At 57.8% G+C, this 124,476-nt stretch overlaps 8 protein-coding genes, 2 long non-coding RNA genes and 4 other non-coding genes across 22 annotated transcripts; 9 read left to right on the top strand and 5 right to left on the bottom strand.

The window, feature by feature from the left end:
• Positions 1-7,650: 7,650 nt before the first annotated feature.
• TRNAU1AP (tRNA selenocysteine 1 associated protein 1) lies at positions 7,651-20,827 on the top strand. Of its 2 annotated transcripts, XM_065650766.1 has the most exons (10): positions 7,651-7,833; positions 10,535-10,611; positions 10,727-10,824; positions 11,437-11,536; positions 13,180-13,232; positions 13,988-14,119; positions 15,862-15,981; positions 17,418-17,580; positions 18,107-18,140; positions 19,335-20,826. In XM_065650766.1, the coding sequence occupies exons 3-10, from the start codon at positions 10,739-10,741 to the stop codon at positions 19,469-19,471; spliced, it is 825 nt and encodes a 274-aa protein (XP_065506838.1). In that variant the 5' UTR covers positions 7,651-7,833; positions 10,535-10,611; positions 10,727-10,738; the 3' UTR covers positions 19,472-20,826. The 2 variants fall into 2 exon arrangements, with proteins under 2 accessions (XP_065506838.1, XP_065506837.1); XM_065650765.1 differs by lacking the exon at positions 10,535-10,611 and having other exon boundaries at positions 19,335-20,827.
• Positions 20,828-24,733: 3,906 nt separating this feature from the next.
• Positions 24,734-27,088, top strand: LOC135997796 (uncharacterized). 3 transcript variants are annotated; one of them, XR_010607482.1, is made up of 6 exons: positions 24,734-24,927; positions 25,143-25,213; positions 25,310-25,381; positions 25,818-26,149; positions 26,246-26,331; positions 26,911-27,088. It is a non-coding gene; the product is annotated as an uncharacterized LOC135997796 (long non-coding RNA). The 3 variants fall into 3 exon arrangements; XR_010607481.1 differs by lacking the exon at positions 25,143-25,213; XR_010607483.1 differs by lacking the exon at positions 25,143-25,213 and having other exon boundaries at positions 25,307-25,381.
• LOC135997880 (small nucleolar RNA SNORA16B/SNORA16A family) lies at positions 25,010-25,154 on the top strand. The gene has a single exon (XR_010607504.1). It is a non-coding gene; the product is annotated as a small nucleolar RNA SNORA16B/SNORA16A family (small nucleolar RNA).
• Positions 25,567-25,697, top strand: LOC135997881 (small nucleolar RNA SNORA44). Its single transcript, XR_010607505.1, has one exon. It is a non-coding gene; the product is annotated as a small nucleolar RNA SNORA44 (small nucleolar RNA).
• On the top strand, positions 26,708-26,778 carry LOC135997877 (small nucleolar RNA SNORD99). The gene has a single exon (XR_010607501.1). It is a non-coding gene; the product is annotated as a small nucleolar RNA SNORD99 (small nucleolar RNA).
• A 1,000-nt stretch (positions 27,089-28,088) lies between the features above and the next one.
• RPA2 (replication protein A2) lies at positions 28,089-32,284 on the bottom strand. 2 transcript variants are annotated; one of them, XM_065650676.1, is made up of 9 exons: positions 32,183-32,284; positions 31,929-32,032; positions 31,749-31,850; positions 31,559-31,672; positions 30,634-30,708; positions 29,932-30,045; positions 29,522-29,632; positions 29,248-29,342; positions 28,089-28,709 (listed from the first exon to the last, which is right to left on the bottom strand). In XM_065650676.1, exons 1-9 carry the CDS (start codon positions 32,196-32,198, stop codon positions 28,625-28,627), a joined length of 816 nt encoding a protein of 271 aa, XP_065506748.1. In that variant the 5' UTR covers positions 32,199-32,284; the 3' UTR covers positions 28,089-28,624. The 2 variants fall into 2 exon arrangements, with proteins under 2 accessions (XP_065506748.1, XP_065506749.1); XM_065650677.1 differs by having other exon boundaries at positions 29,932-30,018.
• A 478-nt stretch (positions 32,285-32,762) lies between these two features.
• SMPDL3B (sphingomyelin phosphodiesterase acid like 3B) lies at positions 32,763-37,087 on the top strand. 2 transcript variants are annotated; one of them, XM_065650605.1, is made up of 8 exons: positions 33,027-33,142; positions 33,956-34,053; positions 34,406-34,549; positions 34,836-35,008; positions 35,147-35,327; positions 35,632-35,765; positions 36,423-36,692; positions 36,793-37,087. In XM_065650605.1, exons 1-8 carry the CDS (start codon positions 33,099-33,101, stop codon positions 37,006-37,008), a joined length of 1,260 nt encoding a protein of 419 aa, XP_065506677.1. In that variant the 5' UTR covers positions 33,027-33,098; the 3' UTR covers positions 37,009-37,087. The 2 variants fall into 2 exon arrangements, with proteins under 2 accessions (XP_065506675.1, XP_065506677.1); XM_065650603.1 differs by having other exon boundaries at positions 32,763-33,142; positions 36,423-36,873.
• Positions 37,088-37,844: 757 nt separating this feature from the next.
• On the top strand, positions 37,845-40,183 carry XKR8 (XK related 8). Of its 2 annotated transcripts, none has more exons than XM_065650607.1 (3): positions 37,845-37,959; positions 38,531-38,727; positions 39,248-40,183. In XM_065650607.1, the coding sequence occupies exons 1-3, from the start codon at positions 37,865-37,867 to the stop codon at positions 39,970-39,972; spliced, it is 1,017 nt and encodes a 338-aa protein (XP_065506679.1). In that variant the 5' UTR covers positions 37,845-37,864; the 3' UTR covers positions 39,973-40,183. The 2 variants fall into 2 exon arrangements, with proteins under 2 accessions (XP_065506679.1, XP_065506678.1); XM_065650606.1 differs by having other exon boundaries at positions 37,845-38,157.
• Positions 40,184-40,815: 632 nt separating this feature from the next.
• Positions 40,816-42,258, bottom strand: LOC135997856 (uncharacterized). Its single transcript, XR_010607494.1, has 2 exons — positions 42,017-42,258; positions 40,816-41,521 (listed from the first exon to the last, which is right to left on the bottom strand). It is a non-coding gene; the product is annotated as an uncharacterized LOC135997856 (long non-coding RNA).
• Positions 42,259-42,811: 553 nt separating this feature from the next.
• GMEB1 (glucocorticoid modulatory element binding protein 1) lies at positions 42,812-54,067 on the bottom strand. Of its 2 annotated transcripts, XM_065650717.1 has the most exons (10): positions 54,006-54,067; positions 52,556-52,704; positions 51,495-51,577; positions 50,479-50,603; positions 49,916-50,019; positions 49,157-49,311; positions 47,873-48,001; positions 47,310-47,447; positions 46,254-46,376; positions 42,812-44,672 (listed from the first exon to the last, which is right to left on the bottom strand). In XM_065650717.1, exons 2-10 carry the CDS (start codon positions 52,681-52,683, stop codon positions 43,966-43,968), a joined length of 1,692 nt encoding a protein of 563 aa, XP_065506789.1. In that variant the 5' UTR covers positions 52,684-52,704; positions 54,006-54,067; the 3' UTR covers positions 42,812-43,965. The 2 variants fall into 2 exon arrangements, with proteins under 2 accessions (XP_065506789.1, XP_065506790.1); XM_065650718.1 differs by lacking the exons at positions 51,495-51,577; positions 52,556-52,704; positions 54,006-54,067 and adding an exon at positions 51,279-51,362.
• Positions 54,068-54,533: 466 nt separating this feature from the next.
• On the top strand, positions 54,534-64,492 carry LOC135997824 (discoidin, CUB and LCCL domain-containing protein 1-like). The gene is given in 16 exon segments (XM_065650716.1): positions 54,534-54,590; positions 54,592-54,760; positions 57,348-57,569; positions 59,916-60,053; positions 60,397-60,448; positions 60,651-60,723; positions 60,903-61,036; positions 61,192-61,229; positions 61,300-61,494; positions 62,215-62,336; positions 62,425-62,593; positions 62,704-62,796; positions 63,004-63,094; positions 63,281-63,318; positions 63,410-63,532; positions 63,967-64,492. Coding segments are annotated over 16 exon segments (2,088 nt in total). The 5' UTR covers positions 54,534-54,572; the 3' UTR covers positions 64,380-64,492.
• Positions 64,493-64,606: 114 nt separating this feature from the next.
• LOC135997875 (U11 spliceosomal RNA) lies at positions 64,607-64,738 on the bottom strand. Its single transcript, XR_010607499.1, has one exon. It is a non-coding gene; the product is annotated as a U11 spliceosomal RNA (small nuclear RNA).
• Positions 64,739-65,064: 326 nt separating this feature from the next.
• TAF12 (TATA-box binding protein associated factor 12) lies at positions 65,065-71,344 on the top strand. 2 transcript variants are annotated; one of them, XM_065650563.1, is made up of 7 exons: positions 65,065-65,142; positions 66,242-66,388; positions 68,074-68,325; positions 69,224-69,301; positions 69,605-69,719; positions 70,269-70,357; positions 70,884-71,344. In XM_065650563.1, the coding sequence occupies exons 2-7, from the start codon at positions 66,320-66,322 to the stop codon at positions 70,917-70,919; spliced, it is 639 nt and encodes a 212-aa protein (XP_065506635.1). In that variant the 5' UTR covers positions 65,065-65,142; positions 66,242-66,319; the 3' UTR covers positions 70,920-71,344. The 2 variants fall into 2 exon arrangements, with proteins under 2 accessions (XP_065506635.1, XP_065506636.1); XM_065650564.1 differs by lacking the exon at positions 66,242-66,388.
• Positions 71,345-72,589: 1,245 nt separating this feature from the next.
• RAB42 (RAB42, member RAS oncogene family) lies at positions 72,590-73,981 on the bottom strand. Its single transcript, XM_065650724.1, has 2 exons — positions 73,767-73,981; positions 72,590-73,039 (listed from the first exon to the last, which is right to left on the bottom strand). The coding sequence occupies exons 1-2, from the start codon at positions 73,979-73,981 to the stop codon at positions 72,616-72,618; spliced, it is 639 nt and encodes a 212-aa protein (XP_065506796.1). The 3' UTR covers positions 72,590-72,615.
• Positions 73,982-124,476: the final 50,495 nt, after the last annotated feature.

Here is a 124,476-nt window from a genome sequence, read left to right as displayed (position 1 = left end):
CACAACTAAACCCTTTTAATTCAGAGGTTTAGTTAATTTGCTGGTAGAACAGCCTATTTTGGAGATGCTGGGACGTCTTGAGGTGCTGTAAATGAATTCCAAACATCAACTCATTGAACGAACACATGCAGTACCTACACCATAATACATAATTAGGGAGCAATGCTTTGTCTAGCACTCAACATGAGAAGGTTGGCTGCATTTAGATATATTCTAGGAGTATTTTGCAGCTCTAAGCCTTATCACATTGGGTGGGACCTTCGCTGATAGGAACAGTTAACTGGGGCTCAGTAACCAACAGATGGATACAAAATATGTCCTCTGAGGAATACTCACACCCTGTAGGCTTTGGTGCTGCCCATTGATTACCAACAGACCTCCCAGTCGCTCTTAGCAACTGCTGCAGCGATGTTGCAAGGTCAGGGCATGCTTCAGGGTTGTCAAGTTGACACAGCAGTTAAGAGTGAAACGAAGGTCAGCAGAGACGTCAGGAGAAAGGAAGCCTTGTTATGGATTGTGTCAGATCCCAGGAGGGAGCTGCAGTCACTCTCCAAGGCATTATGAGATCAACAAAAAGAGAGATTTAGCCTGATCATAAGAAAAGAATGTCTCTGATCCCCCCCTCCTCGGCAGCGATAGGCCACCCCATGCAACAGAGAGGAAGGATGAGTAAAGCAAACACATAGCCCAGGCGCCCCATAAAGGGAATTGGTAGGTCCAGACCAAGAGGGAAGCCCCAGGTTTGTTCCCGTTGTTCGGGGTGATGGGTTTGTGCTCTCTTGTATTCAGAGTGGCTGTGCAGAGCTCATGTTCTGCCACAGCTGTTGTTCTGCGTGACAAACACAAAGCCTACGGTAAGTGAAATTACATGTTGGGCTTATTTTTAAAAGCATCAACATTTTGGGAAAACTAGGAACTCATACCACTTTGGGCTAAATCTGAACGACCAAAAAAATAAATGAGAACAGGCTTCACATACATACTTTTCTATGAAGAAAGTTGTTTACAATGCATATTACACTCCAGAATAAATCTGGGATAAACAAAGCTGAACCCTTACTCCTCTCTGCCCTTTTTCCTGAGAACAAGTCTTTCCAAGTAAGAACCAGCTCACCATCTACTTGCCCCGTAAGCGCCATTTAACTTGCTGTGAATATCAGCACAGACATTGTGGAGAACAGTCTTCTCATCCTGCACGCTACTCAGCTGTGCTGGTGTTTCCCAACGCTCCTTTCCTTGCTTTGCTAGACAAAACACACCTTTCTCCAAAGACAGGAGAACAGCTGTGGATCTCTTCTGGCAGGCACCAAGCACCAGCAACTCCAGCAGAAAGCAGGAGAAGATGAAATCATTAGTTTTCGGGAAGGGCTTAGCACAACTGAAAACTAGGACTTCTCTTCCCTGTACCTGAATGTTTGTACCCCAGAGATTTTATGACAACACCTTTATGCATTCACCAGTAACCACCAAAAACTTGTCACCTGTTGGACCATTAGTCAGATACATTGAATATTGTGTCTGTGATGATGACCAGTTCCTTTCCTACCTTAGTACACATCGTTGTGTTGTGCAGAGGTGCACTTCAAAGAATGAAAAGTAACACCCTAATTTTTGAAAATGCAGGACTCAACTTTAAAAAGTCACACTCTTGAAATGCAGTGAACCTAGCACTTTCCAATTTCCAAATGACCTATTTTTTCCTGAAAACCTAGAGCCAGTCTGTGAGCTTGTTGACCATGGCAGAGCTTTTATGCCCACCAAACAGCAGAGCTTTCTACCCTGTGACCAAACCCTGAAGACACAAACTGTCTCCTTGGACACAAACACCCAGCCGCAGACATAAGTCTTGCTCACTCCTGCAGCCAAGACTCACTTTGAGGTCTTAGTCCGGGCTTAGCCTCTTATTGCACAAGCATTCATTCCACTAGAAGCAACTGCCACGTTTCCACCCCTTGTCACCCTCTCACTGCCTTCATGACTTGTTTCTGCAGCTGAAATACGGATTAAGGAACTGACCTGCAATAAAAATAATCTAACAGAAAGAAAACCAACAAAGGGGGAATTTTATTCTTTTTTCTGTTTGAATTAATTCCCTAGCTGGGCCATCACAGGTATGGCAGGATGAGAGAGGGGAGCAGAGCAGGCACAGGAACCATCAGCCACAGCAAGGAGAAAGTGGCTGCGTTCTAGAAGTGCACTGCTGCTGAAAAGAAATACTTGCGAAACAAAATCCTGCCCTATGTTAAGCCTGCCCCAGTTTGGAGGTATTTGTTTTGCACTGGAGACTTGAGAGCCTGTCCACTTCTGACTGGGAGCCTTCTATAAAGCAAAATCCTTGCTTGGCTGCCCAGTAGCTTGAAGGGATCATTGTGCTGCAGTACTGCCACATTCTTGGGTCCATCTCTGACTCCTTTGAATAAAAACAACCAGAAAGTCTCAATTGAAAAAATAACTTTGTTGACAGAAGAAGAAAAAAATAAACCTGTTAATGTAACTATTGCTATTAATAATCTTCAAACATGCAGGCTGAAAGTTGGGTAAGACCCACAGGAAAGCAAGAATCAAGCTCCAGGTCCTCGTGGTTCATGAGAATTTCCTGTCTTGTCAACGCACGTTTCCTCTGCTTCAGGGTGGGACAGTGTCCAAAGCAAATGACATTCCTTTTCTTCACCAACCACAGCGATGTCTAAAGGAAGGGGCAGCTGAGTAGCTCTAATGCTGACAGATGGTGATTTGAAGACTGAACCACCAGAAGACCAAGCCAAATCAGATATGGGGCCTGAGGGATAGTGGTGGTAACTCCAGTAAGGATGTGCAGCTGTTACTTAAATTAATTCTGACTGCTGCTTTCCTAAGGAAGCTGTATCTGTGCAATGCTACAGGCTCAGGGAAGAGTAGCTGGAAAGCGGTTCAGCAGGAAAGGATCTGGGGGTGTTGGTGGCAGCGGCTGAACATGAGCCAGAGTGTGCCCAGGTGGCCAAGAGGCCACCAGCATCCTGAGTGTGCCAGCACTGGTGTGGCCAGCAGGCCCAGGGCAGTGACCGTCCTGTGCTGGGCTCTGGGGAGGCCAAACCGTGAATCCTGGGGCAGTTCTGGGCCCCTCACACCAGGAAAGCCCTTGAAGTGCTGGAGCGAGTTGAGAGAAGGGAACGGAGCTGGGGAAGGGGCTGGAGCACAAGGGTGATGGGAAGCGGCTGAGGGACCTGGGGTTTAGAGGAGATTAAGGTTGGATCTTGGGAACAATTTCTTCCCCAAAGGGCTGTGGGGCATTGGAACAGGCTGCCCAGGGCAGTGCTGGAGTCACCATCCCTGGAGGGGTTGGACAGACGGAGATGAGGTTCTCAGGGACATGGGGCAGTGCCAGGGGTGGGGGAACGGTTGGACTCAATGACCTTGAGGATCTTTTCCAACCAAAATGATTCTATGATTCTATGTTCTTTTTCATCAGCAGACAAACTTCTGGAAATCAGACCCTTTTCAATCAGATGCCCATGTGGAGACTTAGGAATCTGGGCCATCAGGTTTGTAAAAGTTTAGGGCAGGAAATTTCAAAAGCATTCGAAGCATGTGTTTGTGAAAATCCGTCCTCTAGCAATAAAGACCTCAAGGCACCATGGAAATGTCCTTTAATTAGTACATGCAATTTGTGAGGTTGAAGTATTTCCTCAGCCCCATTTTAAAGACAGGAAAGCCAAGGTACAAATGAGAAGCATGTTTCCCAAGGCTACATAGCATGCTAGTGCCTGAGCCAGAAACAGAACCTAGCACTTCTGACTCCTGGTTTCTTGCTCTAATTACCAGAAAATTCCTCTCCTCTATGGCACAGCCAACCGGTTCCAATAATAAATCCAAGCTGTTGCAAAGATCAAGTTCATTTCTTCACTGCTTAACCCAAAAAACCATGTAATTTTCAAAACACAGGTTTGGCTTTTCACCAGGGAAAGGATTTGTTTTTCATTATTCATCTGGTTTTCGGGGTTTTTTTCTCTCTCTTTTTAAAAGCCAAACATTCAATCACTCTGTTCAATATAGAGTTCCTAGGCTAGAAGTACTGCAACTATTGTTACCCTATAAATCTTCATTGTTCTTACTATAAATACACTTCTGTATTTTTCATTTTGTTATTTTTATGGCTAAATATGGCACCTTTAGTAAACCTCAAAATCCTTTCCAAAATTAAGAACTTTGAAGCAAATCCTCTAGTCCTTATTTCTGAGAAGCATCTTTTTGAAAAATGGTAACATTCCTTGATCTATGTCCAAAGCAATAACATTAACCTATGGCTTTTCAACACTACTTTAATTATGCCCATCTATGGTGGTAAAGATAATATTGCCTTACTTAGACACAGTCAGATTGTTATAATGGTACCTTATGTTACTTATTCCTGCATGGGACTAAGCCAAATCACAATAAAACATATTTTTTTTTTAACTGTGCCCACTCTAGGTATTAGAACAAAGGTTTTGTGAAGAAGCTTTAGTGTTAACAGGTACTTCTCCTAGCATGCATAGTAATCACTGCTGGGCTAAAAAGAAGATGTATGCACAAAAAAATGACATTTGTCCTTTTTTAAAAAGTAGCAGGATACTATTTCTAGCTTTGATTTTTTACTTATTGGTTTTCCTAACCCAGAAATTTGGATTCTGTGGAGGCTGGAAGATTCTCAGGTGAGCAGAAAGTGAAAGTAGTTTCATCACAGAGTTCAAGAGTGTAAAAACTGATCTTTTGAAGGGAGAAGCAAATGTGAATTAGTTCCTTAAACCTTGTTTCTCGTTCCCTGTTTGGCATAAATGAGTAATGAACATTGTGGAGAACTTTTGTTAAAGAACTAAATCCCACAGACTCTTCCCACCTTGTCCAAGAAACAGGAGAACCATACGGTGGTTAAAATCACTGAATCCATCAGCCCCACGTAACAGGGACCAAACCACCACACGCTTCTGCTCTTCCACTGAATGCCCAGCTCAGCCTTTCCTGCAAGACTCGGGTGTGATGCTCCACCCAATTCCAAATTTTAACTTACAGCAACAGAGCACAAAAGACACATGTTCAATGAAGATTAAACCGAACACTTCACATGCTGCTTGGAGCTTGGTAAGACTGAAATCCATAGAAAGTGCTGTTATCTGCATTTTACAGAAAAGACTAAGAGAAACGAACCCTGATTTAGCTGCTTAACTCCAGGCATCTGCTTGAAGCGCTTCGATTAGAAGCCTGAAGTGAAGCATGGATGTTCTCCCCTGCACTGGCTTCATTTAAACAACACATTTGTAAGATCTACTGTGTCTTCTGTTGCCTTGAAATTGGACAGTAACAATTTAAAAGCTGCATTATTGTCATCATATAAAAAATTGTTTTGATAAAATTTTAAGATATATCATCTCATGCAATAATGGAAAAGAGATTTCATTGCATGTTTTCTCCTGGATTACTTAAATTACTTGCAGAATCTCAGAAGCCATTCCAAGCTCAAAGTTTTGCGTTATCTCTGTTTTTAAAATTTTATTTATTATTTCAATTATCCCTGGCTAAATTCATCCCTGATCTCAGTCCACCGGCTACATTTGTCTAAGATGGAGGATGGACTTGACACCTGCGAGGCCAACAATGGGGAAGGCTCTAACACGGTAACATCCAGTACCGAAGGCAGAAAAACTATTTGAGTCAGTTTCAAGCTCAAGCTAAAAATAGAAAAATCAAATTAAAATCTCCCAGGCCAGATTCTCATGCACAAAACCATTAATTTTGAAAGCTGAGACCACTCAGGGCTTCCTCACGGGGGTTACTGAGTGACCCTTAATTCCTACGAAAGTTACTGAGAGTTGAAAGAGCTCTAAAGATCACAGGATTGGGTCCTTCAAGAAGCTAAAATCCTATAAGGAGCTAAAAACCTGTTCTGGGGGGCTCAAGGTTCGCTCCTCCAGTGGATTCCAGTAAATGCCAATCAGAATTTACTCAGCAGTTTTTCTGTCCACACAGGACAAAGGAATCCCCATGTCTTAATATTATGAGCTGTTGCCTCTTTGCTAGTTCACAAATTTTTAAGGAGGAGTAAATGTTTTTTCAGGTAATAATATTCTTCTGGCAGTGTTTTTGCTCTGTCACAAGGTTAGGTGCATAAACAGCAGTCACTTCAAATGTAGCACTGAATATAAAACTCTTACCTTCTCCTGGTCCAACGCAATCACAGGATCCTGGCTTCCTTTTGCATTTTCATTGCCCAATATCCATCTCTATGGATTATCCCAGGAAAGGCAAGTTCTGTGTTGCTCAGCTGGAAGGAAAAATGGAAAGGAGTTACTAAAGATACTGCACTCATTCATTGAAATGACAAACTACTGGCTCTGAGTAATTCTAAGGTAATAACAGAAAATGAGTGACAGCTTTGTGGGCTCTGCAAAGCAGAGCTCAGTGCTAACCAGTGGATGAATTGCCATGTTGAAAAAAACAAAAACCAAACCCAACAAACAAAAAACCCCACAAACAAACAAAAACCACAAAAAACCCCAAACAAACAAAAACAACAAACCAACATCCTGAAGGCTGACACCTGAAAGGCAGGGACTCCAGAGAGAGTGAATTTGCAAGAGATCAGGTTGCTAGTGACACCAAGGCACAAAAAGTGTGACTTGATAACAGAGTGTCTTTATTCAACAGGGTTACCAGCTGTGGGTTTCACTAGCTGTCTTGATTTTATGCCAGATTTCGCAATGTTGTAGGGAAGAGCTTGGAAAAATGACCTGAGGGTGCCCTAGGGACTCAAAAATCAGAAAACAAATAAAATTGTAAGTATGTTTTCAATCTTATGATTCTAGCACACCCATGATTGCTGAAGAGTTGGTATTCTAGAACAATCAGTACTGGCCATACTGCAGGATGATGAGAGAGACACAGGTCCTGCCCAGCATGAACGATTTTCACTGTCTCCTGCAGAAATGTAGTAAGAGTCAATGTTCACTTTTCATCCGCACGGAAAAGCGGAGTGAACAACTTTTCATTCTACTCCTGGTTGGTTTCACACGTTAGTCACTTGAATGAGGATGCTCCAGGGCAAGATCGGAGTGAAAATCCACACACGGCTTCAGAAGGTTCAGAGGTTTGGCTCTGCTGCCCAGTGCTGCTCACATCCCACGACAACGATGCCCAATTTCGCCACCTGAAAAACCCCGGGCAAGAGCCAGCGGCCTTGTGCTGCCCTCCCGCGGGCTGCAACCGCAGCGCAGCAAGAGCTCTGCTGGCCGGGGCGCAGCGCCACAGAGGCAAGAAATAGCACGGGTTTGGAGTGTCCCTGTCATCGTCGGCGGGATTTATGGTGTGCTGCAGTGGCTCCCCATCACTCCTTGGCCCGTTCTCCCTCCAGCCTTGGACCCCTCATCTCATCTCATCTCCCTGCACCTCAGGCCCACTCACAACCCCACCACACCCCAAACCACCTCCACGCACCCCAAGCCTCCTTTAAGAACCCCAAAAAACCTCCTCCCGCCGCCCCAAAACCTCCTCAAATACCCCCAGCCCTCTTCCCCCTCCTCACACCCGCCTCCATCTTCCGCCCCCGTCACCATCCCCTGCCCGCGCCGCTGTCGTTCCTCCTGCCGGCAGGGGGCGCTGCCGCGGGCCGGGGCGCCCGTGGCGGCGGGGCCGCCGCTCTGTCCGCCCGCCGGGCGCCGCGGAGGAGGCGGCGGGGCCGCGCGGCGGCGGAGCGGGCCTGGGGTCGGCGTGAGGCGGCGCCGGCAGCGGCGGGGCCGAGCCGGGAGGCGAAAGCCACGGCCCCGCTGAGCCCGCCCCGGGGCCTGCGAGAGCAGCATGGCCGCCAGCCTATGGATGGGGGACGTGAGTGTCCGGCCGGGACCCGCGCGGGGCTTTGTGAGGCGGGCAGCGGGGCGGCCTGGCGGGCGGGAGGCGAGAGGGCAGCGGCTGGGGCGGCTGGGCCTGGGGCGACCGCGGGCTGGGGCGCACTGGCTGACCGGCCCCCTCACACTGACCCCCTCAAACTGACTGACTGACCCCCTCGCACTGACTGACACTGACTGGGTGACTGACCCCCTCACACTGACTGACTGACACCCTCACACCAACACCTTCACACATCGACACAGCCTCACAGACCCTCACACACATGTTAACTCTCGAGCTGACTGACGCTGTCCCACATGCACTCCTTTGCACTCTGTCAGGCTCACGCAGGCTGACACACACACTGACACATGAACACACACTCAGAGATGCAAACCCCAGCCCGTCAGGCGTGTTTGTGAGCAATTACATGCTCACAGAGACAGTTAGACACACACACCTCGCTGCGTCACCCCCATTACCTGCCCACTGCCAGCGTGACGGGCACACTCATGGCACTGACACCAGTGTCCCCTGCTGCCTGTGCTCACGCTAGCAGGCAGGCACATTCATGGGCACTGACATGTCCCCACATTTCCCTGCTCGTGCTGTTACACACTCCTTTACACACTCACTAGCCTGTACGCTCACACGCTGTTAGGGTTTATTTACGCACTTACATGCTCATGGGCAGAAGCTCTAAGGCACTTACACACTCACATGCTTGCACTCACACTACTAGGCTGGCATGCTTGTGCTCACACTTGTAGGCACTTACGCTTGTGCTTGCATGCTTGTAGGCACCTAAGAACATCCCTCATTGCCAGCCAGGCACACATGTAGATGCCCTCACACGCCTATAAGGATTTGCACTCTCCTGCGCGCACGCACACTCCTAAGCACCTACTCACCCCAGTATTTCCCTCAGTCCTGCCTGCATGTGCGCCTGGCAGCACACTCACGCTCCTTCACCCATGGGTGCCTCTCGCTGTCTGCTCACCTGCACACTGTGGGCACACTCATATGGTGCCCCTTGTTGTCTGCCCTTTGCACACCCCCTCATACTTGTGCACCTGTGTCCCTCACTTCTTGCCGCTGTACATACACGCTTTCGTACATGCGTATGTGGACTCACACCCAGCATATTGTGCTTTGCCACCCACACACACACTCAAATGTGCTTATGCTGCATTGTAGTGTCTGCACTCTCTGCCACTTTTACACAGTCCCATATAAAATCCCACTGCTGTATCATACTGTCTTTGCTGCCTGCCACATGCTTGTATATGCTTGCATATACATACAGATGTGCACATGCAGTTACACCAGTGTATCCCAATTCCCATGTTGCCAGTTAACTTGCACGTGCATCTTTCTCCAGCCCCTTTCTTACAGACTCACACCAGCACATTGCACAGTCCTGCTTGCACACGCGCATGCATCTTGTAGTCTTCCTCAGCCTCTCTCAGATGTGTGCACGCACAACCCGGCACATCACTGAGGATCCCACTCACAGCTTTTCTCTTGTACACACATTACACCAAGTTTGCTGTTGCATTGCACATATACACTGACAGATCAGGGAGTCTTCCACTCCGTGCCACTCCTGCAGATGTGCTCTGTAGAGTCCCTTTTCTCTTTAACCACACAAAGAGTTATCATCTACCACCTCTCCACCATAAGGTCATCTTCTTTTTCAGTCAGCTCTCTCACAAGCTCTTTGAAACACACATGTACAGCTCCAAGCAACAGTCACTTGTTGCTGTTACGAGTCTGACTTTCCTGCACACATGCACCACAGGCACAACTGTACAGAATAGTGCCACCTCCTGCTTCTCACACAAGTGACATAGCCCTTTCTGCTCTGCGCTCACACCTCCTTTTGCATGTGTGAATGCAATATGGTCACCTGCTCTCGCATACTACACCAGTCCCGGCCTTCTGTCACACACACAAGTGACGGAGCCACCTGGTACCTGACAGACACACGAACGCACTCGAGGGCTGTCAGTTACCACGAGGCCATCTGTCTTACGCAGGTATATATACTGATATATGTGGAGATATATGTGTGTATATATATATCCCACACCCCAGCCTCATGTTAGCTGTCACCTGCCGTGCTCCCCATCAGTCTGTGTATTGCACAAAACCTGAATTTCAGTTAGTTCCCTCCTCCACTTTCTGTCACATCCTTTTCTCTCAGTCCATCGCAGATTTCGTCCAAATTGCGGTGCCATTTCATACTTTGTTTTAAATCCACAGCACCGCCGCCCCGCACTTCACACACTGACGTACACACTGCCAACTTCTCACCTGTGACATGGACGCAGTCATTGCACCCACCTGCAGCACAAATCACAGACCTACTGTGGGACGTGAGTCGAGGTTTCCCCTCCAAGTGCTGCCCTGCTCTGCAGTTACACGAGGCAGACACGGCTCTGCAGATCCCTGCCCAGCTCGGTGGGGGCTGTGGTACCCGACATCACAGCACCCTGGGCTGTGCCCCCCCTCGCGTACCGATAGTGCTGGCCCAGCCTCCCTGTGTGTACAGAGAAGGAGCCTGCCATCTCCTTGTCCCCTGCTCCATGTAGTGAGCGCTCTGTTTGTTGCTGTATGTTTCTGAGTGGCTTTTGTCCTTCTGTGAAAGCTCCCTGTTCTCTGAAATTCATGCTGTCTCTTGGGTTCCACTTTGCAGACTGTTGAGCCTGGTTCATGCATGCCTGCTGGTTTTGAGTGGCATCGACCCTCTTAAATGAGTCTTCTTTTTGAAGTGTAAGGGTAAAATACTTCTCAATCATGTTTTAACTGCTTAGGGTGACATTGACACATATTTTCTCCTATTTGTAGATGCTTTGGTCTAACTTTTTTTTTTTTTTTGCTTTTATAGCTGGAGCCATATATGGATGAAAACTTTGTTTCAAGAGCGTTTGCCACCATGGGAGAGCTTGTACTGAGTGTAAAAATCATTCGAAACAGGTTGACAGGGTAACTGTTTATGCTTGTTCTCGGTTTGCATTTGGATTGAACCGTTTGCCCTCTGCATGGCATCACTTTGGTCCTGTCCATATTACAATGATCTTCCCTTTGAGCTTTTCGCCATTGCTGCCAACAGTACGGGTATATTGGTGATAGCAATGGAGAGGACAATTGCTGGCTCTTCGACCTCCTCATCAACAAACCGAGGGAAGTTTGACTTTAGAAGGAGCCATGTGAGGACCCTTTGAATTCATTTGGAATAAAAGGAGTGACCGTAGGCAGAATAGTTTCATGTTCTTGTAAATGTCGTAATTTCAGTTTTCAATTGTTTAAACTTGAGTGTGAAATCTATACAGTCAGTGAAAGTAAGAAGTAAACTAATTGTGACCACAACTGTTTTCTATGTTATGTTGACATGACGTACTGGTAAGTAGGGGCTATTGCTTAAGAGCCAAGATGACTTTCCTGGCTTCTTTTTGGTAGCTAATGTTTATACTTTGAAAAAGAAGTTTTTATAAGTATTGAAACTATAGCAAATTCCCTAGTAGTTATATAAAAATATAATATTCCTCCTCAAATGTGTTTTAAATCTGAAATCTTTCTCTCTATGTCTATATTCAGAATTCCAGCAGGCTATTGCTTTGTAGAATTTGCAGATCTAGCTACTGCAGAGAAATGTTTACACAAAATCAATGGAAAACCGCTTCCTGGTGCTACACCGGTAAGTAAGTGAAATCAGCCAGTTGGGAAGCAAAACTGGGAAGGAATAGATAGTGTAGAATCTGTATTTTGAATGATTACAGACAAATTTGTAGTTAGCACACTGGGATCCTTCTTCTCTTTAGAGTTTAATTAATGAACATAAAACTATTGATGTTCTTGCTCAGAAAATTGTTGGAAAAATACTAATTTCTGTGTGAATGTCTGGATAAAATCCAGGTACAGAACTGTGATACAGTTTTCTTTTTATTTCCGAGCCTTTCTACTGTTACCAAAGTTGGACTAATGAGAAAGCAGAGAGGAACAAGGAAAAGATACATTGACTATACCCACCACCATCCTTCCCTGTCTCTTCATTTGTAGTTCCACATTACTTTGTTACAATGTGTATGTTGTTATAGATGTACAGCAAGTTCTCACTGGGTTTTCAGCAACTTTGATTTGCAAGAGAAACATGACTTTTAAGCCTTACATTATTCTGGGCCCTTAGCAAACAAAAGTTATTCAAACCCATTTGCACTGGAGAAAAAGCTAGTCTGTGGTATAATTGCAACATGTAACGAATGTCTCAGATATGTAATAGCTGTGTAGTTAGGAAGGAGAGGAGGAATAGTCATAGGGGCTAATTTTAGGATGTTGACTCGAATGTGTGGTAGATTAAAATGGGACGGCAGACACAGCTGTCCCTTGTACCCACAGGAGTCGGCTGCAGTCACTAGGGTGACCGGTTCACACAGCAGCTCTAGAATCACCTCGGTTATAGTGTGGTATAGGAAGGTAAATTGGTTGAATTAATCAATTCAATGATTTAATTGATTTATATACCACATGGAGAGGATTACAGAGATCCAGCATGGGCAGCCTGAATCAGTGCACTGAGCAGGCAGCTGTCCAGCTTGTCTCTTGTACTTAGATACTTTTTCTCCTGTTTGCAGAAAACCGAATGTGGCTCACTCTTTTATTTGCTTTTAAATACAAGTTGCTGAACTCTGGTAGGCTGGGGGTGGGGAGTTCCAGATGTGCCAGCGGGCACAAATCTGGGTTCCTGGGAAACTTGTTTAAAAACAAAACCAGGTGCAAAGATTAGGGAGGCCTCCAGTACCCAATGGCAGGTCAGGCTTTCAGAAAAACCTTAGCTTTAGATCTTACTAAATGAGCACATCATCCAGAGCAAAGTATTTACCACAATTCCAGACTCAGGGATTGATTCTGTTTTCCAGTGTGCCGGATTCTGGTCTGCCCATATTCATGTATATCACAAATGTCCAGCAGTCTGTGCTGTCATTTCATTTTAAGACCTTAAAATCAGAAATCGTTTAATATTTGTTGTTAGTACCTCTGTTTTCCTGTCTTCCTTAAAGATACAAAAATATGGTACTATGGTAGGTTAACATTTCTTTCACTAGCTTTATAAGCTGTTGAAATAAAGATAGGTGCAAGTTCTTTGCTGATTTTCATTATTATAGTGGTACTGAAGTCAAATAAAAATGTTGTCCTTGATACCTTAACTGGCTGGCCTGACAGCCTTGAACATCTGTCAGCAGTAAGAAAGTTGTGTAAAATAAGCTTATTGTATTTTTTCCTAAATGTTTGGGTTCGCATGAGAACATTTGAATGTATGGATTCATTTTTGCCTTGTTTCAGGCAAAGCGATTTAAATTGAATTATGCAACGTATGGAAAGCAACCTGATAACAGGTAAACACTCAATATTCAAGTGTTAGTTTTGCCTTCTTAACGTCTCTTTATCAATTACCTTGCAAAGAGGATTCAAAATATATAAAACTACAAATTCATAATGGCTTGGTGAAACATACAGCTAGAAAATTTGCATAGGAGAGCAATCATGAGATGCATCCATCTAAAATTTGTACCATTTTGTCCAGCAGTGCCAGATAACTAAATCCCATAATTAGAAACGCAAGTCCCTTTCGTAACACCTGCCCAGAAATGCTCACACACTCAAAGTAACAATAACACCAGTCTGGGCAGGTGCGTACGAGGGTGAAAGCAGCACAGTCCTGCAGGTTATTAGAGTTAGTCATATCTCAGCAATTGTATTTTTATTTTAGACTATTATAGATCTTTAAAAAAAATCTTTTTAGATTAGAATCAAGGCGTAACAGACAGGGACAAGAATGAGATTTACATTTGGTAACTAATTCTTAGCAGTTCTTTTTACTCTGGAAATAGAGATGGATAACATGACCTTTCTGATTCCAGCAGCTTGTCTTTAGCAGAGGGAGGATAACTTAGGCTGCCTGTCGGTTTTATGCTTTATCTTTGGCACACCAGATTGTCAGGAGTGTCTTTTGAGATATTTAAACTTTCTAGTATCTAAGTATCTTAATTCATATAATTTAAGATCAGTATGTTGGAAATTGTTAGCTGTTACTCAGCACACCTTTCTCCTGTATGATTGTGCTCAAGAAGTTTTCTTTTGATTTCTTTAGTCCAGAATATTCACTTTTTGTGGGAGACCTGACTCCTGATGTGGATGATGGCATGTTATATGAATTTTTTGTTAAAGTTTATCCATCCTGTAGGGGTGGAAAAGTTGTTTTGGACCAGGCAGGAGTATCCAGGTAAGTCATCTTTTGTTCATTCTTTCACTTTACTGCAACAATGGAAAGATATAATGTAGCAAGGGAAAAATAATAGTTCTGTCAGATTTTAGTTATCTAAAAATACAGTGTTCTTGGATATTCATTCTACAGTATGCTTGGGTTTTGATAGTCCACACAGGGTATTGTCACTCCTCTGCCAGTATGATGCCCTTTGTGTGTTGGCAGTATGTTATTGCACCTCTGAAAATGCTGAAAAAAATGTCTTAAGTAATCTTGAAGCACTATCTCCCTGGACTTTTCAGATGGAATTGTGCTTTTAGAGTCTTTAGGCTATTGAGCATATATTGCTGTGAATGCCTGCAGGTTTTCGTTTCAGACAGAGCAGGGCAAACGCAGCTGGGACTCGTTGTCCAGTACTTTGTAACCGCCTTGTGCATCTTTACTGGAAATATCTCACCAAAAACAGATGTAAAAACGTCGGTCTTCTTAACATTATTAAAACATTTTCTAAATGGCAGGAAATAAAACTGTGTTTTCCTAGAAAAGGCACCAGTTGGTCAGCATCCTTGTTTTCAGAACAGTTTCACTTACACACTCATGATCCCATCTGAAAAGCTGCAGGACCCTTTGTAGCCGCTTAGAAACTTAAACAGTTTTGAGTGCAGACACCTAGAACTGACTTAAAAGTTGCCTTACACTGGCTTAGTTTGCCATGGTCCTTTCACAGAGGGCAAGTTAAACAGAATGTGTACCCATGTAGAGTTTTGCTCTTGCTTAATTATCTAGTTTGTATATAAATAAGCCTGAGCTTTGATTTGGTCTTCTGTATGTGAGAAGCACCCATACGTACATGCGTATATGTATAAAAATACATATTTGGACTTGTGTGCATAGCTTGTTATTCAAGATAATCTATTTTATGGGGCAGGGACTGCTCTGAAGTAGCTTCCAGCGTGGACCCACTACAAGAACTAGGTGATGCCTCTTTCAAAACAGTGTGTTACTTGGTGTTTAACAGTTCCCACAGAATAGATAATACGCTGTAAATTTACACCCCTGCTTACGGCTCGTTCTTCTCCCCAGATAGACAAGCCCTTTCCCTCCCAAACTCCTTCCTTGGCCTCCATGGGTTCCTTTTTCCCTCCCACACCTCACTTTTTGATCTTTTTGCTGCGTGAGGCAGCCCGTCCCATCCCAGGATCCTGGCACTGCCCTCTTGGACGCTGTCGTGTCGCTTCTGACTCACTGCAGTGTCAGAATCCCACACAAAGGACCTTTGGGCTTGGAGGGGAATTAGTATTTTCTGTCTGGCTGATGTACAGTACTGCTAGCACTGCAGTGAAGGTGGTTTTCGATATAAAGGTGTCTATGTCTTGTCAATCCTGTGCTGACTTGCAAGTGTTTAGATTATCTGTATCCTCCTAGTACAGATTTTAGACTTTGCTACTGTCCATGCATTTTGGCATGTCATGTGTCAGCTCACTTCCAGTTCCCCAGAATCCACTAGCACAGGAATAACTTTGCTTTTGTCAAGCCCTTGAAAGTCCTGATGAAACCTGGGCTTATGGTTTCAAGCATTTTGCAAAAGCAACTGGAAGATAGAATCATTTAATCTCTACTAAAAGCAGGGACAGCCCCAGCAAAAGTGTTTCATTTACTGTGTTTTTCAAAACGAATTTTGACTTCACTGTAAAAATTTCTTTTTTAAGTGTCATGGCTTTTTGTTGTTGTTTTATATGAGCTACTCTGTATCTCTGCAGAGGTTACGGCTTCGTGAAATTCACGGATGAACTGGAACAGAAAAGAGCGCTGACAGAGTGTCAAGGAGCTGTGGGGTTGGGCTCTAAACCTGTACGCTTGAGTGTGGCTATACCAAAAGCGTGAGTATAAGTGCAGCCAGGCGTTTGTATCAGATGATGTGAAATCACGTGCATTTATAAATGTCTTTTAGTGGTTTGGGTGCATTTCCTGGATGTTTCCATCACAAAGTGAAGGAATACTCACAAATATAGTAAAGTAGCTGGAGAATCAGAATGCACAGGAATTTTAAAAAGTATAACATGAGATCAAGACTAGGCTTTTTTCACTGTTTTTAATTGTATACGTTATTAAATACACACACACGTACACACACTGTATTTAAATATGATTATTTTTAAAGTATATGTTCCTTTACATTAAATTGAAATAGTCTGAATCTGCTTATTGATTTCTGGATCGCAAAGCTCAATTACCTTGCTAATTCTATTATAATGTATACTGAATATAAGTCTTTTGGGGCAGGGATTAACTTTTTTTTCTGTGTTTGTTCAGAACCTGATACAATGAGATCCTGGTCTGACTTGGGGCTCATAGCACTAGGGTAATACGAATAATAGTAATTACTCCCTATTTGAATAATATTTAGATTTTCAGTGACCTCAGAAGTCTTGGGGGGATAAGGAAAAGCAGGAAAAGGGGGTGTATCATGGTGAGAAGATTGTTTCCGTTTTCCTACTTCTCACTAATTTCATCATTAGACATAGCTTGATGTGTGACATATTTTCATTTCCAAACAATATTTGTCATCTCATTATTTCAAATCTTGCTAATCAGGTGAGATTCCCAGTTCCTTGGGAATGCTGCCACTTTATGGCAAGGAATGGGAATTTTAGTCAGCTTACAGGCTATTTCAATGTATTTTTTTAGTTACTTATAGTCCTTTTTACTTCGTGAGGTCTTCCAACTATGCATGGGAGACCACCCAGTTCTTTGGGAATGGGGACAACCAATTGTTGGTTGGGCGTCTGTGGCAGAAGGGGGAGGTTTTTGTCCATTTTTACTAAAGAAAACCCCAGTTCTTTTCCAAGGCTCTAAGTCTTTAACTCTTCATGTAAAGCAAACTCAATACCTTGTCTCAGGAAGCTGCAGAGTACTTAACTTCATCCTATTTATCAGAAGGAAAAAGGGACCCAATAATCTGGATCCTGGTTCAGGATTATTCTAAGCTGAGGCTCACAGTCCTGAACTCTTTCCTTCCCAAAGCCAGGAAGTGAAACTAAATTAACTCAAAGAATTGAAGCAATCTTTATTAACGAAGGTGAATACGAATACAGGAAAGGGCGTTAAATTTAAACCACTTATTTCTTTCTGCAAATGTAAGCAAATGATAAATACTGCTGCAGTAAATAGTGAATGTATTGTAAAAACTGCAATTTGCACGTTAGACTAAGCCTTGTCTATGTACCATATTTTATCTTAAGCTCTTTCACTGTTTTGGTTTTTTTTTTAATTCTTCTGCCTTATTTGCAACTTATTCCTGCTTTATTTTTTTAAGTAATCGCATGAAATCAATGGAGTACAATCAGATGTACAACTATAATTATAACCAATATTACCAACAATATCACAACTACTACGCCCAGTGGGGCTATGACCAGAACACGGGCAGTTACAGCTACAGCTACCCCCAGTACGGCTACACGCAGAGCACAATGCAGGTAGGAGAACACGATGTCCTCGCTCTTCAGTGATCTGTCAGCACAGAAACACGATGAAGCTTAAAAAAAAGGGTGATAAACACATTTTCTTGTCAAGTTATGGGGTCTTACCGGAGCTGCTTGATGAGGAAACAAAACTAGTTAGCAGAGCCTGGCATGTACTCTTGCCTTGGGGTGGGGGTTGTTGCTGGGACTGGAGAGCACAAAGGGTCTCTTAAGAGAATTGTCACGTTAGAAGGGTTCTCTTGATGGGGCAGCGCTAATGTTGCCTTCTGGCATCCTTCATAAGCCTTGTTTTAGAGGAGAAAACAGATCAGGATTGAAGAACTGCTGCCTCTGTTAAAAGTTTAGTGTGGGATTTCCCCTGTGGAGTCTGTTGGGAGAGGAACATGGGGCTTATACGAGAAGAATTCTGTTATAATCACTCACGAATAGAAGTCGGTATATGACAGCAGGAATCAACAGATGATATTTATAAAAGAAAATATAAATATCTGCTGTCCTAACATATATTTTTTCCTTGCAGACATACGAAGAAGTTGGTGAGGATGCGTTGGAAGGTACGTTTCTTTAATTCGATATTGAAGCTGTTGTTTCGCACTGATTAGAAATAGTCTTTCTCAAATTGGCCCTTAATTGCAATGTATAATATACCTTTATCTTTGGGTAAATCTGACGTCTGAGAAAATTAGTGGGTCACAATCACCTAGCACAATAGCATCCTTATTTTATAGCTGCTGTTCCTAGTCTGAACCTTCTCAGGACTGAAACTAATTGATAACCCAAGCTGTAGGTTGTGGGTGAGCTTTACAGCCTACAAGTGGTTTGGGGAGTACGATGAGTCGATTATTGCAAAATGTTAAGTGTGCATTGGTAGCGGCAGAGTTGTATCCAGCTCCAAAGTACTTCACGAACATCTCTTTCAACTGTAAAATAGGGGATAAATTCGTACGCAATTCGCTGGGTGTTGCTGGCACTTCTTCGGTTACTAACTGTGAAATGCTTTGAGGTGTTTGCGGCTTTGGCAGACGAGCTCTGGTGACTCTTGTTGCAGCAGCATAGGATCTACCATCCCCAACCATCCACTCTGGCCCCATAGTGGAGGGACCAGAATGGAATGTGTGCCTGCGTCTCTGCTCCTCCACTTTGCAGTCCCATGCATTAGTGCCAACCCACCTTCTTGGGCAGTTTAGGTGGATGCTCTGGGCTGCGAGGTCCAGGTTCTCTCTGTTGAGTGTGCTATGGGGACAATCTCCGCTGCAAAGAGGGATGTATTTGGATATAGTTATTTCTTATCCCTTTGCAGGAAGATTTACTAGGGCTAATCTAGTCAGGTTCATGATTGGGCAAGTGCTGGGAATGTTTTGTTACTCCCCCCATATTTGTTTTTGTCTCTTCTCTCAAGTAGCAAGTGATAGGATGAGAGGAAACGGCCTCAAGTTGCGCCAAGGGAGGTTCAGATTGGATATTAGGAAAAATTTTGTCCTGGAAAGGGTTGTTGGGCATTGGAACAGGCTGCCCAGGGCAGTGCTGGAGTCACCATCCCTGGAGGGGTTGAACAAATGGAGATGAGGTTCTCAGGACATGGGGCAGTGCCAGGGGTGGGGGAATGGTTGGACTCGATGATCATGAGGGTCTCTTCCAACCAAAATGATTTCTATAATTCTATAATAAAACTAAAATGTTTACAGGGTGTGTTTTTTTTCTGACACATTTGACATGTTTACTATTCATGTCTGTCTTTCCACCTTTAGATCCAACACCTCAGCTGGACGTGCACGAAGCAAATAAACAGTTTATGGAACAAAGCGAAGAGCTCTACGATGCCTTGATGGACTGTCATTGGCAGCCTTTGGACACTGTCTCATCAGAGATTCCAGCCGTCTTATAGCCTCGTTGCTGAGGCGCTGTGTCTGGGTGACAAACCTGCCAGCGCGCTCCGGACTGTCGTGCTGCACCCAGATCCTGCAGCAATTGGGGGTGGCCCTTTTCTCCACCCAGGTCTGGTACTCGAAGTACAGGAGGACCGTGGCCTTTCCTGTACGGAACGAGTATTGTAGGAGCATCATGGTACTTTCTATTCATGGTGGAAGTTAGAACTGCAACAGTTTGATTCCTTTTGTCTTGAAATGAACTCTTAATACTTCTTGGGTATTGTAATTTATAAACTTTCAATGAAACAGCACAGGGGAAAGACTCTACTCCAACGTACAATAAAAATGTTGGTCTTTTAAGTAAAATTACCCTTTGCATTTTGGTTCCTGCCCATCCTTCTGTTTTGCTGCCCATTTAATTGTCTTCAGTCATTTGACCCAACTCTCGTGAATGTGTTATTTTAAAAAAATCATTGCTGGATACCACTAAAATGTCTCAAAAGCTTTTTAGTGGCTGGGTGAGGTTGCTGTAACTTGAGCACAGGAAAGAATCATGTAGGTGAAAGTTTATGTTCTGCTTAACCTAAGCTGTGATCTTGAGCTGACAAGTTTGTAGCTCAGTGTTCATAAGGAATCAACCTGAAGAACATTTTTGAGAGAAAAGACAGAAAGGAGCATTATAAAACTACTGCAGACCGGTGCTTTTTACCTGGTGGTCTCTTGCACATTTGCCTCTCCTCTCCACCTGTGTATGAAGAAATAATCCCCATCAGCCAACCAGTTTAAAACATTTTTACCCGCAACTTTGTTTAAATGTTATTTTGTGTATCATGCCTTTTTTTTTTTTTCCTTGTGGACGCCCCTTGGTGGTCTCATTGAGATGTTCAGATTTCATAGCGTCTTCCACTGTCCTGTCAGAGGGAATATGTATGGTGAAACTGAAGATCTTGCAGCAAAAATGGGTCAGAGCAATCTAATCGATATATTGTGCAACAAATTGTTGCTAACCTGGAAAATGGTTTTCTACTGGATGTTGTATAAGCCGGATGGACAAGCAATATATTTAAGCTAATATTATGTTGCATTAGAGGTGACAGTGAAAATAATAGCACTTATGTACGTGTTATAAGCCCTTTTCAGGCTTTTGTGCCTTAAGCTCTTTGAGAAATCGGAACAGATAAACTACCTGTAATAAATGTCTATCCCAGAAATAGTTTGGTAACTGAAATTGCGACTGCAAAGCATTTAGTTGCCTCCCTGCCCATGTTGATGCAGAGATTTGCCACAAAATTTAAATACTTTCATAAAGCCTACTTCTACTACCCCTTTGTTTGTGTCCATAATTATGATATCTTGTCGGTCTGTGGTCTTTTTATCAACTGCAATGGTGAACGTACTGTGAATTTGAGGGGAATGGTGACATACACTGGATTTATTAATAGTGTATTTCTGAATGAGTGGGACTGGACTGCTGGCCACCTGCGTTCTCATCTGCTGTGAATTTTTTCTTCCTCCTGTGCATCTGACTGTGCTGTTCACAGTGTCCTAACCCCCTGTTCCTCTGAATTTAAGGAGACGGATGTTCCCTGCATGTGCTGGTCGTGTTTCGGAGGCAGCAGAGATGTGGAAGAGAGCAAAGTGCCTTTTTTTTCTTCTGATGTAGCTGGTCAGCGGGACTGGACACTCAGATGGTGTCCTGCTTCTTGAAAAGTGCCTGTTCCATGGAGCGGCGTTTCAGAGGTGATGTAAAGAAGGTTTTCTTTATGTTCTGCTGTTAAATGCTTTCTGGACTAGTTATTCTGTTACTGTGTTCCCCCCAAATTTTAGCAAATGCATTAGGCTGCATTATAAAAGCTACAGGAGGTGACTTAAAGCCATGCTTAACTTTATCACCATAAATTTATACTGCTGTTCTAAGGCTGGCCAGCATTGCTGCCCTGTGTAATATTTCCTAATGCACAGCTCTTGGCTTTTGTTTTTGTGGCGGAAAGCTGATAATGATGAGTCTGAGCCATCACAAGTGGCATCCCCTGGTGTCCAGGAGAACTATGTTTGTAGAGACCCTTGAGCCCTTATGCAGAGAATGATTTTTGGTGTAGAGAGGCCAGCAAAGATTATCCACCGCAGCTTGTTTTTACTGATGCTGCAGAGCTTAAAATAGCTCAAACATTTCCTTTTAGGAGAGAGGTTGATGTGAGGCTTTGGGCCATGGTCCCTCGATGTGTGAGCCAGCCTTTTGGGGTTGCTTGGGAGAGTCTCAGCTAATCTGCTGTTGAGCTGTTAATCCTTCTGAATTTTTTTCTGTGCATCACTTATTAACGTTCATTTTCAGCTCCCGGCTACTATTGCAGCATCTGAAGCACAGAGGAGACTTTTATGTGGAGCTACAAAACAGCCGGTCACCTGGATTTTGTAGGGTTTGCGTTTTGGAATCCAAGATAAACAGAGTGTGGGATTTTGTTTCTCGTGGATGGCTACAGGGAAAGCCCTGATTAATTACCATTTAGCATAACGCAAGATGAAAGACAAGGACTCCGTGTGGTAAGGTAAATTCTACTTTTATCTTCATGTGCTAAAGGCAAGAAATCCAAGGCAGATGATACCACAGCTGACTGGGATTATGTAATTCTTGAAAATTGCATCAAAACCTGTGACAGGGATTATGGAGTGTTCTGCCTTTCAGCATGCAACATTTCCTAGCAATTACAAAAACGACTCAAATGTTCTTGACGAAGCTGTCACGAGCCAATTTAGATTACCGGGAATTTCAGGGACTCTGGGATTACCGTCTGATTTACACAGACTGAAAAACGCCGAGCCAACTGCAGAGCTGCAAAGACGTGGGTGTTATTCCTGTTGGGCATGAAGTGGCGGTTTCCATAGTGTCAAGCTGCAAGGCTGCAGGCTTCCCTGTTGCCGTTAACATGTGTTTAATTAAAAGCTTGACGGGAAGCATCGGGCATGGCCTGTGAGAAATACGGACCAGTTTCCAGCGGGAAACCATTTCTTTAGCAAATGTGAGTCTGTGCCAGCGCAGCCCCATTTGTGGGTTGAAGGGTCTGTTGGGGGCTGGTGAGGATGTTTTCTGTGTGTGGTTAGAGAAAATTCCTGTTCTTGGACCAGTTTCAGGAGACAGGTTCATATCCCGCACACTGAGAAGCACCGAACACCCTCAGGTATTTCTCTGAGTCCCTTTTGAGGAACGGAGATGTTTGATCTTTGCGTACTCAGTTTCTCTTTACTGCCTCGCTAATCCCCAGCTTCTGCTCAACAAGATCTGGGAGGAATTTTTACCTTCCAGCCTTGTTACCTGTCAGCATATCTTGTTCAGCATACTGGATACACCAGTTTCTGGATTTAACTAGGGATTTGCTTAGACATGAAATTAATTCAAAGTCAGGATAGCATATGAATTTTAAATGCAACAGCTGCATTTAGAAACTGATAGACCTCGTTCAGAAAATACCACTCTGACAAAGCTCGCTTGACCTTTTTGCCTGGTTAGAGCATTTCTTCAGAAAATATCTCTGTTTTTTTCAAGTTACTCTGCTTTTCTTCCTTAGCAGTTATCAAAATGGTTTTACCAAGCACAGTCGGTTTGTAAGGAGGGTTTTGGGGGTGCTGGTTGGCACACGCCCCGTTTTTCTCAATGTGCTGCTTCTGTTGTAAAATTTCCAGGGCCAAGGCAATGGTAGATAACACAGTTATGATGCTATAGATGGAGATCTGTGTGTGGCCGGGGCTTGTCCCCTCATGTGTGGGATCCCCGAGGCACCACGGCCCACCCGGATCATTAATTAATACTTTTCCTTGCTGTTAATTTTCCACAGAGTGCTTCCCTGTGGTTTTTCTGCTCCTGCCTCTCCTGTGGTGGGAACTGCAGCCTCTGCTGGGGTTTGCTCCGCATCCCGCATGTGGAACAGACCGATGTGATGCTCCCAGGTGTCATCAGAGCTTTGCTGACCTTGTGGTCGAGCACCACAGACATGCAAAGGGATCTTCTCTGCTCCATCTTCTCTCTGTCCATCTTCTCAGGATGGGCTGAAGTCTACTGAGCATCCTTTGGTTTTTGGTATTGTTCTTTGGGGTTTCTGCCTGTTTAGCATTTGGAAGATTCTCTTCCCAAACACTAGATGTTTACCAAGGTTTGAATTTTTGAGGAGGGGTTTGTTTTGGGGTTTTTTGTTACAACAAGCTCCTGGTTTCTGTCCTGCCCTGGGATCTGGCAGGGACATTTCAAGGTTTGCTATGCTGAGGGGAATCCGGGCTGCCCGGGAAATGTCTCCCGACTTGGCAGAGCAGCTGTGGGATCCGTGGAGGACGGGACCGGCTGTTCGTAACCTGCCCCCTCAGCTGTGACAGGGGCTGTTTTTAGAAGAGCTTGGTCACACAGGGTTTGGGGCTCATTTCCAGACTGACTTCTACTTTAAATAGGCATCGAGATTATTTTGTTGGTAATAATCCATGTTTGTGGTGGGGTTACCAGCTTGAAAGGGCAATTCCTGAGCACTGTGAATTTTTTTGATCTGTGAATTTTGTGCAGAACAGATTAAGAACTAAATATTGTTTTTCCTCGTCCTTTTTGCGCTTTCTCCAGGGCAGGAAGCAGTTTTGGGTTTTTCAACCCGATTTCTCGCAGTGGTCACAGCTTCAGCATCAGCAGAAATTTCAGCAGTCTCTTCCACCCAGCTGGCAGATGCTCTTTTAAAATCCTTTCCATTGATTACAGATCAGGAGCCAGGACAGAGGTATTATTTGACAGCAACATTTTTGTTTCCAGTAAAGTTTATTTCCATTCCCCAAGGGTGGGGTGTGCCCCCCCGCCTTCCAAAAAGGAGGAACAAATGGGAAAAACGCAGCTGTTGCCTTCACCTTTTTGAAGAGCAACCCCTGACCTACACTTTGTGGGGAAGAAAAGAGAGAAATGGGTTTTGTCCCACACGGAGGTTATTTTGGGTGGAGTGGGGGAGTGTGGCACAGCCCCCAGAGCAAGTGGGGCGGTTTCAAATCATGGTAGGGGTGCTTGGGGATGGGATTCCCTCTGCCTGCCCTGCTGGTGCTGGAGGAGGCGACGCGTTAAAGTCTTGGGGGGCGGGCTGACGTGGGCTGACGTGGGCTGACGTGGGCTGACTGGCTGACGTGGTGGCGCTGCGGGCGGTGGGAACTACAACTCCCAGAAGGCGCTGCGGGAGGGCCTGGCCCCAACAGCCAATCAGCGCCCGCGCTGTCGGCCTATAAAAGGCCACCACGGCCCTGCTTCCGCCTCTCTCTGCGATGGCGGTAGCTAGCGTGCGGGGTGGCTGTGGTGCGGGGACAATCCGCCGCCATCCGCCCTCCACAGGGCTTCTCCCGCCGCTCGGCCCCGCCACATCGACGCGACAGGTCGGGGGCGCTCCGATGGGCTGCGGAGGGACAGCGCGGCTGCGGGAGGGCCTTGGCCCGGTGTGTGGAGAAGGTGCCGGGCCCGCCGTGGGTGAGTGGCCCCGCAGCAGGATGAATTTTAAAAAACCCACCCTGGGAGAGGCGACTGCGGGGCAGAGGAGCCGTGCAGGCTTGGGCGGCCCTATCGAAGCTGCGTCTGTCTCGGTGATGTGGCAGATGTGGTCAAAAAGGAGCCGAGAGTAAAAGACTTTTCCTCGACGGTCGCCGCTCAGTTCGAGCCTCTGTAACTGTCCGGCAACATTTCAGGAAAATACATGGGCTGGGAGGCTGTGTGGAGGCCAAATACCCGCTTCTGGGGTCCAGATTGGTGCACGAAGGTGGGAGATGGTGGATATTGCAGCTTTTCTGTTCTAAGATACTTATTCTATCTTAAAAATATACCTGAAGCTCAAGATTCTGCTTTTACCCAGCAGCATCCTGGCATTGAAGGTGATCATGGTGCACGGGACGGCTGGTGATGGCCTCAGCTCAGCAGCATGGGGCAGGTGAGATCTGAGATTCAGGCTCTAAAATCTCCCTATATGTGGGATAAAGTAACTTGATCTCTCCAGTGTCACTGGACCTGGCTGATGGCAGAACTGGGAATCAAACCTTGATCCAGAGCCAGTTGGTTGCTGCTTTGGCTGCATCTGTGGCTTTGGAGCTTTTCCAGGCGAGGTTGGCAGTGACTCTGCATGTTTGTCCAAGAGCTGTGGCTCCCTGCAGTAGCCTCAGGTCTCCAACAACATGCAAGAGCAACGGGAAGGTCTTTGACTGCTGGGCCTCTTCTGCCCATTGCTGTCACTCGCCCCTCCTATATATATATTTTCGGGAGTTGGGGTGTTTATTCCTGCAAGGGGCCATGGTTGTAGGGCGTGGTGTGTGGGTGACTTGTTCTGGTAAGCTTGCTGCTGATGTTTGGGTGTTTGTGATGTGTTCCAGGGTTGCTTGGTGTTTTGGAGCTTGCTCAGCCTGTGGCCTTCCCGCCTGACAGACCCGAGGTGAGAACACAGCCCCATGTCGCAGCACCGCAGCTCGTCCCTCCAGATCCCTTTCCCATCAGATCTGAGTACCGATCTTGTGGTCAAAAAAGGAGGAAAATAAAATCCAAACTGGTCTTGGTCTCTTTGCTGGTGCAGTCCTGCTCTGAGAAGGGCCAGTTTGGAGACAGTCTATGCTGGCCTCGCTCCTGTGGGAAGGCTGGGATGGGAGTGAAACCCCCACTCAAGAGGCGAGATAAATGTTGAGTGTGGAGGTGCCGTGAAGATTTGCAGGTTGGTGTTCGCTTGGGCTGGATCTGGTGTATTGATTCCTGGTGTACAGTAGCCCATCAACTCCAGATACTTACTAGGAGCTCTGTGTTTTTTCAGGAATTACTCGCTTAGTGGAAAAAGCCGAGAACTCATGAGTCCCCAGTGGATTCCATTTCCTTAAGGCCTGAGTCATGGGGGAGCACGTGAGTGTCTTTATGTAATTGCCAGGTGTTGGGTGTTTTGAGTGGGATATCTCAGGTACTGGAGGACAAAGGACAGTTCAAGATGCCTGTGCTGGGAGTGGCCAGCCCATAGTCTGGGCTTTGTAGGGGAATTGTAGAATCATTTTGGTTGGAAAAGACCTTTAAGATTGAGTCCAGCCATTTCCCCACCCTTGGCACTGCCCCGTGTCCTGAGAACCTCATCTCCATCTGTCCAGCCCCTCCGGGGATGGTGACTCCACCACTGCCCTGGGCAGCCTGTTCCAGTGCCCGATATTAGTAATGATAGATTCATTAGTAAGGTTCTTAATTGGGTAGGCTATTTGTAGGGCAGAGTGTTGGTGCCCTCTGAGCGCAGCCTGGTCCGTGATGACTCTTTTCTCTGGAGACTGTTGGATGAATCCTGCGGATATGGGGCTGAGGCCAGGCAGGAACCAGCCAAAATCATATCGCAGGGAGAGGGACTGGTGGGGAATTCCTTAACCCAGGTGAAACCTGAAGCAAAACTGAGTCAAACTGCTCCTTGTTCAGACTGGATTGTATTTTTTATCCCCTCTACAGGTCTAAGTAGAGCGTGGAGCTGAGATGAGCTGCTCTCTGAGGGTTTTGGTGCTGCAGTGGACGACTTTGTTCTTTTCCAGTGCTTTCTTAAACACTTGGGATGGAAGAATCATCCATTCTGTGGAGTCTTCTCGGGAGAAGACTGTCAGGGTGAATAAATACAATCACTTGAAACTCTTGTGGTGTCTCCTGTGCTCATGTTTGGGGTGTGTTGGCCCTCAGTGGGGGACAGTGTTGGAGATCCTTGTCCTGCTGGGTGATGTGGATGAAACTTGACTTGTGAAATGCGAGCAGCTTCTCCCACCTGATGTTTTGAGTGCTTTTCCTCCACTGGGTCCTGTAGGGCTCTGTCAGGCTCTGCAGGGCTCTGGAGGTCACTGTTGGGCCCTGGCCGGAGCTCTAGGTGTCTTTTGTGCCCTGTAGGGCCTTGTTGGGCTCTGAAGGGTTCTATAGGGCCCTGCCAGGCTCTGTCCAGTTCTGTTGAGCCCTGTCAGACTCTGTCAGGCTTTGTTGAGACTTGTCAGGCTCTGCCAGGCCCTCTGGGGCTTTGTCTATTCATTCAAGCTTGGCTTGAGTCCTAGTGGTAAACATCTCCATTTTCTATATAGCTCCTCTAGAAAGTACAGAAAGGCCACAGTAAGGTCTCCCCAGAGCTGCCTTCTCCAGCCTTGACCACCCCAACTCTCTCAGCCTTTCTTCACAGCTTTGTATGATGTAGAAAGCTTCAACCAAGAGACGCACTGCAGTGGCAAGGCCGAGAGGTGCTTAAGTTACCCCAGAATCCAGTTTTTCCTTCTCTGGGGGGAAAAAAACTCATTGCTGGACTGTGGCTTAAGTAAAGCATGAGGGAATAACCTGGATCACTCCCTGTTTAGAATCACCAAGTCACTTTTGTTGGAAGAGACCCTCAAGATAACCATAACCCAACCCTGGCACTAACCCATATCCCTGAGAACCTCATCTCTGTGTCTGTTCAAGCCCTCCAGGGGTGGTGACAAGGGATGCAAATCTGTTACCTCCACCCAGATACATCACTAATATCAACCCTGCTGCTTCCTGACTTAATATTTTTCTCTCTTATGCTTGAGAAATAGCTTGAAGAAAAAAAAAAAACTTGTTTTAGAAGAAAAGCCTCTTGAACCACATGTTCCATAACCACATGTACCACATGTACCGCAGTTAAAATTTTATTGGAAACACTCAAAAGCTCTGGTAACAAGATGACCTCGTAGTACAAATATAAATTTAAATGCATAAACTAAACCAATTATAAATCTATTCATGATTACCGTACATGAGTGGAATATTACCCTTTGCTACCCCACTTTGAATTAAATGGAATGAAAAGTTGAGTTAGGAGAAACAGCTCTAGAAACAAAAGACAAGCAACCCAGGACAAGATTAGAAAGAGGTTCTCTTTTCTAACACAGGCATCCTCTGAGGAGACAAAACCAAACTGAAGGCTCTGAAGCTTTGAGGAGTTCAGTTTTCCCATATCTGTTTATGCTTTCAGTCACATTCGTCACAGCATTTAATCAAGTCCAGTTAAGAGACTTTCTGCTTGTCCTTGAATTCCAAGGAGGCACTCGCAGAGTAACAGGGACCTTCATAGGCTAGAAAGAGCAAAGACCACCGTCCACATTGTGAAGCTTGGCAGGATAACTTGATACACAGACAAGCATTTGCTTAGAACTAAACCCATCTGGAAGTCACTTCACTCGGTATCTGTGGACTTGTAGTGATCGTCATCCACAGTGGAGTAGATGTGTCCCTCGCTGCTGAGGAATTCAACAGCTTGCCTTAGCAGAAAAAAATACAAACAATTGCTAAGTAGTTCTTATCAACACCTTTCTCTCAGGGATTTCCCATTTATAGACCTCTATCCCTGCTGTTCCCTCCTGTGTTAATTACTGTCTTTGGAATTCACTGTTTTTTTAAGCCTCAGGGAGAAGTTATAAGAAACAGCAAAGGAGAAACCGTCTATTCTATCTTGACTAGTGAGCAAAGAGCAGGGTAGTCCTTGAAAAGAAGAAAATACTGGAGGTATTGCAGGACTGCCAGGTACCTCCTGCTTTGCTACCGAACTGCTCAACAGCTTGTTTTGAAAATAGGCAGTGAAGCTTTTTATCACCCCTTTGACTGGCAATGGCTCATTCTAAGTGGCTACAGACTCCAAAAGCTCTGGCTCGCTCTCTACTGGGAACATCTGAAATGACTGGTGCTGTTGAACAAGTAAGGACCTGAGCTTGCCCACTGTTTTCCTCTCTGCATCCTTTTATCAGACTCCAGGAAGGACTGTCTGGATTTCCACAACATCCCTTGTTTCTACAAACTTACTTGATTGTTGACATGCTCATATTTTGGAGCTGAAGTTTCAACTCTTGCAGGCTCATCCCTTCAGGGACAGGGCAGTTTTTAATCAAGTTCAGCACCTGAAAAAGCAAGAACCACCGTTAGTACACAGCCAAGCTTTTCCAACATCGATGGACAGCAAGGTTGAGGAAGAACTATCCGTCTAAAATTTTTTAGAGTAACTGAGCTTGCATTTCTCTGTCGTATGTGATGCCGCAGCAGCATCCGCCATGTTCCTGGAGAAGCTGCTCGCACCCACCTGGCTCTGATGGGCTGTGAGTCCATTCACGGCCAGGCCGCTGCCTCCTCCATAGCCCCCCATGTCACCCATCCCAGCAGAGGAAAACGACTGAGGGACTCTTGATGCTGGCTGCAATTACGAGAATAAGACCGCTGCGGTGACACAAGGCATCACAGACTAGGTGTTATTTCAGAAAGACAGTAATTAGAAGTTGATTCCCCAAAAGAAACAGCTGAAAATGCACCGCAGCCTCCCCAGGGAAGCCAGGACTCCTGTCACATCTTCACTGAAGCTCTTCAACAGCCTCAAGCTTTGCAGCCCCACAACTCATATACAATTTCTGCAACAAACCAGGAAGCCCGTCTCTTTGGGAGATAACCAGTAACCCAGTAAGGACCAAGATGGAATCGGGATCTTCAAGTACATACCATATGACTTTTCCTGAGGATCATATGCGCGTTGACAACCTCTAGTATGTGTGTGGTGAACTCATTCATGTTTTCCAGAGGCATGATCTTAAATGCGACCAAGCTTTTATTATTCTATCAGAAAAAAATAACAGCACAGCAACATGTTTAACAGCCAGCCCAACCATTCTCTCCAGGAACAGGGACAGTGGTGGTAGGAGTTTGTCTGCATAGAACTAATCCAACATTTACTGACTTACATTTTCATATGTGATTTTGCAAGACAATGCAAACAGGGTAACTTCTCTTTCTGGTAAATAATTGCACTTTGCTTTAATGTATGCACCATTATTTGAATAATTATTCATATATTTAGTCAGAATATTTAGTTGCGAGGCAACCAGATCACATAATATGCTCGTCATAATACACAGAACCTCATCTCAGCTCTACAGCCCAGACACCCAAGACGCTGGTGGCCAGTGCTCTGTTCCACCGGGAGCAACACAACGATGCACAACGGTGTTTTAAATGGGTCCCCTGTCCTTTGCACTTAAGAACAATTAAAGTGTTATTAAATACAGCCCTAGCAAAAAATATTCGAGAATTGCCCACAGGAAAGCATGAGCAAAGACCACAATTAAGTGGATATTCCACAGGGAGCCCACTAACGCAAATCCTTCACGCCACTGCTCAAGTCAGAGATGGGCAACACGATCTTACCTGGAACGACCGGAGATGACCAGCTATTTTTATGTAAGTTCCTGGAGGCACCACAACGTTCTCACTACCTGCCTCCTAATGGAGAAAGGAAAGTTTTGCTGATTTGCACTTTCATTTCTCAATTATCACAATACATGACTTAGGAAAAGAGGCTTATCTCAAGCAAAGACAAACAACATGCATTCCTACGTCCAGTAAGAGCAGTTAGGTAGACATAATGTTAAGTGAAAAATAGAGAAAAATAACATGGGCTAGCTTTACAGGCCTGCTATATCAGCAGTGAAATTTATCAGCATGCATCAGAAAACAAGACAATATCCATTGGTACACGGCTTTGCCTTAGTTACTGGGCCACACAGAAACATCTCTGTTCACTCCCTCTCCTCGTATTTCATAGAATCACAGAATCATTTCAGTTGGAAGAGACCCTCAGGATCATCCAGTCAAACCATAACCTAACTCCAGCACTAACCCACATCTCCAAGAACCTCATTTAAACACCTTTTAAAGCCCTCCAGGGATGGTAACTCCACTGCTGCCCTGGGCAGCCTGTTCCAATGCCCGACAGCCCCTTCCATGAAGAATTTTTTCCTGATATTCAATCTAAACCTCCCCTGGTGCAACTTGAGGCTGTTTTCTCTTGTCCTAGACAAAGATACTGAGCACGCACCCCTCAGTTCAGTTATGAATTAACAGTTGAGCTTCAGCAGCTAAAGTCTAAAAAATTATTCAAATTATTGTAGAACCACATATGAATTACAAAACAGGAGAAGAGTCACAAACAGCGCTGGTGATCTCTGCTACAGCTGCCCCTCCCTTGGCTTTCAGAGGCATGTTATTCCTAAAACAGTTATCAAAAAGATGTGGCTGTTCTGAGAAGTTCTCCCTCAAAACTGAGCACGTCCGTAAGGCACCTGGCGCTTACATCGGTATCAACCCACTGCCTGACATCCATCGGAGCCGCCGTCATGTCGTCCACTTTGTAGAGAACGTTTGTCGGTGCTTTCTCGGCATGTCGAATGATCCCCACGATGGTGACCTGCGGTGGAAAAGGGGCAAGTTCACCCCAGCAAAACGGGAGGGGTTTTCCCCGCCGCCGCGTTCCGCGGGCCCACCTGGGAGATCTCCATATCTCGGATCCGGAACGTCTCCTCCACCTGCTCGGCCGCCAGCAGCTGCGACACGGTGCAGGGCACGATGTTCTGGGAGCGGATCCGCTGCAAGGGCCGGCGGGGCCGTCAGCGCCGCGGGGAGCGCCCGGCCCTGCCCCGGCCCTACCGCGCTCCCGGCCTTACCTGCTTCTTGTCCGCCTGGGTGCCGGCGGGGGAGCCGAAGCCCCCCGGGGACTGCACGTACCCGCCCGCGGGGCCCGAGCTGCCGTACCCGCCATCGAAGGTACCTGAGCGGGAACAGGGAGAGCCCATGAGGCGGCGGCGGGGACGCGCCCTCCGGCCCCGCCGCCATCACAGTGCGCGGCGCCAGCCACGGACCCCGCGTCTCCGGCGGGCTCGGACGCCCCACGCCGCCCCCAACCCGGCCCGGCCCGCACCGTGCCCGCTCCACATGGCGCCGGCCGAACGTCGGGCCCAGCCAGCCCGCGCGCACCGCCTTTCCCCGCGCCGCCGGCTCTTGCCCAATCCGTGGACGTCGCTCCGCTGGCCGCTAGCCAATCGCGGCTCTCCGTCTTCCAGTTCCTTCCAATACGAGGAGGCCGCGGGGAGACGGATGACGCCATTTTGAGTGTGGGCGCTGCCCGGCGGGCGGCGGGGGGCGGGGGCGGGGCCAGGCGGGGGGGGGGGCGGGGCCTGGGGGCGGGCCCGGGGCCTGGGGGCGGGAGGGGGCGGGGCCGGGGGCCGAGGGGGCGGGGCCGGGGGGCGGGGCGGCCGGGGGGCGGGGCCGGGGCGCGGGGGGGGCGGGCCCGGGGGCGGGCCCGGGGCCCGGGGGGCGTGGCCGGGGGGGTGGCCGGGCGGTGGGGGCGGGGCCGGGGCCGGGGGGCGGGGCCGGGGGACCGGGGGGCGGGGCCGGGGGCCGGGGCGGGGCCGGGGCGGGGCCGGGGGGCGGGGCCGGGTCCTGCCCGGGGCGCGGGGCGGGGCGGGGAGGCCGGTGCCCGGCAGACCGGGGCAGCTGCCATGAAGCCCTTCACGCTCCTCCTGCTGTTCCCGCTGGCCGCGGCTCTGTCCGGTAAGGGCGGGCAGCGCGCCCCGCTCCCCGGCCGGCCGAGAGGCCCCGAGCTGCGCCCGGCTGCAGCTCCGCGCCCCCGCCCCGCTGAGCCCCGCCGCCTCCCGGCGGGGCCAGGGCGCTTCTGGCACGTCACCGACCTGCACTGGGACCCCGAGTACAGCGCGGCGGCGGGCGGCGGGCAGGTGTGTCCGTCGGGCGGCTCCCGGGCCGTGCCCGCCGCCGGGCCCTGGGGCAGTTACCTGTGCGACGCGCCCTGGCGCCTGCTCGTCTCGGCCGCCCGCGCCATGAGGAGCCGCCTGGAGCGGCCGGACTTCGTGCTCTGGACCGGGTGAGGATGAGGCGGGGTAGTCGGGCAGGGTCCCGGCGGCGGGGGGACCGGCTCTGAAGGTGCTGGCTGGCGGGGCTCGGCTTGGGGTCACCACAACGCCATGAACGCTGCGGGCTCAGGGAAGAGCGATTGGAAAAGAAAAGGACCTGGGGGCGTTGGTGGCAGCAGCTGAACGTGAGCTGGCGTGTGCCCAGGTCTGTGCCAAGAGGCCACCAGCATCCTGGCTTGTATCAGGAACAGTGTGGCCAGCAGGCCCAGGGCAGGGACCAGCCTCTGGTCTGGTGAGGCCAAACCTCGAATCCTTTGTTCATTTGTGGGCCCCTCATCATAAGAAGGACATTGAGATGCTGGAGAGAGTGCAGAGAAGGGAAGAGGCTGGAGCACAAGTGTGATGGGAGCAGCTGAGGGACCTGGGGGGAGAACAGAAGCTGAGGTGAGACAGGGACACAAAGAAACGGCCTCAAGTTGCGCCAGGGGAGGTTGAGGTTGGATCTGGGGAACAATTTCTTCCCCAAAGGGCTGTGGGGCATTGGAACAGGCTGCCCAGGGCAGTGCTGGAGTCACCATCCCTGGAGGGTTGGACAGACGGACATGAGGTTCTCAGGACATGGGGCAGTGCCAGAGTCAGATCATGGTTGGACTTGATGATCTTGAGTTCTTTTCCAACCAAAATGATTCTATCATCTACAAATGCCATAAGCATGTTGGTGAAAACACAGCAGCGTTTGTCTGCTGTGCTTGCTCAGGCAGACCTTGGTGACCACTGCCTTGTGGGAGCCGTTCCTTTGTTTCTGTTGCTGTTAATTTTTCTAGAGATGACACTCCTCATGTCCCCGATGAGAAGCTTGGAGAAGAAAAGGTTCTGCATATAATAGAAAACCTGACTTCTCTGATAAAAGAGACATTTCCAGGTAGGATTTGAGGGCATAAGAAGGAGAGAGAGGCACAGAGTCTCACGGGAAGAGCTTTCCAGGGTGGAGAAATGATGGAATTGGGAAGGGGAAAGGCACAGAAGGGCTGTTGGGACTTGTCTTCTTCCCAGTCGCTTTGTGGCATGAGGTGTGTCTGAATCGACGAATCTGATGCACGCTCATTGTTTCACGCTAACTCAGAAGAGAAGAAACATTACTGTGTTAGTCAAGGCAGAAAAGGCTGCAAGATTTCCTCATGCTTCATTCACATCCTGAGGAGGGACGGTCTGTGGTGCTGAGAGGCTCAGCAGCAAGCATGGACTCCTCCGTCCCTCCTTTTCTCTGTCTTTAGGTACTAAAGTCTACGCAGCCATGGGCAATCATGACTTCCACCCCAAGAACCAGTTTCCAGGGAAGGAGCACAGGATCTACAACCGAACAGCTGAACTCTGGCGTCCCTGGCTGGATGATGCTTCCATTCCTCTTTTTAGAGTGGGTACGGCACCTCTTCTCATGTTGGCAGCAACCCAGGGAGGAGGGGGTGCTTAGGAGAATGCCACGAATGGTTTTCCCTGCTTCTGTGCTCAGAGCAACAGCATTTATAGAATATTTGCAGGGAAAGGGTCCAATTTAATGCTGATTTCTGGCACTGATTTCTGGCACCTAATCCAGGCAGTGACTCTGCTGTGAGAGCAGAGAGGGACGAAAACAAAGAGATCTGGGGTCACAGCAGCCACTGTGACCAGACCTTCAGCTTTTTCCCTGCCGGTTGCATTTTTCAGGAGCTTTCTACAGTGAGAAGCTGCCCAGCCCAAGTATGAGGGGGCGCGTGGTTGTCCTCAATACCAATCTGTACTACGACCAGAACGACAAGACTGCTGGTGAGGAAGATCCTGCTGGGCAGTTCCAGTGGCTGGAGGAAACCCTGAGCAATGCTGCTAGAGCAGATGAAATGGTATTAAAAGAAGTTAATAAGGAAACGTTATAGAGGGGCTTCTTGCAGCCTGGCAGCTCTTCTCACTGCCAGTCTCCCCTTGGTGCAGTCACAGCAGGGCTGTGCTCTGGGGGACGCGTTTTTTGCAAACTTTGCTAGGTCTACATCATGGGGCACGTCCCTCCCGGCTTCTTTGAGAAGAAACGAGGCAAGCCCTGGTTCCGGAGCGGCTTCAATGAACGATACTTGAGAATTGTACAGAAGCACCACAAGGTGATCGCCGCCCAGTTTTTCGGGCACCATCACACTGACAGCTTTCGGATGTTTTACAGTGATACAGGTACTGGCTCTGGCCACCCAAGCGTTTGTGTGATAACTCTTCCAACCCCCAGAAAAATCACTGTCAATGAGTTTTCAGTGGCTGTTGAGGCCAGAAAATGTTTGTAAAATGTCGGGCTCTGCTCCCAGGGAACAAGCGACAGGATGAGAGGAAACGGCCTCAAGTTGCACCAGGGGAGGTTGCAGTTGGACCTTGGGAACAATTTCTTCACGGAAAGGGTTGTGAAGCACTAGAACAGGCTGCCCAGGGCAGTGCTGGAGTCGCCATCTCTGGAGTTCATGGGTTGTTTTGCCTTTCTGTTAAGGTTCTCCAATGAATGTCATGTTCCTGGCCCCTGGAGTGACTCCCTGGAAAACAACATTGCCCGGAGTTACCAACGGAGCCAACAACCCCGGGATTCGGGTGATCGAGTATGATCCAGACACTCTTCAAGTGCTGGTAGGGGATCCCCACGTGCTGCAATTCTAGGAGGGTGCTTTAATTCCTCCGAGTGGTTTTAACAGGCTGGGCTGCAGGAGCCAAGCAGCTGTGAAGAAGAGGACCTCAACCAAGATATTTCAACCTTGTGGCTAGCACGGGATTTAGTAAGAGCGTGAGTGCAGGACAGGCTTTGTCGTGTTCTTCATGTCTTTAGCTCATCTCCTTTGACGCTTGTTTTACTACCCAGCTGACGTGCATTGCAGAACTTCTCTCTGGGGACTGACAGGCTTGTCAAACCCTCCCCCAGAATTTTTAACTATCTGGAAAATTATTTGGGTCCTCCCACTTGCTTAAATTGTTTCATTTGTAATGGGGTCTGAATTTAGGTGAGTTCCAGGGGCAGCTTCTGTTTCTTCTGTCTCTTATTTGCAAAGAGGTAGAGGATGGGGTGTTTGTGCCTTTCTTTGTGATGGATAAAGCAGCTCTGTAGATGCTCTGTTTACATGTTTATAACATGAGAAATGAATGCTAAAATACACTGTGGCATGTAGTGAAGCAGAGAGAAAAAGGGCAAGACCATGAAAAGAAGTTGTGCAAAAGTTTATTTTTTAGGTCAGAGGTGTCAAACTCATCTTCACCGGGGGCCACATCAGCTCTGGTTTTCTCTCCCGACAGGACATGGTGACTTACTATCTGAACCTAACTCGTGCCAACACGATGGCCTCGGCACAGGAGGAAGAGTTCCCGGTGTGGGAAGAGGAGTACAGGCTGACAGAAGCTTTCCAAGTCCCTGACGGCTCTGCGAGCTCCATGCAGACTGTGCTGGAGAGGATATCGGCGGATCCACGCTACCTGCAGCAATACTATGAGCTTAACTCTGTCAGATACGACCTGACCCTGTGCGGGGGGTCCTGCCGCATTGATCATGTTTGTGCCATCAGGGAGGTGGATTTTGCAAAATACGATGAGTGTGTTAAAAGCAGCAGCTCTGCCGCTGCTGTTGCCGGTGTTTGGACTTTATTATTCTTTATTACTCTGCAGCGAGTGCTGTAACGACAGCAAGAGAAGACAAAGAGAGTGCAGGTTCACAATACACATGAATCAGCAACTGCGAATGCGCTTGGCTTGGAGAATTTACTTGGAAAGCAGGACAAAATCAGTGGCTTTTACTAAAAGGTCTAGGACATTGATTGGAAATCTTACAGAAAAGCTGGATGTATCAGGAAAGAACAGTGATTGCTACCAAGTCTTTTTGTGCTAGGCTGACTCACATCTGGGACTCTGTCTCCTTTTCGCTCTGTCTTCTGAGGTCATGTCACTTTGACCTGTCAGCACCTAAGGTGGGTAAGAAGCTTGATTATTCTTGGGTTTTAATTTTTTTCCCCCGGTTGCTGAGCGTAAGCAGCTCTTCCTTTCTGTCATCTCTTGACTTGCCCCCGTTTAGTTTCTTCCTTCGCCGGGGCACTGCAAGTTCACCTCCGGGTGGCGGAGCTGGGGCGACCCGGGGGGTGCAGGGTGAGGGGGTGGGGTGCTGGGGCTGCCCCCGGGGGTGCAAGGGTTATGGGGGGGTGCACGGGGTCCCCGGGGGTGTGCGGGGTTACCGGGGGGGACAGCCCGGGGGCGGAGGGGGGGGAATGGCTGAGGGCAGCGCTGCAGCGCCCGGCGAGGCCTGGGGACGAGGCCGCCGGTTCGGGGGCGGAGCCGGCCGGGGGCGGAGCCTGCCCGGGGCGGAGCCTGGCCGGGGCGGGGGCGGAGCCGGCCGGGGGCGGAGCCGGCCGGGGGCGGAGCCGGCCGGGGGCGGAGCCGGCCGGGGGCGGAGCCGGCCGGGGGCGGAGCCGGCCGGGGGCGGAGCCTGCCCGGGGCGGAGCCTGGCCGGGGCGGGGGCGGAGCCGGCCGGGGGCGGAGCCGGCCGGGGGCGGAGCCGGCCGGGGGCGGAGCCGGCCGGGGGCGGAGCCGGCCGGGGGCGGAGCCGGCCGGGGGCGGAGCCGGCCGGGGGCGGAGCCGGCCGGGGGCGGAGCCGGGCCGGGGGCGGAGCCGGGCCGGGGGCGGAGCCGGCCGGGAGCGGAGCCTGCCCGGGGCGGGGGCGGGGCCGGCCGGGGGTGGGGCCGGTCCCACCGATGGCGCCGCGGGCCCCGGGGCGGTTCGGGCCGCTGCAGTTGGCGCTGGCGGCGGCGGGGACTGCGGCGGCGGCGCTGGACGTGTTCGCGGACGGGTGGGTGGCGGCGGGGTACGCGCGGGGGGGGCAGCCCGGCCGGGCCGCGCTGGCGCTGGCGCTCTTGGCCGCCGCCTCGGTCGCCACCCAGGCATGCAGCTGGTTCTGGCTGCGCTCCGACCCGCCCGAGCTCCGCCCCGCCGTGCCCACGGGGCTGCTCGCCGCCCTGCACCTCCTGCAGCTCGGCTTCCTCTTCAGGTACGGGATCCCCCCTCCTCGGTCATCCCTCCGCTTCCTCCCCCCCAGCCCCGCGCTGCCCCCCGCGGGGCACAGGGACCCCCATCCCCGGCGGCCGGGATGTCCAAGGGGCTCGCCGGGCAGCGCGGTTTGCCCCAGCCTCGGGTTGGAGCCACCCGGGTCCCAAGTTCCCCCTCCACGTCCCAAAGCAGCAGTTTTGCTCCATCTCCGGGTGCTGCCAAACCGAGCAGGGCTGGGGTGAGCGCCCCAAAACCCTCATCTCTCCCTTGGCTTGGAAAAGGCAGGGAGCTGATTTGCGGATAAATCGGAGTATTTTCAGCTGCATTGCTCCCCCCGGCAGCCCCTCATCGCCAGCCGGTCTCCACGCTTGCAGGTGCCTCCATGCGCTGAAGGTGGGTTGGAAGGTGTGCTGGACAAAGACGGTGAAGGAGGAGGAGCAGAGCCACATGGCCTTCCTCTCGCATGACATCAGCATGCTGCGGCTCTTCGAGACTTTCCTGGAGAACACCCCACAGCTTGTCCTGCTCCTCTACGGGGTCCTGCGGACAAACAAGGCAGAGCCCTCCCAGGGTGAGGATGGGGGGGCTGTGGGCGTTCAGGCTTGAGATCAGAGCAGGTTTGGACAGGATGGGCTGTCTGAGGGCTGCAGGACACTGTTCTGTCCTTACTTGAGGTTCTCCAGTGTCATTCTTCATCATTCCTTCTGTCAATGTGAGACACAGCCCTGGGCCTGGGCTGGGAGGGTTGAACTGGCGATCCCTGTGGTCGTTCCCCTATGTGCTCCACAGCAGCTGAGAGTCAGGAGAGAAATTGGGAGCCTGCTGGGAAGTGGGGAGATGGCTGATGTGGATGTGGATGGTGCAGTGGAGCCCACCAAAGGGATGCTGCCCATCCTGGGGTGGAGAGGAGCCAAGTGTCACTACAGTGAAATGAGGAGCCCAGCCATATGCCAGCACTGACCTCCTGCCCCTCTGTGCTGGGGATTCCCTAGGCTGGAGATGGGCTCTGCAGAGCCACCAGGTTCCATTGCTTCTCCCCAGGCCCACCCCCCCGCCCCAGTCTGCCCTCAGCATCTCTGCTGTGTTCACAGGGCTGGGGATCTGCACGGCGTTCCTGTGTGTGACCTGGTCCCTGCTGGACTACCACCAGTCCCTGCGCTCCTTCTTGCAGGACAAGTACGAGCTGAGCCTGGGCTCCTCTGTTGTCTACTTCTTGTGGAACCTCTTCCTCGTCTGCCCCCGCGTCCTCACCGTCACCCTCTTCACCCTGCTCTGGCCCTACGGCATGGCCATCCACTTCCCACTGGTGTGGCTGGTGATGTTCCTCTGGGTCAGCCTGCAGGGCACAGACTTCATGGAGTCTCCAGGCCCTGAGCAGCTCTACCGGGCCATGGTGGCTGTGATCCTCTACTTCAGTTGGTTCAATGTGGTGCCAGGGAGGACGCTGGGCCGCAGCATCATCTACCATGGCTTCATCCTGGCGGACAGCACACTGCTGGCCCTGTCCTGGCTCTGGGGCCAGGACCCCTCGGATGAGCACTCATACCTCATCCCGCTGCTCTGCACCGCCCTGCCCTGCTACCTGCTGGGGCTGCTGCTGAGAGTTGCCTACTACAAGTGGCTGCACCCCAATGTGCGAGCACTGCAGGAGGGTGACCACGACGAGGTGGACACCAACAGGCTGGAGTTGCGCTCAGCCTCAGCGCCGGCCCCTGTGAACAGGAGGATGCGGTGCCTGGCCCAGGCGCAGTTCCCCATTTGCTGGACGGTGCGGCTGCGCTTCCTGAATGGGGCAGCTGTCAAGGCTGTGGTTTGAGCCTGGCTCCTCTGGGACAAGGATCTGGCTCCTGGTTCTTCCCCCGGGCTGTTCAGGGCAGCTGGAGGGACCTGGCGGAAACTGGCGGTGATGTTGCAACCACCCAGTGAGTCCCAGAGCACCGAGCACAGCTCCCACCATGGTGCTGCTGGGGAGAGCTGCGGTGTTTGTGGGGAGACCAGCGCGTTGTGGCTGCACTGCACTGTCAATTTGGTTTTTGTTAGTAGCTTTTTCCAAAAAAACCCAAAAAAAAGCAGGAGGTTGTTGTCTATCTCTCTCTGCTTGTTGCTGCTCCAGGTGGATGCTGGTGGAGGAGAGCACGTTCCCTCCTTGGCAATGGCTGAGCTGTTTCCAGCTGGGATTTTCCTCCTGCTGTTAAGGTCGAAGATCGCCTGTTATCGCCATGTTGATTGGGACAGGGTGGAGGTGGCAACTCCCGGCCATGCTGGGAAAACCCAGGAGTGCCCGCACGCTGGGGAGGGGGTTATGGGACAGCACAGGGCCAGGGGGTGCGAGGGGCTTTGTCTCTTTGGAAACAGCCTAGCCCTTTCCAATGCAGATTCTCCGTGGCTGGAAATGTTCGTTGTGCCCTTTGCAGCAGTTGCCGAGCAGGATAGAGCCAAAGCCTCGCACTGGGAGCTGAGATCTGGGGCCTGGGCTGAGCTGGTCACTCCTTTGACCCCAGACCGTCGCTTTTCTCGGTCAAGCAGCAAATATTGTTTGTGGGGTGAGGGTGTCAGGGTGCAGCAGAGCCAGGGGACCATCCTCCCAAGCCTGGTGTCACAAGAGATGTGTCACTGTGTGTGCCTGCAGGGATGTCACAGAACAGGCTGAAGCACTGACTCTAGAAAACAAAGACTTTATTTTTTTTTTCCAGTTCATAAGACAGTTCTCATTACACGGACCACGAAGGGGTGAAGGCCTTTATCACATGTGTGTTCTGTGGGTTTTTTTGGTGAAAAAAGCCAAGAAAACCCCATGACACACATTTTCAGTTTACTTGGCAGAGAGACAAGAATGTTGATCGTATCGTCCAAAAGCCCTTGGTAGCGTAACTGCACCGAGCGAAACCATTTCACAACGCGACATCACGCGTCTCCTCGCATGGTGTGAAGAACCAGAAACCAGCAAGGAAACAAGGTTTTAACAGTAAAACAAAGTGCAGAACTTCAAGACAGTTACCATGAAAAAAACAAGCTGAACTGTAGGAAGTCCTTACACCCCCCCAAAAGTTGCTAAAACCTTTACACCTCATCTGCCACTTCTAGTGTTTTCTGCCTGGAGAAAGGCACGTATAAAATAGCATATTATGATAAGAAAGGTGGAAAACATCAAAATGTAGTAAGTAGAGATGGGGAAATGCATGGATGCCAAATTGGCCTTTGCTAGAGAGCAGCAGGAAGCCCCCGGGCTCTTGGTGCTTCCTGCCTGTGAGTAGGTACTCACACTCTTACTCTGCTCTTACTCACCAGCCGGGCTTTGGGACTCAGGTAGGGTTCAAAATCATCATCATTTAACCCACCCTTCTGGTGCACAGATCCGTTTTGCACTGAGGAAAAAGATTCAGAGCGTTAGAAAGAACTCTGCTGATAAAATCGAACATTTACCAACTTAAAAATACTTAAAGACAGACCATATAATGTCTCACTCACTGGTTTAGGATACACCACACTTAACCCAACAGAGACACTTCCCAGCGCTCGGTTTGTTTTCCTCCCACACGCGTAGAAGCGCAGACGCCCCGGAGCTGCCCAGCGGGCGCCCAGCAGCCCCTGCCCGACCCCGCGCGGGACCCCGTTTCCCAGCCCCTCGCCTTTGTTGCCTTGGCCCTTGGGTCTCCGGCGCGGCAGCAGCAGCACGGGAAGGAGAGCGGAGAGCGGTGAGGCCGGGCGGGGAGCGGGGACAAGGCCCGGCCCTGAGGGAGGGGAGGCCGCGGCCTCCGGGTCCGGCCCCCGCCGCTAGGCCCCGAGCCTCGGCCTGGCGTAGCGGGCCAGGCCCAGCGCCGCCAGGAGGAACGCCAGGGGGTGGTGGCGGAGGTTCCTACCTGCTCCAGGAGGCTGCTGGCCGACATGGCTCCGCGGCGGGGCGGCGGCGGCTTTGTCCGGGCGCGGCGCGGCTGCCTGGCGGACGCCGATTCGCCCGCGGCGGGCGACGCTCTAGCCAGCCGCCATCCCACCTTCTCGCCTCTCCTTCCGGCCCAGCGTCTCCGGCCCAGGCGCCGCCGCCTCCCGCCCACACGCGCTTCCCCGGGCGTCACGCGGCACGGCGCGCGCCGCGCTCCCAGGCACAATGGCGGAGAAGGGGAGGCGCGGTGCATGCCGGGCCGGCGGAGGACTTGAGGGGGAAATCAGCGCCCCCGCGCGACCGGGCGCGGCAGCGCAAGGCGGGGGGACGCTCTTAAAGGGCCAGGCACCCCCGCTGCCCAGCTGCGTTTTTTCGCCAAAAAATGGCAAATCCGAGGCCCGGCCGCTGCCTCCACAACCCAACTCTGTCGTATCCCGATATCTGAGCTCCTCTGCACCCCGGGGTTGGGGTGGGGAGCAGGGGCCACTGCAGCCCACCCAGGACCCCCGGACACCGGGCAAGCCAGGGCAGGTCTGGGCAGCAGCAAGCAGGGGGATCCCTGCCCCTCCCGGCTGCCTCTGAGGTGACAGAACTGCCACCATGAACAATCCCTTCAAGCATAGTTCAATTTTTCCTTTTAATGCAAAAAATAGGCAAACACATCTTCCTTCCCCCCACTCCAAATGTGTTTCTTTTGCTGTTGTTTTGCTTATTATTTCCAGCCAAGCAGCTCCCCCTCCATCCCAGCCCTCCCAAACCACTGCAGCACCCAGTGCATCCCCCCTTCTGTCTTTCCATGGCGACTGAGCCCAAAGGGACACCCAGACACCAGGAAAAGAAAAAAAAAAAAAAAAAAAAAGGGGAAAACAGCAGAACACACATTATTTCAGCAGCGTGCCAGTTCTTAATCCTGCCAAGAGATTATAGGAAGAAAGAAGAAAACAAAAATAAATAAAACCACCAAACAAGTAGCGACAAGCATAGAGCAGCCCCAGCACATGGTGTAAACAGAAGCTGCCCCAATCCGGAGTCCAGCTCTCCCGGAAAAGCAACAGCACAACATGCTCTGTACACCCCAAAAAGTCCTTGCAGCACTGAGCGGCCAAAGGGGACGTTGCGGTTTTAAGCTTGATTTTTTTTTTTTTTCCTTTATGCAAAAGGCTGAAGTGATCTCGGAGTCTGCAAGTGGCATTTGCAGCACTGGCGGGAAAAGGGATGGGGGAGAAGTGCTATGGGAAGAGGAGGGATTGGGATACAGGGACCCCCGAGAGAAGGTTCCAGGGCTTTGTAGCTGGGAAATCTGGACGAGGGAAGGGAGAGAGCAAACATACCAAAAAATATAGATATAAAACCAATTTGTGTGGAGGAGGAGAATACAGACAGTAAAATCAGGGTTACTGTTGTCTCCCCCAAAAGCAAGAATAATAATTAAAAAAATCCCAGTTGAGGTGACAGAATTCCCTTCCCTGGGGGAAAATAAAAATACAAATGAGGTACCTGTTCCACCCCAAAACTGTCACCCTTTCCCACAGTCACAGCAATGCTCCAGCCACTGTTTTTTGTCTCTCTGAAATAAAATAACGGGGGTCAGGGCAGCCAGAGCAGAAGCCCCACGTGTGGCTGGGCCATGCTCTCGGTGCCCGAGCCCTTGTCCAGTTCCTCCCAGTTTGGGTTGTTCAGCAGAGATCCAGTCTCTCCTCGACCCTGTGAACAGGCAGATTTGTTCAGTGCTCCATGGAGACGGAGCCTTTTCCAGGTCTCACGTGTTTCTTCAGCTTTTTTGTTTTTTAAAAAAAAAAATATATGTATAAAATATACAGTACAATGAAAATATCCACAGAAACAAATGGGGTAGCTGGAAAAGATGCTTAACAAAAAAGCCCAAAATAAAAAAATTCCCCAAACCAACACTCGCCTTCCCCACTCAACTCAGTCCTCCAAGACCACAATCTCCACATTATGGACCTGGTGCTGATGCTCCTCCACGTCTCCCACCACTTTCTCCTCAGTCCTCAGCTCCGTCTCCAAGATCACAGCTTTCCCCTCTGCCTCCTCTGTCTCTGCTTCGGGATCCGGTGCTGGGTCGATCTCGATGATGGTTTGTCCGTCGTCAGAGGTGCCTTCCACAGCTTGGATGGTGGACGTAAGCCCAGACTCCATGGCCACCAGTTCCACAGGGTTGACCACGGTGGCCACGTTCGCCAAGGCCCCGCTGTCCTGCACGGCCGCCGAGCTCAGCAAGGCCAGGCTGGAGGATGGGTGGAGGGTGACTGTGTCGGAGGAGCCGGTTTTGGAGGAGGACACGACGGTGGCATATCGGAAGAGCTGGGAACCGGAGGGCAAGGTGTGAACAGTCACTGGGCTGGAGCCTTGGCTGATGGTTGCCACCGGGATGTTGCCCACAGAGAATTGTTGTCCAACGGGCGTGATGGCGATGGGGGAGATGACGGTGAATTGAGGCTGCTGGATGGGGGTGGAGGGGCTGAGGACGGTGGCGGAGGCTGGGCGCTGCAGGCGGGGTCTCTTGGGGGGTTTGGGAGTGCTGACAGGCATCAGCACCACGTTCTGGATGGTTTGGGACTTGGCCTTCTGGTCCTTGGCAAGTTTCTTCTGCTCTTCCAGCTGCCGCTCCAGGTCTGCAAAGAGAAGGGCTGAGCAGCGCCAGGGGCCACGGCCACCACGCTGCCGGGGCTCCGGGGGACTCCACAACCAACCGCTGCACCCCACATTTGCGACGGGAGGTCTCCAAACCACCTAGTTGAACATGATCTTAGAGTTTTCACTTGTGATCAAACTGCGCTGAAGGAAAAGGTCACGTTCTCCTGCCACCCACACAGACCTGGTCAATATTCTGCACCCGCTCAGGCTCCTTTGGCTGCTGCCAGCACCTGGATATGGACTAGGTGATGCTCTATCCCAGTTGGCTGGCTGCTCTTACTGATGAGAAGATGGAGATTTCTGCTCCCACGCCAGACCTACCTACAAGGGAGAGTGGACTAACTCCCCTGGGGAGCAGGAAGAGCTTCTGGGCTCAGCTGGATCCCCTCCCCAGGAGGACAGGCTGAGGGACTTGGGGTGTTCAGCCTGGAGAAGAGAAGCTCCAGGGAAACCTTGTTGCGGCCTTTCTGTACTTAAAAGGGGCCAGTTAGAAAGGTGGGGACAGACTTCTGAGCTGGGCCTGTTGCGATAGGACAAGGGGTGATGGTTTTAAACTAAAGGAGGGAGATTCAGGCTGGACATGAGGAAGGAATTGTTGCCCCTGAGGGTGGTGAGAGCCTGGCCCAGGAGAGGTGGTGGATGCCCCATCCCTAGAGACATCCCTGGCCAGGCTGGATGGGGCTCTGAGCAACCTGAGCTGGGTGAAGATGTCCCTGCTCATGGCAGGGGTGGGACTGGATGAGCTTGGAAGGCCCCTTCCACCCCAACTATTCCATGATTCCATAATGATTCTGTGACAGGGAGCAAGACTGGGTCAGTGAAACATCTCCCTCACCCCTGGTCTGGGTGAACGTTGGTCAGGAGTAGCCCAGTAATCTCACTTATCCAGGGCAGTAGGGGACTAGGACATCCCAGATAAGAACAGGTCCTACAGGACACGTGAAGAGGGAGACACAACCCACAAGCAGCTCTGGGGAATCCAGGTCAGGTTATTGGCTTCACCTCAGGAGAAGCCGTGCAAGACACCTGATAGCTCCACACCAAGACCAGCAGAGAACTCAGCACCCTGTATGCGGAGCAGTTTATTAGTTTGGGCACAGCACGGCGCTGCCCACAGCTCAGATGATGGTGGCACAGCTCTTGTTCACAGCATCTATTTCATAGTGCTGACTGAATCAGAGTTGTAGCCCCAGCAGCCTGGCTGCAGCAAAGGGCACAGACTTTGGGCTGTCAAATGCCCCAGGTGACGGGTCACTCAAGGCAAAGGAGAGGGGAAATTCCACTCAAGCTCTAGGACGGAAAGGGACCGGGATTAATTTGTCTTGGGGCAGTGTGTATTGAAGTGGTGGAGTCACCATCCCTGGAGGGGTTGAACAGATGCGGAGATGAGGTTCTCAGGGACATGGGGCAGTGCCAGGGGTGGGTTATGATCAGACTCTATGATCTTGAGGGTCTTTCCAACCAAAATGATTCTGTGATTCTATGAAATATTGGGGAAAATCACATCAGTTCCCAAGAACAGCAAGAGGATGATAAGCCTTACTGGGCACTGACTGTACCTGCCAGCATGTAAAGAAACTGCTCCTCTCCTTGTTCCGTCTGGTTTTTCCTGTTGTCCAGAACCTTCTTGACGGTGTCCATCAGGCCAAATGTGTGAGCAACGTTGTTCAAGACTGCAGCATCTGCAAGGAAAGCGTACGGGGGTGAGTGCTCAGTCCCACCGGTGGGACCCAGGTACTCAAAAAATGCTCGTATTGCACAAAAAAAATTTCTGCTGCTTTTAGTAAAACTGTTTTTTCACAAGGCTGACAAGGGCAGACCCAGCTCCCTCATCCTTGTGACATCCAAGGACTAAATAATCCCATTCACATGATAAAGAAAATGAAAGAGATGTGTTGCCCCAGCAGCTCCAAATTGCTGCAAATGAAAGCATAATTTGCAATCAGAGAGATACAAACAAGCTCTCCTCCTACAAATCATCACCCCATGCTGCTGGCAGTGTCATTAACATGCCAGCTTCACCAAAAGCCATGTAAAATTTCTATTATAATGCACTGACTTCAATCACTCACTCACAGCTGCCACCTACCAGACACAAAGATCTGCCAGCCCAAAGCTAAATTAGAAAATAAGGAAAATATCCCAGGTAAAATGAAGTTTGTGGCTACATGGATGTTCTCACAGCAAAAGCATCAACAAGAGATGCTCTCAAACCCTCTGCTCGCAGGGGCACGTGCTAAACTGGATTAGGGAACTGATCCGGGTTAAAAATAACCTGAAAGAGGGGAGTTATTTTCAAACCAGATCAGTTCCCTCATCTGGTTTAGCCCCAAAAACAGGTTTCCTGGCACAAGTGAATACAGAAGAAGTGAGGGGGCAGGACCTGTTCGAGCACAGACTGCCACAGAGAAAAGCGTTCAGATAACCTGGTTTGTGAAGTGAATCTGTGCAGGTTTTCATGAGGCCCAGGAGCTGTGGGCAGTCACCTGATGGTCTCATCCTGACTCAACATCTTTAAATGCTGGGGACGAAGCCTTGTCCCTTTTTATTTTTGCCTGCAGCTGCCTTTTTGAGCATCCCCACTGCAGAGCCAGAGGCTGTGGCTCACAACCTACCTGTCATCTGGAAGGGAGACTGCCCCAACCTCTGCTGGACACCTCTTAGGACTTCTTCTATCTCCTTCTGGATGTTGCATACGACCTCTTCCATCAGCCCCACATCAGCTATTCCTTTCCAGAACATCAGCGTGTCCTCTGGCACAAGGAGAGGGCAAAAAGAAGCCAACATGTACAAGGATTTGGCGTTTTTCCCCCAAGGCGACCTTAAACCTTTCAGGGAAGAGTAACTTTGCAAGACAACTTCGAATTTGGTCGCTGGGGTGGATATAACATGCAAAAAGAGAAACCAAACCCAAAGAAGCAAAACAGATCCAGGCAGCAAATCAGTAACATGTTTTCAAACAGCCCCATGACTTCCAAGGTGACATTTCATATCTCTGCAGGATGCAGAGCTTAAAATCTTTGTTTGAGGAAATTCTGCCTAAGCTTCTGGGACAGCCAAGGGGCTGGGGCACAGCTCTGTCATGGCCTAAACTCTCCTTATTTTCAACATTTCGGTCTCCAGAATGTAACAGGCGATGAGGGGGGAAGAAAAGAGCCAAGCAGCAGCCTGAGCTTACCCGAGATCTCATCCGTGTCCTTTTTCATGCCTTCCTCAGTGGCCATGGTGACGGCGGCCGTCAGAGCCGAGTTCCACTCGATCCCCTCCTCCATGCTCTCCTCCGACAGCGCGATCTGGGTGATGCTCCCTGCCAGAGAGGCACTGTCAGCCCTCCCTGCAGCTTCTGGAGCACCAGCCCCGAACTCCTGCTTTGCTTTACACCCTCCTTCACCCCTCCCGGGCTCTTTTTCGCCCTCCTGGTCAGGTTGTTTGTGCCATTCGTTCAACCAAATGAGCTGAAAGCAAATATTGCTGCTTCTTGTCAGAACTGTGATTGTGAAAGGCTCTGGGGCTTCTGGAGGGAAAACCATGTGCCCTCCAGAAAACAAACAGGAGTCCTGCTATAAAAGGAGCAGAAAGGCATCAGAATAAAGAATAGAACAAATAAGCCTCAGCCCAGCCACCCTTCTCCCGCTCTTGCATCACCAACAGGGAGCTCTGCACCCCAGAGATACCCTAATCTCTCAGGAAGTGACAGGGTCAGAGTCCAAGCTGGTTTGTAGAAGGGAAACGGATCTGACTCAATCCTAATTTTTAGATCAAATTTGGGACTAAGCCAATCTGCAGCCACTCCAAGGTTTTACCACACGCTTTCCACGAGATTCTCCTTTGCCTACGGACAACTCTGCTGCTTCACCCACCTTGGGTCTTAGAGAAATGTAACCTGCCCAGCTGGATGGTACAGTAGGGTTGGGAGAAGTCTTCTCCCTTCACCTCAGCAAAGAGACCCCTTTCTGCTCTGGGATTCGCTGGAATTTGCAGTTGGAATGACAATCACAGCATGCCCAGCCATCACAGGATGTCCAGGTGATGTGAGCAGGCTGCTCAAGGAGGGCAGCACACCTCGAGTCATTCCTGAGCATCAGCCCATCTCCTGCCTTTGTAACAGACCCTCAAGTAGGAAAGATCTCAGCTCTGTCAGAGTGTTTGCTCACATGGTGACCCCAGCACATGGATCCCTGCAAGGTGAGCCTGCCCTGGCTCCCAAGGCGGCCTTTAGTCCCTGCTTAACACCAGTTCTCGCATTACTGCAGCACACAACTCCCTGCCAGATGCTGCCAAGGCCTCTCTGACCAAACACGAGAAGCATTTTCCTTCCCAGGAGCCAGAGCAGTCTCCTGGGACCACCCTGCTATGCCTGGAGAGAAGGTATAAAGTGAGTGTGTGTGGGGTCAACCTGAATTGATTAGCGCAGGAAGGGAGACGCGTGTCACTCCCATGGCATCAGTAACTGGTTTCCTACCGTCCGCTGATGTAGGAGTCTGCACCACGCTCTGCTGCCCCGGCACCGGAGCTCTGGCGCTGCTGATCAGGAGATCAAACTTGGTGCTTCGACAGGTGTTGGTGCAAACTTTGTCGTGCTGGTAGAAGTCGATTTGCCCCGAGTCCATCATCTTCCTGTGCAGGGAGTAGGGAGAGAACCAGGCTAAGCTCAAACCTCAGCCCGGAGACAAAAGGGAGTATTCCACGTAGGGATGATACAGCCATGGGAAGGATGGAAAAAGGGAGACCCAGCACCGTTCTACACACAAAACATCTCCTGCAGGGCTTTCAAGTGGCAAATATAAGCAACTCACAGCTTCACATAGAATCACAGAATAGTTTGGGTTAAGGGACCTTCTCGGCTCATCCAGTGCCACCCCCACCATGAGCAGGGACATCTTCACTCAGCTCAGGTTGCTCAGAGCCCCGTCCAGCCTGGCCTGGGATGTCTCCAGGGATGGTTCATCCACCACCTCTCTGGCCAACCTGGGCCAGGGTCTCACCACCCGCAGGGGCAACAATTTCTTCCTCACGTCTGGCCTGAATCTCCCTCCTTTAGTTTAAAACAATCATCCTTGTCCTATCTATCCCAGGATCTCTGCAGGCTGCCGGCCAGGTAATGAGCTTCCGAGAGATCTCCCAGGGACTGCAAAGCAGATAAAACACCTTCTTGGGTTCCTGCAGCTGCAGAGATGAAGCCCTGAAGCCGCACACAGTGGGAGGCGAATCAATCAAATACCTCAGCATGATTCCTCCGAGGCGAATGGCTCTCTTCCAGTCCTTCAGGGTAGACTTCCCAGCCAGGTGAACAAAATGCTTCGGGCTGATCAGTTGGTCATTGAACTGATGAGACAAAGGAAGGCTCAGCAAACACAGGGTAACGCTGCTTCAGAAGACTGTACTGGGACATCCAACACAGCCAATCTGCAGCTCATCTAAGCCCCCACTTCTACACATCTTGGAGATCACTGCAGGAATCATTTTGGTTGGAAAAGACCCTCAAGATCATCGTGTCAAACCATTAACCCAACCCTCGCCCTAACCCATGCCCCTGAGAACCTCATCTCCATGTCTGTTCAACCCCTCCAGGGATGGTGACTCCACCACTGCCCTGGACAGCCTGTCCTTAACCCAGTCTTCCCCTGCTTCTCCTCATGCCAAAAACTGCTTCAGCACAAACAATCCAGCACACTGCAAAGTCCCTCGGCTCCAGGACAAGGCTTAGATGAGACACAAAAAGTAAGAAAGGCAAGTGCCACAGCCTGAGAGCAGAGAAGGAATCCACTGAGAAAACTCCCTTACCTTTACGCACTTGACATTAATTCCCGGACAGACAAACTTCTTCCAGAGCAGAATGGCTTTGCTCTCCCCGCAGGTGATGGGATAGGCGATCTCGATCTCCTCATTTGCTTCAATGGTACTGGGGTCTGAGGGAAGATGGGGTGAAAATGAAACTTTCCACCCAAGAAGCTCAAAGGTGGGAGCTGAACACTCAGGAAACCAATGAAGGGCTGTTCCCAGTCCAGGATCAGTCCCCTCTTAGTCTAATTACTGGCTGTAACAGCAACTGGCATCTGCTTTTTAAACACAGCAACACTCAAAATGAAGCTCATCTCTCACAAGAACGTGAGAGCAGAAATCGAACACATCTGTAAGGGAGGCGTCAACGAGAACAATCTTTGTGGAAAAGAAATGCTTTCAAATTTGAAGCACAGACCTCTCTCTGATTTTTTGGAGCTCTGCTATCTCTTTAGCAGAGATAACAGCTATTTGCTGATAATATATTCTCTTCACAGGCAGAGTTTCTGCTAATACTACCAGAAGACCCACACACCCACGCACAAAGCAGAAAACTTGTTAAGATCTACTGACAGCACCTAATGACAGGAGCCTTTTCCCACATACTCCTCGGGATGGCGGGGAGCACATGGAGTCAAGCTGCTCGGTTCTTTTGAACATCCAATCCAAACCGTCAGGGTGTTCATTCAGCAAAGAACCAGCAGAGTCTGAGACTTCAGAACCACTAATTGGAACCATCACAGTGTCACCCACCAAGACCAGGGTGAACTCCCGGCTCCCCTGGACCCCGTGGGAGCCCTTACCAGTCATCGCGGGAGAGCCAGGATCTCCGTTCCAGGATTTTGAGCCCAAGCAGTACCAGCAGACTCTTTATTCCAGAGTATGCCCAGACCCTGCACCCACATCCATGCCTGGGAAACAGCATCTGCAGGGGCAGAGCCAGAGGGAAGCCCAGCGAACCGGAGCCACCAGCCCTGCGGAGGAGGGGACTATGCCCACCACTCCGAGTGTGAACTCACCGATCCCTTCTTCCAGCTTGTGGATGGTATGGGTTTCCACGGCCACTACGGCAGCGCTGGCCTCCGAGCCCTCTTGGTAAATCCTGTTGTGAAAACATCCATCCATAAATGAACTATATAAATCACAGGAAATTAAGATTCGCAGCACAGGGTTAAAAACTCTGTTTCTTTCTGTCCTGTCCTTGAGGGACCTGAATTTTGTTTGACACAGTTTCAATCACAGGCATTTTTTTGGCACATATGAAAATACGATAACAATCCCAAAAGACTGAAACACAGGGAGTTGTTCCCAGTCCTGTCATCACACCCTCTGCTTTGCCAGTGCCACCAAAGGAGCTCTACACTGCGCTTCCCCATCCCTTCTCTGCTCTCCCATACCAACGATAACAGGAAGCAGAGCTCAGCACCCCAGGATTTCCCTCCCAGCCCTGTGTGATGTGCAGCACGAGTGATGACACAGGGAAGAGTCACTGTCGGCCTACAGCTGCCCTGCTCTGTGAATATTTATCAAAGAAGATGGTATTTTTGTGCCCTGACTGATCCGGAGCTACGACGAAGTGCCCGGTGACAGCTGCTTCTCTGCAGAAACTGCCAGTGGTACCACAAAATTCTCTCCCGCATCCCAGTTGTATTTTAGAGGAGGAGGATTTTAGGGGAAAGCTGGTGCAGAGGTATATGCAGATCTGGACACACAGGGACTGATCACCACGTACAGCAGCTGCAGTGTGGCAAAAACCCATACTGTGGCCGGAGGGGGAAGAAGGAGACTGAGAGGATGTGTGGCCAGGGCAGCACCGTGGCCATTGCCCACTGCCATCACCAGAGACAGTGTCACCTGGACACGTCCCTGCAGGACAATTTCTGTCCTTGGAGGCCCTGTGACTGCGACATGCACAAAAGCTTTTTCGCATTGTATTTTTCTCCCTCCTGTGCGTGGCACAAAACCAACGCAGACCCGGAAAATGCAGTGACGCTCAGTCCCCACACCACAAAAATCCACAGGAACAGCCCCCCCCATCCCACTCAGCGCCTCCCAGTCACACCAGTCCCACCCAGCTCACCCTTGCTGCACTGGCTGGAGCTGCAGGATCACTTGGGTTTTGGTATCCTCCGGGTTCTCCCCTTCGTTGCCGTCACTTGGTACAACCACCACATCGCCCACAGGGACACTCACTTCGGCGTTCGCCATCTCTCACATGAAGCCGTAGTTCTGCAGGGGACAAAGCGGAGGCAGGACTGTGGTGCGGCCGCACCACTGCCCGCGCAGGCAGGGGTGCAGGCAGGGGTGTGAGCACAATCGCCCGGTCCCGCCGCAGTGAAGCAGGGGCTGCGGGGCCGGCGGACCAAAGCTCCGGCTCCAAAGAGCGGACCAGGCGATTTAAATTAAACCACCAAGTCAACACACAGGGGGATTTCTCCTGCCTTCTTGACCATGATAGAGGGAATTTCTCATCTGACCACACTAAGCCGACATGAGGCCGATCCTCCCAGTGCCGTGCCGCTCATGATATCCCCACTCGGGTCTCCCTGGCCGAGCAAACCCGCACAGTGGGTTTCAGCAAGAGCACAAGAAGGTTTTTGGGATGGAGCTTTTTCCCCTGGCTGGCAGCGCTTCCAGCTGCCCCAGGGTTGCTCTGAGCCCCTTGGTACTGGGCACCGACCCTTCCCACTGCATCCAGGCTGTGGAGGAGCCGGTGGTCCTGGCAGCAGAGCCTCGCTGGGGTCACTGAGCAGCATAACGGGAGCGTTGCCACTGCTGGGGACTGGAGCAGGGTCACCCTGAAAATCCTCTGGGCAAGTGCCTGTGTCGGGGCAGGACCCCGCCCAGGGCATGGTGCTCGGTGGCCCCAGGCAAGCCACCGGCGCGGGGGACACGCTCCACCTTCCACACCGTGTCTGCAGCTGCTCAGGGCTCTGGACAGCCTGGATCCCCGGTGCTGCTCCCCCAGGACCCCTCTTGGCCGCGGCTTCCTCAAGATTTCCGTCCCAGGGGGACCGAGGGACACGGAGAAGCCCTGGCGGTGAACCGGCACCGGGCAGAGGCCCAGCCCAGGCCTGGAGTGCGGGGCCGGGGAGAGGCCCCGCCGCCCTGGGAGCCCGCAGGCCCGGGGGAAACCGCTAGGCCCAGGGGAGGCCCCGGGCCCCGCCGGCGGGCGGGGGTGACCAAGGCGAGGGGTCAGAGGTCAGCGCCCCCTCCCCGGAGTCACGGGAGGCGCGGACCCCCCCCGCGGCGCGCGGCGGGGCGGGGCTGCCCAAGGGAGGGGTGTGGCCTCCCCCCCCGCTCCCCCCCCGCGGGCGGACGCAGTGGCGCGGCCCCCCCCACCCCGCCCCCCCGCGGCGCGCGACGTCCGCCCTCGCGGCGGCGGCACGTACAGCGGCGCGCGCTGGGGCGCCCCCTCCTCTCCCCGGCGGGCCGGGCCCCCCCTCCCGCCCCGCCCCGGCCGCCCCGCCCCGGCGCGCCGCCGCCTGGCCCCTCCCGGCTCCCGTAGCGCGGCGCCGACCGGCCCTTACCGTCGCCGAGCGGCCGAGTCCGGGGGCTGAGAGAAGGGGGAGGGGGGTGAAAACGGGCCGGGCAGCAGGGCGCATGCGCAGTAGCCGCCGCGGCCTCGGCCGCCGCCACTTCCGGCCGCCCGCCTGCCTTAAAGGGGCCGCCGCCGCCGGGCCCCGCGCGGGCGGAGCCGTGCTGCCTCCTAGCGGCGGCCGGTTGCACCGCCCCGCGGCTTCCCCCGTGTGACGGCGCGGGGGGCACTGGGGGGTTCCTGGCCGCTGCCGGGAAGGCCCGGAGCGAGCAGTGGGAAGCGGTACCGAGCATCCCCAGCCCGGCCCGGGGGCTCCGTACCCCGGCAGCGGGTCTGTCTCGCAGCCCCTATGGGCGCATTGGGGCCGTCCCCAGGGCCGCCTCTGGGCTCCGTGTCCCCCAGCCCCGAGCGAGCCCTCCCGCCGGGGTGCCCAGGACCACCCCCCGGCCGAGCCCCCGTTTCCCCCGACCGCGCCGCGCCCGCTCTCCTCTGCGGGCCGTGCCGGCGGACTGACAGCGAGGCGGCCCAATGGCGGCGCGGGGCAGGGCGGTGACAGCCAATGGGCGTGGCGGGGCAGGAGGGGGCGGGCGCGGGGCGGCGGGCGCGACGGGACCGGCGGCGGCGGCGGCGGCGGCGGGAGGATGCGGGCGGGCGGCGGGTCGGCGCGGGGGGTGCTGGCGCTGGCGCTGCTCCGCCGCTGCCTCCTGCTGGGCCCGCTAGGGCTGCGCCCGGCCGGCGGACAGGACGGTGAGTGCGGATTGTGGGGCACCGGCGGCGGGGGACCCCGCACCGGGACACGGCACCGGGAGTCCTGCTCCCGCTGACACCCCCGTGGCTCCTCTTCCCTCGCCGGGATGGGCCGTGCGCCGCACCCAGGACTGGGTCTGGGATGGGGACCGAGGACCGGACGGGCTCTCCTCTGTTCCGGGACCAGGATCGGACCAGAGTGGGCTCCCCGGTACCGATCCAGGACGGGTCCCCGCTGTCCCCAGACCGCCACCACAACGGGACTGAGTTCCCGCGGTCCGCCTGCCCCGGTACCGATCCGGGACGGCGTCCCCGCCATGCTTCTGCTCCGGTACTGGACGGGACAAGCTCCCCACTGCCTCCACCATCCCCGCACTGCCCCGGTCCCGCACCCGGTAGTCTCCTCGCAGCCCCAGCCGCGCTCCCCTGTACCCCCCGCTCCCGGTACCAGGGTGCCGCCTGCCCCGGGGGTCCTGGGGTCGGTTCTGTCCCTCCCACCCGGCTTTCCCCGGGAACCCCTAATCCCCAGCGGCCCGGCTTTGCCCCGGTCTAAGAGGATCGCTGGAGCTTACGGTGCACAGCTGGGAGAGCCGGGCAGCGGTTCCATCCATCATTCTGTGATTCTGTGATTCCATTCCGGGGGATGCTGCGGGTCCTGGCAGCGTCGCTCCAGGGGGGAGAATTGCAGCCTCCGGAGTCTGGGAAAGGCCCCGAGGGGATGTTCAGCCAAAACCTCATCCCGAAGACGGGATTCTCCCCGGCGTGGCTCGTCTCCAACTCATCCAAGCGTCAGGAGATGGGAACGGGACATCCAAAGCATCATGTCCAGTGAGGGGAAACTGAGGCATGGCCAGGATGTGACTACCGGGGGCAGAACCCCCGCTGCGTTCCCCACATGTGTGATTTGGGACACGTCCCACGGTGGGTTCCCACCGGCTCCCAAAGCCCTCGGTGGCCGCGTGGGAGCCCTCCCGGGGCCGGGACCATGCTGGGGCTTTTCTCGGAGCATCGCCCTGTTGTGTCTTTCCTGCATCCTGTGAGAAAACAAACAACGCCCCTGCAGGGATGGTCCCAGCGCTGCGGCTTTGCCCTCATTCAGCGGAAATCCAGTTTTCCCGTTTTTTCGCAACTGACTTTTTTTTGAGGGGGCTGGGGATGTTCTGTGGCCGGAGACAAGCTCCCCCATGGCTCTGCCTTCACTGTTCCACCCCCTCGGTAGCATCTTGGGAGCCAAATCACCGGGTGTGCATGTGTAGCTCTTGGCTTATCTCTGGCGTTGCCACCCAGCATGCGCTGGCCACGCTCGGGATGATTTTATCGAGTGTTTCCTTTCCCAGGATGAGTTTTTCCCAGGATGGGGCTCTCCAGCCCCTCCACACCCACTGGCGGTGGGATTGGAGCTGGGGGAGTCCATCCAGGACTTGGGCGCGCATGCCAGGGTGTCCTGGCCAGAGAGGGTTTTCCGTGCTGATCCTGATGGCTCTGACCTTGCTTGTCTGAAACTCCCCCAAAATACTCCAAATATCTTCCCCCGCGGCACAGCAGCCCCTCTGGGAGCCACTTTCCCAGCAGCCCCAGAGGGGTTACCCCCACCCAGTGCTCCCCCGGCCAGCCTCTGAGGGCCCGATCCTTCCCAGCTTTGCCGTAATGGCGTGGGAAATTGAGGATTTCACTCGGTCCTGCATCCCTGCCCAGGGGGGTTCACAGGATAACCCCCATCCCCCAGGTTTGGACGCCAGCCTTTCCCACAGTCTGGGCAGGAGTGGGCTCCGGGGAGGGCCTGGCATCTTCCGCCTCCAGCCCTCCCTTTTTTGATCCCTGCAGGATTTTCTCCTGCCGGTGCTTTGTGCCGTCTCCGGGTGACAGCAGCCAAGGCAGGGGCAAGCCGTGCCCATCGTTTTTCTTTCCGCCTGTGCTGGGATGATGCTTGGCAGGAGCAGCAGCTTTTTGGGGCTGTGGGGGAGGGGTGAACAATGGCCTCCCCCAGGCCATGCAGAGCGGCTGAGTGGTGCTTCCCCTCTTCCTTTCACCAATCCTGCCCTAGCTACACCAGAAATCCCAAATGGTGCTCGACACCGGATGCTTGCACCTCCGGTTTCCAGGATATTCCCTCGTGCCCCGGGGGCGGCAAGCCTGGAGAAAGGCTCTTTTTGTGGCTGTTTTGGCATTGACCCGGGGAGGACGCCATGGGGATACAGCTGCCCAAGATCATCTTCAATGTCAAGCCTACAGCCAAGGGTGCTCAGGGGCTGCTCAGAGCTGTACAGCCCCGTGGAGGGGGGGTGTTTCCTCCTTGCCTCCTTTTGTAGCTCCCAAAATCGGGATCCTCCTGGGCTGGGGGATGGAGAAGGGCTGGAGGTGCAGGTCCGCACTGTGTGGTTGTAGGGGAAACTGAGGCAGCTTCACCCCTGGGCACCATCCCCAGTGGGGAAAGAAGCCAGAAAAGCCACAAAAAAAATGATGTTTCAGCCAAGGAAAACATTTAAAAGGGCTCCAGGTGCCCATGGGGTGTCCCTGGTGGCTGTGCCAAGTGGGGAAACTGAGGCAGGCAGCAACCTGGCTGACCCCGCACCCCGTCTCTCCGCAGGGGATGGCTGCGGCCACACGCTGCTGACACCCCACAGCGGGACCCTCAGCTCCAAGAACTACCCGGGCACCTACCCCAACCACACCGCCTGCCGCTGGCGGCTGCGCACCCCCCCGGGTACTTCCCTCCTGCTGGCCTTTGGGGACGTGGACCTGGAACCCTCTGAGCGCTGTGCCCGCAGCTCTGTGCTGCTCACCAACCCCCAGGCTGGCACTGCCTACGGTAAGAGGGGGGGTCCTGGGGGAAACTGAGGCAGTGCCTGCCGAGGACCTGCAGATGGAGCAGGGGAAGGGCTGATATCGCTTTATGTAAAATCCTGGATAAGGAGAAGATCAGGAAAATCCGTCTTTTAGCTGGTTTCGTCATGGGAGGGGGCATATCTGAGGAAGGGGGTATCTGAAGACGAGGATATCTGAGGATGGGGATATTTAAGGAATGGGGTACCCAAGGATGGGGGTACCTGAAATGGGGGGACCTGAGGAGGGGGATATCCAAGGAGGGGGGTACCTGAGGATAGGAGTATTGGAAGAGGGGGATACCTGAGGATGGGGGCACCCGAAGATGCAGCTGCTGGTTAATTAGTTCTGTCTGTGGAGCCGCTGCCCAAACGCTTCCAGGATTTTACTGGGGAGATTTAATGGTCTTGGAGGGATTTGACAGCACCTGGAATGCAGCAGGTGCTGGGGGAAACATCTTGGGTTGGGGGGGAAAGTGTCACCACTGGGGTATACATGGGGTGGGATGGAGGAGCAGCCCCGAGGCCGGGTGAGGGGCAGGGGGTGGGCAGGGGATGCTGTGGGAAATGTGGGGTGGAGAGGAGCCAGTTTAGACTCCCCACAGCTCCCAGGACTGGCATTTTTCCCTGTTTTCCAGGGCTTTCACCCTTTCCAGGCTGGTGGCCAGAGGGGTGACAGCACGTGATGTCCCCCATCCCCTCTGCCATGACCTCGGAGACATGTTTATCCCCATCTCCCAGAACCCCAAAGCCCAGACATGACTTGGGCCAGGCTGAGGGGTCTCAGAGCAGCACAAGACAGGGGAGACCCCAGATGATGCTCCTGGGGGGCTGGTGGAGCAGGGGGGGCACCCTTAGCCCCTTTGGATGTGTGCTGGGGTCCCGCTCACTCACCCATGGCTGACGCCAGCCCTTGACAAGTCCAAGATGTTTTTCGGGAAGCGGAGGCTGTGGGCTTCCTCCTGCTGACTCAGAGCTGGTCTCTGGCGCCTGGGCTGGGGACATGTCGGGGTCCCCACAGGGGTGGCAGCCTCCAGCCTGAGGCTCAACTGACGGGTTCCCAGCATCCCGGGAGTCTCTGGAACTGCTGGTGGAGTGGGCAGTGAGCCAGATGTTACAGCATCTGTCCAGGACAGCGCTGGCATCTGGCAGCGGGTGGGAAAATCTGTGCACGCGTGTCATCTGCATCTCATATGCATGTCATTTGCATATGATGCAGAGCCCCCATCACTTCCATGACCCTGTGACATCCCTGCACACACACATGTCCCACGTCCCCTGGGCTTGACCTCTTGGTTAAATATGACCCAGGCAGGGTGAGGGTGCAGTTGGGGTGGGGAAGCTGAGGCATGACACAACCCTTCCAGGGAGGTGTCACTGCCAGCACCATGGGGACATAGCTCCTTGTCCCCAGGGCAACGATGGCATTCTCTCGAAGCATCTCTGGGTGCCTCAAGCCCCTGGTGATGGACATGATGCAGAACAGAGAGAAATTGTGGGGGGTGATGGCAGTCTGGGGACTGGGGCCACCTCTTGTCCCTGGTTGGGACCAGGGGTGTCTCCAAGGAACCTGCCTATTTGCTAAGCTGGAGTTTTAATCAGGGAGATGGAGACTGCAAATTAATTTGGATTAAATGGGGGGATTTAGGAGGCAGCTACTGCAGTGCCTGGGAAAGGGGAGATGGGGAGGGGACAGGGACGCGGCCCCCGTTTTGGGGTTGCATGGGGCCATGCCATGGCATCAGGTGACACAGTAGCAAGTGCCAAATAAAAGCTGGTGACCACTTGGGCCAGTGAAGAGGCTCTGGGGGGAAACATTTCTGGGAGGTGGGGACAGTCCCTGCCTGGCTGAGAGCTCATCTATCCCTGCTCAGGGAGTTGGGGACATCTCGGAGTGCTACCCTGGGAGCTTGGTCGAGCTCTGACCCCATGCCTGGGGGCTATGTCCCCCCCTGGTGCTGCTTGTGGCTGCGGGGGGACAGTGGGGATAGAATGAGCTGTGGGGGACTGTGCCCCAGTTACCCCCCCATAGCCTGGATGTAACTGTTCTGGGGATGGGGCCACCTTGTGGCTGGAACCACCCTGGCACGGGGCCACCTTGGCACGAGGTCACCCTGGGCATGGGACCACCACCAGGATAGGACCACCCCAGGGGTGGGACCACCCTGGCATGGGGCCACCCTGGGGCTGGGTCCACTCTGGGCACAGTCCAAATGCCTGAGCCCCCACCAGCCCTGGCAAGGGCTGGGCCAGGGGAGGTGACACCCCAGGGTCCGGGTGCCTGTACCTATCCCTGGGGAGCCCCAGTCCCCTCCATGGCCCCTTCCCCGCAGGGCCCTACTGCAGGAATGCTGTCCCCGCCACCCCGCTTCTGGTGACAAACTCCAGCACTGTCACTGTCCTGTTCAACACCACCAGCCACCGCTCGGGACGAGGTCTCCTCCTGTCCTATGCCACCTCGCAGCACCCAGGTAGGGGGGAGCATCCCTCAGGGATGCAGAAACCCCCCCGGGCTGTGTCTTGGCCCATGGGGGTGCACAGCCGGGGGTGGAGGGAGCTCCTTGCTGACCCCAGGGTGGGCTCCAATTGCCCTGAGCTCCCTGAAGACCCAACATGAGAGACCCCCAGACCATCCAGCCAAACTGGGACCCCCCACAGCACCCTGGACCTCCAGGTCAGCTGGGACCCCAATCCCAGGCAGAGATGCAGGCGTGGGGCCAATGGCTGCAGGGACCAAGGGACCAGCCCCCCTGTCCCTCTGGGTGCCCTGGGGTGGGTGAGGGTCCCTCACCCTGGGGTGTCCCTGCCTTGCAGACCTGGTCTCCTGCCTGGTACGAGGCACCCACTACACCCAGGAGCACGTCAGGTGAGTGGCTGGGGGGGTTAGTGGCCCTTGCTTTGGTGTCCCCCACCCTGGCATTGCTGCTGGTCCCCATCTGCCCCAGTTTTGTCCCCATCCCTCTCCCGGGTGCTTGGGGGTGCAGCTGCAGCGGGATGGGGACCAAACGGGTGTGCAGAGGGGAATTGGATGGGAGCGAGCCCTGACCCCCCCTCACCATGCGTTTCAGTGTGTACTGTCCCGCGGGCTGCAAGGACATCGACGGGGACATCTGGGGTAACCCCAGCCAGGGCTACCGGGACGTAAGTGCAGAGCCCGGCTTGCCCTGTGGGTGCATCCACCAGGGATGGTCCCCAGCAGGTGTGGCCACTGCTTGTCACACCCCTGCAGACTACAGGGGATGGATTTGGCCATGGGGTGCCCCATGGGGTACCCTTTCCTCCCTGGGGGGGCTGCTCTCACCCGTCTCTGCTCCCCACAGACCTCAGTACTGTGCAAGGCGGCTGTGCACGCTGGGGTGATCGCGGACGAGCTGGGCGGGCAGGTCACCCTATCTCGGGAGAAGGGGATCACGCTCTACGAGTCGGCCTTCGCCAATGGGCTCCACTCCAAAAGGTGGGTGGGGGGGTCTGGGGACCCTGGCTGAACCCCGCACCCATCTGTGCTGACACCAGGGACCTGCCACCCCTTGATTTTGGAGACCCCCACAGATTTGTTCACCTGGGGCCCTTTTCCCCATGTCTGATACTCCCCATGCTTTCTGCCCACAGGGGATCCCTCTCCGAGAAGCGGCTCATGTTCCACAAAGGTATTTTTTCCCCATTTCCCCTGAAATTAAGCCATGTTTTTGGCTCCCAACCTGCTGTCTCTATGTCCAGCCTGTGACAATGCGCTGGAGGTGGCTGCCTTCAACGCCTCGTCCTGGTGGCACGAGGTGGACGTGCTGGGCCAAGACAGAACCTGGGTGGCTGAACGGGCAGCGCTGGGCACTGCCGGCCACTCCTGGGCCACCGAACCTGGCACTGAGGCCGCCTGGCTGGAGCTGGACCTGGGCACCCGCAAGAATGTCACTGGTGAGTGCTGTCCCCAGGCCACCCTGACCACTGTCCTCCCTATGGTGACATGGGTACCAGCCTCACTGACCCCCCCCAAAACTGCCCAGAGCAGTTGCAACACCCAGGAGGAATTGGAGCTCCTTGGGCCATGGTTATACTGGTGCAAACTGGGACGCAGTGTCAACCCTCCCAGCTTTCCCCTCTGCCCGTTTTGTCCCTGCACAGTGCCCCCCTCATCCGCAGCCATTTCTGGGAGGAACAAGTTAATATTATGCTCTTGCATCTGGTGCCAGCGCACGCCTTTTGTTTGGCTGGAGCTGCCGAAAGCAGGGGCTTTGTGTGGCAGTGGCTGGTGACCACGTCGAGGAAAATGGGGACATTGTCCGGCCCGAGGCTGGAGGAGGGAGGAATGCAGGGCTTGCAGCCGGGGCTGGAGGTTATTGGCTCCTTGGAGCAGAGTGTGGGGTCCGACACTTGAATCTGCCGCCCAAACCCCCTCCCAGGGCAGGAGGGAGCCCCTGGCAGGGTTTTCCCTAGGGCGGTGACATGTCCTGTCGCTTGGTCCCCTCCCATCATGGAGCTGGGTGTCCCAGAGATGGGGGTTATTCCGGATGGGAAAGCTCTGCCCCATGCAATGGGGCATTTTGGGGGACAGAGTGGCCCCCCCAAGCCCTTCCTCAGCCCTGCACCCCCCGACTGACAGCAGGCCCCCCCCCAGGCTCACTCCTGCACCAACAGGCATCATCACGAAGGGATCATCCGAGCAGCACGACTACTACGTGACGTCCTACCGGGTCTCCTCCAGCCGCGACGGGAAGAACTGGAGACCCTACAGAGGCAGCAGTGGCCAGGACGACAAGGTGGACACAGAGGGGGACAATAAGGGGGCCACAGACCCCCTGCCCACGGATGTGTGGCCATCAGCACCCTCTTCGCCCTCTCTGGCAGGTCTTTGAAGGAAACACTGACAGCCAAGGGGAGGTCTCCAATGCCTTCATCCCCCCCATCGTCGCCCGCTACGTCCGTGTCACACCCCAGAGCTGGCACCAGCACGTGGCCTTGAAGGTGGCCCTGGTGGGCTGCCAGCTGGCACGGGTCCGTGTGCCCCGGCCCTATGGTGAGCCCCTCTGCGCACCACCCGACATCCCAAACGTCCCCTAGGGACTCCCAACCTCCCTGTGCGCCCAGTGGTGGTCCCACGCTGACAGTCCCTGCTATGCCCTGCAGTGCCCAGTGCCCCCAAGGAGGTCCCTGTCCCCACCAGCCACCCAGCCAGCCACACACCCATCCCTGGCATCGCCCTGGACCCGGAGAAGGCAGGTGAGTGCTGTGGAGGGGGCTATTCCTGGAGTGCAGCGTTGTTTTGTGGATGCTCCAGGCACCGATGGACCCAGTCGGACTTTAAGATTCCCCTGTGACAACACATTGATTTTCCTTCTCTGGTGGCCTTGGCTGGGCTCCTGTCACCTGTGGGTGCAGAGGGGTAGGATGGGGCACCCAGGAGCTGATGCTGCCCTTCCTCCCCAGGCTCCACACTGCTGGTGATGCTGCTTATCGGCGGTTTCATCCTCCTCTGCTCCAGCCTCCTGCTGCTGGTTTTCCTCTGCCGCAGGAAGAGGTGGGTCCCATTCTGCCCCCCGCTTCACCCTGGGGGACCTAGCATTGCTCCCCCAAAGTGCAGTGGCTCCATTTGGCTGCTCACCAGGTACCGAGTGCCGCAGCCCCCCGTGCAGTGGGTGCAAGGAGGCGGGGTGGTGGTGGGATTGGTGAGATCCCTCACCCACACCTCACTGTCCCCTTGCAGGAAGCCGGCATCAGAGCTGAACTGTGGGATCGTGAAAGGTAAAGAGCCTCCAAACTCCCCTGGGGGTCCTGCCATGCCTGTCCCCAAGGGATGGCTTATGACAACCAGGGGCTTCTGCTCTTTGCTCAGGGTACCCCAAGCTGGAGCCAAACCGGGTGTGCTCCCTGCAGAGCCTGCCGTCCCCTGGCTCTGCGCTGGCCTCCTTCCCCATGGCAGCTGCGCTGGAGGACCTCAGCCAGACCCATTCACCAGGTAACAGGGACATTGGGGCACAAATGGGTCCCTCAGCCCAGAGCTCGAGCTGTGTCTCCCCCACTGCACCCTGGGGTACCCATTGCTGCACAGCACTGCTCTGGTCTGACCCATCCCACATCATGGTCCTGTGCAAAAGGCAGACCAAAGCAGGGCTTATTTATCTTCATTATTTTTATTATTATTATTCTGCATCAAACACGGATGTGGGCATTGGAAGGCACCTGGAGGGCACGAGGACCCCCACTCCATGCTGGTGCAGAGGGACGTGCCTGTCCCCGTGGGGTGGCTGTCCTGCCCCAGCTGGATTTTGGGATGTGTCTGCCCAGATTTTCCTGTTTTCTCCACCCATGGGTGCCCTCAGCCCACCCACATCTGGAACAGCACCGCTGTGGGAACAGTCCCCAGCTCAGAGCCTTGCACCCCCGTTGCAGAATATGCAGAGCCAGACCTGGTGCAGGTGACGCCCAGCAGCCAGACGGGTCCCTCCACCTTCAAGCCTCTCCTGGATGAGGGCTACACGCTGCCACTGGTCGTGAGCCACTACGACGTGCCGGGAAAATACCACGAGTACGCGGAGCCGCTGCCGCCCGAGCCGGAGTACGCCACGCCGTTCAGCGAGCCCGAGCCTGCCGGCACCCGCCGCAGCCCCTGCAGCATGCCGGGGCTCCCCGCTTCCCCCCCACTGCGGTACGATGCACCCGGCCCCCGGGCCGGGGAGCTGCCCGCCGGGGTGTGCACGACCCCCCGGGCGGAGCGGGCTGCCGGCTCCGGTGGGGATGTCCCCTCTGCAGAGGGGCCCGTGGCGGACAGTCTTCTCTCGCACGTGTACCACGAGGCCTTGTGAAGATGCAGCGAGAGCCTGACCCGGGCGAGCCGGCTGGGGCTCCGCGAAAAAAACATCTCCTAGGTTTGGGAGAATAATTTCTAAAAACGATCGTATTTATCTGTATCAAATACATATATTGTGTAGAGGTGCGTCCTGTGCGACTCCCAGTCAGCGCTCCCGGTCCCAGCGGTGTGGGTGGTGCCCCTGCCACCAACACCCATCCCAGCTCTACCGTTAACTCTCTCCGGGGCGCCAGAACAAGCGGTTACCAGCGACCCCCTCCTACAAAAATTGTGCTTCCGAAATCTCTTGATGTCGATTCCGCAGGGGCGGCCGCACAAAGCCCCCCCGTGCCACGCACGGCAGAAGCCCTTTTTAAATACGAGTTTACGACCGGCCAGGAGGGGAAACCGCCGTGGCACCACCTCGGTCACGGCGAAGCACGAATGTTTCCCTGACAAATCGTGCCCAGCTCCAAGTTTCTCCTCTCTTCCTCCTAAGTTTCACGACTATTTTCTCCATTTCTGCTTTTATTTCTCCGCCGAAAACACCGACTCCTTCCTCGCTGCCCCCAAGCGCTATGCAAATCGCGCGGAGCATGCTGGGACGCCTCCCCTCCGCGCCTTCCCCGAGGCGGAGCCCGGGCTCCTCCTGGCGGGTACCTTAGCGCGCACGCGCAGGCAGCGCCCTCCTGATTGGCGGCGCTGGACGCGTTTCCGGTGCGCGGCGGAGGGAGCGCAGCCGGCGGCGGAGCCTCGGTCCGCCCGCGGGTCATGGGGAGGTACGGGCCGGCGCGGGGGGTCGGAGGTCCTTCCCCCGGTGGGAGGGGAGGAACCGGCTGTTTTATCCCGGCTTTTACAACCTAAAACATGGGAGGGAGCCGGGGTGGGCGCGGCAGGCTAGTCCCGCAGCTCTTCGGGACAGGCCGCGGCCTGGAGCCGCGGCTCAGCCCCCGCCCGGGGGGTGTCAGCAGCTGGGGGGGTCCTGGGGGCTTCGGGGTGACAGGGGGAGGTGTCAACCCCGGGACCTTGGCCGCGGCGCCCCGGCAGCCTTGGGAAACGTTTTGCCCCGGGGGGTTCCGTTCGGTCCCGTCACGGCGTTTCCCGGGGGCGATTGTGGGGCCGGGGGCCGATGCTGGAAACACCCCCCCCACCCCCCCCGGAGCTGTGGCCTCCCGGGGTGGTGAGAGTCGGTGCTTCGGGGCTCAAACGCGAGGCTGGAAATTCTGTGAGGTATGAGTCCCATCGGCATCTAAAAAAGCACATCCAGGGGAAAAGAAAAAGGACTTATTTTGTTTTTTTCGCTTTTAACAAGCACACATGATGGATAAGTGCTTGTCACCGACTGTCTCACATTTGCAATAACTAAAGCAAAACCCAAGAACTTTCTCAGTTTTCTCCGTTAACAATAAAGATATACCCAGACCGGATGGTCCTTTGCAAAACTATTTAAATGTTTGGTGCAAATCGTTATGTCTTGATAGAAGCGGGAGCCCCCCAAGTGCTCCAGGGAATGCGCCAAAGGTTGGTTTGGCTTTACCGTAGACTTTAATTACAGCTGTAACCCTAACAAGTCGTGCTAATTGAGGCCACCAGCCCGATTCCTGCCACGGAGAGAAGCTGCTCCGGGCTCGCCTGCACATCACTGCTGACAGCAGATCCCAGGATAACTCTGTTTTCTGATGGAAAAATGAAATTTGGCCAAATTTCTACTCGCTCTTCAGGATCCTGGGAGATGCCTCATCCTCCGCTCTTGATCGTGTGACAGATAAACCCTCGTGTCGCAGTACAGCCAGCGCGTCCTCTCTTGCGTGAAACTGTTTCCTCTTGTGGGCTGACTGTAGAGTGGGTGATATGAAAAAATATGTGGTGTTCCTGTAGGAATGAGAGTTAAATGGAAGAGGAGGAAGCAAGAGTAGGTTAACGCTGATCGCTGACGTTCCGGGAAGGCTTTGGGAAATGGCCTCTCCGTTCGCTGGCCCCACGGCAGTTGCCGATGTAATTAAAGATCTAGACACTCAGATAGCTGTAAGTAAAAAGTGCTGGGATTGGCATGCGGGATTTTTATCCTGGGAATCCACCCATCCCGTTAACTTGGCGTTTGGTGATCTTAATGGCATGTGAAGGGCATAATGAGATCTGTAAATAAATGAACAAAATGACTTTATGCTGATAAAAGTGCTTTTTGCCCCAGGATTTTGGAGCTTTCTCCCCTGCATGGTGGGTAAGAATTCCTGCTTTGTCGATTTGGAAGCTGAGGTGTGGGGGTGAGCGGCCTGAGAGTGGCCTAAGCTGAAACCGAGCCTAGTGTACACTGAAGTCCTGATCTTGTGCTGAGCTCCTTGTCCAGAAATGCCATCTGAGGGGCTTTAGGGTGTGAACTGAATGGTTTTCCATCATTAATCAGTTAAAATGAAGCTGAGATTTTGCTGAGGGTGCTACAGAAACATGTCCCGGATATAAATTCTAAATTCTCCCCATGTCTGTGGGTGCAGCATTGCATGGGTTTGCCGTGGAGTGAAGCACTAAAGCAACCACCTCCGAGCGCTCCAGTGTGATTCCTGGTGTGTGTTTTGGGGTGAATTAACCCAAACTAACCAAGCTTGCTGTGATGAGGGGATGCTCTGTTCATCGTTTTTTACGTGAATGTGCTGTAAAGCTGTTTAAACAAACTCTTTTCTTTCTCTTGTAAGTAAGTTCATCCTCAAGCACTTGGACTTTTTGGAAGCGGCAGCTGCTTCTTGGCCATCTCTGGGCCCAACGGCAGCTGCTACATGAGAAGTTTTTACCTCAAACTGTTCCTTAAAGGCTCATTTCACATGACAGACCCATCCCTGCTGCCCACAGCAGTTGTGGGGTGGAAGGTCCAGGGTTTTGCTGAGTTTCCTTTTGTGGAGCATTAAGGACAGAGCGTCACCAAGCTGGGATTTTAGGACCTTCCAGCTGTGAAACACCGCAGCTGCTGGTTGATCTGTGTGTTGGCTTGATGGGCAACAACCTGAATAACTTCGGTTAAGCCGCCCCAACTCACCGCTGGTTCCCTGTTATCGGTAAAGCCGCCTGCACCGGCTGCTGCTCTCACTGTGTGAGGCACAACTTGAAGGTGTGAGCAAGCGCTTGTGTTTCTCCATTACGTTACCTCTGAGAACCCAGACTTGTGCTTTCAGAACCCAAAACGAACCCTTTGTTGTCAAGGCACCACTGTGGGTCAGGCCTGGAGTGCAGCGTTGCTGAAAATGAGGCCTCCACCCCGTGGCAGACACCACAGGAGATGAACCCCCTGTCCTCAGGCTCATGGAGAGGACTCGAATGCTGCTCCTGCGCTTCCCTGCACCGCTGCCACGGGAGCAAAGCTGTCTCCTTTATTAAATCTCTGTGGGCTCTTTCTTGAAGCTGTTTGTGGTCCAAGTGAAATGCGTTCAGAAGGGCAGGAGGGACACATGCGTGGGATTCAGCCCCAAGAACAAGCTGCTGAGCTGCCACCTCTTGTCTGTGTGCTGCCTGCAGCCTCTCAGCTGTTCCTGGCAAATTCCATATCCCAGGGAATGTTTTCTCTTTTTCTAAACATTTCTCCTCCCTTCTCGCTGTGTCTGGAGAGACCTGATCTGCTGTAAAACCCCGTCAGGACGCGGCAGTTTCCTCTGGACAAAGCTGCAATCGCCCCATTAAACCCCTTCTCTTTGCTAACTTGTAGCTTTTGTATCCTTTTTCAGTTGATTGGTTTGGGTCCCCACAACGCCAAGAAGAAACAAGACCTAGATAAACTTTATGACCTAAAAGCTAAAGCCCAACAGATTATGAACCAGTTTGGCCCATCGACCTTGATCAACCTCTCCAACTTCTCCTCTGCAAAGCCCGAACCCGCCAGCACCCCCCCGCAGAGCTCCATGGCCAACAGCACCGTCGTGGCAAAGATGCCAGGGACGCCGAGCGGAGGGGGACGGCTCAGTCCTGAGAGCAACCAGGTAATGTCTCCATGGATTGTTTCTCTTCCCTGGATGGGGTGTGGATGCTGCAAATGTAGAGTGGTTTTTTAGTCTCAGGAAAATGTATATTGAGAAATTCTTTTTAAATGTGGTTTAGATGGGAAAACGGAAAGTGCAGTTTGTAGCCTGCATCTGAGTGGGGTAGTGTGAGAGGCAGCATCGCTGCCGGGAGCTGCTAATTTGTGCGTGTTTGCTTCTCCTGGTGGGACTTTAAAGTGCATAAAATGCGCAAACACTCCAGGAACCTTCCCTGATGTCTCTGCAGTGTCACTGTCACCAGGACCTCTCTGGGAAGTGTCCCCCCAACAAACACACGCAACAGTTCTTCCTGCAGTGTGAGGGAACCGAGAAGAGGTTTCCCAGGGGCGTCTGATTCATCTGACCAGGCGGACAGATCAGTGCTGAGAACTTTTATCCAATCCTGTTGCTGTCCAGCAGCAGGAAAATTTCTGCTCCCTGCCACTTCTGCCCTAGAATAATCCAGCACTCACCTATCTTGCTGTTTTCCATGTGAAACACTAAAGCTGATAAGCGTTACAGCCATGGAAATGCTTCCTTTGTGCCCTGAGCACAAATTTAGTCACTGTCTGCTTCTTAAGACTTCTAGTTTTGTCCCCTCTTGCCTGCAGCTCAGTGCCCGTTCAGCGCAGGAGACTTATTTATCCTGACCCTCTGCATTCCATTTTTGTTCACTGGTGCTTGAAAATGGCTCCTTAACACCTGATATTTCTTTTCTTTGCCATTCTTGAGCTGATAGGCTGTGTCAACACCTGTGACTTGGGCCTGGGGGGGTAGCAGGGGAGGAGATTTTTTGGTGGCTGTGCTAAAGCAGCATGGTAAATCTGGTAAATCCTTCCCTCTTCTCCCACACGCTCAGGTTTTAACAAAGAAGAAATTGCAGGACCTGGTGCGGGAGGTGGATCCGAACGAGCAGCTGGATGAAGATGTGGAGGAAGTAGGTACCAACCCATGGCAGGGGCTACAAAATAGAGCTAATCTGGGATTTGTCACAAACTGGTGGCCCTTTGTCCAAGGCAGGGACAGCTGGTTCATTTTACACTTCTCTGTTCTCACGTTTGCTGCAGCCTTCAGCCGTCCATGTCTGTTCCTGCGTCCCAGCATCAAAAAGCATTTTAAACCAGTGATTGTAGCAAACGCCTTTGAAATACAAGCTTCTGAGGGCTCATTTTCATACTTTCTGCATAACTTCAGCTGCTCGGTACTGACAAGACGGGTTGTCGTCCTTGTCCTGCCGCAGATGCTGTTGCAGATCGCTGACGATTTCATTGAGAGCGTGGTGACGGCGGCCTGCCAGCTCGCGCGGCATCGCAAGTCGAATACCCTGGAAGTGAAAGATGTCCAGTTGCATCTTGGTGAGTGATTTTTTGTTTGGTTGGTTGGTTTGTTTTTTTCTCTCAGCTGAGAGCTGGGTGCAGTGTTGGGATAGAAACCCACGAGTAGCTACAGATATGTAACTACAAAAATGTTCCAAGGGCCAGAACAGCTCTGCTCGGAGGACAGGCTGAGAGGGTTGGGATGTTAAACCTGGAGAAGACAAGGCTCCGGGGAGACCTTATTTGTGGCCTTTCTGTACTTAAAAGGGGCCAATAAAACAGATGGGGATGGATTTTTGAGCAGGGCCTGTTGCAATAGGGCAAGGGATGATGGTTTTAAACTAAAGGAGGGGAGATTCAGGCTGGACGTTAGGAAGAAATTGTTGCCCCTGAGGGTGGTGAGAGCCTGGCCCAGGTTGGCCAGAGAGGTGGTGGCTGAACCATCCCTGGAGACACCCCAGGCCAGGCTGGACGGGGCTCTGAGCAACCTGAGCTGAGTGAAGATGTTTGTGCCTGTTTGTGAGGACGAGGCTGCTCTTGGGATGGACGGTTGGGGCCGATCGTGCTGACCTGGCCTCTCTCTTCCAGAGCGTCAGTGGAACATGTGGATCCCGGGCTTTGGTTCTGAAGAAATCCGGCCCTACAAAAAAGCCTGCACTACAGAAGCTCACAAACAGGTGAGGAGCCCTCAGCAACACCAAGCATCACGGGGTAGAAGCCTGATATGGGGAGGGTGGCCTTGGATTCCTGGCATGACCTGAATTTTTAGCCTCTTCTAAGTGGTTTGGGCTTGAAATAACTTCCAGAGTCTCATCGCCTGTTTGTGCAGAGAGGACTGAGGTTGCTCAGGCCCCACTGTAGTGGTGGCTGCACCCTAAGGGAAGCAGCAGAACCCCCAGCCCAGCCTGGAATGGTTTGAAAACCAGCTGAGAGAGGCCATGAAGTGGAGTTTGATCCAGGCACTCTTTAATCCCGCTGTTCTCACTAGGGTCAGTGTTTCACTTCCAGCCCCGGGTGTTGAGGAGCGCAGACGTTTCCCTTTTCCTCTGGAATCCCATTAAGATTCAAACAGACCTGACAGACCTGTGCAGAAACGAGTCAGGCAGAGTCCCGAGAGAACCTGAGATACCTTGTTCCTGCACAGTTGTTTTGCAGTAACCTTGTCTGAGATGCTCAGATTCCCACATTTTTCTCTTTTTACAGAGAATGGCACTGATTCGCAAAACTACCAAGAAATAGCTCCTGGGAAGAGCCAGGAGAAGATGCCTCTGCGTTTTGGATTGTCTGCCTCTCCATGATGCCATCCATGGGATATTTTTTTTTAAATGCTTTACAGAGAAGCATATATTTTTTATTAATGGTGCAGCAATATCTTGACTTGATGATATCTGCCAAAAACATTCTACACCCTCTTCCTCATCCCCCTCTAAGACCACAATGCAAAACAAAGACTTTTTATTTGTGACTTGAAAGTGGTTTATTGTATAAGTGATTATCCAAGGGAGAGAGTGTTTGATCTTGTGTGGGACAGTGTTAGAAGCATCTGTAGAGGTTTTTGTTTCCTCCTCCTTGCCCTGACTTGCTCCAGTACTTTGTAATGTCAGTGTTTATATAAATACCTGCATTTGTTTTACATGAATAAAGAAATTATTAATCTAAAACCATGGGAAAGTCTTGTGCTCTTCTAACAGCGTGTAGGGGAGTTGCCGGTGAAACAGGCAGCCCCGCTTTCTTGGTGTGTGTGTGGGGGGCTGTTCTGGTCAGAGATCTGCCCTGGGCTCTGAGGTGAGTGGAAGGATTTTTCTGATGGGGAGCGGCTGAGGGAGCTGGGGGTTCAGCCTGGAGAACAGGAGCTGAGGGGAGACCTTCTGATCTCTGAACTGCCTGAAACGAGCTTGGAGCCAGGGGGGTCGGGCTCTGCTCCCCAGGAACAAGCGCCAGGACCAGAGGAAACGGCCTCAAGTTGCGCCAGGGGAGTTTGAGGTTGGATCTGGGGAACAATTTCTTCCCCAAAGGGCTGTCGGGCACTGGAACAGGCTGCCCAGGGCAGTGCTGGAGTCACCATCCCTGGAGGGTTGGACAGACGTGGAGATGAGGTTCAGGACATGGGTCAGTGCCGGGGGCGAGGTAATGGTTGAACTTGGTGATCTTGATGAGCTTTTCCAACCAAAATGATTCTATAAGGAAAGGCCACGTCCTGCTGCCTGTTTCTGCTCTGTCCAGTTTTCATTGGAGAAGCTGCAGGTGCCATTTCTCATGGAGCAGAGGGAGCAGGTCTGCAGACTCCCGTGCTATGGGAGTCTCGTCGGTGCCTGTGGGCAGGACTGGGACCCGTCCTCCCTGCTTGGCACCCATGAGGGAAACCGCTGGGGCTGAGGTAATTCGGAAACCAGTATGGGCTCCCAGTTCAGACACCAGTATGGGCTCCCTCGGCTCCTGGAAGAACCCAGGGAGTGTTACACAGACACCCAGAGCCCCAGGTGGGGCTGTTCCTGCACCGCAGCCACTGCCAGGGGGGATGTGGGGGCTGTTCAGCAGCTGCTCCAGCTCAGGGTGCCTGGGGGAGCTGCCATTCCAGCCAGCCCACCCTGACCTCCTGGGGATGGAGACCAGCTCTGAGCAAATAAAACAGGGAGTAAAAGGGGTTTTAGGTCAAGACTGATCTGACATAGGACCTTAGGGGGCTGGGAGGACTCACAGTTCCTCTCTGGGGGATGGGGACTGCCTTGGAGAAGGGTTTGGAGAGGGAATAGGGGAAGGGGGGAGTGACATCCGGGTCTCTGCAGAATTCACGCTTCCCATGGCCACTTCCCCAGGAAAACACAGGCAGGCAGAGAGGTGACTAGGGGGGTTTAATCCGCGCTCGCTGCTCTGTCTCTGCCTCATCCCTTGTGCATCGTGGTGGGGTGTCCCAACCCTCCCAGCATCCCCAGCTCTAACACGAGCATCTCTTCCACTTCTCCTTCTCCGGCACCGCAGCCTTGTACGGCAGCGGGATGCTGCTCTTCACCCCGTCCCATGCCTCGCTGGTCACCAGCCGCCCTGTTTGCAGCGCCTGATAGATGCCCAGCGTCAGTGTCTGGAACGCCTGGGCCACATTGCTGGCATCCTTGGCCGAGGTCTCCACATATTGCACCCCCAGCGAGGCTGCCAGCTTCTCCGCCTCCCTCCTGCCCACCCGCCTCTGCCCCGCCAGGTCGCTTTTGTGCCCCACCAGCAAGAAAACCATGCGGAACGGCTGGACTGTCTCTGTCACCTCCCGGTGCCACCGGCGGACGCTCTCGAAGGACGTGCGGTTGGTGAGGTCAAAGAGCAACATCCCGCCGGCCGAGTTGCGATAGTAGGAGCGAGTCACGGACCTGGGGCATGAAAAGAAACGGGGTGAGACACCTCCAGGGTCTCCAGCGCTGCCCTGGGCAGCATCTCCCCTGATGCAGGGCAACCCCAGCATCTCCTGCCCCCTGCAACTGTCACCTTGCTCCCAAGAGTGAGAATTGTCCCTTTGGCTCTGTCAGCAAGTGGTCCGGGCAGCTCTGTCCCTGCTCAGCCATCAAAGCTCTTCTGTCCCCTGCTACCACAGACCCCGAGATCCCCTGTCCCCAGCAGCCATGTCCCTCGAGCTCTCCTGTCCTCCAAAGCCATGACTCCCGAGCTCTCCTGTCTCCACAGCCATGTCCCTCAAACTCTCCTGTTCCCAGCAGCCTGGCCAGCAGTGGCAGCCCCAGCCACGAGGTGCCAAGGCTCCCAGCAGCTGCACTGGGGAAGCTGCTTTGCTCAGCTCCCGCTGGGCTCCCAGTCTCTTCCCCCAGCTCCCTGCAGCTGGGGGGGTGGAGGGGAGTTTAGGGGATCCTGTACCCCCTTTGGAGCTGGAGCCAGGGCTGACGAGGCAACCCCAAGGGCTCTTTTCCTGGGAACACTCTTGGCTTTGGCTCATCATCATGGTTCCTCACCCATGGGGTGGTGGGACACACACACACCTGTACCCAGGAGCTCCCTGGGGTTGAGATCACAATATCCCACCTGCACCCCAAATACAGGGGGACACTCGGCTCCATCACCCCCACACACACTGCAACCTGGACCCACCTGAACCGCTCCTGCCCGGCCGTGTCCCAGAACTGCAGCTTCACCTGCAGCCCTGGCTCCAGCTCCACAAACTGAACGTAGAAATCCACCCCCACTGTCTGGTTGATGGCATCCAGGAAGATGCCCTCGGTGTAGCGCCGCAGCAGCGAGGACTTCCCCACTGTCGAGTCTCCCAGCATGATCACCCGGAACTGGTATTGCCACCGCGGCTCCATCGGCACCTCCGTTGGCTGCTGGGACCCGCCGCACCCGCTCCAGGAGCATGTGCAGGCAGGACCCAGCATCTCCACCCAGGAGGCGTTCCCACTGCTATGAGTGCTGGGTGGCCCATTCTGAGCCTCTTTGCTCCCTTTTCCCTCAGTTCCATCCAGCTGGAAGCACTCGGGAGGTGCCTGGTCCCATTTTCCCAGGTCGTGGCCCTGTGGCACAAGGTCAATAGAATCACAGACGGTTCGGGTTGCAGGGCCCTTCCCAGCCCCCCAGTGCCCCCCTGCCACGAGCAGGGACATCTGCACCAGCTCAGGTTGCTCAGAGCCCCGTCCAGCCTGGCCTGGGGTGTCTCCAGGGATGGTTCATCCACCACCTCTCTGGCCAACCTGGGCCAGGCTCTCACCACCCTCAGGGCAACAATTCCTTCCTCGTGTCCAGAATGAATCTCCCTCGTTTAGTTTAAAACCATCGCCCCTTGTCCCATCACACCAGGGCCTGCTGAAAAGTCTTTCTCCCCCTCTGCAGAGAGGGATGTCTGTGTCACACTCCCGGCCGGGGGGATGAAAGCTGTGCCTTGTGATGCTGTCACCAGCTCCAAACACAGCTGAGCACAGGAGGAGGAACGAAGACATGAGCCTGGGTTTGCACGGGACATTCGCCGTCCTGCCTCCAGCCCAACGCCACAGAAGGTCCGGTGGTGATGGAGCTGCTGGTACCCATGGACCTGCTGGAGAAGGATCAGAGGAGCCCCAGGAATGATCCGAGGGTGGAACAGCTCTGCTGGGAGGACAGGCTGAGAGAGTTGGGGTGCTCAGCTGGAGAACAGAAGCTCTGGGGAGACCTCAGTGCAGCCTTTCCGGGCTTAAAAGGGGTTGAGAAGAAAGATGGGGACAGACTTTTGAGCAGGGCCTGTTGCGATAGGACTAGGGGTGATGGTTTTAAACTAAAGGAGGGGAGATTTAGGTTAAGTATAAGAAATTGTTGGCCCTGAGGGTGGTGAGAGCCTGGCCCAGGTTGGCCAGAGAGGTGGTGGCTGAACCATCCCTGGAGACACCCCAGGCCAGGCTGGACGGGGCTCTGAGCGACCTGAGCTGGTGCAGATGTCCCTGCTCGTGGCAGGGGGCACTGGGGGAGCCGGGAAGGGCCCTTCCACCCAAACCGCTCTCCGTGCTGCCGTCTGGTGGCCACAGGCCGGTACTGCAGCTGGGAAGCGGCGCCCTGTGCCCGTGCCGGGGCGGGGCCGAGGGGGGCGCTGCCGCTGCGGGCGGGGCCGTGGCCGTGGCCGTCAGAAAGGGGGGGGCAGCGGTCGGACCGGCCGCCGGGAAAAAAACAGAGGCCCCCGGCTGTCGTGGGGCAGCCCCGCTGCGAGGGGGCACGGGCGAGGCGGCGGCAGGAGGCGGCAGCGGCGGCGGCGTCTTCTCGGTCCCGGGCAGAGCGGGGAGAAACCTGCCGGCCGGCGCTCCTTAGGGTTGAGCGTTTCTCTTGTCTTTGTTGACAGTGAATTTATGGGCACACTGGAAATAGCCTTGAATGTTTAAACGTAGAACTGAATTTTTAGTGAGAAGCGGCATGGGTATAGTTAATTTTGGAGCACCTGGGTGCCAGTTGAAATGTCAGGAATGAAACGGGATGGAAACTAGTAATCGAACCTGGGGTTTACTTGTGGGTTTTTTTCCTTGTTAATATGTCGATGGCATGTTGTCCTGCGGCTCGATCCCCGTTCTGTTTGGAGGAGTCTTCAATTGAGGACATTCAGGTAAAAAAATGTGTCCTTCCAGAAAAGGACTAATCGTTCGTAGGGCTGAGAGAGGCTTTTAAGTACGTGATCAGAATCGAAGCTGAATACTACTTTACGATGCTGCTGTTGGTCTTCACTTTCGTTTGTTTCCCCGCCGCTCCCTAATGTTTGGGAGCTCCAAGTCGGATTTTTTTTTTTCAATGACTAAGACGTGTTTTTCCCCCAGGAGGGGCTGTGCTTCAAAATGAATGTGTTTGCTCACAAATGCGCAAGTCCGTTGGTGTAAGACAAACAGAAACCCACCGTAGTCAAGTTCGAAGCGTGTGTCTGGGAGATGGATGGTTTAATTTTATGAGTTCACACCTGTGCAATTGTAGTGCCGGAGGAAAATGAAAGCTAAGGGTTTTTTGTGGTGTGGGTAGGCATCCGCACACCTTTTTAGGATAAGCGAATGACCGCGGTTTGTTCTTTACTTTTTAGTTTCCATCTTTGAAGCTGCACGGCCAAACGCGCTCGGGGTCCCCGCAGGGCGGCGAGCAGGCGAGTGAGGATGCAGAGCGGGCCAATCAGACGGCGCGAGCAAGGTTGAGGGGCGGAGCGCTGATAGGCGGTGAGAATGGCGATTGGCGTGCGTAGGCAGCCAATGAGGTTGGCGAAGGGGCGGTCCTGGTGAGGTCTCTACTGCGCATGCCCAAATGGGGGCAGTCCTCAGTCAGGTCCGACGCTGGCGCGGGCTTGTGGGGGCGGAGCGCGGGAAGGAGCATCCAATAGGAGCGCAGCGCGGTGGGGTGGAAAGCAGCCAATGAGAGCGCGTCGACTCAATCCAGTTGGAATAGCTAGCTCCCTGGCAAGCGTGTCCGTGGTGTCTCGGGGGGGTACCGGGAATGAACGGGACGGGCGTCGGGGCGAGGGACGGGAGGCTGCGGAGCTCTCGCTGCGGCCGGCTCCCGGGAATCTGGAGGCAGGCGGTTCAGGGCAGGGCAGTCCTTCGTGAGGTCCCCAGAGCCGGCAGAGGGGCATGAGGCGACAGCCGGGAACCTTCCGCCGGGTACCTTCCGCCGGGTGTCGGTGCCCGCTGAGCGCGGCGGGACGGTGGGAGGGAGCGAGGGGAACGGAGCGGCGAAATAGGCGGCAGGTGAGTGCGGGCGTGGCGAGGGTGACCGTGACGTTGGGACGGGAGGAACGGGATGGGCCAGTGCAGTGGGGAGGTGTTTAGTTAGGTGTCCCCCTCCTGCCCTCAAGGCCGAGCTCGCGAAGCTGGTGAGAGGTGTGTGACTCTTAGGGCAGGTGGGCTAAAGGTCTGTGGCCTGGAGCCGTGTCTCTGGTGCAGCGCCCGTTCCCGGTATTGCGGTCTCTCCAGGAGCTGCGCAGTGGTTGCAGGCTCCGCGGCGCGGCGAGAGGGATGCCGCTTTGGCGGAAGTGCGGAAGCTCAGGGCGAGGCCTGGCGGGTTCTGGGTCTGTATGTGCGATGGGGTGTGTCCACCAACGCCAGGCTCAGGGTCCTTCCCGGCCCGAGCGCCCTCCCCGTGGACAGGAGCCCTGTGGAGCCGTGGCACCCATACGCTCGGCTTCCCCTTTCTGGACAACGTGGCACAAGAGAAAGAAAAAGAAAACGCACACACAAAAAGACAGCGCAAGACCTCACGCCCAATGTGCACGTGGCTTTGCGCTTCGGGCGGGGAGGAGATGGGCGGAGGGAATGGCAATTCAAGTGCAGAGCGGGCCGATCGCGTGCTTGCGTGGTGCCGCGGGCGGGGGACAGCTGGGGCCAGAGCGAGGAGACCGGCGTCACCGCGGGGTTGGGACTCAGAGGCGCTGCCTCCAGGTGCCATCGGCCAGCAGAGCTAGCTGGGCGCGTTAGCCTTCCGGCACCGGGCTGGCGGGCAGCGGTGTTCGTTTTCGGGACTTGCAGTCGTCCCTGCGACAGGGGCGCTTTCCTGCCGCGGCTCTCTGGTTTTTTTGTTTTGTTTTGTTTTGGGTTTTTTTGCGGGATTCCCGCGGAACGCGGCCCGCCTGCTCGCCCGGGGCTGCCGCGCCGGGTCTCAGTGCTGCCGTCCTGTGGGCGAAGCGCGGTACTGCAGGCGGCCGCCCCAATGCGGTGCCGCGGCGCGCCTCGGTGCTGCCGCCGTGTGGCGAAACTCGGGTACTGCAGCGCACGGCCAGCGAGCGCTGCCGCTGGGCGATCCCTTATTCTGACTAATTCCTCTGCTTCTTTCTGTGCTATTTTCTTAAGATGCTGAACTCTAATTTCGAATTTTTGTTATTCATAGGGGAAGCTATGAACACCTGATGCTCAGGAGATCCCGCAGCCCAGGTGGGGAACAGAACGTGGGAGAGCAGAGCCCAAGCGGGAGACGTGGCAACATCTTCCCTCCCCACCGTGCCATGGGGCAGCTGCCGGCCTGTGGGATGGGGACTGCGACTGTTTGGGGCACTGCCCCCTGTTTTGAGGAGTTGTGGTATGTACATATGTAAATGGCATTATGAGAGCAAGGAGCTGCTCGTGGGGGCTATTTCCCTTTTCTACCTTTTTTTGGAGAGAAAAAAAGGGGGGATTTGGGGGGGTGATGATGATGTTCCTGGGGGGTGTGCTGATGGTACTGGAGGAGCAGGCCAGTGAGAGATGGGGGGGTTACAGCCCCAAAATGCCTGAATGATCATGGGTAGGGTGTTTAGTGGTACTGCGGGGAGGAGAAATTTCTCCCTGTGCTCTGCAGGGAAAACAAAATAAAACAATCCTACATCAAAGCTGTCCTGGAGAAATACTTGCTGTTTGTCATTCAGGTTCTAGAACTGCCCGATGTCCTGTTAAAGGTTGTGGTGGTGCAGGTCAGGGATCCCCAGGCTGTGCCGAGACCACAGGACGGCTGCTGGTGGAACAAAAGTCAAGGAGAACTTCTCAGAGGTAAGAACCTTTCGATTTGCGCTCCTCAGGACACATCCATTTGCCTCTGGGCCTCTCACAGGCTTACTCGCCACCTTGTTCCCTCAGAAACCCGTTTCCTTCCAGTTCCTCTGTGATTGCCCCGCCTGCCTTTGGGTGCCCGCAGGCTCTTTGGTGGCATCAAGGTGCCCGTTTGACCTTTTGCTTCATTAAATTCCCCTCTTTTTCTCTCTTCCCCTCAAAATTTCCCCATTTGCTTTTGGCACATCCCAGAGGCCTCATTTTTCCCTCTGTACGCTCTCAAGACCGCTCTGTTTGCCCGTCCGCTCCCTTTAGAACTCCTCTGATTGCCACCTGCTCCTCTCAGGACAGCTGAGCTTGTCTTTTGGGGCACCTGAGAGCCCCCATTTACCTTCCTTGTAGCCGCCCCCCGTGTTCTTGTTGCCTGGGTTTGTGTATTTTGCAGCCCAGAGGCCTCTGTTTGCCTTTCTGCTGACCCAGAGCCCTTCACGTGCCTCCAGTTGCTGCAGGACCTCTCCTTTGGGCAGCGTGCCCTGGAGCCATCGCAGGCACCCCCATCAGCTCCCCACATCCCTCCGTACCCTTCGTGTGCCCCTGTCCCCTCGAGTCCCCTCCATTGTCCTTCCAGGCCCCAGAATCAATGTGTGTGGCAAGTGGCCTCGTCAAACCATGTCCCTTCCAGGCGCCTCCGTCCCCCACAGGGTCCTCTCGGGAGGAGGGCGTCAGTATCGCTCTCTGTGGACTCGTTCGTCTTTCTTTAGACCTCTCCCGAGGGGTTTTGTCATTTATTTTCATTTGAGATGCTTAAGCGTTACTTACGGTCCTTGGTTCTGTTTCTGCCATGTGGGGTTTGTTGTTGTTTCCAGCCTATCCTGGTGTTTTCTGTCCTTTGGGATTTATTTATTACTGTTGTGAGAGTCAGAGAGAAAACGAGGAGTCTCTGTGACTTACAACTATTGCTGATCTGCAGTGTTTCAGAGCAGGATTCTTACGGGATGTATTTCTCCCCGGAATGCCGCGCTGGTACAAGTTCAGCAGGACCCGTGCCCAGCAGGTCTGCCGGGCTGGGCGGGCGCTGAACGGACGCGCTGCAGCGGCCGCTGGACCAGCCGGGGTTGGTCTGACCGTGTCCGGCCTCGAACGTGGGGTTTGTTTGCACTTGCGGGCTGAAACAGCAGTTTCCTTAATTAAAAATACCCCAACATGGCCCCCAGCTGTTTATAAATGGAGGTATTAAAAAACCTCCCAGGTAGTAATGATTCCCAACATAACATTAAAAGATTTAGATGCAAAATAAAATTAGAAAACAGTGAGTCATGACTGTCTATATTTAAACACAGCTTTTTTGGGAGGTGTGTGAAAACATCACAGGTATTAATTACCTCTAAGTAGAGTCAAAATAAAAAGACAGCAAACTACATCTGATTAACAACAGTTAATTTTAATTTTTCACTGTGATATCCAGTCTGGGCTTCTCCTGCAGGGGCGTGTCCTCGAGAGGCCACGCCCCCAACTCCATCCCCTGTAAAGCTCCGCCCCTGCCAGTGTGAGCCCTCCCCAAGGGGCGTGTCCCATGCAGGCCCCTCCCCTTTCACCGCACCACCCGAGGAGCATGACGCACTGAGGCCCCGCCCCCTACTCCTCCCAACCACCTCCCCTAAGCCACGCCCCCTCCGAGCATGTCCTGTAAAGGCTCCACCCCCTCCAAAGCCCCTCCCTTGCTAAGCCGCACCCCCTTGGGGCACATCCCTTGCTGACCCCACCCCCGAGTGGGCTGTCCAAGGGGTGACGCCTGCACAGGCTCCACCCCCGGGCTCCTCCCACAGGGCGTGACACACGGAGGCTCCACCCCCTTCCCCAGGCGGGGCTCCCCGTGGGCGCGTCCTCTCATAGTTCCCGCCCCTCCGCACTGACCCCACCCCCTGCATGCGGTGCCACCCCCAGCTGTCGCCCCATCCTGCGCCCCCCCCCCCCCCGTGCCCCATAAGTAACCCCATAGCAGCCCCACAGGTACCGCTGTAGCAGCCCTGTACCTGCCCATAAGTGCTCCAGACACGCCTCTGAAGAGCCCCCATAGCAGCCCCATAGGTGCCCCACAGGTACCGCTCTAGCAGCCCTGTACCTGCCCATAAGTGCTCCAGACACGCCTCTGAAGAGCCCCTATAGCAGCCCCAGAGGTGCCCCACAGGTACCGCTCTAGCAGCCCTGTACCTGCCCATAAGTGCTCCAGACACGCCTCTGAAGAGCCCCCATAGCAGCCCCATAGGTGCCCCACAGGTACCGCTATAGCAGCCCTGTACCTGCCCATAAGTGCTCCAGACACGCCTCTGAAGAGCCCCTATAGCAGCCCCAGAGGTGCCCCACAGGTACCGCCACAGCCGCCCCATCCCGCCCCGCGGCCGCCGCTGCGGGACCGCCGGAGCCCCCGGCCCCACACCTGCCCCGCAGCGCGCGGTGCCGGTGAAGCCACGTCCTGGCTGCGGCCGGAGGAGCCGCCGCTTTTCCCCCCCACATCCCCCGATCGCCGTTGCTGCTGCGGCCGGAGGAGCCGCCGCTTTTCGCCCCCCCACATCCCCCGATCGCCGTTGCTGCTGCGGCCGGAGGAGCCGCCGCTTCTCGCCCCCCCACATCCCCCCGATCGCCGTTGCTGCTGCTGCTGCTGCCGCTGCTGTCTCAGGAGCTGCCGCTTTTCCGCCCAGCCCCGACTCCCCCCCCGCCTCAATCGCCGCCGCCGGACGAGCCACCGCTTCCTGCCTCTTCCGCCATCTTGTCTCCCCCCTCCTTTTCGCCGCCGCTATTTTATAGTGAGGTAGGAGGGGGCGCCCGCTGATTGGCTGCCGGCGCTCGGCGCGAAAGCCGCCCATTGGCTCATCCCCGCGCGGGCTTCTCCGAGGGGGTGGGAGAAAGGTGCTGATTGGTGATCGTATCGCTGAGGGGAGAAAGGCGCTGATTGGTCACTGCCTTCCCGCCGAGGTTCGCCCAGCCCGTGCCAGGCGCTGATTCGCTAGTGCCTCTGAGGTAAAAAAGGCGCTGATTGGTCGCCGTCTTCCCGCCGACATTCTCCCACAGTAACGAGGCGCTGATTGGCCAGCGCGGCTGAGGCGGGCGTCTCGTCCATTGGCCGGAGGGCGGGCGGAGGGCGGGACCGGGCGGGACAGCGAGGTGATAAAGGACGTGGCGTGGAGCGCGCGCGGGTGCAGGACGCGGCGGCGGCGGCTGCGCGCGGTGGTGGGCGCTGCCGAACCGGCTGATCCGCCCCCCCCCGCGGGATCCGAGGGACCGAGAGCAGCGGGAGCGGCGGCTGGAACCGATTAACGGGCGGGTCAGGGCGTTAATTATCGTGCGGGAGTTAATTGGGGCTCGGCGGGGTGACGAGTGCCCGGCGGGCTTGGGTGTGTTTGGGGCTTTGATCGAAACTGGGGGTTTAAAAGCCGCGGGTTTGTGGCTGTTGGGGGGGGGGCTGAGGCTCCCGCAGCCGCTTTAACTGTTCGAGTCGTTGTGTTCAAAGCGGGAGGAGCCGGTTTGGGGCTTTTCTCGGGAGCCGGGGAGGTTTGGGTCCAGTTCGGCTTCCAGAAGTTTTTTTTACATATTTTAGGGGGGTTTTGGGTGCCGATTTATGCTAAAAGGCACCTTTAAAATCTCTGTATTGTCATTTTATCAGGAGAATTAATGTTTAAAGCTCGGGGGGAGGTTTGGGGCTTTTTCCCAGGAGTTTGAGTCCAGATTAGGGTTTTTTTTTTAATGTTATTTTTTTTAATATGTTTAAAAGGTTTATTTGAGGTTTTATTTGGAACATTCTGGGCGGGTTTGAGGCTCCTAAAATTTAATTGTTCGATTTATTAAAGTTAATGTCGAAATTATTGTATTTAAAGTCGGGAGGGGCCATTTGGGTCGAATTCGCATTTTAAACGTATTTAAAGTTGCGGATCCCATTTTGGGGCTGATTCGTGACTTTAAAGCTTTTAAAACTGGGAGGAGCCGTTTTGGGGCTGTTTGGGTCTAAATCGGCTTTTTAAAGGTTTATTTAACGCTTTTAAAGCTCGAGGGGCAGATTTGGGGCTTTAAAGCTTTTAGAATCTATTTACTGATAACGAATTTATTCAATAGATTAATATTTAAAGCTCAGGGGGAGATTTGGGGCTGTTTCCCAGGATTATGAGTCCAAATTCGGCTTTTTATTTTAACTGCTTATTAGGTTAAATTATTATATTTAAACGGGGCTTTATGAGGTTTTTTTTAATTGAGGTTTTTTGGGGTTTTTTTAGCTTTTTGGGCGGTTGTGAGGCTCCTAAAGCCGCTTAATTGTTGAAATAATTTAAATGTTTAAATGATTGTGTAAATTATTGTATTTAAAGTCGGGAGGGGCATTTTGTTGCTTTTTGAGGCGATTTGGGGGCTGAATTCACTTTACCGAACATATCTAAAGTTCGGGGTCCCAGATCTGGTGCTTTTAAAATCTATTTATCGATAATTTACTAAATTAATATTTAAGCGGGAACAAACTCGGCTTTTTTAACCCGCCGCCATTTTGTCTCCCCCCTCACCCTGAGCGGGGTGAGGAGACGCCCGCTGATTGGCCGGTGCCGTCTGGCGGGAAAGCCTCCCATTGGCTCAGCCCCGCGCGGCTGTCTCCGAGGGGAGGAAGGCGCTGATTGGTCGCCGCGTCCCTAAACCCACTTAATTCTTTAAATTGTGTTATTTCAATATTACTATATTATTTAATATGGTAATATATGAATATAAATAATACAGATCTATAAAATTAACATATTAGTGTATTAACAATATAATATAAATTATATAATAATATGATGAATAATAAAAATGTATATTATATGCTAACCATCAATTCCTATTATTAATTAATTAATATATAATAACGTAATATAATAATGTGATGTATAATGTATTATAACAACATTTATGATATGTTAATATTCATTAATATTAATATATGTATTGATGTAGAAATATATAATTACTATATAATATATCTAATACATTAATATATATCTTATTCTATTATATAAAGCTGGGAGGGACCATATTTGGGTGGGGTTTTGATATTTTTGGGCTGTTTTTACGATAATTTGTGCTCAAAGAAGCTTTTAAGATCTATTTTTTTTTGGCAATCAATTTGCTCACTAAGTTAATATTTAAGCAGGGGGGGTTGGGGCTATTTCCCAGGATTTTGAAGCAAATAACGCCTTTTTTTTGTTGCTTGTTTGTTTGTTTGTTTTTTTACAACTGCAGCTCCTGCTCAGAGAACAGTGAAGGCAGCCTGGCCACGCCCCCCTCTGCTCCACCCTGGCCACGCCCCCCTCTGCTCCACCCTGGCCACGCCCCCATCTGCTCTGCCCTGGCCACGCCCCCATCTGCTCTGCCCTGGCCACGCCCCCATCTGCTCCACCCTGGCCACGCCCCCCATCTGCTCTGCCCTGGCCACGCCCCCCATCTGCTCCACCCTGGCCACGCCCCCCATCTGCTCCACCCTGGCCACGCCCCCCATCTGCTCCACCCTGGCCACGCCCCCATCTGCTCCACCCTGGCCACGCCCCCCATCTGCTCCACCCTGGCCACGCCCCCCATCTGCTCCACCCTGGCCACGCCCCCACTGCCCACTATGGGGGGAGTCACAAGGGTCTATGGGGCGGTTGTGGGGGGTCACAGGGGTGTGGGGTCAATGGGGCTGTTGTGGGGTGAAACACCCCACAAGAGGCTGAACCCCCTGCAGGTGAGTGACCCACACACTGACCCACACCCTGTAGTTCTTCCACTCTGCCCCATAGATTCACAGCACCTCATAGCTCCTCTACTCTGCCCCATAGACCCACAGCACCCCATAGCTCTTCCACTCTCCCCCATAGATCCACACCAGTGCCCCACAGTAACTCATACCTCTCCCACTCTGCCCCATAGACCCACAGTGCTGCCCCACAGCACCCTAGAGCTCCTGCACTCTAACCCATAGACCCACAGCGCCCTGTAGTTCCCCCCCTCTGCCCCATAGATCCACAGCACTGCCCCACAGCACCCCATGGCTCCTGCACTCTGACCCATAGACCCACAGTGCAGCTCCACAGCATCCCATATCTTGTTCACTCTGCCCCATAGACCCACAGCATGTCATTGCTCCTGCAGTCTGCCCCATAGATCCACAGTGCTGCCCCACAGCGCCCCATAGCTCCTGCACTCTGCCCCTTAGGCCCACAGTGCTGCCCTGCAGCACCCTTTACGTGCTGCACCCTGCCCTATACATACATAGCACCTCATGGCTTCTACATTTTCCCCCACAGATCCACGTTTCTGCCCCACAGCACCCCACACCTCTGTCCACATGACCACCCTTTCTGACCACGCCTCCACTGCCCACTATGGGGGGCGGCACAAGGGTCTATGGGGTGGGTGTGGGGAGTCATGGGGGCTGTGGGGTCAATGGGGCTGTTGTGGGGTGAAACACCCCAGAAGAGGCTGAACCCCCAGCAGGTGAGTGACCCACACACTGACCCACAGTGACCCATAGCACCCCATAGCCCCTCTACTCTGCCCCATAGTTCAACAGCACCCTGTAGCTGCTCTCACTCTGCCCCATAGATGGACAGCACTGCCTCACAGCACCCCATATCTTGTTCCCTCTGCCCCATAGATGGACAGCACTGCCACACAGCACCCCATAGAATCTTCACTCTGCCCCATAGATGGCAAAGCACTGCCCCACAGCACCCCATGGCTCCTGCACTCTGACCCATAGACCCACAGCAGTGCTGCACAGCACCCCATAGCTCATCCACTCTGCCCCATAGATCCACTGCAGTGCCCCGCAGCACCCTGCTTCCTCCACTCTGCCCCATGCATGCATAGCACTGCCCCACAATGTCATGGCTCCTCCGCTCTGCCTCATACATTCACACCAGTGCCCTCAGTAGCTCATACATCTTCCACTCTGCCCCATAGATGCACAGTGCTGCCCCATAACACCCTAGAGCAGCTCCACTCTGGCCTCGAGACCCACAGTGTGGCCCCACAACACCCCATACCTCCTCCAATCTGCCCCATAGATCCACAGCACTGCTCTGCAGCACCCCATGGCTCCTGCACGCTGCCCCACAGCAGCCCATAGCTCCTCTACTCTGCCCCATAGTCCCACAGCACCCCATAGCTCTTCCTCTCTGCCCCATAGATCCACACCAGTGCCCCACAGTAGCTCATACCTCTTCCACTCTGGCCCATAGCCCCACAGTGTTGACCCACAGCACCCTAGAGCTCCTCCACTCTGCCCCATAGACCCACAGCACCCTGTAGTTCCCCCCCTCTGCCCCATAGATCCACAGGACTGCCCCACAGCACCCCATAGCTCTTCTGCTCTGCCCCATAGACCCACAGTGCTGACCCACAGCACCCTAGAGCTCCTCCACTCTGCCCCATAGACCCACAGCACCCTGTAGTTCCCCCCCTCTGCCCCATAGATCCACAGCACTGCCCCACAGCACCCCATGGCTCCTGCACTCTGACCCATAGACCCACAGTGCTGCTCCACAGCACCCCGTATCTTGTTCACTCTTGCCTCATAGAACTGCAGCACCCCATAGCTCCTCCCCTCTGCCCCCTAGATCCAAAGCACCCCATAGCCCCTCTACTCTGCCCCATAGGTCAGCAGCACTCTGTAGTTGCTCTCACTCTGCCTCATAGATGGACAGCACTGCTGTGCAGCACCCCACAGAATCTTCACTCTGCCCCATAGATGGCACAGCACTGCCCCACAGCACCCCCTTGCTCCTGCAGTCTGACCCATAGACCCACACTGTTGCCCCACAGCACCCCATATCTCGTTCCCTCTGCCTCACAGACCCACAGCACTGCTGCACAGCACCCCATAGCTCATCCACTCTGCCCCACAGATCCACTGCAGTGCCCCGCAGCACCTGTGCTTCCTCCACTCTGCCGCATGCATGCATAGCACTGCCCCATACCCTCATAGCTCCTCCGCTCTGCCCCATACATTCACACCAGTGCCCCCAGTACCTCATACGTCTTCCATTCTGCACCATAGATACACAGTGCTGCCCCATAACACCCTAGAGCTCCTCCACTCTGCCCTCAAGACCCACAGTGCTGCCCCACAGCACCCCATACCTCCTCCAATCTGCCCTCAAGACCCACAGTGCTGCCCCACAGCATCCCAGAGATCCTCCACTCTGCCCCATAGTCCCACAGTGCTGCCCCACAGCACCCCATGCATCCTCCACTGCCCCATACATCTACAGCAGTGGCCTACTGCACCCCATGGCTGCCGCGCTCTGCCCCATAGTCCCACAGTGCTGCCCCACAGCACCACATGGCTCCTCTACTCTGCCCCTTATAGCCACAGTCCTGCCCTACAACACCCTTTAGCTGCTGCACTCTACCCTAGAGATGCGTACCACCCCATAGCTTCTGCATTCTGCCCCATAGATCCAGGTTTCTGCCCCACAGCACCCCACACCTCTGTCCACATCACCACCCTTCCCTCCTGACCACGCCTCCCCTGCCCACTATGGGGCGGTCACAAGGGTCTATGGGGCGGTTGTGGGGGGTCCCGGGGTCTGCGCAGTCAATGGGGCTGTTGCTGGGTTAGGGGGTAGGGTCATGAGGGTTAGGGAACGTGGGGACACAGATGCCCATGGGGTGAGTGTGGACATGGGGACACTGAGACCCCTGTGGAGGGAGTGGGGACACTGGAGACCCCCCTGCAGTGAGGGGGGGGCATGTGGGACCCCGACCCCCGTTCCCCCCCGGGTGTCAGCTCTGCGGGTTCTGCCACCAACGCGCGTCCCTGATGTGGGACGTGCTGCGCCATGGGGGGGGCAGGGGCCATCCCTGCCCTGCCCCCGCTGCCTCTGGACCCCCCAGCGCCTCCAGTTCCAGGCAATCAGGAGCCTCCATGAGCTCCCCCGAACCACCCCTGTGGCACCTTGGGGACCCCTGACCCCCCGGCACCCTGTGCTTGGTGACCCCCAGCCCCCCGCGCCCCTTTGCCCTTGGGCCCCTCCTCTGTTATTTATTTCCTGTCGGCCCCCCGGGGTGTGTGGGACTGGGGGGACCGTGGGGCCCACGGTTTTATCTTGGGGGGGGGGGTCAACCTTAGGCCCCCCATTCCATTAAAGTGATGGATTTTGCTGCTGTCGTTGCTCTCTGGGGGGGGGCGCGGTGCCGTTTGGGGTCACAGCTCCACCCCCAGTGCTGAACGCGGGGGATCGGGGGGGCTATGGGAAGAGTCTATAGGGGCAGCGGGACACCCCGAGGATGTCGTGGGGACCCCCTCCATGGGAGCCAAGGACACAGCAGGGACCCCACGGGGACACTGAGGGGACCCCCAGGGATCTTCCCCCGGGACGCCGAGGGGACCCCCCTGGGAATCACGAGGGCGCCTGGGTCCCAGTGGGGGTGTCACCTCCAGCGCCCCCCAAATGCCGTGGGCACCCCCATGGCCCCTTCCCCAGTACCCAGGAGCTGCCCTGCCCCCCGCAAGGAGCCCCAACGCCCCCCGGCTGGTGTCAGACCATCACCCGCCCCCCCTTTTTGTGCCCCCCCAAATGGGAGTAAGTGGGTTCCCCCCTCCCATCCCCCAAGGGTTGTCCTGGTCCCCGGGGCTGGGGGGGCGCCAGGACCCAGGGGGAACCCGGACCGAGCCCCGGCTTGGAGGCCACGGCCCCGGGCCCGACAGAAACCGGCAGAGCACGACAGAGCCCGACAAGGGCCGACGGGGCCTGACAGGGCCCGACAAAACTTGAAAGAGCACGATAGAGCCCCACAGAACCTGACCAAAGTCAACAGACCCTGACAGCGCCCGATAAAGCCCGACAGAGCCCAACAAAGTCCGATAGAGCTTGACAGAGTCTGTCAAATCCCAACAAAATCTGACAGAGCCTAAGGAAGTCCAACAGAGCCTGACAGAGCCCGTCAAAGCCCGATAAAGACCGACAGAGGTGAACAGAGCCCGGCAGGGCCCGACAGATCCCAACAAGGCGCGACAGGGCCTGACAAAGCCCGACAAGGAGTGACGGAGCCTGCCAAGGCCTCACACAGCCCCACGGAGCCTTACAGGGCCCGGCAGGGTTCGACAGGGCCCGGCAGCGCCCGACCGAGTCTGATGGAGGCCTGTAGGGCAGCCTGGGGAGGAACGGGGAGCTCTGGGGAGTCGAGACATGTTTTGGGGAGCTCTGGGGAGGAATGTGGAGCCCTGAGGAACCAAGACACGTTTTGGGGAGCCCTGAGGAACCAAGACGAGCCCTGGGGAGAACTTGGCAGCCTTGGGGAATCGATGCGAACCCTGGGGAGGACGGTGGATCTCAGGGGAGCCCCAGGGAGACGAGGCGATAGCTGGGGAGGGTCCGGGGAGCCCTGGAGGATGAGGGGGGTCCTGGGGAGACCTTTGGAGTCCTGGGGAGGCAAAGAAAGCCCGGGGTTACTTTTTAGAAGAGATTCTCGTAGAATCTATTTATTACCATATTAATTATTGACCCTGCCCCTTCCCCAGGTGATTGGTCAGGGTGGTGGGCGGGGCCTGGGCTGATTGACCCCGCCCCTTCCCCAGGGGATTGTGGGAGGGGGGTGGGCGGGGCCCGGGGTATTTGAGCCCCAGCCCCTGGGCAGGGAGCTCATTCTGCTCCGGGGCTGCTGTGGTGCTGGTTCTCTGCTGCTCCTTCAGCAGTGGGCAGCTTTTGAGCTGTTTAATCAGCATGGACAGACCTGTTTGGAGAAGTGGAGGTGTCTGCTAGAGGTAAGAGCTCCAGGAGCAGCAAAGGTTCAACAGCAGCTGTAGCAGAAAGTGTGTTTGTAACTATGTGTAATTTACTAAATCAATTTCAGGTGCTTCACGTTTTCCCAGAACCCCTGACTGCAATGAAAATGGAGCATTGTTTCTTTGGTTTTTACTGCTGTATACCAAGCTGCTGGTATAATCTTTTCTCCTAGGACTGACGCTCAGGTGATCTAGCAGGGGTTAGAGTGAGCGTCTTGTATCTGTAGATGGAGTTCTAGCACTTCTGCAGGAAGCAGCGGGGCCATAAGGCAGAGTGTCTTTCTGGCTCTGGGGTGGCTCATCGCCTCCCTGATCACCCACAGAACACGGTGTTGTCCCCAGAACCCTTGCAGTGGGCGGTGGCCCCTGGTGGATGGATCATTCAAATGTCCTTCCCAGAACTCAGCCAAGGTGAGCAGTGGCTGTTAGACTAGTACTGGTAAATATTACCCTGGTGCTCAATAGTGTGTGTCTGTTTTCTTTTCTTATTGCAGGGGATGAAGGGGAAACTGGCAACTGCAGGAAGATCCCCGTGAGCCCATGTGGTGTTTTCCTCCCCGGATGGATTCAGTCCCTTGGCCCTCTGAAAGCTAAGTGGAGGCACGGGGGCTGGGGAGGGGCTGGGAACTGCAGGGGCGAGGGGCTAAAGGTCTCAGAGGGGAAAGGGCCGTCCAGGACCAGTTCCCTTTGGGTGGGTAAAGGGCGCAGGGAACCTTACAGTGCGATGCCAGCTTGGGCAGGGCAGCTCCAGCCTGTGTCTGCGTTGTTGTGTACTTCGGGAAGCCTGCCTTGCGCCGTTCAGACGATCCTGGGGTCTCGTCGTGCCCGAGGGGCACGACAGGCATCTCAGGCGCCATCCCGGGGTCTGGAATGCGGGTGCCGATTGGCCTATTGCCAATTGGGTGCCAGTTTTCTTGTATCAGCAGCCGAAAGCGTGGATGGTTCTTGTGCCTTGGACATTTCTGGTCAGTTGTTTTATGGTGGTGTTCAGGGCTGCGTGGGCAGCTCTCCTCTCTACCCATCCAGTCTAAGGGACTGGCACTTCAGGATGCTGGGAAGAAGTTCTTAGGTCTTGCGGGAGCGTTTTGCCAGTGCCGCCGTCTCGGTCGGTTGGTTGGTTGGTGCCAGTGCCGCCGTCTCGGTCGGTTGGTTGGTTGGTGCCAGTGCCGCCGTCTCGGTCGGTTGGTTGGTTGGTGCCAGTGCCGCCGTCTCGTAAGGGGCCGTGACGTTCGGCTCCTTTTTGTTTTGGGGTTGCAGTAGAGGCTTCTCGCCTCTCTTCTGCCTCCCCACAGGTTCTTTTGATTGATGCCGTCTCTGGTCTTGGAGTCTTTCTCATTGTAGAGCGTTTTTGGTGCTGTTGCAGTCGTGCTCTTTGTAGCGTTCTGTGGAGCGTCAGTCTTCGCATGTGCGCGTTTGGCTCGGAGCTGCTCTGCCTGGAGACGTAGAGTCGTGGGTGGGTGGACTGAGCCCTAGGAGTCCATGGTTAATCTCTTGATGTATGTAATAGTGTGGGCAAAGGTTGTTCAGTCATCTAGGACGGAGCAGCTGTGGGCAGGGGCAGTGGGCAGTCCCTTCACCAGTAATTTAGGGGCTCGATTAGAGCTTCTGGTGTTATTTGTGAATAGAAAGCAGACCTGTGGAATGGTCAAGCTGTTGATCAGCATCTGGGTGACCTGTTGAATACCTTGATTTCAGATGCAGAGGGAAAACGTGGCCTAAAAGAGCGACGGAAGAGGCAAGCCGAGCGCCGTGAGCAGGTGGGCCGGTGCGAGGTCTCAGAGGGAAGGTGTGCCATGTGCCTCTATGTAAGTTTGGTTGTTTCTCTATTTTATAGGTGCGAAGCGAGGAGGAAAGCCGGGTATCGGCACCGCAGCTCCTCGGTCGAGGTGAGCAAGGAGCGCTGGGCCGAAGCAGCGTCTCATTTCAGGTGTTGTGTTTCTGGTGCAGGTCTCAGCATCCTTTGCTTGTGTTTTACAGGTGGTAGCTGGGCCTCAACGCGGTCAACAGCGTGGCAGGTGAAGGTGACGGAGGCCAGGTGGGTGAGCAGCCAAGGTAAAGGGGTGGGACATGGGACCATCTGTGGGCAGGCTGTGCTTTTGGGCAGTATCTGAGCATGCGCCTTTGTTTTAGCAGGCGCTACAGGCAAGCTCGGAGGGGCGAAGCCGCACGCCGACCAGCAGCCAAGAAGGTGAGGAGGTGGCTGGTGTTCAGGAGCACAGTATTGCCTGGTGACTCGGTTCAGCGTTTCCTTCTTGTTTTGCAGGGGCTTTGTGGACCCCTTTGGACTCAGAGGACCGTTTGCAGTGAGCAGGGGTAGGGGTGAGGAGGAGTGTGGGGCTGGGGACTTGTCCCAAGCACTAGAGCTCTTTTTCTGCTGTCTTAGGTGCAACGAGTGATGAGGGTTTCTGCCTGCGCCCATGGCACGAGAGGCTGAATGGAACGCCTGGGAACTTCGGGGGAGGTGGGTGCTGTGGATGTCGTCGGTGTTGATGCACATGATATTTAGTGCTGGCACTGCTTAGTGAGTGTGTGTTAACTTGTGTTGTTGCAGATGTTGATGAGGAACCCAGCAATGCAGGAAGATCCCCGTGAGCCCATGTGGTGTTTTCCTCCCCGGATGGATTCAGTCCCTTGGCCCTCTGAAAGCTACAGTGCGATGCCAGCTTGGGCAGGGCAGCTCCAGCCTGTGTCTGCATTGTTGTGCACTTCGGGAAGCCTGCCTTGCGCCGTTCAGACGATCCTGGGGTCTCGTCGTGCCCGAGGGGCACGACCAGCATCTCAGGTGCCATCCCGGGGTCTGGAATGCCGGTGCCAATTGGCCTGTTGCCAGTTGGGTGCCGGTTTTCTTGTATCAGCAGCTGAAAGCGTGGATGGTTCCTGCATCTCGGACATTTCTGGTCAGTCGTGTTTTATAGTGTAGTTCTGGGCTGCGTGGGCAGCTCTGCTCCCTACCCATCCAGTCTAAGGGACTGGCACTTCTTCCCAGCATCCTGAAGTCTTTAGGTTTTGCAGGAGTTACTTGCACTTGCGCCGTCTCTGTTTGTTGTGCCAGTGGCGCCGTCTCGTAAGGAGCCGTGATGTTCGGCTCCTTTTTGTTTTGGGGTAGCAGTAGAGGCTCCTCGCCTCACCACTGCCTCCCTGTAGTTTGTTTTGGTGCCGTCTCTGCTGTTCTCATGGTTGAATGACTTTGGTCCTGTTGGAGTGGTGGTGTTTGTAGCGTTCTGTGCAGCATCAGTCTGCACATGTGCGTGTTTGTCTTGGAGCTGCTCTGCCCGGAGGCATGGAGTCAGGTGTGGGTGGACCGAGCCCCAGGCGTCCATGGTTAATCTATTGACACATTCAAGTCTGTAGGCAAAATTTGTACCATCATCCAGGCTAGAGTATCCATGGGCAGGGGGAGTGGACAGTCCCTTCACTTGTGTTTTACAGTTGATACCAAAGATCATTGTTGACTAGCGTGCTGTTATTTCACAGACAGTGTCTTAACTAATTTTTTTTCTTTGTAGGTGACCGCGTTGTCAATATGAGTCTTTTTAGCTAAAGAAAAATGCCTCTTAAGAGTATATCACTTGTCATTATGACCTTTGCTTCACGGCAACAAAAGCAGCTACAGACTACGATCGCCACCTGTGAGATCAGGCCCGCATTGCACTTCTTTGAACAAATAGGATTCATTCACAGAAAACACTACATTCAAGGCTGGCATGAAGTGCCTATGGACCGTAAACCGTATCTAGAGCTGCACAAAGCAAAGGCCTGTCTGAGGTCAGTGCAAAGGATCCACTAAGAAGCAAGAAGACTCCAGACACAACTGTTGCTATTGTTGCTATCATGGTGTGAGGGGTGGGTAAATAGTGTGTAAGGGTATAAATACCCAGGAATTTCTACACTCGGGTGGGACCTCAGCAAAGGCAGCAGTTCCAGTCAGCCCTCCCGCCGTACCACTCTGTTCGGTTACTTGTTTTCATGGACTTTGCCTGAGAGTTTGCCTCCAGGGACCAAGGATCTGGACCGCAATCCACCAGACCCCAGGCCCCTGGAGGGGAGGTAAGGACGTCGAGGTGCAGAATGATGAAACTCTGAAATCCCAGCTAAGTGATATAAGGGGTTGAGTGAGCACATGCAATCCTTTGGCCATATATAAATGTAATCCCTTAGGTGTTTCCCCTACGCTCTGTGTATTGTAGACATGAGCTGTAGATCCATCTGGGGCTAAGTTTGGATCCAGCCGCACCTAGACTCTTCTCCGAGGAAGAGTTTAGAAAGCAAGGGGGTCCATTCCGAACCTCACAACAGACACAAAGCGTAGATCCAGCCTGGGGCTAAGTTTGGACCCTGCTGCACTTAGACTCCTCTCTGAGCAGGAGTTTAGTAAGCAAGGGGGTCCCATCTGAACTTCGACTCAACAGAAGCGCCCCCCTTTAGCTTTCGGCATTTCCCGTCCAGGTACAGATCACTCTGAATCGAGTCTCACCTGAATATGCCCGGCATATTTTGTCAAAGCAGTAATAGTCCCCCTTGCCATCACTCTAACGTCGCACGGTAAGCGATCTAAAACCGCTCTCGGCCAGCAGCGCCCCGAGTCACTCACCCGACACCAACCGATGGCGGCAGGATGGCAGGCGCCGTCCCCGATTACTGATGGAGGCACCGGGCGAGTTAGAGGTCCAGATTCTCGGAGGAATGAGCCCGTGGTAATAGCCACGATTGGAAAGCTGTGGAAGAAAAGCTCACTATGCTCAAGAGCCATAGGAATGATGGAAAGGGAATTAATAGCAAAGTGTACCTTAGGGAACCAAGACACGTTTTGCAGAGCCCTGGGGAGGAATGGGGAGCCCTGAGGAACCAAGACACGTGTTGGGGAGCCCTGGGTAGGAATGGGGAGCCCTGGGGAACCAAGACACGTTTTGGGGAGCCCTGGGGAGGAAGGCGGAGCTCTGAGGAAGCTAGACATGTTTTGGGGAACCCTGAGGAATCAAGACACGTTTTGGTGAGCCCTGGGGAGTAATGGGGATCCCCGAGGAAGCAAGACACGTTTTGGGGAGCCCTGAGGAGGAAGGGGGAGCTCTGAGGATCCAAGACACGTGTTGGGGTGCCCTGCGGAGCAATGGACAATGAGCTCTGGCGGGCTCTCTTGGGCACGGTCGGGCTCTGTGGGGGCTCTGTGGGGGCTCTGTGGGGGCTCTGTGGGGGCTCTGTGGGGGCTCTGTGGGGGCTCTGTGGGGGCTCTGTGGGGGCTCTGTGGGGGCTCTGTGGGGGCCCGGTCGGGCCCTGTCGGGCTCTACTGGGCCCTGTCGGGCCCTGTCGGGCTCTACTGGGCCCTGTCGGGCCCTGTCGGGCCCTGTCGGGCTCTGTCGGGCTCTACTGGGCTCTAGTAAATTCTGTCGGGCTCTGTCAGGCTCTGTCGGGCCCTGTCGGGCTGTGCTGGGCCCTGTCGGGCTCTACTGGGCCCTGTCGGGCTCTGTCGGGCTCTACTGGGCCCTGTCGGGCCCTATCGGGCTCTACTGGGCCCTGTCGGGCTCTACTGGGCCCTGTCGGGCCCTGTCGGGCTCTGTCGGGCCCTGTCGGGCCCTGTCGGGCCCTGTCGGGCCCTGTCGGGCTCTACTGGGCCCTGTCGGGCCCTGTCGGGCTCTACTGGGCCCTGTCGGGCCCTGTCGGGATCTACTGGGCCCTGTCGGGCTCTGTCGGGCCCTGTCGGGCCCTGTCGGGCCCTGTCGGGCTCTACTGGGCTCTGTCGGGCTCTACTGGGCTCTGTCGGGCTCTACTGGGCCCTGTCGGGCCCTGTCGGGCCCTGTCGGGCTCTGTCGGGCTTTGTCGGGCCCTGTCGGGCTCTACTGGGCCCTGTCGGGCCCTGTCGGGCCCTGTCGGGCTCTGTCGGGCTCTGTCGGGCTCTGTCGGGCTCTACTGGGCTCTGTCGGGTTCTACTGGGCCCTGTCGGGCCCTGTCGGGCCCTGTCGGGCTCTGTCGGGCTCTGTCGGGCTCTGTCGGGCTCTACTGGGCCCTGTCGGGCTCTGTCGGGCTCTACTGGGCCCTGTCGGGCCCTGTCGGGCTCTGTCAGGCTCTACTGGGCCCTGTCGGGCCCTGTCGGGCCCTGTCGGGCTCTGTCGGGCTCTACTGGGCCCTGTCGGGCCCTGTCGGGCTCTGTCGGGCTCTGTCGGGCCCTGTCGGGCCCTGTCGGGCCCTGTCGGGCTCTGTCGGGCTCTACTGGGCTCTGTCGGGCTCTGTTGGGCTCTGTCGGGCTCTACTGGGCCCTGTCGGGCTCTGTCGGGCCCTGTCGGGCCCTGTCGGGCTCTACTGGGCCCTGTCGGGCTCTACTGGGCTCTGTCGGGCTCTGTCGGGCCCTGTCGGGCCCTGTCGGGCCCTGTCGGGCCCTGTCGGGCTCTACTGGGCTCAACTGGGCCCTGTCGGGCTCTACTGGGCCCTGTCGGGCCCTGTCGGGCCCTGTCGGGCTCTGTCGGGCTCTACTGGGCCCTGTCGGGCCCTGTCGGGCTCTGTCGGGCTCTACTGGGCCCTGTCGGGCCCTGTCGGGCCCTGTCGGGCTCTGTCAGGCTCTGTCGGGCTCTGTCGGGTTCTACTGGGCCCTGTCGGGCCCTGTCGGGCCCTGTCGGGCTCTACTGAGCTCTTTCGGGCTCTACTGGGCTCTTTCGGGCTCTACTGGGCCCTGTCGGGCCCTGTCGGGCTCTACTGGGCTCTACTGGGCCCTGTCGGGCTCTGTCGGGCTCTACTGGGCCCTGTCGGGCCCTGTCGGGCTCTACTGGGCCCTGTCGGGCTCTACTGGGCTCTGTCGGGCTCTACTGGGCTCTGTCGGGCTCTACTGGGCTCTGTCGGGCTCTGTCGGGCTCTACTGGGCCCTGTCGGGCCCTGTCGGGCCCTGTCGGGCTCTACTGGGCTCTACTGGGCTCTGTCGGGCTCTTTCGGGCTCTACTGGGCCCTGTCGGGCTCTTTCGGGCCCTGTCGGGCTCTGTCGGGCTCTACTGGGCTCTGTCGGGCTCTACTGGGCCCTGTCGGGCTCTGTCGGGCTCTACTGGGCCTTGTCGGGCTCTACTGGGCTCTGTCGGGCTCTGTCGGGCTCTACTGGGCTCTGTCGGGCTCTGTCGGGCTCTACTGGGCCCTGTCGGGCCCTGTCGGGCCCTGTCGGGCTCTGTCGGGCTCTGTCGGGCTCTACTGGGCCCTGTCGGGCTCTGTCGGGCTCTGTCGGGCTCTACTGGGCCCTGTCGGGCTCTACTGGGCCCTGTCGGGCTCTACTGGGCCCTGTCGGGCTCTGTCGGGCTCTGTCGGGCCCTGTCGGGCCCTGTCGGGCTCTGTCGGGCCCTCTCGGCTCTGTCGGGCCCTCTCGGCTCTGTCGGGCTCTACTGGGCCCTGTCGGGCTCTGTCGGGCTCTACTGGGCCCTGTCGGGCTCTGTCGGGCCCTGTCGGGCCCTGACGGGCTCTGTCGGGCTCTACTGGGCTCTGTCGGGCTCTGTCGGGCTCTGTCGGGCCCTGTCGGGCCCTGTCGGGCCCTGTCGGGCTCTGTCGGGCTCTCTCGGGCCCTGTCGGGCTCTCTCGGGCCCTGTCGGGCTCTGTCGGGGTCTACTGGGCCCTGTCGGGCCCTGTCGGGCTCTGTCGGGCTCTGTCGGGCTCTGTCGGGCTCTACTGGGCTCTGTCGGGCTCTACTGGGCCCTGTCGGGCCCTGTCGGGCTCTGTCGGGCCCTGTCGGGCTCTGTCGGGCTCTACTGGGCCCTGTCGGGCTCTATCGGGCCCTGTCGGGATCTGTCGGGCCCTGTCGGGATCTGTCGGGCTCAACTGGGCCCTGTCGGGCCCTGTCGGGCCCTGTCGGGCCCTGTCGGGCCCTGTCGGGCCCTGTCGGGCCCTGTCGGGCCCTGTCGGGCTCTGTCGGGCTCTGTCGGGCTCTGTCGGGCTCAATCGGGCCCTGTCGGGCCCTGTCGGGCTCTGTCGGGCTCTACTGGGCCCTGTCGGGCCCTGTCGGGCCCTGTCGGGCTCTGTCGGGCTCTGTCGGGCTCAATCGGGCCCTGTCGGGCCCTGTCGGGCCCTGTCGGGCCCTGTTGGGCCCTGTCGGGCTCTGTTGGGCCCTGTCGGGCTCTGTTGGGCCCTGTCGGGCCCTGTCGGGCCCTGTCGGGCCCTGTCGGGCTCTGTCGGGCTCTGTCGGGCTCTACTGGGCTCTACTGGGCCCTGTCGGGCTCTGTTGGGCTCTGTCGGGCTCTGTCGGGCCCTGTCGGGCCCTGTCGGGCCCTGTCGGGCCCTGTCGGGCCCTGTCGGGCTCTGTCGGGCTCTGTCGGGCTCAACTGCTATCTGTCGGGCTCTGTCGGGCTCTGTCGGGCTCTGTCGGGCTCTGTCGGGCTCTGTCGGGCTCTACTGGGCTCTTTCGGGCTCTGTCGGGCTCTACTGGGCCCTGTCGGGCCCTGTCGGGCCCTGTCGGGCCCTGTCGGGCTCTGTCGGGCTCTGTCGGGCTCTGTCGGGCTCTGTCGGGCTCTGTCGGACTCTACTGGCCCCTGTCGGGCTCTGTCGGGCTCTGTCGGGCTCTGTCGGGCTCTGTCGGGCTCTGTCGGGCTCTACTGGGCCCTGTCGGGCCCTGTCGGGCCCTGTCGGGCTCTGTCGGGCCCTGTCGGGCCCTGTCCGGCTCTGTCGGGCTCTGTCGGGCTCTGTCCGGCTCTGTCGGGCTCTACTGGGCCCTGTCGGGCCCTGTCGGGCTCTGTCGGGTTCTGTCGGGTTCTGTCGGGCTCTGTCGGGCTCTGTCGGGCTCTACTGGGCCCTGTCGGGCCCTGTCGGGCTCTGTCGGGCTCTGTCGGGCTCTGTCGGGCTCTGTCGGGCTCTACTGGGCCCTGTCGGGCCCTGTCGGGCCCTGTCGGGCTCTGTCGGGCTCTGTCGGGCTCTACTGGGCTCTGTCGGGCTCTGTCGGGCCCTGTCGGGCCCTGTCGGGCCCTGTCGGGCCCTGTCGGGCTCTGTCGGGCTCTGTCGGGCTCTGTCAGGCTCTACTGGGCTCTACTGGGCTCTGTCGGGCTCTGTCGGGCTCTACTGGGCCTTGTCAGGCCCTGTCGGGCCCTGTCGGGCTGTGTCGGGCTCTACTGGGCTCTGTCGGGCTCTGTCGGGCCCTGTCGGGCCCTGTCGGGCCCTGTCGGGCTCTGTCGGGCCCTGTCGGGCCCTGTCGGGCTCTGTCGGGCTCTGTCGGGCTCTACTGGGCTCTGTCGGGCTCTGTCGGGCTCTGTCGGGCTCTGTCGGGCTCTGTCGGGCTCTGTCGGGCCCTGTCAGGCTCTGTCGGGCTCTGTCGGGCCCTGTCGGGCTCTGTCGGGCTCTACTGGGCTCTGTCGGGCTCTACTGGGCTCTACTGGGCCCTGTCGGGCTCTGTCGGGATCTGTCGGGCTCTGTCGGGCTCTACTGGGCTCTGTCGGGCCCTGTCGGGCCCTGTCGGGCTCTGTCGGGCTCTTTCGGGCCTTGTCGGGCTCTGTCGGGCTCTGTCGGGCTCTGTCAGGCTCTGTCGGGCTCTGTCGGGCTCTACTGGGCCCTGTCGGGCTCTGTCGGGCTCTGTCGGGCTCTGTCGGGCTCTGTCGGGCCCTGTCGGGCTCTGTCGGGCCCTGTCGGGCCCTGTCGGGCTCTGTCGGGCTCTACTGGGCCCTGTCGGGCCCTGTCGGGCTCTGTCGGGCTCTGTCGGGCCCTGTCGGGCTCTGTCGGGCTCTGTCCGGCTCTACTGGGCCCTGACGGGCTCTGTCGGGCTCTGTCGGGCCCTGTCAGGCTCTGTCGGGCTCTCCTGGGCCCTGTCGGGCTCTGTCGGGCTCTGTCGGGCTCTGTCGGGCTCTGTCGGGCTCTGTCGGGCTCTGTCGGGCTCTACTGGGCTAAACTGGGCTCTGTCGGGCTCTGTCGGGCTCTGTCGGGCTCTGTCGGGCTCTGTCGGGCTCTGTCGGGCTCTGTCGGGCTCTACTGGGCTCTACTGGGCTCTGTCGGGCTCTGTCTGGCTCTGTCGTGCTCTGTCGTGCTCTGTCGGGCTCTGTCGGGCTCTGTCGGGCTCTGTCGGGCTCTACTGGGCCCTGTCGGGCCCTGTCGGGCCCTGTCGGGCTCTGTCGGGCTCTGTCGGGCTCTACTGGGCTCTACTGGGCTCTGTCGGGCTCTGTCGGGCCCTGTCGGGCTCTGTCGGGCTCTGTCGGGCCCTGTCGGGCTCTGTCGGGCTCTGTCGGGCTCTACTGGGCTCTGTCGGGCCCTGTCGGGCTCTGTCGGGCTCTGTCGGGCCCTGTCGGGCTCTGTCGGGCCCTGTCGGGCTCTGTCGGGCTCTCCTGGGCCCTGTCGGGCCCTGTCGGGCTCTGTCGGGCTCTACTGGGCTAAACTGGGCCCTGTCGGGCCCTGTCGGGCCCTGTCGGGCTCTGTCGGGCTCTGTCGGGCTCTGTCGGGCTCTGTCGGGCTCTGTCGGGCTCTGTCGGGCTCTACTGGGCTCTGTCGGGCTCTGTCGGGCTCTACTGGGCTCTATTGGGCTCTATTGGGCTCTACTGGGCCCTGTCGGGCCCTGTCGGGCCCTGTCGGGCTCTCTCGGGCTCTGTCGGTCTCTGTCGGGCTCTGTCGGGCTCTGTCGGGCTCTGTCGGGCTCTGTCGGGCTCTACTGGGCTCTACTGGGCTCTGTCGGGCTCTGTCGGGCTCTACTCGGCCCTGTCGGGCCCTGTCGGGCCCTGTCGGGCTCTGTCGGGCTCTACTGGGCCCTGTCGGGCCCTGTCGGGCCCTGTCGGGCCCTGTCGGGCCCTGTCGGGCCCTGTCGGGCTCTGTCGGGCTCTGTCGGGCCCTGTCGGGCTCTGTCGGGCTCTGTCGGGCTCTACTGGGCTCTACTGGGCCCTGTCGGGCTCTGTCGGGCCCTGTCGGGCCCTGTCGGGCCCTGTCGGGCTCTGTCGGGCTCTGTCGGGCCCTGTCGGGCCCTGTCGGGCTCTGTCGGGCTCTACTGGGCCCTGTCGGGCCCTGTCGGGCCCTGTCGGGCCCTGTCGGGCTCTGTCGGGCTCTACTGGGCCCTGTCGGGCCCTGTCGGGCTCTGTCGGGCCCTGTCGGGCCCTGTCGGGCTCTGTCGGGCTCTACTGGGCCCTGTCGGGCCCTGTCGGGCCCTGTCGGGCCCTGTCGGGCCCTGTCGGGCTCTGTCGGGCTCTACTGGGCTCTACTGGGCTCTGTCGGGCTCTGTCGGGCTCTGTCGGGCTCTGTCGGGCTCTGTCGGGCTCTGTCGGGCTCTGTCGGGCTCTACTGGGCTCTGTCGGGCCCTGTCGGGCCCTGTCGGGCCCTGTCGGGCCCTGTCGGGCCCTGTCGGGCCCTGTCGGGCTCTGTCGGGCTCTGTCGGGCTCTACTGGGCTCTACTGGGCTCTACTGGGCTCTACTGGGCTCTACTGGGCCCTGTCGGGCCCTGTCGGGCCCTGTCGGGCTCTGTCGGGCTCTGTCGGGCTCTACTTGTCTCTACTGTTCCCTGTCGGGCCCTGTCGGGCCCTGTCGGGCCCTGTCGGGCTCTGTCGGGCTCTGTAGGGCTCTACTGGGCTCTACTGGGCTCTGTCGCGCCCTGTCGGGCCCTGTCGGGCTCTGTCGGGCTCTGTCGGGCCCTCTCGGGCTCTATAGGGCTCTGTCGGGCTCTGTCGGGCTCTACTGGGCTCTACTGGGCTCTGTCGGGCTCTGTCGGGCTCTACTGGGCCCTGTCGGGCCCTGTCGGGCCCTGTCGGGCTCTGTCGGGCTCTGTCGGGCCCTGTCGGGCCCTGTCGGGCCCTGTCGGGCCCTGTCGGGCCCTGTCGGGCCCTGTCGGGCTCTGTCGGGCTCTGTCGGGCCCTGTCGGGCCCTGTCGGGCCCTGTCGGGCTCTGTCGGGCTCTGTCGGGCTCTGTCGGGCTCTACTGGGCTCTGTCGGGCTCTACTGGGCTCTACTGGGCCCTGTCGGGCTCTGTCGGGCTCTGTCGGGCTCTAATGGGCCCTGTCGGGCCCTGTCGGGCTCTGTCGGGCTCTACTGGGCTCTGTCGGGCTCTGTCGGGCTCTGTCGGGCCCTGTCGGGCCCTGTCGGGCCCTGTCGGGCTCTGTCGGGCTCTGTCGGGCTCTGTCGGGCTCTGTCGGGCTCTACTGGGCCCTGTCGGGCTCTGTCGGGCTCTGTCGGGCTCTGTCGGGCTCTACTGGGCTCTGTCGGGCTCTGTCGGGCTCTACTGGGCCCTGTCGGGCCCTGTCGGGCTCTGTCGGACCCTGTCGGGCCCTGTCGGGCCCTGTCGGGCCCTGTCGGGCCCTGTCGGGCTCTGTCGGGCTCTACTGGGCTCTGTCGGGCTCTGTCGGGCTCTGTCGGGCTCTGTCGGGCTCTACTGGGCTCTGTCGGGTTCTGTCGGGCTCTGTCGGGCTCTGTCGGACTCTACTGGGCCCTGTCGAGCCCTGTCGGGCTCTGTCGGGCTCTGTCGGGCTCTGTCGGGCTCTGTCGGGCTCTACTGGGCCCTGTCGGGCCCTGTCGGGCCCTGTCGGGCTCTGTCGGGCTCTGTCGGGCTCTGTCGGGCTCTGTCGGGCTCTACTGGGCTCTGTCGGGCTCTGTCGGGCTCTGTCGGGCCCTGTCGGGCCCTGTCGGGCCCTGTCGGGCCCTGTCGGGCTCTGTCGGGCTCTGTCGGGCTCTGTCGGGCTCTACTGGGCTCTGTCGGGCTCTACTGGGCTCTACTGGGCCCTGTCGGGCCCTGTCGGGCCCTGTCGGGCCCTGTCGGGCCCTGTCGGGCTCTGTCGGGCTCTGTCGGGTTCTGTCGGGCTCTGTCGGGCTCTGTCGGACTCTACTGGGCCCTGTCGAGCCCTGTCTGGCTCTGTCAGGCTCTGTCGGGCTCTGTCGGGCTCTACTGGGCCCTGTCGGGCCCTGTCGGGCTCTGTCGGGCCCTGTCGGGCCCTGTCGGGCCCTGTCGGGCTCTGTCGGGCCCTGTCGGGCCCTGTCGGGCCCTGTCGGGCTCTGTCGGGCTCTGTCGGGCTCTGTCGGGCTCTGTCGGGCTCTGTCGGGCTCTGTCGGGCTCTACTGGGCTCTGTCGGGCTCTGTCGGGCTCTGTCGGGCTCTGTCGGGCCCTGTCGGGCCCTGTCGGGCCCTGTCGGGCCCTGTCGGGCCCTGTCGGGCTCTGTCGGGCTCTGTCGGGCTCTGTCGGGCTCTGTCGGGCTCTACTGGGCTCTACTGGGCCCTGTCGGGCTCTGTCGGGCTCTGTCGGGCCCTGTCGGGCCCTGTCGGGCCCTGTCGGGCCCTGTCGGGCTCTACTGGGCTCTGTCGGGCTCTGTCGGGCTCTGTCGGGCTCTACTGGGCCCTGTCGGGCCCTGTCGGGCTCTGTCGGGCTCTGTCGGGCTCAACTGGTCTCTGTCGGGCTCTGTCGGGCTCTGTCGGGCTCTGTCGGGCTCTACTGGGCTCTACTGGGCTCTGTCGGGCCCTGTCGGGCCCTGTCGGGCCCTGTCGGGCCCTGTTGGGCTCTGTCGGGTTCTGTCGGGCTCTGTCGGGCTCTGTCGGACTCTACTGGCCCCTGTCGGGCCCTGTCGGGCTCTGTCGGGCTCTGTCGGGCTCTGTCGGGCTCTACTGGGCCCTGTCGGGCCCTGTCGGGCCCTGTCGGGCTCTGTCGGGTTCTGTCGGGCTCTGTCGGGCTCTGTCGGGCTCTGTCGGGCTCTACTGGGCTCTGTCGGGCCCTGTCGGGCTCTGTCGGGCTCTGTCGGGCTCTGTCGGGCCCTGTCGGGCCCTGTCGGGCTCTGTCGGGCCCTGTCGGGCCCTGTCGGGCTCTGTCGGGCTCTGTCGGGCTCTGTCGGGCTCTGTCGGGCTCTACTGGGCCCTGTCGGGCTCTGTCGGGCTCTGTCGGGCTCTGTCGGGCTCTGTCGGGCTCTACTGGGCCCTGTCGGGCCCTGTCGGGCCCTGTCGGGCCCTGTCGGGCTCTGTCGGGCTCTGTCGGGCTCTGTCGGGCTCTACTGGGCTCTGTCGGGCTCTGTCGGGCTCTGTCGGGCTCTGTCGGGCCCTGTCGGGCTCTGTCGGGCTCTACTGGGCCCTGTCGGGCTCTGTCGGGCCCTGTCGGGCCCTGTCGGGCCCTGTCGGGCCCTGTCGGGCTCTGTCGGGCTCTGTCGGGCTCTGTCAGGTTTTACTGGGCTCTACTGGGCTCTGTCGGGCTCTGTCGGGCTCTACTGGGCCCTGTCAGGCCCTGTCGGGCCCTGTCGGGCTCTACTGGGCTCTGTCGGGCTCTGTCGGGCCCTGTCGGGCCCTGTCGGGCTCTGTCGGGCTCTGTCGGGCCCTGTCGGGCTCTGTCGGGCTCTGTCGGGCTCTACTGGGCTCTGTCGGGCTCTGTCGGGCTCTGTTGGGCTCTGTCGGGCTCTACTGGGCCCTGTCGGGCTCTGTCGGGCCCTGTCAGGCTCTGTCGGGCTCTGTCGGGCCCTGTCGGGCTCTGTCGGGCTCTACTGGGCTCTGTCGGGCCCTGTCGGGCCCTGTCGGGCCCTGTCGGGCTCTGTCGGGCTCTTTCGGGCCTTGTCGGGCTCTGTCGGGCTCTGTCGGGCTCTACTGGGCCCTGTCGGGCTCTGTCGGGCCCTGTCGGGCCCTGTCGGGCTCTGTCGGGCTCTGTCGGGCTCTGTCGGGCCCTGTCGGGCCCTGTCGGGCTCTGTCGGGCTCTACTGGGCCCTGTCGGGCCCTGTCAGGCTCTGTCGGGCTCTGTCGGGCCCTGTCGGGCTCTGTCGGGCTCTGTCGGGCTCTGTCGGGCTCTGTCGGGCTCTACTGGGCCCTGACGGGCTCTGTCGGGCTCTGTCGGGCCCTGTCGGGCTCTGTCGGGCTCTCCTGGGCCCTGTCGGGCCCTGTCGGTCTCTGTCGGGCTCTGTCGGGCTCTACTGGGCTAAACTGGGCTCTGTCGGGCCCTGTCGGGCCCTGTCGGGCTCTGTCGGGCTCTGTCGGGCTCTGTCGGGCTCTACTGGGCTCTACTGGGCTCTGTCGGGCTCTGTCGGGCTCTGTCGGGCTCTACTGGGCTCTACTGGGCTCTGTCGGGCTCTGTCGGGCCCTGTCGGGCCCTGTCGGGCCCTGTCGGGCTCTGTCGGGCTCTGTCGGGCTCTGTCGGGCTCTGTCGGGCTCTGTCGGGCTCTACTGGGCTCTGCTGGGCTCTGTCGGGCTCTGTCGGGCCCTGTCGGGCTCTGTTGGGCTCTGTCGGGCCCTGTCGGGCTCTGTCGGGCCCTGTCGGGCTCTGTCGGGCTCTCCTGGGCCCTGTCGGGCCCTGTCGGGCTCTGTCGGGCTCTGTCGGGCTCTGTCGGGCTCTGTCGGGCTCTGTCGGGCTCTGTCGGGCTCTGTCGGGCCCTGTCGGGCCCTGTCGGGCCCTGTCGGGCTCTGTCGGGCTCTGTCGGGCTCTGTCGGGCCCTGTCGGGCTCTGTCGGGCTCTGTCGGGCTCTGTCGGGCTCTACTGGGCCCTGTCGGGCCCTGTCGGGCCCTGTCGGGCTCTGTCGGGCTCTGTCGGGCTCTACTGGGCCCTGTCGGGCCCTGTCGGGCCCTGTCGGGCTCTGTCGGGCTCTGTCGGGCTCTGTCGGGCTCTACTGGGCTCTACTGGGCCCTGTCAGGCTCTGTCGGGCCCTGTCGGGCCCTGTCGGGCCCTGTCGGGCTCTGTCGGGCTCTGTCGGGCCCTGTCGGGCTCTGTCGGGCTCTGTCGGGCCCTGTCGGGCCCTGTCGGGCCCTGTCGGGCCCTGTCGGGCTCTGTCGGGCCCTGTCGGGCCCTGTCGGGCTCTGTCGGGCTCTGTCGGGCTCTACTGGGCCCTACTGGGCCCTGTCGGGCCCTGTCGGGCCCTGTCGGGCTCTGTCGGGCTCTGTCGGGCTCTGTCGGGCTCTACTGGGCTCTACTGGGCCCTGTCGGGCCCTGTCGGGCCCTGTCGGGCCCTGTCGGGCTCTTTCGGGCTCTGTCGGGCCCTGTCGGGCCCTGTCGGGCTCTGTCGGGCTCTGTCGGGCTCTGTCGGGCTCTACTGGGCCCTGTCGGGCTCTGTCGGGCTCTGTCGGGCTCTGTCGGGCTCTGTCGGGCCCTGTCGGGCTCTGTCGGGCTCTGTCGGGCCCTGTCGGGCTCTGTCGGGCTCTACTGGGCCCTGTCGGGCCCTGTCGGGCTCTGTCGGGCTCTGTCGGGCTCTACTGGGCCCTGTCGGGCTCTGTCGGGCCCTGTCGGGCCCTGTCGGGCCCTGTCGGGCCCTGTCGGGCTCTGTCGGGCCCTGTCGGGCTCTGTCGGGCTCTGTCGGGCCCTGTCGGGCCCTGTCGGGCTCTGTCGGGCCCTGTCGGGCTCTGTTGGGCTCTACTGGGCTCTACTGGGCTCTGTCGGGCTCTGTCGGGCTCTGTCGGGCTCTACTGGGCTCTACTGGGCCCTGTCGGGCCCTGTCGGGCTCTGTCGGGCTCTGTCGGGCTCTGTCGGGCCCTGTCGGGCTCTCTCGGGCTCTGTCGGGCTCTGTCGGGCTCTGTCGGGCTCTACTGGGCTCTACTGGGCTCTGTCGGGCTCTACTGGGCTCTACTGGGCTCTGTCGGGCTCTGTCGGGCTCTGTCGGGCCCTTTCGGGCTCTGTCGGGCTCTGTCGGGCTCTACTGGGCTCTGTCGGGCTCTGTCGGGCCCTGTCGGGCTCTGTCGGGCTATGTCGGGCTCTACTGGGCTCTGTCGGGCCCTGTCGGGCCCTGTCGGGCCCTGTCGGGCCCTGTCGGGCCCTGTCGGGCCCTGTCGGGCCCTGTCGGGCCCTGTCGGGCTCTACTGGGCTCTGTCGGGCTCTGTCGGGCTCTGTCGGGCTCTGTCGGGCTCTGTCGGGCTCTACTGGGCCCTGTCGGGCCCTGTCGGGCTCTGTCGGGCTCTGTCGGGCTCTGTCGGGCTCTGTCGGGCTCTACTGGGCTCTACTGGGCTCTGTCGGGCTCTGTCGGGCTCTACTGGGCCCTGTCGGGCCCTGTCGGGCCCTGTCGGGCTCTGTCGGGCTCTGTCGGGCTCTGTCGGGCTCTGTCGGGCTCTGTCGGGCTCTGTCGGGCTCTGTCGGGCTCTGTCGGACTCTACTGGCCCCTGTCGGGCCCTGTCGGGCTCTGTCGGGCTCTGTCGGGCTCTGTCGGGCTCTGTCGGGCTCTACTGGGCCCTGTCGGGCCCTGTCGGGCCCTGTCGGGCTCTGTCGGGCTCTGTCGGGTTCTGTCGGGCTCTGTCGGGCTCTGTCGGACTCTACTGGCCCCTGTCGGGCCCTGTCGGGCTCTGTCGGGCTCTGTCGGGCTCTGTCGGGCTCTGTCGGGCTCTACTGGGCCCTGTCGGGCCCTGTCGGGCCCTGTCGGGCTCTGTCGGGCTCTGTCGGGCTCTGTCGGGCTTTACTGGGCTCTGTCGGGTTCTGTCGGGTTCTGTCGGGCTCTGTCGGGATCTGTCGGTCTCTGTCGGGCTCTACTGGGCTCTGTCGGGCCCTGTCGGGCTCTGTCGGGCCCTGTCGGGCCCTGTCGGGCTCTGTCGGGCTCTGTCGGGCTCTGTCGGGCTCTGTCGGGCTCTACTGGGCCCTGTCGGGCCCTGTCGGGCTCTGTCGGGCCCTGTCGGGCCCTGTCGGGCTCTGTTGGGCTCTGTCGGGCTCTGTCGGGCTCTCCTGGGCCCTGTCGGGCCCTGTCGGGCCCTGTCGGGCCCTGTCGGGCCCTGTCGGGCTCTGTCGGGCTCTGTCGGGCTCTGTCGGGCCCTGTCGGGCCCTGTCGGGCTCTGTCGGGCCCTGTCGGGCCCTGTCGGGCCCTGTCGGGCTCTGTCGGGCTCTGTCGGGCTCTGTCGGGCTCTGTCGGGCCCTGTCGGGCTCTGTCGGGCTCTGTCGGGCTCTGTCGGGCTCTACTGGGCTCTACTGGGCTCTGTCGGGCTCTGTCGGGCTCTACTGGGCCCTGTCGGGCCCTGTCGGGCCCTGTCGGGCTGTGTCGGGCTCTACTGGGCTCTGTCGGGCTCTGTCGGGCCCTGTCAGGCCCTGTCGGGCCCTGTCGGGCCCTGTCGGGCCCTGTCGGGCTCTGTCGGGCTCTGTCGGGCTCTGTCGGGCTCTACTGGGCTCTGTCGGGCTCTGTCGGGCCCTGTCGGGCCCTGTCGGGCTCTGTCGGGCTCTGTCGGGCTCTGTCGGGCTCTGTCGGGCTCTGTCGGGCCCTGTCGGGCTCTGTCGGGCTCTACTGGGCTCTGTCGGGCTCTACTGGGCTCTACTGGGCTCTGTCGGGCTCTACTGGGCCCTGTCGGGCCCTGTCGGGCCCTGTCGGGCTCTGTCGGGCTCTGTCGGGCCCTGTCGGGCTCTACTGGGCCCTGTCGGGCTCTGTCGGGCTCTGTCGGGCTCTGTCGGGCCCTGTCGGGCTCTGTCGGGCCCTGTCGGGCCCTGTCGGGCTCTGTCGGGCTCTCTAGGGCCCTGTCGGGCCCTGTCGGGCCCTGTCGGGCCCTGTCGGGCTCTGTCGGGCTCTGTCGGGCTCTGTCGGGCTCTACTGGGCCCTGTCGGGCTCTGTCGGGCTCTGTCGGGCCCTGTCGGGCTCTGTCGGGCTCTCCTGGGCCCTGTCGGGCCATGTCGGGCTCTGTCGGGCTCTGTCGGGCTCTACTGGGCTAAACTGGGCTCTGTCGGGCCCTGTCGGGCTCTGTCGGGCTCTGTCGGGCTCTGTCGGGCTCTACTGGGCTCTGTCGGGCTCTGTCGGGCTCTGTCGGGCTCTGTCGGGCTCTACTGGGCTCTACTGGGCTCTGTCGGGCCCTGTCGGGCCCTGTCGGGCCCTGTCGGGCTCTGTCGGGCTCTGTCGGGCTCTGTCGGGCTCTACTGGGCTCTACTGGGCTCTGTCGGGCTCTGTCGGGCTCTGTCGGGCTCTGTCGGGCTCTGTCGGGCCCTGTCGGGCTCTGTCGGGCTCTGTCGGGCTCTACTGGGCTCTGCTGGGCTCTGTCGGGCTCTGTCGGGCCCTGTCGGGCTCTGTCGGGCCCTGTCGGGCTCTGTCGGGCCCTGTCGGGCTCTGTCGGGCTCTGTCGGGCTCTGTCGGGCTCTACTGGGCTCTGCTGGGCTCTGTCGGGCTCTGTCGGGCCCTGTCGGGCTCTGTCGGGCCCTGTCGGGCTCTGTCGGGCCCTGTTGGGCTCTGTCGGGCTCTGTCGGGCTCTGTCGGGCTCTGTCGGGCTCTACTTGTCTCTACTGTTCCCTGTCGGGCCCTGTCGGGCCCTGTCGGGTTCTGTCGGGCTCTGTCGGGCCCTGTCGGGCTCTGTCGGGCTCTGTAGGGCTCTACTGGGCTCTACTGGGCTCTGTCGCGCCCTGTCGGGCCCTGTCGGGCTCTGTCGGGCTCTGTCGGGCTCTGTCGGGCCCTCTCGGGCTCTGTCGGGCTCTGTCGGGCTCTGTCGGGCTCTACTGGGCTCTACTGTTCCTGTCGGGCCCTGTCGGGCTCTGTCGGGCTCTGTCGGGCTCTACTGGGCTCTGTCGGGCTCTGTCGGGCTCTGTCGGCCTCTACTGGGCTCTACTGGGCTCTGTCGGGCCCTGTCGGGCCCTGTCGGGCTCTGTCGGGCCCTGTCGGGCCCTGTCGGGCCCTGTCGGGCTCTGTCGGGCTCTACTGGGCTCTACTGGGCCCTGTCGGGCCCTGTCGGGCCCTGTCGGGCCCTGTCGGGCTCTGTCGGGCTCTGTCGGGCTCTACTGGGCTCTACTGCGCTCTGTCGGGCTCTGTCGGGCCCTATCGGGCCCTGTCGGGCCCTGTCGGGCCCTGTCGGGCTCTGTCGGGCTCTGTCGGGCTCTGTCAGGCTCTACTGGGCTCTGTCGGGCTCTGTCGGGCTCTGTCGGGCTCTGTCGGGCTCTGTCGGGCTCTACTGGGCCCTGTCGGGCCCTGTCAAGCCCTGTCGGGCTCTGTCGGGCTCTGTCGGGCTCTGTCGGGCCCTGTCGGGCTCTGTCGGGCTCTGTCGGGCTCTACTGGGCCCTGTCGGGCTCTGTCGGGCTCTGTCGGGCCCTGTCGGGCTCTGTCGGGCCCTGTCGGCCCTGTCGGGCCCTGTCGGGCTCTGTCGGGCTCTGTCGGGCTTTGTCGGGCTCTGTCGGGCTCTACTGGGCCCTGTCGGGCTCTGTCGGGCTCTGTCGGGCTCTGTCGGGCTCTGTCGGGCTCTGTCGGGCCCTGTCGGGCTCTGTCGGGCTCTACTGGGCCCTGTCGGGCCCTGTCGGGCTCTGTCGGGCTCTGTCGGGCTCTGTCGGGCTCTGTCAGGCCCTGTCGGGCTCTGTCGGGCTCTGTCGGGCTCTACTGGGCCCTGTCGGGTTCTGTCGGGCTCTGTCGGGCTCTGTCGGGCTCTACTGGGCCCTGTCGGGCTCTGTCGGGCGCTGTCGGGCTCTGTCGGGCTCTGTCGGGCTCTGTCGCGCCCTGTCGGGCTCTGTCGGGCTCTACTGCGCCCTGTCGGGCCCTGTCGGGCTCTGTCAGGCTCTGTCGGGCCCTGTCGGGCCCTGTCGGGCTCTGTCGGGCTCTGTCGGGCTCTACTGGGCCCTGTCGGGCTCTGTCGGGCTCTACTGGGCCCTGTCGGGCTCTGTCGGGCTCTGTCGGGCCCTGTCGGGCCCTGTCGGGCCCTGTCGGTCTCTGTCGGGCTCTGTCGGGCTCTGTCGGGCTCTGTCGGGCTCTGTCGGGCCCTGTCGGGCCCTGTCGGGCCCTGTCGGGCCCTGTCGGGCTCTGTCGGGCTCTACTGGGCTCTGTCGGGCTCTACCGAGCTCTACTGGGCCCTGTCGGGCTCTGTCGGGCTCTGTCGGGCTCTGTTGGGCTCTACTGGGCCCTGTCGGGCCCTGTCGGGCTCTGTCGGGCTCTGTCGGGCCCTGTCGGGCCCTGTCGGGCTCTGTCGGGCTCTTCTGGGCTCTGTCGGGCTCTGTCGGGCTCTGTCGGGCTCTGTCAAGCTCTGTCGGGCTCTACTGGGCTCTACTGGGCTCTGTCGGGCTCTGTCGGGCTCTACTGGGCCCTGTCGGGCTCTGTCGGGCTCTGTCGGGCTCTGTCGGGCTCTGTCGGGCTCTGTCGGGCTCTGTCGGGCTCTACTGGGCCCTGTCGGCCCTGTCGGGCTCTGTCGGGCTCTGTCGGGCTCTACTGGGCCCTGTTGGGCCCTGTCGGGCCCTGTCGGGCTCTGTTGGGCTCTGTCGGGCTCTGTCGGGCTCTACTGTGCTCTGTTGGGCTCTGTCGGGCTCTGTCGGGCTCTGTCGGGCTCTGTCGGGCTCTACTGGGCCTCGGCCTGTCGGCGCCTGTCTGGGCCCTGTCGGGCCCTGTCGGGCTCTGTCGGGCTCTGTCGGGCTCTGTCGGGCTCTACTGGGCCCTGTCGGGCTCTGTCGGGCTCTGTCGGGCTCTGTCGGGCTCTGTCGGGCTCTGTCGGGCTCTGTCGGGCTCTACTGGGCTCTACTGGGCTCTGTCGGGCTCTGTCGGGCTCTACTGGGCCCTGTCGGGCCCTGTCGGGCCCTGTCGGGCTCTGTCGGGCTCTACTGGGCCCTGTCGGGCTCTGTCGGGCCCTGTCGTGCTCTGTCAGCCTCTGTCGGGCTCTACTGGGCTCTGTCGGGCTCTACTGGGCTCTACTGGGCCCTGTCGGGCTCTGTCGGGCCCTGTCGGGCCCTGTCGGGCTCTGTCGGGCCCTGTCGGGCCCTGTCGGGCCCTGTCGGGCTCTGTCGGGCTCTGTCGGGATCTGTCAGGCTCTACTAGGCCCTGTCGGGCCCTGTCGGGCCCTGTCGGGCTCTGTCGGGCCCTGTCGGGCCCTGTCGGGCTCTGTCGGGCCCTGTCGGGCTCTGTCGGGCCCTGTCGGGCCCTGTCGGGCTCTGTCGTGCTCTGTCGGGCTCTGTCGGGCTCTGTCGGGCTCTGTCGGGCTCTACTGGGCCCTGTCGGGCCCTGTCGGGCCCTGTCGGGCTCTGTCGGGCCCTGTCGGGCCCTGTCGGGCTCTCCTGGTCCCTGTCGGGCCCTGTCGGGCTCTGTCGGGCTCTGTCGGGCTCTACTGGGCTCTACTGGGCTCTGTCGGGCTCTGTCGGGCCCTGTCGGGCTCTGTCGGGCTCTGTCGGGCTCTGTCGGGCTCTACTGGGCTCTACTGGGCTCTGTCGGGCTCTGTCGGGCTCTACTGGGCCCTGTCGGGCCCTGTCGGGCCCTGTCGGGCTCTGTCGGGCTCTACTGGGCCCTGTCGGGCTATGTCGGGCCCTGTCGGGTACTGTCGGGCTCTGTCGGGCTCTACTGGGCCCTGTCGGGCTCTGTCGGGCCCTGTCGGGCTCTGTCAGGCTCTGTCGGGCTCTACTGGGCTCTGTCGGGCTCTACTGGGCTCTACTGGGCCCTGTCGGGCCCTGTCGGGCCCTGTCGGGCCCTGTCGGGCTCTGTCGGGCTCTGTCGGGCTCTGTCGGGCTCTACTGGGCCCTGTCGGGCTCTGTCGGGCTCTACTGGGCCCTGTCGGGCTCTGTCGGGCTCTGTCGGGCTCTGTCGGGCCCTGTCGGGCTCTGTCGGGCCCTGTCGGGCTCTGTCGGGCTCTGTCGGGCCCTATCGGGCTCTGTCGGGCCCTGTCGGGCTCTGTCGGGCTCTGTCGGGCTCTGTCGGGCCCTGTCGGGCTCTGTCGGGCCCTGTCGGGCTCTGTCGGGCTCTACTGGGCCCTGTCGGGCTCTGTCGGGCTCTGTCGGGCCCTGTCGGGCCCTGTTGGGCTCTGTCGGGCCCTGTCGGGCCCTGTCGGGCTCTCCTGGTCCCTGTCGGGCCCTGTCGGGCTCTGTCGGGCTCTACTGGGCTCTACTGGGCTCTACTGGGCTCTGTCGGGCTCTCTCGGGCTCTGTCGGGCTCTGTCGGGCTCTGTCGGGCTCTGTCGGGCTCTGTCGGGCTCTACTGGGCTCTACTGGGCTCTGTCGGGCTCTGTCGGGCTCTGTCGGGCTCTGTCGGGCTCTGTCGGGCTCTGTCGGGCCCTGTCGGGCTCTGTCGGGCTCTGTCGGGCTCTACTGGGCTCTACTGGGCTCTGTCGGGCTCTGTCGGGCTCTGTCGGGCCCTGTCGGGCTCTGTCGGGCCCTGTCGGGCCCTGTCGGGCTCTGTTGGGCTCTGTCGGGCTCTGTCGGGCTCTCCTTGTCTCTACTGTTCCCTGTCGGGCCCTGTCGGGCTCTGTCGGGCTCTGTCGGGCTCTGTCGGGCCCTGTCGGGCTCTGTCGGGCTCTGTAGGGCTCTACTGGGCTCTACTGGGCTCTGTCGCGCCCTGTCGGGCCCTGTCGGGCTCTGTCGGGCTCTGTCGGGCTCTGTCGGGCTCTACTGGGCTCTACTGGGCTCTGTCGGGCCCTGTCGGGCCCTGTCGGGCCCTGTCGGGCCCTGTCGGGCTCTGTCGGGCTCTGTCGGGCTCTGTCGGGCTCTACTTGTCTCTACTGTTCCCTGTCGGGCTCTGTCGGGCTCTGTCGGGCTCTGTCGGGCTCTGTCGGGCTCTGTCGGGCCCTGTCGGGCTCTGTCGGGCTCTGTAGGGCTCTACTGGGCTCTACTGGGCTCTGTCGCGCCCTGTCGGGCCCTGTCGGGCTCTGTCGGGCTCTGTCGGGCTCTGTCGGGCCCTCTCGGACTCTGTCGGGCTCTGTCGGGCTCTGTCGGGCTCTGTCGGGCTCTACTGGGCTCTACTGGGCTCTGTCGGGCTCTGTCGGGCTCTACTGGGCCCTGTCGGGCCCTGTCGGGCTCTGTCGGGCTCTGTCGGGCTCTGTCGGGCCCTGTCGGGCCCTGTCGGGCTCTGTCGGGCTCTGTCGGGCTCTGTCGGGCTCTACTGGGCCCTGTCGGGCCCTGTCGGGCTCTGTCGGGCTCTGTCGGGCCCTGTCGGGCTCTGTCGGGCTCTGTCGGGCTCTGTCGGGCTCTACTGGGCCCTCTCGGGTTCTGTCGGGCTCTGTCGGGCTCTGTCGGGCTCTAATGGGCCCTGTCGGGCCCTGTCGGGCTCTGTCGGGCCCTGTCGGGCCCTGTCGGGCTCTACTGGGCCCTGTCGGGCCCTGTCGGGCCCTGTCGGGCTCTGTCGGGCTCTGTCGGGCCCTGTCGGGCTCTGTCGGGCCCTGTCGGGCTCTGTCGGGCCCTGTCGGGCCCTGTCGGGCTCTGTCGGGCCCTGTCGGGCTCTGTCGGGCTCTGTCGGGCTCTGTCGGGCTCTAATGGGCCCTGTCGGGCCCTGTCGGGCCCTGTCGGGCTCTGTCGGGCTCTGTCGGGCTCTGTCGGGCCCTGTCGGGCTCTGTCGGGCTCTACTGGGCCCTGTCGGGCCCTGTCGGGCTCTGTCGGGCTCTGTCGGGCTCTGTCGGGCTCTGTCGGGCCCTGTCGGGCTCTGTCGGGCTCTACTGGGCCCTGTCGCGTTCTGTCGGGCTCTGTCGGGCTCTGTCGGGCTCTACTGGGCCCTGTCGGTCCCTGTCGGGCCCTGTCGGGCTCTGTCGGGCTCTGTCGGGCTCTGTCCGGCCCTGTCGGGCTCTGTCGGGCTCTACTGCGCCCTGTCGGGCCCTGTCGGGCTCTGTCAGGCTCTGTCGGGCTCTGTCGGGCCCTGTCGGGCCCTGTCGGGCTCTGTCGGGCTCTGTCGGGCTCTGTCGGGCTCTGTCGGGCTCTACTGGGCCCTGTCGGGCTCTGTCGGGCTTTACTGGGCCCTGTCGGGCTCTGTCGGGCTCTGTCGGGCCCTGTCGGGCCCTGTCGGGCTCTGTCGGGCCCTGTCGGGCCCTGTCGGGCCCTGTCGGGCTCTGTCGGGCTCTGTCGGGCCCTGTCGGGCCCTGTCGGGCCCTGTCGGGCCCTGTCGGGCTCTGTCGGGCTCTACTGGGCTCTGTCGGGCTCTACTGGGCTCTACTGGGCCCTGTCGGGCTCTGTCGGGCTCTGTTGGGCTCTACTGGGCCCTGTCGGGCCCTGTCGGGCCCTGTCGGGCTCTGTCGGGCTCTGTCGGGCCCTGTCGGGCCCTGTCGGGCTCTGTCGGGCTCTGTCGGGCTCTGTCGGGCTCTGTCGGGCTCTGTCGGGCTCTGTCAAGCTCTGTCGGGCTCTACTGGGCTCTACTGGGCTCTGTCGGGCTCTGTCGGGCTCTACTGGGCCCTGTCGGGCCCTGTCGGGCCCTGTCGGGCCCTGTCGGGCTCTGTCGGGCTCTGTCGGGCTCTGTCGGGCTCTGTCGGGCTCTACTGGGCCCTGTCGGGCCCTGTCGGGCCCTGTCGTGCCCTGTCGGGCTCTGTCGGGCTCTGTCGGGCTCTACTGGGCCCTGTCGGGCTCTGTCGGGCTCTGTCGGGCTCTGTCGGGCTCTGTCGGGCTCTACTGGGCTCTGTCGGGCTCTGTCGGGCTCTGTCGGGCTCTGTCGGGCTCTACTGGGCCCTGTCGGGCCCTGTCGGGCCCTGTCGGGCTCTGTCGGGCTCTGTCGGGCCCTGTCGGGCCCTGTCGGGCCCTGTCGGGCTCTGTCGGGCTCTGTCGGGCTCTACTGGGCCCTGTCGGGCTCTGTCGGGCCCTGTCGGGTACTGTCGGGCTCTGTCGGGCTCTACTGGGCCCTGTCGGGCTCTGTCGGGCTCTGTCGGGCCCTGTCGGGCTCTGTCAGGCTCTGTCGGGCTCTACTGGGCTCTGTCGGGCTCTACTGGGCTCTACTGGGCCCTGTCGGGCCCTGTCGGGCCCTGTCGGGCCCTGTCGGGCTCTGTCGGGCCCTGTCGGGCTCTGTCGGGCTCTGTCGGGCTCTACTGGGCCCTCTCGGGCTCTGTCGGGCTCTGTCGGGCTCTGTCAGGCCCTGTCGGGTTCTGTCGGGCTTTGTCGGGCCCTATCGGGCTCTGTCGGGCCCTGTCGGGCTCTGTCGGGATCTGTCGGGCTCTGTCGGGCTCTGTCGGGCTCTACTGGGCCCTACTGGGCCCTGTCGGGCTCTGTCGGGCTCTGTCGGGCCCTGTCGGGCCCTGTTGGGCTCTGTCGGGCCCTGTCGGGCCCTGTCGGGCTCTCCTGGTCCCTGTCGGGCCCTGTCGGGCTCTGTCGGGCTCTGTCGGGCTCTACTGGGCTCTACTGGGCTCTGTCGGGCTCTGTCGGGCTCTCTCGGGCTCTGTCGGGCTCTGTCGGGCTCTGTCGGGCTCTACTGGGCTCTACTGGGCTCTGTCGGGCTCTGTCGGGCTCTGTCGGGCTCTGTCGGGCTCTACTGGGCTCTACTGGGCTCTGTCGGGCTCTGTCGGGCCCTGTCGGGCCCTGTCGGGCTCTGTCGGGCTCTGTCGGGCTCTACTGGGCTCTACTGGGCTCTGTCGGGCTCTGTCGGGCCCTGTCGGGCTCTGTCGGGCCCTGTCGGGCTCTGTCGGGCTCTGTCGGGCTCTGTCGGGCTCTACTTGTCTCTACTGTTCCCTGTCGGGCTCTGTCGGGCTCTGTCGGGCCCTGTCGGGCCCTGTCGGGCCCTGTCGGGCTCTGTCGGGCTCTGTAGGGCTCTACTGGGCTCTACTGGGCTCTGTCGCGCCCTGTCGGGCCCTGTCGGGCCCTGTCGGGCTCTGTCGGGCTCTGTCGGGCCCTGTCGGGCTCTGTCGGGCCCTGTCGGGCTCTGTCGGGCTCTGTCGGGCTCTGTCGGGCTCTACTGGGCCCTGTCGGGCCCTGTCGGGCTCTGTCGGGCTCTGTCGGGCCCTGTCGGGCCCTGTCGGGCTCTGTCGGGCTCTGTCGGGCTCTGTCGGGCTCTACTGGGCCCTGTCGGGCTCTGTCGGGCTCTGTCGGGCTCTGTCGGGCTCTACTGGGCCCTGTCGGACCCTGTCGGGCCCTGTCGGGCCCTGTCGGGCTCTGTCGGGCCCTGTCGGGCTCTGTCGGGCTCTGTCGGGCTCTGTCGGGCCCTGTCGGGCTCTGTCGGGCTCTACTGGGCCCTGTCGGGCTCTGTCGGGCCCTGTCGGGCCCTGTCGGGCCCTGTCGGGCCCTGTCGGGCCCTGTCGGGCTCTGTCGGGCTCTGTCGGGCCCTGTCGGGCCCTGTCGGGCTCTGTCGGGCTCTTCTGGGCTCTGTCGGGCTCTTCTGGGCTCTGTCGGGCTCTGTCGGGCTCTGTCGGGCTCTGTCAAGCTCTGTCGGGCTCTACTGGGCTCTGTCGGGCTCTGTCGGGCTCTACTGGGCCCTGTCGGGCCCTGTCGGGCCCTGTCGGGCTCTGTCGGGCTCTGTCGGGCTCTGTCGGGCTCTGTCGGGCTCTGTCGGGCTCTACTGGGCCCTGTCGGGCCCTGTCGGGCTCTGTCGGGCTCTGTCGGGCTCTGTCGGGCTCTACTGGGCCCTGTCGGGCCCTGTCGGGCTCTGTCGGGCTCTGTCGGGCTCTGTCGGGCTCTGTCGGGCTCTGTCGGGCTCTACTGGGCCCTGTCGGGCCCTGTCGGGCTCTGTCGGGCTCTGTCGGGCTCTGTCGGGCTCTGTCGGGCCCTGTCGGGCTCTGTCGGGCTCTACTGGGCCCTGTCGGGCTCTGTCGGGCCCTGTCGGGCTCTGTCGGGCCCTGTCGGGCCCTGTCGGGCTCTGTCGGGCTCTACTGGGCCCTGTCGGGCTCTGTCGGGCTCTGTCGGGCTCTGTCGGGCTCTACTGGGCCCTGTCGGTCCCTGTCGGGCCCTGTCGGGCCCTGTCAGGCTCTGTCGGGCTCTGTCGGGCTCTGTCGGGCCCTGTCGGGCTCTGTCGGGCTCTACTGCGCCCTGTCGGGCCCTGTCGGGCTCTGTCAGGCTCTGTCGGGCCCTGTCGGGCCCTGTCGGGCCCTGTGGGGCTCTGTCGGGCTCTGTCGGGCTCTGTCGGGCTCTACTGGGCCCTGTCGGGCTCTGTCGGGCTCTACTGGGCCCTGTCGGGCTCTGTCGGGCCCTGTCGGGCTCTGTCGGGCTCTGTCGGGCCCTGTCGGGCTCTGTCGGGCCCTGTCGGGCCCTGTCGGGCTCTGTCAGGCTCTGTCGGGCCCTGTCGGGCTCTGTCGGGCTCTGTCGGGCTCTGTCGGGCCCTGTCGGGCTCTGTCGGGCCCTGTCGGGCCCTGTCGGGCTCTGTAGGGCTCTACTGGGCTCTCTCGGGCTCTACTGGGCTCTACTGGGCCCTGTCGGGCCCTGTCGGGCTCTGTCGGGCTCTGTCGGGCTCTGTCGGGCTCTACTGGGCTCTGTCGGACCCTGTCGGGCCCTGTCGGGCTCTGTCGGGCTCTGTCGGGCTCTGTCGGGCCCTCTCGGACTCTATCGGGCTCTGTCGGGCTCTGTCGGGCTCTACTGGGCTCTGTCGGGCTCTGTCGGGCCCTGTCGGGCCCTGTCGGGCTCTGTCGGGCTCTGTCGGGCTCTGTCGGGCTCTACTGGGCCATGTCAGGCTCTGTCGGGCTCTGTCGGGCCCTGTCGGGCCCTGTCGGGCTCTGTCGGGCTCTGTCGGGCCCTATCGGGCTCTGTCGGGCCCTGTCGGGCCCTGTCGGGCTCTGTCGGGCTCTGTCGGGCCCTGTCGGGCTCTGTCGGGCTCTGTCGGGCTCTGTCGGGCTCTGTCGGGCTCTACTGGGCCCTGTCGGGCTCTGTCGGGCTCTGTCGGGCCCTGTCGGGCCCTGTTGGGCTCTGTCGGGCCCTGTCGGGCCCTGTCGGGCTCTCCTGGTCCCTGTCGGGCCCTGTCGGGCTCTGTCGGGCTCTGTCGGGCTCTACTGGGCTCTACTGGGCTCTGTCGGGCTCTGTCGGGCCCTGTCGGGCTCTCTCGGGCTCTGTCGGGCTCTGTCGGGCTCTGTCGGGCTCTACTGGGCTCTACTGGGCTCTGTCGGTCTCTGTCGGTCTCTGTCGGGCTCTGTCGGGCTCTGTCGGGCTCTACTGGGCTCTGTCGGGCTCTGTCGGGCCCTGTCGGGCCCTGTCGGGCTCTGTCGGGCTCTGTCGGGCTCTACTGGGCTCCACTGGGCTCCACTGGGCTCTGTCGGGCCCTGTCGGGCCCTGTCGGGCCCTGTCGGGCTCTGTCGGGCTCTACTGGGCTCTACTGGGCTCTGTCGGGCTCTGTCGGGCTCTGTCGGGCTCTGTCGGGCTCTGTCGGGCTCTGTCGGGCTCTACTGGGCTCTGTCGGGCCCTGTCGGGCTCTGTCGGGCCCTGTCGGGCTCTGTCGGGCTCTGTCGGGCTCTGTCGGGCTCTGTCGGGCCCTCTCGGACTCTATCGGGCTCTGTCGGGCTTTGTCGGGCTCTACTGGGCTCTACTGGGCTCTGTCGGGCTCTGTCGGGCTCTGTCGGGCCCTGTCGGGCCCTGTCGGGCCCTGTCGGGCCCTGTCGGGCTCTGTCGGGCTCTGTCGGGCTCTGTCGGGCTCTGTCGGGCTCTGTCGGGCTCTACTGGGCCCTGTCGGGCCCTGTCGGGCCCTGTCGGGCCCTGTCGGGCTCTGTCGGGCTCTGTCGGGCTCTACTGGGCCCTGTGGGGCCCTGTCGGGCCCTGTCGGGCTCTGTCGGGCTCTGTCGGGCTCTGTCGGGCTCTACTGGGCTCTGTCGGGCTCTGTCGGGCTCTGTCGGGCTCTGTCGGGCTCTGTCGGGCTCTACTGGGCCCTGTCGGGCCCTGTCGGGCTCTGTCGGGCTCTGTCGGGCCCTGTCGGGCCCTGTCGGGCTCTGTCGGGCTCTACTGGGCCCTGTCGGGCCCTGTCGGGCTCTGTCGGGCTCTGTCGGGCTCTACTGGGCTCTACTGGGCTCTGTCGGGCTCTGTCGGGCTCTACTGGGCCCTGTCGGGCCCTGTCGGGCCCTGTCGGGCTCTGCCGGGCTCTACTGGGCCCTGTCGGGCTCTGTCGGGCCCTGTCGGGTACTGTCGGGCTCTGTCGGGCTCTACTGGGCCCTGTCGGGCTCTGTCGGGCCCTGTCGGGCTCTGTCAGGCTCTGTCGGGCTCTACTGGGCTCTGTCGGGCTCTACTGGGCTCTACTGGGCCCTGTCGGGCTCTGTCGGGCTCTGTCGGGCCCTGTCGGGCCCTGTCGGGCTCTGTCGGGCTCTGTCGGGCCCTGTCGGGCTCTGTCGGGCTCTGTCGGGCTCTGTCGGGCTCTACTGGGCCCTGTCGGGCTCTGTCGGGCTCTGTCAGGCCCTGTCGGGTTCTGTCGGGCTTTGTCGGGCCCTATCGGGCTCTGTCGGGCCCTGTCGGGCCCTGTCGGGCTCTGTCGGGCTCTGTCGGGCCCTGTCGGGATCTGTCGGGCTCTGTCGGGCTCTGTCGGGCTCTACTGGGCCCTGTCGGGCTCTGTCGGGCTCTGTCGGGCCCTGTCGGGCCCTGTTGGGCTCTGTCGGGCCCTGTCGGGCCCTGTCGGGCTCTCCTGGTCCCTGTCGGGCCCTGTCGGGCTCTGTCGGGCTCTACTGGGCTCTACTGGGCTCTGTCGGGCTCTGTCGGGCCCTGTCGGGCTCTGTCGGGCTCTGTCGGGCTCTGTCGGGCTCTGTCGGGCTCTACTGGGCTCTACTGGGCCCTGTCGGGCCCTGTCGGGCTCTGTCGGGCCCTGTCGGGCTCTGTCGGGCTCTGTCGGGCTCTACTGGGCCCTCTCGGGCTCTGTCGGGCTCTGTCGGGCTCTGTCAGGCCCTGTCGGGTTCTGTCGGGCTTTGTCGGGCCCTATCGGGCTCTGTCGGGCCCTGTCGGGCTCTGTCGGGATCTGTCGGGCTCTGTCGGGCTCTGTCGGGCTCTACTGGGCCCTACTGGGCCCTGTCGGGCTCTGTCGGGCTCTGTCGGGCCCTGTCGGGCCCTGTTGGGCTCTGTCGGGCCCTGTCGGGCCCTGTCGGGCTCTCCTGGTCCCTGTCGGGCCCTGTCGGGATCTGTCGGGCTCTGTCGGGCTCTACTGGGCTCTACTGGGCTCTGTCGGGCTCTGTCGGGCCCTGTCGGGCTCTCTCGGGCTCTGTCGGGCTCTGTCGGGCTCTGTCGGGCTCTGTCGGGCTCTACTGGGCTCTACTGGGCTCTGTCGGGCTCTGTCGGGCTCTGTCGGGCTCTGTCGGGCTCTGTCGGGCTCTACTGGGCTCTGTCGGGCCCTGTCGGGCCCTGTCGGGCCCTGTCGGGCTCTGTCGGGCTCTGTCGGGCTCTACTGGGCTCTACTGGGCTCTGTCGGGCTCTGTCGGGCCCTGTCGGGCTCTGTCGGGCCCTGTCGGGCTCTGTCGGGCCCTGTCGGGCTCTGTCGGGCTCTGTCGGGCTCTGTCGGGCTCTACTTGTCTCTACTGTTCCCTGTCGGGCTCTGTCGGGCTCTGTCGGGCTCTGTCGGGCCCTGTCGGGCCCTGTCGGGCTCTGTCGGGCTCTGTAGGGCTCTACTGGGCTCTACTGGGCTCTGTCGCGCCCTGTCGGGCCCTGTCGGGCCCTGTCGGGCTCTGTCGGGCTCTGTCGGGCCCTGTCGGGCTCTGTCGGGCCCTGTCGGGCTCTGTCGGGCTCTGTCGGGCTCTGTCGGGCTCTACTGGGCCCTGTCGGGCCCTGTCGGGCTCTGTCGGGCTCTGTCGGGCCCTGTCGGGCCCTGTCGGGCTCTGTCGGGCTCTGTCGGGCTCTGTCGGGCTCTACTGGGCCCTGTCGGGCTCTGTCGGGCTCTGTCGGGCTCTGTCGGGCTCTACTGGGCCCTGTCGGACCCTGTCGGGCCCTGTCGGGCCCTGTCGGGCTCTGTCGGGCCCTGTCGGGCTCTGTCGGGCTCTGTCGGGCTCTGTCGGGCCCTGTCGGGCTCTGTCGGGCTCTACTGGGCCCTGTCGGGCTCTGTCGGGCTCTGTCGGGCCCTGTCGGGCCCTGTCGGGCCCTGTCGGGCCCTGTCGGGCTCTGTCGGGCCCTGTCGGGCCCTGTCGGGCTCTGTCGGGCTCTTCTGGGCTCTGTCGGGCTCTTCTGGGCTCTGTCGGGCTCTGTCGGGCTCTGTCGGGCTCTGTCAAGCTCTGTCGGGCTCTACTGGGCTCTGTCGGGCTCTGTCGGGCTCTACTGGGCCCTGTCGGGCCCTGTCGGGCCCTGTCGGGCTCTGTCGGGCTCTGTCGGGCTCTGTCGGGCTCTGTCGGGCTCTACTGGGCCCTGTCGGGCCCTGTCGGGCTCTGTCGGGCTCTGTCGGGCTCTGTCGGGCTCTACTGGGCCCTGTCGGGCCCTGTCGGGCTCTGTCGGGCTCTGTCGTGCTCTACTGGGCTCTGTCGGGCTCTGTCGGGCTCTGTCGGGCTCTGTCGGGCTCTGTCGGGCTCTGTCGGGCTCTACTGGGCCCTGTCGGGCCCTGTCGGGCCCTGTCGGGCTCTGTCGGGCTCTGTCGGGCTCTGTCGGGCTCTGTCGGGCCCTGTCGGGCTCTGTCGGGCTCTACTGGGCCCTGTCGGGCTCTGTCGGGCCCTGTCGGGCTCTGTCGGGCCCTGTCGGGCCCTGTCGGGCTCTGTCGGGCTCTGTCGGGCTCTACTGGGCCCTGTCGGGTTCTGTCGGGCTCTGTCGGGCTCTGTCGGGCTCTACTGGGCCCTGTCGGTCCCTGTCGGGCCCTGTCGGGCCCTGTCAGGCTCTGTCGGGCTCTGTCGGGCTCTGTCGGGCCCTGTCGGGCTCTGTCGGGCTCTACTGCGCCCTGTCGGGCCCTGTCGGGCTCTGTCAGGCTCTGTCGGGCCCTGTCGGGCCCTGTCGGGCCCTGTCGGGCTCTGTCGGGCTCTGTCGGGCTCTGTCGGGCTCTACTGGGCCCTGTCGGGCTCTGTCGGGCTCTACTGGGCCCTGTCGGGCTCTGTCGGGCCCTGTCGGGCTCTGTCGGGCTCTGTCGGGCCCTGTCGGGCTCTGTCGGGCCCTGTCGGGCCCTGTCGGGCTCTGTCAGGCTCTGTCGGGCCCTGTCGGGCTCTGTCGGGCTCTGTCGGGCTCTGTCGGGCCCTGTCGGGCTCTGTCGGGCTCTGTCGGGCTCTGTCGGGCCCTGTCGGGCCCTGTCGGGCTCTGTAGGGCTCTACTGGGCTCTCTCGGGCTCTACTGGGCTCTACTGGGCCCTGTCGGGCCCTGTCGGGCTCTGTCGGGCTCTGTCGGGCTCTGTCGGGCTCTACTGGGCTCTGTCGGACCCTGTCGGGCCCTGTCGGGCTCTGTCGGGCTCTGTCGGGCTCTGTCGGGCCCTCTCGGACTCTATCGGGCTCTGTCGGGCTCTGTCGGGCTCTACTGGGCTCTGTCGGGCTCTGTCGGGCCCTGTCGGGCCCTGTCGGGCTCTGTCGGGCTCTGTCGGGCTCTGTCGGGCTCTACTGGGCCATGTCAGGCTCTGTCGGGCTCTGTCGGGCCCTGTCGGGCCCTGTCGGGCTCTGTAGGGCTCTGTCGGGCCCTATCGGGCTCTGTCGGGCCCTGTCGGGCCCTGTCGGGCTCTGTCGGGCTCTGTCGGGCCCTGTCGGGCTCTGTCGGGCTCTGTCGGGCTCTGTCGGGCTCTACTGGGCCCTGTCGGGCTCTGTCGGGCTCTGTCGGGCCCTGTCGGGCCCTGTTGGGCTCTGTCGGGCCCTGTCGGGCCCTGTCGGGCTCTCCTGGTCCCTGTCGGGCCCTGTCGGGCTCTGTCGGGCTCTGTCGGGCTCTACTGGGCTCTACTGGGCTCTGTCGGGCTCTGTCGGGCCCTGTCGGGCTCTCTCGGGCTCTGTCGGGCTCTGTCGGGCTCTGTCGGGCTCTACTGGGCTCTACTGGGCTCTGTCGGTCTCTGTCGGTCTCTGTCGGTCTCTGTCGGGCTCTGTCGGGCTCTGTCGGGCTCTACTGGGCTCTGTCGGGCTCTGTCGGGCTCTGTCGGGCCCTGTCGGGCTCTGTCGGGCTCTGTCGGGCTCTACTGGGCTCCACTGGGCTCCACTGGGCTCTGTCGGGCCCTGTCGGGCCCTGTCGGGCCCTGTCGGGCTCTGTCGGGCTCTGTCGGGCTCTACTGGGCTCTACTGGGCTCTGTCGGGCTCTGTCGGGCTCTGTCGGGCTCTGTCGGGCTCTGTCGGGCTCTACTGGGCTCTGTCGGGCCCTCTCGGACTCTATCGGGCTCTGTCGGGCTTTGTCGGGCTCTACTGGGCTCTACTGGGCTCTGTCGGGCCCTGTCGGGCCCTGTCGGGCCCTGTCGGGCTCTGTCGGGCTCTGTCGGGCTCTGTCGGGCTCTGTCGGGCTCTACTGGGCCCTGTCGGGCCCTGTCGGGCCCTGTCGGGCTCTGTCGGGCTCTGTCGGGCTCTGTCGGGCTCTACTGGGCCCTGTCGGGCCCTGTCGGGCCCTGTCGGGCTCTGTCGGGCTCTGTCGGGCTCTGTCGGGCTCTACTGGGCTCTGTCGGGCTCTGTCGGGCTCTGTCGGGCTCTGTCGGGCTCTACTGGGCCCTGTCGGGCCCTGTCGGGCTCTGTCGGGCTCTGTCGGGCCCTGTCGGGCCCTGTCGGGCTCTGTCGGGCTCTACTGGGCCCTGTCGGGCCCTGTCGGGCTCTGTCGGGCCCTGTCGGGCTCTGTCGGGCTCTGTCGGGCTCTACTGGGCTCTACTGGGCTCTGTCGGGCTCTGTCGGGCTCTACTGGGCCCTGTCGGGCCCTGTCGGGCCCTGTCGGGCTCTGCCGGGCTCTACTGGGCCCTGTCGGGCTCTGTCGGGCCCTGTCGGGTACTGTCGGGCTCTGTCGGGCTCTACTGGGCCCTGTCGGGCTCTGTCGGGCCCTGTCGGGCTCTGTCAGGCTCTGTCGGGCTCTACTGGGCTCTGTCGGGCTCTACTGGGCTCTACTGGGCCCTGTCGGGCTCTGTCGGGCCCTGTCGGGCCCTGTCGGGCTCTGTCGGGCTCTGTCGGGCCCTGTCGGGCTCTGTCGGGCTCTGTCGGGCTCTGTCGGGCTCTACTGGGCCCTGTCGGGCTCTGTCGGGCTCTGTCGGGCTCTGTCAGGCCCTGTCGGGTTCTGTCGGGCTTTGTCGGGCCCTATCGGGCTCTGTCGGGCCCTGTCGGGCCCTGTCGGGCTCTGTCGGGCTCTGTCGGGCCCTGTCGGGATCTGTCGGGCTCTGTCGGGCTCTGTCGGGCTCTACTGGGCCCTGTCGGGCTCTGTCGGGCTCTGTCGGGCCCTGTCGGGCCCTGTTGGGCTCTGTCGGGCCCTGTCGGGCCCTGTCGGGCTCTCCTGGTCCCTGTCGGGCCCTGTCGGGCTCTGTCGGGCTCTGTCGGGCTCTACTGGGCTCTACTGGGCTCTGTCGGGCTCTGTCGGGCCCTGTCGGGCTCTGTCGGGCTCTGTCGGGCTCTGTCGGGCTCTGTCGGGCTCTACTGGGCTCTACTGGGCCCTGTCGGGCCCTGTCGGGCCCTGTCGGGCCCTGTCGGGCTCTGTCGGGCCCTGTCGGGCTCTGTCGGGCTCTGTCGGGCTCTACTGGGCCCTCTCGGGCTCTGTCGGGCTCTGTCGGGCTCTGTCAGGCCCTGTCGGGTTCTGTCGGGCTTTGTCGGGCCCTATCGGGCTCTGTCGGGCCCTGTCGGGCTCTGTCGGGATCTGTCGGGCTCTGTCGGGCTCTGTCGGGCTCTACTGGGCCCTACTGGGCCCTGTC

Source organism: Caloenas nicobarica, chromosome 23, assembly GCF_036013445.1.
Source record: "Caloenas nicobarica isolate bCalNic1 chromosome 23, bCalNic1.hap1, whole genome shotgun sequence".
NCBI lineage: Eukaryota > Metazoa > Chordata > Aves > Columbiformes > Columbidae > Caloenas > Caloenas nicobarica.
This window is presented reverse-complemented; position numbering and strand designations above follow the sequence as displayed.

Coding starts and splice junctions, on each gene's coding strand:
- TRNAU1AP (XM_065650765.1), top strand. CDS start 7,807: ATGGCCGCCAGCCTATGGATGGGGGAC. Junction 10,825..11,436: donor ATTCGAAACAGGTTGACAGG/GTAACTGTTTAT, acceptor GTCTATATTCAG/AATTCCAGCAGGCTATTGCT. Junction 17,581..18,106: donor ACACGCAGAGCACAATGCAG/GTAGGAGAACAC, acceptor TTTTCCTTGCAG/ACATACGAAGAAGTTGGTGA.
- RPA2 (XM_065650676.1), bottom strand. Junction 30,709..31,558: donor GGCAGTGGGTTGATACCGAT/GTAAGCGCCAGG, acceptor TTTCTCCATTAG/GAGGCAGGTAGTGAGAACGT. Junction 29,633..29,931: donor TCCTCAGGAAAAGTCATATG/GTATGTACTTGA, acceptor TCGTAATTGCAG/CCAGCATCAAGAGTCCCTCA.
- SMPDL3B (XM_065650603.1), top strand. CDS start 32,763: ATGAAGCCCTTCACGCTCCTCCTGCTGTTCCCGCTGGCCGCGGCTCTG. Junction 35,009..35,146: donor CTGCTAGAGCAGATGAAATG/GTATTAAAAGAA, acceptor AAACTTTGCTAG/GTCTACATCATGGGGCACGT. Junction 35,328..35,631: donor GATGTTTTACAGTGATACAG/GTACTGGCTCTG, acceptor CTTTCTGTTAAG/GTTCTCCAATGAATGTCATG.
- XKR8 (XM_065650606.1), top strand. CDS start 37,865: ATGGCGCCGCGGGCCCCGGGGCGGTTCGGGCCGCTGCAGTTGGCGCTG. Junction 38,158..38,530: donor CAGCTCGGCTTCCTCTTCAG/GTACGGGATCCC, acceptor CCACGCTTGCAG/GTGCCTCCATGCGCTGAAGG. Junction 38,728..39,247: donor CAAGGCAGAGCCCTCCCAGG/GTGAGGATGGGG, acceptor CTGTGTTCACAG/GGCTGGGGATCTGCACGGCG.
- GMEB1 (XM_065650717.1), bottom strand. CDS start 52,683: ATGGCGAACGCCGAAGTGAGTGTCCCTGTGGGCGATGTGGTGGTTGTA. Junction 49,312..49,915: donor CTCGGAGGAATCATGCTGAG/GTATTTGATTGA, acceptor CTCCCTGCACAG/GAAGATGATGGACTCGGGGC. Junction 46,377..47,309: donor GTCTCCCTTCCAGATGACAG/GTAGGTTGTGAG, acceptor CTTTCCTTGCAG/ATGCTGCAGTCTTGAACAAC.
- TAF12 (XM_065650563.1), top strand. CDS start 66,320: ATGGCCTCTCCGTTCGCTGGCCCCACGGCAGTTGCCGATGTAATTAAA. Junction 66,389..68,073: donor ATCTAGACACTCAGATAGCT/GTAAGTAAAAAG, acceptor ATCCTTTTTCAG/TTGATTGGTTTGGGTCCCCA. Junction 70,358..70,883: donor CTACAGAAGCTCACAAACAG/GTGAGGAGCCCT, acceptor CTCTTTTTACAG/AGAATGGCACTGATTCGCAA.
- RAB42 (XM_065650724.1), bottom strand. CDS start 73,981: ATGGAGCCGCGGTGGCAATACCAGTTCCGGGTGATCATGCTGGGAGAC. Junction 73,040..73,766: donor GCCGGGCAGGAGCGGTTCAG/GTGGGTCCAGGT, acceptor TTCATGCCCCAG/GTCCGTGACTCGCTCCTACT.